General features: G+C 59.8%; 8 protein-coding genes across 9 annotated transcripts; 4 read left to right on the top strand and 4 right to left on the bottom strand.

The window, feature by feature from the left end:
• The first annotated feature begins 29753 nt into the window (after window positions 1–29753).
• On the top strand, window positions 29754–56426 carry LOC117640128 (serine/threonine-protein phosphatase rdgC). The gene is made up of 16 exons (XM_034376430.1): window positions 29754–29865; window positions 33574–33679; window positions 34178–34369; window positions 35403–35530; window positions 35611–35695; window positions 38140–38288; window positions 38705–38872; window positions 39133–39299; window positions 41294–41330; window positions 41460–41609; window positions 42773–42853; window positions 43672–43857; window positions 47003–47258; window positions 51178–51338; window positions 52764–52848; window positions 53742–56426. Exons 2-16 carry the CDS (start codon window positions 33574–33576, stop codon window positions 53966–53968), a joined length of 2178 nt encoding a protein of 725 aa, XP_034232321.1. The 5' UTR covers window positions 29754–29865; the 3' UTR covers window positions 53969–56426.
• LOC117640051 (DEAD-box ATP-dependent RNA helicase CshA-like) lies at window positions 56397–59974 on the bottom strand. The gene is made up of 9 exons (XM_034376308.1): window positions 59786–59974; window positions 59400–59710; window positions 59144–59317; window positions 58876–59074; window positions 58609–58783; window positions 58384–58532; window positions 58194–58299; window positions 57957–58107; window positions 56397–57867 (listed from the first exon to the last, which is right to left on the bottom strand). The coding sequence occupies exons 2-9, from the start codon at window positions 59665–59667 to the stop codon at window positions 56507–56509; spliced, it is 2583 nt and encodes an 860-aa protein (XP_034232199.1). The 5' UTR covers window positions 59668–59710; window positions 59786–59974; the 3' UTR covers window positions 56397–56506.
• A 9-nt stretch (window positions 59975–59983) lies between these two features.
• LOC117639947 (TELO2-interacting protein 1 homolog) lies at window positions 59984–64784 on the top strand. 2 transcript variants are annotated; one of them, XM_034376176.1, is made up of 14 exons: window positions 59984–60075; window positions 60519–60603; window positions 60686–60822; window positions 60903–61080; window positions 61168–61348; window positions 61449–61598; window positions 61691–62096; window positions 62186–62730; window positions 62817–63164; window positions 63251–63626; window positions 63711–64035; window positions 64110–64338; window positions 64411–64518; window positions 64598–64784. In XM_034376176.1, exons 3-14 carry the CDS (start codon window positions 60780–60782, stop codon window positions 64700–64702), a joined length of 2994 nt encoding a protein of 997 aa, XP_034232067.1. In that variant the 5' UTR covers window positions 59984–60075; window positions 60519–60603; window positions 60686–60779; the 3' UTR covers window positions 64703–64784. The 2 variants fall into 2 exon arrangements, with proteins under 2 accessions (XP_034232067.1, XP_034231978.1); XM_034376087.1 differs by having other exon boundaries at window positions 59984–60603.
• Window positions 64743–66919, bottom strand: LOC117640198 (tRNA (uracil(54)-C(5))-methyltransferase homolog). The gene is made up of 8 exons (XM_034376551.1): window positions 66713–66919; window positions 66387–66629; window positions 66137–66304; window positions 65813–66054; window positions 65529–65743; window positions 65294–65436; window positions 65123–65201; window positions 64743–65036 (listed from the first exon to the last, which is right to left on the bottom strand). Exons 1-8 carry the CDS (start codon window positions 66791–66793, stop codon window positions 64813–64815), a joined length of 1395 nt encoding a protein of 464 aa, XP_034232442.1. The 5' UTR covers window positions 66794–66919; the 3' UTR covers window positions 64743–64812.
• A 2141-nt stretch (window positions 66920–69060) lies between these two features.
• Window positions 69061–69766, top strand: LOC117640186. The gene is made up of 3 exons (XM_034376495.1): window positions 69061–69268; window positions 69340–69420; window positions 69537–69766. The coding sequence occupies exons 1-3, from the start codon at window positions 69170–69172 to the stop codon at window positions 69681–69683; spliced, it is 327 nt and encodes a 108-aa protein (XP_034232386.1). The 5' UTR covers window positions 69061–69169; the 3' UTR covers window positions 69684–69766.
• A 355-nt stretch (window positions 69767–70121) lies between these two features.
• Window positions 70122–71352, top strand: LOC117640182 (general odorant-binding protein 56h-like). The gene is made up of 7 exons (XM_034376482.1): window positions 70122–70277; window positions 70392–70488; window positions 70575–70624; window positions 70705–70740; window positions 70879–70969; window positions 71037–71104; window positions 71181–71352. Exons 1-7 carry the CDS (start codon window positions 70236–70238, stop codon window positions 71235–71237), a joined length of 441 nt encoding a protein of 146 aa, XP_034232373.1. The 5' UTR covers window positions 70122–70235; the 3' UTR covers window positions 71238–71352.
• A 794-nt stretch (window positions 71353–72146) lies between these two features.
• On the bottom strand, window positions 72147–92293 carry LOC117643561 (protein vein). Its single transcript, XM_034382513.1, has 5 exons — window positions 91219–92293; window positions 75770–75932; window positions 73947–74086; window positions 73398–73503; window positions 72147–73164 (listed from the first exon to the last, which is right to left on the bottom strand). Exons 1-5 carry the CDS (start codon window positions 92291–92293, stop codon window positions 73044–73046), a joined length of 1605 nt encoding a protein of 534 aa, XP_034238404.1. The 3' UTR covers window positions 72147–73043.
• A 13529-nt stretch (window positions 92294–105822) lies between these two features.
• Window positions 105823–108595, bottom strand: LOC117642261. The gene has a single exon (XM_034380258.1). It carries the CDS (start codon window positions 108559–108561, stop codon window positions 108013–108015), a length of 549 nt encoding a protein of 182 aa, XP_034236149.1. The 5' UTR covers window positions 108562–108595; the 3' UTR covers window positions 105823–108012.
• Window positions 108596–128969: the final 20374 nt, after the last annotated feature.

Raw genomic sequence — 128969 nt, 5'->3', positions numbered from 1 at the left:
AAGGCTACGCCATGGGCTACGCAGTAGTGCCTCCGTGCTCCACGACACGGGACCCCGACAACGGAAGCGGAACAGGCAATCAACAGCATAGCCCTGCTGCGTCAGCCTCCCGTCCGCCGCAGTCCCCTCCACTACACTGCAAAGAAAAAGTCTCTGCGAGGCCAGAGCGTGTGAAAGCACTCGCCAGCCTGGATCGCTTTGACGCGCTTTCTCGTGTGTCCTTTGGCAGGGAAGGCCGCATGGAAAGGCGCTGTCGCGCGTCGTGGCGTTGCGTTTCAAACACGTCGTGCGCGCCGCCCCGCCCCGCCACCCTCTCCGCCGAGCACGCAGAGCACAGCACGCGGCTAGAGCAGCGCCCGCCGCCTCCCCGCGAAGCTACGCGAAGCGCGAGGCCGGGTTACACTCTCCTCATTCCGAGGCGGGGTTACACGCTCCGTTTTCCCCGGCAGTGTACTCGCGCGGCGCTGGCGGCGCTGGCCGCCACGATTTCTCTTTGCCGTGCTGCGCTCGTGCTTCGCGGCGCGGGCCAGCCAGCCTCGGGCCGCCTCGGCCTCGGGCAGGCCGCTGGCACGGCGGGCGGCACCTAGCGGCCGCGCCCCGCACTACGCCGCCGGCGCGCGGCGTGGTTGGTCGCTGGTTCGGCGGCTCGCCGGCAGGCGGCGCCACCGCCACGTCCAGGCACTGCGAGGCGCGCAGAGCGAGGCGGGCGGCCTCGCTGGCCGCGCTAGTCGCTACCCCTTGCCGACGGCGTGCCGACGGCAGCGCGGGGCCTCGACAGCACTACGCTGTAACCACGCTGGAGTGCGCTGCCCGGTACACTGTCCGGCTTGCGAAATTCGCTTGCGTCACGGGACGGTCTGTCTAGATGTGGTCCGCGCGGCCGCGCGGTGCGTCAAAGACGTCCAAGCAGAGCGAGACGGCGACAGTCCAGGCGGCGTGCGGCGGGGCTCGCCGTCGTCCCTTCCGGCGGATTGAACCCAGTCGATAACGCCGGATGACGATGATGCCTCCGACGGGGGGGGGGGGGGGGGGGGAGCCGACCGCGTGCGTGTCCACTGGGCACCGGAGTGAAAGAGCAAGGCCGCCCCGCCCCGCCGTCCCCTGGGAGGGGGTGACCCAAAGCAAACGCGAAAAAAAAGCGAGGGAAAGAAAGGGCCGGCACCTGGACAATGGCAGTGCCATTACGGCGCCATTATACTGGGTGACTATCGGGCCGCCGCCGCGCCACTGCCATGCCGACGCCGTGTCACGTGTTACGTGCTTGTTGCACGCCGCGCGGACCGCGCCGCGTTGAGCCTGTTAGCCAAATCCTGACTCGGTTAGCAAAAGCCTGACGGACCGACCCGCACCCGCGGGCCGCCGCACCGCGAGGCAGCCGATTTCGGCGAGATATTTTCTGTGGCCGTGGTCGCCGCAGAGAGAGAGAGAGAGAGAGAGAGAGAGAGAGAGAGAGAGAGAGAGAGAGAGAGAGAGAGAGAGAGAGAGGGAGAGAGACCGCGAAGGGTTCGGACCACTCCAGAGGCGCATCCGCAGGCAAAAAGGGACGCCGAAGAAATATGAATAAAAAATGCAGCCTATACGTCCCGGTTCGTCCCTCCCCGTCGCACGCCCACGCCCACACTGTGAGTGGACACGGCCCAGGCAGACCGAGGGCTTTTCAAAGCGCCGCGCTCCCGGAGGGAATTCCCGGAGACAATGATAATTCGCGGGGCGACACAAAGAAGGCGACTCGAAAAGCCGCGCCAAAGGCAGCCAAAGGCAGCCGCCGCGCGATTCCGAGGGATCGTCTGTCCCTCTCGCACTCGAGGGGCGTCCCGCAGAGGAGCGAGAGAGACAGCGCGACGGCAGACCGCGCCCGCCCAAACGCTAATGGACGAAGCAAGTCCGGCACCGCGCATTTTAATCAGCGGCATTCAAAGCGCCCGGCTTTTTCATCAGTTTATGATTCAACTTTTCAACACGTCTCGTCGCACCTGGCGAGAGCGCAAAGCATGGAGTGGCTTTGGAAGAGGGTGCGCGATGACGCCAACGAGACCAAGGGGGAAGTCCCTGGAGGCGGGGTTGCCTGCCGTGGCTCGACACCACACTGGAACTAAACAGTGGACACCACAGGCCACCATAGGCCGGCAGAGGGTGCGGGTGGCGCGGCGTGGTGGGTCCACAGAGAGACAGAGAGGGGAAGGGTCGAGTGGTCCCCATTAACGTCCGAACCAGCTTGCGCTATAGAGGCACTTGGCGCGTCAAATCAACGGGCCGCGCCTGCCTGGCCGTGCCGTGACGTCACGCGTCCGCGCGCCACGACAGTGGGTCAGAAGACCGGTGGAGGCGGACAAAATCCCGGACGCGTTTTGAGCTCCAGAGTCGCTAAATGGGAATCGAACTGAACGTGTGGCAACACCAATGGATTGCTCTCCGAACGAGGAATCCATTGGTGGGGTCGCACGTTCGGTTCGAGTCGCATTCAGCGACTCTGGAGCTCAAAACGCGTCGGGATTTTGACCGCCTCCGGTCTTCTGGCCCACTGTGTTCAGCGGGGCACCAGGGCGATGCCGTCCGTCTTCGTCGCGTAAATACAAATACCGGCGCGGCGCCGCGGAGGGGATGAGGGTCGCGCAAAGACAGCGCCGTGAAAAGGGTCTGACTGATGCGATCTGCTTTCTGGATGGGCCTCCCCCGCCTCCACCGCGCGGCGCGGCGGCGTGGCGGCGCGTGGCGGCAGCGCGACCTCCCACGATACAAGTCGGAGTCCCTTTCGCGTCCCTCTGCACCCTTTCCTGCCGCTGCGTCTTCCGGAAGAGGGGAGGGAGGAGGACACACATCGGCCCACTCGGCTTGCAGGGCTCCTCCGCTCGTATATCTTCTCCGAACCCCCCCGCACTACTATGGACCCCCATAGGATTGGCTCGTCGTTTTGTTGTGAGTGAGTGTGTGTGTGTGTGCATGACGTCGGACGTTTAAAGGGGTGGGAGCGGCAGGCAGGGAGACAAGGAGGGTAGAAGAAAGGACAGGTCAAGAGAATGGGCTGGTGGGCTGCCCCTGTCAGCTGGTGGGCTGGTGGCCGGGGCCGGGGCCGGGGCAGTCCCATTGTGGAGCGCACGGGACGTCGCGACGCTACGGGACGCTACGCGTCGCCAGGCTCCCCGTCTCTCCGCGGCGCTCTGCGCTCTCCGCTGCTCCGCGCTCCGCTCCGCCAGTCAGTCGCAGGCACAGCGCCGAGCCGGCCACACCGCGCAGCACGCCACCCACCCACCCACGGCGCCGCCCGCCCGGCGTAGCCCGGCGCCAGCAGCGCGAGCACCAGCACGTCAACAAGCCCACGCCGCAGGCCCGCAGGCCACAGACAGCCAAGGCGCGCGCACCGCGCACCGCCCCGCCGGGCATGCCCGCCCACTGCACTCGCGGCGGCACCCACAGCCCGTCGCCGTCGTCCCAGTGAAGGCAGACACAGCCCTCAGCAAGGTGAGCAGGGGGCTTGACCGACAGTGTAGCGCGGCCCGTCGGTCCGATTTAGAAGACCGCCCGTCCGGACGGCCGTCGGGGAGAAGAAGCTCCACGCGATGGATAGCGTCGATGTAGCGCCCCGACTGGCACGGGTTCAAATCCCCGGCCGGCTGGTTTATGCGCTGCGGCAGCGGGTGGCAGCGGGAGGCGGTCGCTCCGTCTCTCTCGCGCTCATGGGGTGTGCCTAGGCAGGCCGCGGGGGTGCGAGGGAGACAGAGCGACGAGAACGACTCCCAGCCTGCCGGGCAAAGCCGCTGATGGACGCCATCCGCAGACCGCGGCAAAGCGGCAAGGCTCGGACTCGAGTAGTGCGGTAGGCCAGGGACGGCCGGGGACGGCCGCGGACTGGGGCAGCAGCAGCGTCACCCGCTTCTCGCCATTCAATTGTCATCAAGTCGCGAATACGGGCTCTCCACCCCACCCCTTCCCCCCCCCCCCACACACACCTACACACATATACACACACACACACATACACACACACACACACACATACACACACATACACACACACACAAAATGGCGACTCAGCGCTCTCTCACTTGCAGGCACGCGCTTAGACACACCCCAGCTAGCTGCCTTGTCTCCGAGTCGCTTCAAATTGTCAAAGTCACCCCATTTTCGCAGAACTTTTGCTCCATATCTACTCCACCTCCGCCACACTGGCAGCCCAATCTCACTTTCGTGATGCGAGCGCGTGCGTGTTCGTAACCGCAAACCCGCCACTCCCCCCCCCCCCTTCCCTCCCCCCGTGCGCACCAAATGAAAAATAATTGGCCATGTCAATCGGACAAGACAGAATATCATCTATCCAGATTAAGAGTCGCGGGGCGATGAGCGCCGCGGTATGGATGCACCGCCACAGGGCTAATATTCCGTTTCATGGCGGCTCGGCTCAGCACACCATTTCCGCGATTTGCGGTCATGCTCCGGTTTTAATGAGAACGGACACACACACACAAACACACATACACTGGCCTTCCGCACGTAAACCGCGAAGTGCGGGATGTTGCGCATGAATGCCCTTATTCATTCATTAAGCCATCGCCTTTGCGGAGGCATGCCAGGGGCCCGGCCGGCCGGGCAGGCCCAGCAGCGCAGGGGGGACGGACGCCCAACGGACACTAAAAAAATAAAAAATGAAACAAATGAAAGATTTAGAGCGTCGGTGGGCCGGCAGCGCGTCTGTCACTTTGCGCGACTTTACTGCTGTGTCCCGGCAGCGCAGCTGTCATAATGAGGGCCAGCGCTGCAGCAATTATTTAGGGGCCGCAGCGAGGTGGACACTTTATTAATCCGATCGGGCTGAAGTACGGCAACAAAAACACAATTTCGTGCCCACTTAGGGCAGAGGGGGGATTGGAACAGCAAACCGATGGGACGCGAAATGGCGATGCAAATACTAACGCGCGACAGACAGGTGTAGGGTAACAAGTCGCGGCGTTGCCGTGGAAACGGAGCGGACGGGGATGACGCAGAGAAGGGGAGGTTGAAGGAGCGCAGTGTGTCACACTAGTGTGAGCGAGTGGGCCGGAGATGCTCTGTCTCCGTCATAGGCTCCTGCTCGATTCGAGGGCCCGCCGTTCAAAAGGCACACGCGCGTGCCCTCACACGCTCCTCTCTCTCTCTCTCTCTCTCTCTCTCTCTCTCTCTCTCTCTCTCTCTCTCTCTCTCACACACACACACACACAGCAGCGGGATCGGTTTTTCCCGACGGAGCCCCGTCGTCGCGACGCTGAAAAAGTTGTGCAGCCAAAGGCAGCAGGCAGGCGCACTGTACTGTCCTGGCAACCCTGACAGCCCCTCGGGCCTGGTCGGGCCTGGTTCTGCCTGGCTGTGCCTGGTTCCCGGTTCGTGGTTCCCGCGCAATCAGGCTGCTTGTTTTTCCGGCCACCCTCGCCTCTTGCCTTGCCTCTGGCTGCGCCGGGCTGCTCCCGTCCTCCGATCAACTCCTTTGACACCGCCACGCGCCGCCGCCGCGCGCTAGCTCAAACCCGCGCATGTTCTTAGGTAATCCAGATTCAAAATTACAATCCGAAAGGTTTTGAAAGTAATATCTCGGGAAACATTTCTCAAAGAATAAAATGAGTTGAATTTGTTTTGGTTTTTGGTCGGACTTGCGACGCTGTGTTGGCGGCCCGTGCTCCGTGCTTGGACTGGTACACTACGCGGCGAAGGTTTGCCCAGCCGTTTATTAAGCCCTGTGGCCGAGGCCGGGGAGTGGCCGCGGTGACGCGGCGTCCGCCCGCGAGGCCGGTGAGGGGCCCCACGAGAGAGAGAGAGAGAGAGAGAGAGAGAGAGAGAGAGAGAGAGAGAGAGAGAGAGAGAGAGAGAGAGAGAGAGAGAGAGAGAGAGAGAGAGAGAGAGAGATGGCTTTGACCGTGCGTCGGGGGGACGAGCCCCCTGTTTTGCTTGAAATGGCAAAGGCCGGCGTCGAGTGAGTGAGTCGAGTCACACAGGGACGCAGGGGCCGGGGCCGATCGTGGAGGAGGAGGCCGTGGGAAAAGGCAGCCGGCGGGATTCGAACCCGGGCCCGGGGCAAGCATGCTGCGCGCGCCGTGCGCTTCGCGTTTGCGAGTTTGCGGGTCAACTGAATAAGTGATCCCCAGGGAAGATGGCGGAAGGTGGTGCGTCGGAAAAGAGGGGGGGAGGGGGCAGATAAGGGCAGGGGCTCGGCAACTTTTACTCGAGTTGGGGCAACACTGAGGCCCCACGGCGCCGAGGCTCGCGGCGGCTCGCGGCTGGCGTCCGGGCGACTGTCCGGAGGATGGGGGCCCCCGAGGCCCCCGGGGCGGGGATAGGCCAGTGGATAGGCCGGCCAAACAAGCCGAGGGAGGCGGCTGAAGCGGGTCAAGTCGACGCACTGGAGTGGAGTCGGTCACCAGTGCCCTGCGTCCAGCAGACTCATCCCGAGAGTCGTTTCGTCGCTCTGTCCCGCCTCACACGCATGCGAGATGGTCCACGACTAACCTACCCTACTCTTGAATCCGCGTGCGAGGCAAGGTTACGCCCCCCCCCCCCCTGCCTGCCCACGGGGGCGCCATTGACCTCAGACGACACGACCACAATAAGAAAGTCCGGCGACAGGGCCTGTGGACAGGACACGGCGCGGCACACTGAATCCGGGGAGTCCGGTGGGACGCTGCCGACGCTGCACAGCCATGCGAACCATGCGAACGGGGAGGACGAGGACGGCGTGTCATGCCGCGCCGTGCCGTGCCGCGCCGCGCCCTCCCAGGCCACCCCGCCGAGTTGGCAACTTTAATAGGCAGGGGCGACGCGTCGCCGCGTTGGCGCGTTGGGTGTCATGGCCCGCGAGCCGCGAACATCCAAACAGCATGCGCGCAAGGCATCCGCAGCCACGGACTTCAAAAAAACAAAAAACCACGCCACGGCTCCAGTTACAGCAGTTCCGGCAGTGCACTGCGTGTTTTATTTTTCCTTATTTTCACGCGAGAAAAAAGGCAACCCCGGCTGGCGGTACACGCTGGACCGCGGGAATCGACATCGCGGGGTGTTGATGATGGAGAGAGAGAGAGAGAGAGAGAGAGAGAGAGAGAGAGAGAGAGAGAGAGAGAGAGATAGAGAGAGAGAGAGAGAGAGAGAGAGAGAGAGAGAGAGAGAGAGAGAGAGAGAGAGAGAGAGAGAGAGAGAGAGAGAGAACGCGGCCGGAGCTTTGTCAGCACCGATGACAGATGGGCTGGGATGGTTGGGCTGCTGTGTGGCCCAAATATAATACAGTCCAATTGTCCAGGCGGTCTCGCGCCGTGGTGAGGCGTGGCGTGGCGTGGCAGTGAATAGGCTCACGCAGGCAGCGTTAGGAGGTAACGAATGGAAAGAGTGCTTCCTGCTGTGTGTTATGAAAATAAACTGCGGGGTGGAAAGGAACTGATATACTTTTTTTGTTGATGGGGAGGGGGCTTATTGAATCCACCATATCTGGCTGGGAGTCCGACCTTTGCGTTGGGGTCGAGATGTTATTTTGGAAGAACCAAAGCACTTTTCGCGAGATATGGTAATTCTCGTAGGGGAAAATTGAGAGTCCGCAGCTCGGCGGTCGGCACGGCGGTTCGGCCTTCCAAACCAGTCGAATCCCACCGGAGATAAATGAAATAGGCGTCGGGGCTGGGCCGGCATGGACGCAAAGCCCCCCGCGGGAAGGGCCTAGGCTCAGGGCAGTGACGGCCATGCGACGGCCAGGGTGGTGGCGGTGTGCGGAGCAAGACTGACTCCGAGAGTCTGTCTCTGTCTCTCTCGCACTTACGGAGCTGCGCCGCGTAGGTGCGAGAGAGACGGATCGTAAAAAACGACTCTCAGCCTACAGCGGCCGGCATGGCGCAGGTGCGCGAAAAACGAGCAATAAATCGCGAGGCTGCGCTGTGCGGCCGGGCCGCCGGGGGCCGCCTCGTCAGCGTATCGTATCCACAGTATCCACCCACATCCCACGCGCAACGCGGCGAACGCGGCGCAACGCACGCGCGCTTGACGCTGAGCTGTCAGGCGCGGAACACCGCTGGGGGTCGCAAGCGCCAGCAGCCCTCTCACCCACTGCGAGGGTGCGCCCCGAGAGTGCGAGAGAGACAGGGCGACATAGTGTTCGTGAGGACTGCGGGGAGGAAACCGAAGCCGAAGCCGGAGTTTCTCGCGGCGCGGCGTCCCCACGGCGTCGTCGTCGACGGCCTCGACGGCCGCCTCGAGGCGCTTGGATGCAACTGGCCAGCAGGGCGGGGCGGGGCGGCCCGTTCCGAGGCCCGTTCCGAGGCCCGTTCCGTGTTCCGCGTTGGAGTGCTACCGATCGAAGGGGCGCAGCTGGCGGCCGGCCGGGCCGAGGCCGGGCCGAGGCCGGGCGGCAACTAGAGCGCAGCCTTGGCGGTCACCAGCCAGACGACAACTTGAGCACCGGACTGATTCCGAGGGCCGTTTGTCTCTCTTGCGCCTTTGCGGCACGCCCCGCGAGTGCGAGAGAGGCAGAGCGACGAGAACGACTCTCGGAATCAGCGTGCAGGCGGTCGCTATGCCTCTCTCGCAGCGGGGGCGCCACCGCAGCGGGGACCAGCCCCATCACTTACCGAGTGGGCCACCCAGCGGAACGAACAGCCAGTGGAACGCCCCGTGGAACGCCCCGTGGAACGCCCCGTGGAACGCCCCGTGGAACGCCCCGTGGAACGCCCCGTGGAACGCCCCGTGGAACGCCCCGTGGAACGCCCCGTGGAACGCCCCGTGGAACGCCCCGTGGAACGCCCCGTGGAACGCCCAGCGGGGCGCCCTATGGAAGGCCGGCTGACCACGCCGCCGCCTCCATCATCAGAAACCCCCACCCCACATTCTCACAGCGCGCCCTCCACCCCACGCACAATCTGGCCTGATCTGATCATGGCCAGACCCGAACTGGAGGAAAAGGGAGGGAGGAGGGGGAAGGGGGCGCCCACTATGTTCAATAGAGTGTTGGGCAGCCGCAACTTGGCGCGCACTTCGAGCTTCGAGCTTCGTGCTTCGAGCTTTCGTGCTTTTTCGAGCTTCGTGTTGCGGCCGAAAGAAATGAGAAGGGAGGCCGGAAGCACGGAGCGGAAAGGAACCGCGCGGACCGGACCTATTTCGGAAAAATAATATTTGACCAGTTGCGGAGGGGCGCGTGCGCCTCTGGCAGAGAGAGGAGTCTGCGGCTCGGCGCGGGGAGAGGTGCGCAGAGACTGACCTTCTTCCAGCAACACTGTTCCAAAAAAACGATCCCCTCTCGTCCGCCCGAACTTTCAACGAATTGACCACGCGTTTCATGCATGACTGAAGAGCTCACCACCGCGCCGCCCACACTGGAAGTGGGGGGAGCAGCGCGCGGCTTTGCGGCGTGCTTCCACAGCGACATTTTGTTTCGCCCTTCCGTCGGTGCAGTTTGCTCGTCGAGGGCGCGTGCACCCACCCCGCCCCGCCCCGCCCCGCCGCGTCACGCGCTCGCGAGCTCTTTATTACCGAGGCGCCAACCTGAATAAAAGTGGGTTGCGCGAGGGGAGGAAAAATAGGGCGTCGAAATGCAGTGGCGCCGCTTGGCCGCTTTTGCGGTGCAAGCGCCCAAATTGGATCAGCATTGATCCCGTAATCTAAGCCGGGCGGGGCGGGGCGACGAAGCATGCACCGTGCACGATGGCACTGTGGCGGCACTGCACGGTGGCAGCGAGGCCCTGCCATGCCAGGCCCCGCCACGCCCCGCCGGGCCGCGCATAGCTGCTGTTTCGGGACCACCGGCTGGTGGGTTGGCGAGGCGATAACCATCGCAGCGCCGTGTGACATTTGGAGTGAGCTAGTGGCTCTGGTATCGCACTGCTCTCCAGCGGGCCGGCAGGCGGGGCGGGGCGGGGCGGGGCGGGGCGGGGCGGGGCGGGCGGTCTGCCCGCCCGGGCGTTTTCCACTTCAGCCAACGGGCGCCGATGATGGTGATGATTAACCTTGGAAAATTCGATACCACCTGACCGCGGCCCAACAACCGCAAAAAAAAAGAAAGTCAAACAAAGCACAAAAACGCGACCAAAACGTGGTCGGGCCAAGCCCCGGGTAGTGCAAGGTAGCGGCTAATCGGAAAACTCCCTCCCCCCCTCTCTCTCTCTCTCCATCCAGCGGTGCATAAATACCTGAGCCAGACCTTCGGGCCGGCAGCGAGGGAGCAGAGGGTGCAATTAATTCTTTGCCTGTTTGGCATGCCACGGCCGGAATCAGCATTCTATAACGTTCGCTTAATTAACTCTGGATCTGTGGGGCAGCGCCGGGCAGCGCCGGGCAGCGCCGGGCAGCGCGGCTAGAGGTGGCAGGGGGCAGCGAGTCGGGGGCAGAAAGTAGTGGCGCGAAAAGCACTGGGGAGGCGAGGGGAGGGGGAGGCGCCACCTCGTCGACTAATCGCTAACCTTTCACGCACGCGATGCCGCGATGCCCCCTGCCCGTGTTCCAGTGTTTTTACACCCCCGCTTCCTGCGCACATCCTCCACGCCTTCGCGGCCTTCTGGAAGGCTTCCCTCGTTCCCCCCCTCAAAAGTCGGAGGCCATCAAATTGGGTGGAACGGGCTGGTTCACTGCGAAATCAATGTGCTGTACTAATGGATGCTCGCTCCTGGACCTGAAGGCCCGAAGGTCTGAAGGGCTGAGGGGCCGAGAATGAGGGTGCTGGTGGCGCAGCCTTGGAAGTTAGGGCCGCCAGGGCCGCCAGGGCACTAGGGCCGCTCCTCCTGGGGCCGAAGAAGACCCTACGCGTTTTGATTACGCCTGTACAGGCGGGCTTCCCGGGGTGGACTGTACCGGCCGCTCCCTCCCCCTATCTCCCTCTCCCTCCCTTCCTCCCTCCCGCCTATCTCTCTCCCTCCGTCCTATCTCTCTCTCTCCCTCCCTCCCTCAGGGCAGGCCACGCCGCCCGATCCGATCAGGGGCCAAGAAATTGGCCGAACAACCCTGCGCATGAATAGTTTATTTCCCAAAGCCCTTTCATTTTTTTTTCTGCACGCGCTAAACGTTTTCCTTTCAAAGCGTATCGCCGTCGCTGCCGTGGTTAACAGCGCTAAATTTCCAATCTAATGGTCGAAAACAACAACAACAACAACTTGGACGTCGACGCGAACGACTTGTTGCTAACCACACGCCGTCACGAGGGTGGTCGCGGGGCGGACGAGGCGCGCTAAACGGCCGGCAAACGCTGTTTTACGAGGAGAGAGGGAGGAAGGGGGGAGGGGCGAGGCCCCGCTCGCTAGAGCAGCACAGAGGGTTGTGTTGACAGCGCCGAGCGAGCGAGAGAGAGAGAGAGAGAGAGAGAGAGAGAGAGAGAGAGAGAGAGAGAGAGAGAGAGAGAGAGAGAGAGAGAGAGAGAGAGAGAGGGCGAGCGAGAGCGCCACGATTAGTGGACATTCTTGCGGCTCAGTTCACCAGGGTAGGCACAGGCAGGAGAAGGGAGAGCGGTGAGGGCCAGCAGCCTGCCCGCCTCAGTGTGTGTGTGCGTGTGTGTGCGTGTGTGTGTGTGTGTGTGTGTGTGTGTGTGTGTGTGTGTGTGTGTGTGTGTGTCCGTCGTCCTTTCAGTGGCGCGCGCAGTCAATACTCCTTCCCCGCGGGGGCTGGCAGTGTGCTGGCTGTGCTGGAAGCGCGCGGCCCGGCAAAAGAGCGAGCCGCCACCGCCACACTGGCGCACCAGCGGAAGTACGTGCGCCGCCTACCACACTGCCGCCACCGCGACGCACTTGCAGAGCGCGCCGGGGGTGGCCGGGGGTGGCCGGGGGTGGCCGGGGGTGGCCGGGCCGGGGGTGCGGGTGCGCGCCTGCAGGGTGGGCCTTTCGCCGCCCCGCCGGCCGGTTGCCTACCCTGGACTCCGCGGGGGCCGGGGCGGTCGGTCGGGCACGCCCGGAACACGCCCGGAACACGCGGCAACGCACGGCCGCAACTTCGGACTTGAAATAGCTCGGACGCCGCCGATGATCCTCTGTTTTCTTTGGTGTAGTCTGCTCTCATCCCACGCTCCGACGGGAGGACCCCGCCGTCACGTGTTCGCCTCAACTGTCCCTCTCGCACTCACGGTGGACTGTCTGGAAAGAGTGACAAGGATAGTGAATTAGCGGTCACTGACTTTGCCCCCACTTCATTTTCATAATTTTTGATATTATTTTTAGATTTGTTTGTGGCGGAGTTGCGGCTGCGGGATGAGACATTGTTCCCGCATGCCTTTCGCAGCGTGCCGGCCTGCATGCCGTGCCTTGAGTGCCGCGGGCGAGGCGACCCGCGCTACCCGCGCTGCATAAACATGTCTGGAGCGTTCGCTCGCTTCGCCGCTGGCCGACGGGGCGGGGGCGGGGCGGGCGGGGCGGGGCGGGGCGGGGCGGGGCGGGGCGGGCGGGGCGGGGCGGGGCGGGGCGGGGCGGGGCGGGGCGGGGCGGGGCCGGGGCTGTGGCGCTCGGTGCGACAAACGGCGGCAGTACTTCCGATATCCGGCCCCGTTTTTTGTGAGTAGTGTACTCCCAGACAGAGAAGCGTGCGTGTAGGCTGGCGGTGTGGCCGCACGCTCGCGCACGCCGCGGCCGGCCGATTCGCTTTCACTCGGACAACACGGCCGCGTGCGTGCGTGCGTGCCGCCGTGTTCCATCGGCCCGTCCAGTGGTCACCACGCGAACCGGACCGGGGTCGGGGTCCTGGCGGCGCGGCCGAGTGTCGACCGGCACACTGTTATCGACCACGACCTCGGCCAGGCCAACCAGCCCGCCGTGGTGCACAGTGCACACACATCGGCACCCGCTTCGGTATTGGCGCCGCGACTCGTTCATCGATCTAGTTCATGCCCCTCGCCGTGCCGTGCGACACGGCGTGACAACGGCGTGACAACAGCGTGACACGGCGTGACGCGGCGTGACGCGGCGTGACGCGGCGTGACGAGGTGACTGGCTCGCGCAGTCGCGGGCTCTGTTTGCTTGTCCCGCAATTTTCCAATTCAGCGACACACAGTGTGGGCCAAAGACCGGCGGCCATAATTTTCGACGCGTTTTGAGCACCAGAGACGCTATACAGGACTCGAACCGAGCGTGTGACCCCACCGATAGATTCCTCGTTCGGAGAGCAATCCATTGGTGGGGTCACAGGTTCAGTTGAGTTCCATTTAGCTAATCTGGAGCTGAAAACGCGTCTGGAATTTAGGCCGCCTGCCCCGGTCTTCTGGCCCACTGTGCGCGACACACTCTAAGTAAGTCCCCGAAGGCCGCCACGACACAAACTAAACCGAATCTCAAAGGGTGAGACAACAAGCGCGGTGTACAGTTTCAAACAACCCCTTGCCGATACGGTATTGTTGTTGTTGTTTGTTGTTGGTAATTCGCGGCCCGAAGCCTGTAAGTGCTCGACGACTGATTGGCCATTAGCAAGCCGCTTTTTTTGTTGTTGTTGTTTCTTTCACGCTCATCGAGTTAATTGCGGACCGATAAATGGAAGCGTGTGCCGACGAAGCGGAATTGGAGGAAACGGCGAACAAAACAAAAAAAAAAACAAAAAAAAACGCGCGTTTCTCTTTTTGTCTTGCCGCGGCGCGCGAAAACGTAATTTGGGGAAATCCGGTTGCAGGACGTTCCAGTCGACAGATCAGGGCGAGTCCCACGCAGGGCCGGAGTTTTCCATCGGCTATCGGCCGCCCCAAACAGAACAATAAAAACAAAAATACGGCCTCGCGCGAGGCTTGCTGGTGGTCGACGCACAGTGGGCCAGAAGACCGGCGGATGCGGCCAAAACTCGAGACGCGTTTCGAGCTCCAGAGTCCGCTAAGCAGGGCTGGGGCCGAGCGTGTGACCCCACCAATGGGTTCCTCGTTCGGAGAGCAATCCATTGGTGGGGTCACACGCTCGGTTCGAGTCCCATTAAGCGACTCTGGAGCTCGAGACGCGTGCGGGATTTCGACTTCGACCGCCTCCGCCGGCGTCCCAGCGACCCAGTGACCGATAACCGAGCGGCAACTTCGGCTGTAAGCTGGCAAAGCAGCTGTAAGCACTGACGGTGGAGTCAGCCAGACTCAGTGCGCCTCAGTGATGCGGCGACCTCTTCTCTGATCCATCCGATCCCCCGCAGAGCTGTCTGCCTGCTTGGCTGGCTGCCTGGCCCGACCGGATCTAATACCGCGCTGCAACACGGCAAGAGCCTCCTGTCGATCCACCGGGACAGCCTGCCAGCCCCGCCAGCCCCGCCAGCCCCGCCAGCCCACCTGCCGAAGCACGCCCAAGCCTGGCAATCCGCCACGGGCACAGAGTGAATCCCCTTCCCCCTCCCCTCCCCCTTTCTCTGCCGCCAATGAACCCCCTTCCTTTGGAGGCGGTGGGGCGAGGCCGGCGAGGCGCGCGGGGTTTGCAGTGGAGGTGTCTGAACAGGGGCTTGTTTACCGTGTCGGCCCAGTCGGCCCCAATGGAGGCTCCAGGCTCCGGGCTCCGGCGGCGAAAAGCAATAAGATAGGCCGGCCTGGACCGGGAAATGGCCGCGCGGCGACACGGCGGAGGACCAACATCGCCAGAAAAGTGCCAAACAACAACAACAACACATGGAACAAAATGAACGCATCCGCACCCTCTGTTTCTGTGGTGTAGTGGAAGGGCCGAGGAAAGGGCTGGACAAAAGGGCGGACGACTGGACTCCAAGAGTTCTACTCCACGGAAGGGAAAGGGGGGGGGGGGGGCACGCGGGGGAAGAGTGTCAGACGAGCAGCGATGCGTGCTTGTGCGCGCGCGCGCGTGTGTGTGTGTGTGTGTGTGTGTGTGCGAGTGTCTGCGTGCGAAGGGCAAGAGAAAGGGAGTCTGTCCAGCCGCCGTGCAGCCCTGCAGAGCGATCCCGGTCACGTCCACCATGCATGCCGACTCTCGACTCGCCCTTCTTGTCCGCACCCTATTTCCGCGCTCCTTCTCACCCATCCAGCCCTTTTGCCAGCCCTACCCCGGTGGGCCAGAAGACCGGAAGAGGCGGCTGAAACTCTAAACGCGTTTTGAGCTCCAGAGCCGCCAAACAGGACTCGAAACGAGCGTGTGACGCCACCAATGGATTCCTCGTTCGGAGAGCAGTCCATTGGTGGGGTCACACGTTCGGTTCGAGTCCCATTTAGCGACTCCAGAGCTCAAAACTCGTCCGGGATTTTGGCCGCTTCCACCGGTCTGCTGGCCCACTGTGCGGTCCTTCTGACTTGCACCGGGCGGCCGGTTGGAGGCAGCCGCCCTCCGCCCCACGCCGCGCCCCCACCGTGCGGCCGGCCGGCAGGGCGTCGCTTCGCGTGGCGTCGCGTGGCGTCGCGGCACCGCGGACCGCTAAAAATACTCTTCGGACAGTTGTGTAATTATAGTCCCGGCGTGACCGAGTCGGCCGAGTCGCCGCACGGCTTGCCGCACGGCGCTGCAGTCGCGGACAGTGTGCCGCCCACCCGCGCGGCGCGTTTGCACAAATTCCGCTTCGAGTAGTACGAGTAGTACACTGTTAGGCCGGCGCAGCCAAACAAAACATGCGCCCGAAAAACATGACGAACAAGAAGCAGTAAAGCCGAGGCAAGCCAGGCAAGCCAGGCCGGCGGGCTGCATGTGGAATGAGCGCGGCGTGCCATTTGCATCGCTCGGGGACACACGCACCACGCCGCGCGGTCAGTGGTTCAAATCCCCGCTGTTTTTCCTGCTCCTATTTTTCTTTTCCCGAGTGCCTTTCTAATCCGAATTATATCACGCTCTGGAGCCTGCCGGGGCCGACCGGGCCCGCCCAGCCCCGCGGCGGCCCTGACAAGGATGAGGGATGGTCGCGTGTGCGTGTGCGTGCGTCGTCACCTGTCTCCCTCGCACCCGGGGGCCGTACCGTAGGAGAGAGAGAGGGAGAGAGAGACCGCAGGCACGGCGGCCGCGAAATAATTATTCGAAGCACGCGAGGATTACAAAAGGGACCACGACGACGACGGGATGCGCACCGCGTCGCCTCGCACTCGCCCGACAGCCTCTCGTCGCTGTCTCTCTCGCACTCGTGGGGCGTGCCGCGTGGGTGCGAGAGAGACGGAGCGACGAAAGCACTGAAAGCCTGCAGCGGCCTGGCAAACGGCGGCGGAACGCCGTAGAGGCAACGGCCCTGGAGTCCCTGGAAGTCTTTCCCTGGAAGTCTTTCCCTGGAGGAAGCTGGAGCCGGAATGGAACGACACAGCGACTCAATGCCGTGTAATCTGCAGGCCGTGCCGCCACCGGATTGGCCGCGCCGTCCCACACCACACAGCATCGCCGTCGCGCCTCCTTTCTTCTCTCTCTCTCTCTCTCTCTCTCTCTCTCTCTCTCTCTCTCTCTCTCTCTCTCTCTCTCTCTGATCCCTCTTGGAAATGAATCGATGCGAATGGAGGGCCGCGTCGTCGTGAAGAACGCGTCACCGAGTTGGGCCCGTTCCCACTTCCTGTGCATCCCTCTCCCTCCCTCCCTCGCTGGCTCCTTGTGTCCTAGGCGTATCTTATTTGCCCCATTCCCATCGACTCGGTCTGCCGTGCGCGTGAGAGAGAGAGAGAGAGAGAGAGAGAGAGAGGAGAGAGAGAGAGAGCGCTTGTGGTTCCGCTGCTGATGCCGTGTTAGACGTTAAGGCGCGCGCTAGTTCGAAAAAGAACTGGCACACACACACACACACACACACACACACACACACACGTACGTTCGCCACGCTATTCGCTACGCCACTCCGCCGGGACGGTTTAGCCCTCGCCGCCACGCAGCTACTCGTCGGCCCTCATTTCTGTTTGGCACCGAAAGCGGTCTTTGACGCTCCTCGAGTACACACACACACACACACACACACACACACACACACACACGCACACACACACACAGACGCCTCCCGGTTTTAGTGTCTACTGTACGCTAGTCGCGCCGCTTAGAGACGCCACGCTGTAAAGGGGCGCGGCTTTCGTCGTAAACACGCCGCGCCAAAGCGCGCCGAGAATCCAATATCGCTCGCGAAAAAACATCAACAACAAAAAAGCAGCGAGAGAAAAAAACAACAACAAGGAAAAGAAAAAGCGGTTTTCCGCGGCCGGCAGCGCTCCGCCATGGCGCCGCATGGCCGCGCCCGCGGGTATTTGAACGCTCGCCGTCTCGGCTTGTTGACATGAAAGCGCTTTCACACACAATGTGCCTGCCTGCCGCCGCGCTGCTTCGTTTGCCCCGGCCGAAGAACGTGGACAAATATTGGGTCGAAACAGCCTCGTTCGTTCCTCATCGGCGAGTAAATAAACAACAACAGGAACGAAACGGCGGCGAAATAGCGGCGCGGCCGCCCTGTCCCTGTCGGCCCGTGTCGGCCGGGTCGCCAATGACTCGCACCGCAGCGACCCTCTCAGGAGCGACCCTCTCTCTGTCTCTCTCTGTTCCATTCAATTATGCAGCCGAGTGCTGTCGGGGCCAGTCGGCCAGTCGGAGCACCGGCAGGGCCCGGCAGAACCCGCCGCGGGCTCCATTTGAATACCCGGCGCGGCGCTGCCCCAGTGCATTCCCACTTCCCGCACCGACGGGGCGGGGCGGGGCGGGGCGGAGGCACCCCTGTGTTTAAATAAGCCACCCAGCCCCGCCATGACGCCGTGGCGGTGGGCAAGCCCGGATGCAGTGGTGCCGGCGGGACTGCCTACCGCGCACGGCGCTCGCCGCGGCTCGCCGAAGAGGCGGCGCTGACTCTCTGTGCGAGTTACTGCAAGTGAGGGCACGGAATGACTCGGTCGGTGAGTTGGACTTCCTCACTTTGTTCGGCACGGGTGCGAGAGAGACAGCGACGCCGCCGCTGCGAAGCTCGGAAGCAAGCTTGCACCTCGCGGTGCATCGGGGTGCATCGGGGTGCGGATGCCGTCCGCGGCTCCACTCCGTTCGTCACAGCGGTCACAGGTGGCGCGGTCGATGCCACCGCGCTGGCCCGAGGGTCGCGGGTTCAAACACCGCGGCGTTCTCACTTTTACTGCCCCTGCGTCCGAGGAGGCGGTCCGAAGGGATTGGAGAGGGGGGGGGATTCGTGTAAGTGGCACGGTGATGTCATGCTGGTGGCCGTAAACCTTCCAGTGCCCAGCGCCGTGCCAGCAAAAAGGAGGGGGGGGGGGGCTGGAGCCTCAATCTGTTTTCCGTGACAGGAAGCCGGGGAAGATGGAAAGAAAATGGCTTCAAGGAGAGCAGGACGGGGCAGCATCGTGTAGCGAGCCACCCTCCGGACCGCCAGCCGTGTCCCCGAAGCCCGAAGCCCGATACCGGCAGACAGACATCCCGCCATTACTGGATCGTTATTCGCAGGAAAGGTATTTCGCAGAGCGAGATTTGGCGAGGCGGGGCGTAGGGAGCGCGGCAGCCCCGCTCGGTGCTGACAGCAGTGACAGCACGCCGAGTGAAAACAGCGAAGCCAGACGGCGGCGAGGATTCCGACTGGATACATAAAACATTTCTTATTTCGCATGGCTACCCCAGCGGCCACCGCGCCGTACTGCGCCGTACTGCGCCGTCCTGGGATGGCATGGGAAATATTGAATCGCCGGAAGGAATACGTTCGTTGACTGCCCCGCGGTCAGTCGCCCCGCCCCGCCCCGCCCCGCCCCGCCCCGCCCCGCCCCGCCCCGCCCCGCCCCGCCCCGCCAGACGCGCTGCAATTATAAACCGCTGCCTTCGCTACTCGCCCTGGGTTAGTTGGCTTTCGGGCCGAGCCGAGCCGAGCCGAACAAACGTTGGATTGCGGGTTATCGCCCCCACCCCCTCCTGGCCGCAAAGCAGGGGTCTAATCAAACAGGCTGGGCTGGTTGCCTGAGGCGCCTGAGGCCGAGGAGCGGCCAGAGCGACGCGAGCCCGCCACCCTTAAAAAAGCCAACTTAAGAAGGAAGTGACTTCACACTCTCAAGAAGATCCTACTAAGCTTTCTATTCGTAACACGAACAAAACGACTGTCTGCAGGGTGCTTTCTCAGTCGGTGTAACACTGCCAGCAAAAACCGACCAAGTTTCCGGATTTTGGCGGTGCACTGCGGGGCACGAATAAAGGCGCCTTTACAGCCGTCGCTACACTGGGCTACACGGCCGTTAACGCGGGAAACACGAGTAGAAACGACTCAGAGCGGCCTCGCCCCGCCGGGCCTGCCTGGGCCGGCCTGGAGGCTTTACATACCAAACTGCTGCGTGGCAAGAAAATTATTTGGAGGTCAAGCAACGCAGGCAGGGCCGGGGCCTGCCGCGCCACCGCCGCGTGGCCCGGCGTGGGCTGGTTTCTCTCCAAGGCTTCCACTGCCCGGTGGGCCAAGACCGGCGCAGGCGGCCAAAACTCTAGACGCGTTTTGGGCTCCAGTCACTAATCAGGACTCGAACCGAACGTGTGACCCCACCAATGGATTGCTCTCCGAACGAGGAATCTATTGGGGTAGGGTTACACGCTCGCTTCGAGTCCTGGTTGGCGACTGTGGAGCTCAAAACGCGTCTAGAGTTTTGGCCGCCTCCACCGGTCTTCTGGCCCACTACACTGCCGGCGTGGGCGTCTTCATGAGCCCCTTGACCTGCCCGGCTTGCCGGCCGGATAGGCCTAACGCGCGTAATTCATCAGCCGGAAAAAAATGCGGCAGGATTTTCTTCCTCTCCTCGCCGCCTTTAAAAAGCTTTCCGGGCTTTCCCACCGCAGCGGAAAAACGACGCTCCCTCGCGGCTTCCGGGTGGATGGCGAACCACAAGCGTCGGGGCGGGGCGGGGCGGGGTGGGGCGCGGCGGGGGGCGGGGCGGGGCGGGGCGGGGCGGGGCGGGGCGGGTGTCCTCTGCGGCTCGCGCTGCCTTTGACTTTGTAATTCCCGGAGAAACACTGTGCGAATCCGGGCGACTCCCAAGAGGGACTGCAGTGGCAGCGTTCCTGGCATTCTTTAATTCCCACCGTGGCCACGCCACCGTAAGGCCTTCCATCCCCGGCCGCCCGGGCCGTGGCGAGCCGCGAGCCGCAAGGGGTGAGTCGAGGGTGGGCGGCCTCGACGTGCGGCATGTCCGCGTAGGAAGCAGAGTCTATCGTCAGCAGACGCCGGCCAGCCAGGAAGTCAGTCAGGCAGCCAGCCGGAGAGCCTGTCACGTCACCACGTCACCTCGTCTCCAACTGCCTGACGGTTGGCCTACATTATGCTTTTGAGTGATTTAGTACTTGGTACACTGGCACACTGTCGCGCAGAGCGTTCCCGTCGGAATCCCGAAGGGAAAGTCATCTTAGTGCCGCCGAGTCGTTTTGCGTAAACCTGATTCCTCCGCCCTCTTATCCACTGAGCGAAGCGCTCCGTTCCTTGGGGGCGCGGGACGGCGAGAGAACAAGGACAGAGAGAGAGACAGAGAGACGACGCACAGTTCGGAATCAGCCCCAGTTCCATTAGCCTCATTAGTGGCCTGCCGTCAGTCGAAGCCCCGCATCTCAGCCTGTCCGGGAAAGAGAGTGCACCTGTGGCGGCCACTGGAGGCCACTGGCGGCGGCGGCCCCGCCGGCCTCGCCCACCGCGTCTCTCGGTCTCGGCCTCCCTCGGGCAGGGCAGGGCAGAGCTAGGGCCTCCGCCTGGCCTCGGACTCCGGATGGCCGCAGGGCTGGCCCGGCCCGGCCCGGCCCGTGCCGTGGGTGGCACTTGCCTTTATCCAATTATATCGTTGGGGGCTTAACTGGACCAAGTCCTGGCGTGGCGTGGCGCGGCGTGGCGTGGCGTGTCGGTGGCGCCGCTCCACCTAGCCTCTGTGATGAGCCTGCACGGCCCAGGGCGAGGCCCAGGGCGGCGGCCACGTCGAGGTGCAAGACGAATTGCCAAGTTTGTTTGCTGTTTCGCGAGGCCGCGTCTTCCAATTGAATTATTGCAAATCGTCGCTTTGGATTACTTTTGGCCAATCAAAGTTGTGCCGGCCGAACGGCGGGGCGGGGCGGGGCGGGGCAGGCTTCGGGGCTCCCCGCCGTGCCGCCGACTGGCGTGCTCACTTTCGGCTCACGTAAGCCTTCATCACGGTCGACATCATGGAGACATCCGTGGAGACACGCCAATGCGTCGACCGGCCTGACGGGCCGGGGGAGCGGGGGGCTGAGGGGCGCGGCGGGGCGCGGAGGGGCGGCAGCAACAGACTAATGAAAACTCAAGCCCGAAAGGCCCGCAGGCTTTCCCTCCGCTTCCCTTACGTGACGCTTCGTGTCAGCGCGTCCACTTTAAAAATGCACGGAGACGGGGGGCTCTTCGGTCCAGATCCCCTCGTTGCTTGAATCCGCCGCCTCATCCTCGCGGCCCCTTCTTCGACAACTCCCACCCCCCTCCTCCCAACACAAACAAAAAAAAAACTTCACTCTTGTCGACGTTTGGAACCATCTTTTCACGAGGCCCGCCGCGCGCTCAGCCACAAGCGAGAAAAAGGAAGCGGGGAAAAATCCGCGCCGATTTTACTTTCAAACTTTGCCGTCTCGGTCGGACCGGAGCGGGTAACGAAAGGGGTAAGCGGGGAGGGGAAGGGGGGGGGGGTAATCAGCAAAGTATAAGCGAGGTAAGCGGGGAGGGGATGGGGGGTCAAGTGGCGTGCGCGGCGTGCGGCATCACGTAGTACTGCCTCGTTACCCAGCGCGCCACTTCGACGCTTCGCCGCTTCGCCACTTCAGCACGCCCGTGCGAAAACGGCGTGGCGAAGGTGGCCGGGGCCGCCGGACCAAAATCGAGCTGATCATTCACTTCCTGGCCTCGGCAAGGCCGGGGCGCTGCGCTGCTGGTGGCATGTGGCTCAGGTGCGCCCCGCCCCACCCCGCCCCACCCCGCCCCACCCCGCCCCACCCCACCCCGCCTGTACCTGAACCCACTTGCTGCCGGCCGAGCGCACTGCCCAGGTCTCAGGTATTCGGGGCGAGGCGGGGCGGGGCGGGGCGCGCTTCACAGGTAGGTGCGTCTGCAAACTTACAGCATCCATCTTCCTGTCGCGGCACTGCTTGTGAAGGCGCGAGGGGTGGGGGAGGGGGGGGGTGAGGGTCGGGAGGTTCCCGTCGGGGCTTCCCGGGGGATGCGACAAAGGGGAGCGGCGCGTCGGGACGTCGGGACTGCAGGGGATCACACCAGCGAGGTTGCAGGGGCGGGGAGGCGGAGGGGGAGACGAATAGCTAGCACAGATCATCTCGGCATGCGGCAGGCCCGGCAGGCCCGGCAGGTCGCGACCTCACGCTTTGACGGGGAGGTGTCCACCCCGCCCTGCCCCGCCCTGCCCCGCCCTGCCCCGCCACGCTGCGGATAAATGATATTAGAGGGCGCCGGGATTTACTAGTTGAGGGCAAATATTATCATTCCGCCCCCAGGGCAAACAGGGCTTATGAAGCCATCGATAAAACCCGCGCCGCGCCACGCCTCGACGTACACGCGCCACTTTTGTTTTGGTTTCCTTTTAGGGCGGGCGCGCGTGTTGAATGCCACCGTCGGACGTGGTGACATCCGCAGAGGACACGGACGAGCACGGTGCGGAACGAAGGGAACTCATCGTGGGCTGGCGGCGACACCCGGGGCGGCACACTGTCGTCGTGTCGCCGTCAACAACAGCGAACGCGCCGTCCGCAACAACAAGTACCCGCGCGCCAACTCCCCCTCGGGTCGGGGTGCATCCGGCGGCAGGCGGGGCGGGCAACTCGTTAACAAGCCGCCGCCGACCGCCTCGCCGAACTGCACCTGTTATCGCACAAAGCGCGCGCAAGGCGAGCGGCACCGGGATGGGGGTCTTGGTGGCGCCGGGGAGCTTGATGAAGTCATCGGACGCCGCGCTGCTGGCAGAGGCACCGCCCGGCCCCAGGCCAGGCTCGGACTGGCCAGGGCAGACAGGCAGACAAATCTGCCGGGGCCTTCGGGTTTGGGACTGGTCAGTAACGTCACAAAGTTGGTCAAAAAGTGATTGAATCTCCGAAAGTAGCCGTTTTCGCTGAATTTGGGCGGCCACTGTGTCCAATCTAGCTGCCGTAAAAGGCCTCCCTCGACGTCCTAGTATTCTTAAGACCCTACTCTTTCATGCCCTGTATCGGGAAGACGTTGACCACAACGATTTTGCCTTTGACCGCAACGATTTTGGGACCAAAGTTCGTCAAAATGTGGTCGAATCTCGGAAATTTGCTGATTTTGCTGACTTTGGGCGGCCACTGTGTCCAATCTAGTTGCCGTAAAAGGCCTCCCTCGACGTCCTAGTAATCTTAAGACTCTACTCTTTCATGCCCTGTATCGGGAAGACGTTGACCACAACGATTTTGCCTTTGACCGCAATGATTTTCCGACCATGTTGGTCAAAAAGTAGTCGAATATCGGAAATTTGCTGATTTTGCTGACTTTGGGTGGCCACTGTGTCCAATACAGTTGCCGTGAAAGGCCTCCCTCGACGCCCTAGAATTCTTAAGACCTTACTCTTTCATGTCCTGTACGGGAAGGCTGTTGACCGCAACTAGTTTGGTAGCGGTAGCCTCACGAAGTTGGTCATGGAGGGTAAAAACAATGATGATCGGGGGCCTTTTGCGGCTTATCCGCCGGGGCCTTTTGGGGGCCAGTCCGAGCCTGCCCCAGGCCAGGGCCTTGGGGGAGCGATCCCGCGGCCGATTAGGAAATCGTGAGAACAGTGTGGATCAGAGGCCCGCCGGCCCGCGGGCCGCGCTCCCACACTCATCAAAGCTGCAGGCGGCGGCGTCCGGCCGACAGACTCTGCGCGACAGGCGGACAGACAGACAGACGGGCAGGCGGACAGGCAGCCCTCACTATTTCATCGTTTCATCGACTTGGCGCGTCGCTCTGCGGAAGTCGCGAGGCTGTCCGAGGACACGGCGACACCGCGAACGGGGAAAAGGGCGCGGCTCGAACCACTACCAGCGCACGACCAATCTCTCCTCGCTGAACGGACGCAGGGAGAGGGGAGGGTCCCGAGGGAGCGTCACTGCGGCACTCTTGTTCCTGCCCGGTGCTACCTGCACAGAAAAAGAAAACAGAACAGGACTTTAGTACAGAAAATGTACAGGAGGCGGCGGAGTAATGGAAAAAAGTGCCTTTTTCTCCCCATTTGGATCCGAGGGGGCAAAAACTCGGGATTTGCGTGTACACATGATTCGGAAAACGCAATGATTTCATGGCTGATTCGCCTTATTTCGCGACGCACCAGGGTGATGTTGAGCTGGATTGTGTGTGATTGTGTTCGGAAAGAAATGATTTCGGACTGACTTTGCCTGGTTTCGTGTGATTCTGCCTGATTTCGGTCGAATTTAGTGATTTTGGTTGATTTCGGGCAAGGGGAAACTACTTTGAATTTTGGTGTACATGGCCGTGAATTTCATGAATTTTTTGAAATTTTTGCATTTTTGTTGAATTTTTATGAATTTTGACAAATTTTAATGAATTTTTGTGAATTTTCAAGATTTCTTTTTGAATTTTGATGAAATTTTTGAACTTGGCTGCAGTTTTTGAATTTCATGAATTTAGATGAATTTTTATGAATTTCTCTGTTTTCTAATGGAATTTTGATGAATTTCAATGAATTTTTGGGCCTTTGATCGCCCAGGCCATCTAGGACAGTGGTTCTCAACCTTAGGGTCGCGACACCAAGCGGGGTCGCGAAATTTTTTTAAGGGGTCGCGGCGATGCTGGGGTCGTGTTTTAGGCCGATTTTAAGCAGCCACTGCGTCTGATCCGAGGCGGGCATTTTGCTCCCTCGACGGGCAATTGGTCTTTGGACCTTCCTTTAGCATGCCTTTGTTACGGAGTGCAATTATCAGTCTTAGTTTGGAAGCAGTATTGTCTCAAAGTTGGCCAAAACGCTCAGAAATGTCTATGAAAAATCGTGTTTTGGGCCGATTTTAAGCAGCCACTGCGTCTGATCCGAGGCGGGCATTTTGTTCCCTCGACGGGCAATTGGTCTTTGGACCTTCCTTTAGCATGCCTTTGTTACGGAGTGCAATTATCAGTCTTAGTTTGGGAGCAGTATTGTCTCAAAGTTGGCCAAAACGCTCAGAAATGTCTATGAAAAATCGTGTTTTGGGCCGATTTTAAGCAGCCACTGCGTCTGATCCGAGGCGGGCATTTTGCTCCCTCGACGGGCAATTGGTCTTTGGACCTTCCTTTAGCATGCCTTTGTTACGGAGTGCGATTGTCAGTCTTGGTTTGGGAGCAGTATTGTCTCAAAGTCGATCAAAACGGTCGCAAGTGTCTTTGAAAAATCGTTGTGACTATTTTGGTCAACTTTGAGACAATACTGCTCCCAAACTAAGACTGATAATCGCACTCCGTAACAAAGGCATGCTAAAGGAAGGTCCAAAGACCAACTGCCCGTTGAGGGAGCAAAATGCCCGCCTCGGATCAAACGCAGTGGCTGCTTAAAATCGGCCCAAAACACGATTTTTCATAGACATTTCTGAGCGTTTCGGCCAACTTTGAGACAATACTGCTTCCAAACTAAGACTGATAATTGCACTCCGTAACAAAGGCATGCTAAAGGAAGGTCCAAAGACCAACTGCCCGTTGAGGGAGCAAAATGCCCGCCTCGGATCAGACGCAGTGGCTGCTTAAAATCGGCCCAAAACACGATTTTTCAAAGACACTGTTGACCGTTTCGGCCAACTTTGAGACAATACTGCTCCCAAACTAAGACTGATAATCGCACTCCGTAACAGAGGCATGCTAAAGGAAGGTCTAAAGACCAACTGCCCGTTGAGGGAGCAAAATGCCCGCCTTGGATCAGACGCAGTGGCTGCTTAAAATCGGCCCAAAACACGATTTTTCATAGACATTTCTGATCGTTTCGGCCAACTTTGAGACAATACTGCTCCCAAACTAAGACTGATAATTGCACTCCGTAACAAAGGCATGCTAAAGGAAGGTCCAAAGACCAATTGCCCGTCGAGGGAGCAAATGCAATGAATTTTATGAATTTCAGTGAATTTTTAAAAATTTTGATGAATTTCAAAGAATTTTGGTGAATTTTTTAATTTTATGAATTTCACTGAATTTTTTGAATTTTGTTGAATATTTTTTGAATTTGCATTAGGTGTACACATTTTTTCGAAGTAGTTTCCCCTTGATTTCGGGTTGCTTGATTTCGCGTGATTCTCAATGATTCGCATGTGATTTCGGGGGCCGTGTACACATGATTGCGCGAGTTTTTGCCCCCTCGTTTGGATCAACAACCGCGTCCTGGCTGCCCAGAATCAGATGTCTCCCACATTGCGCGCCGTTCACGCGCAGCACTCTTACGCACACACACACACACACACACACACACACACACACACACACACACACACACACAGAGGAAGGACAGTGGCAGTGCTTGTGATTGCAGTGCGGGTTCCTTTTGTTTGCCTTTTTTTGGCCAAGTTATCACCCGTTATCACCCCCCTTCTTCCACCCTCTCTCTCTCCTCTTTCTCTCGGTCTCTTTCTTTCCACTTTCTTCGCTACAAAGAGCTATGTGCCGCAAGGTATAGTTGCGTTTGTGCACACACACCCCCTTCCCCTTTTCACGGAGCTCAGCACACACACACACATTGGCGCCGCAAGCGACGCGCCCGCGCACGTCCTGACACTACATGCAGCTAGTTATGGGCCTTGTCGATCTATCATGCTCAGTGAGGGGAGAGAGAGAGAGAGAGAGAGAGAGAGAGAGAGAGAGAGAGAGAGAGAGAGAGAGAGAGATGGATGGCATCCATGCGTAGGCCTGTGCGATTAATCGAATAATCGAAATCGATTTCCGATTATTTTAGTAATCGACGATTATTTTTGTGGACCGATTCGATGCTCGGTAATCGAACTTTTGACGATTAAAAATCGGTGGCCGATTTTCAACCGATTAATAATTTTGAAACGGTTATTGATTACATTCATTGTTGTTTACAAAACAGAAGACCTGACAATCTTGCACTGTACTTGAAAAACGTTAACTGTGGACCATGTTTACGCTCTACGAATACTATTTCTTTTCAGTTTTATTCAATTTATTGGGCAAGAAACAATTGATTGAGGGCGATTAATCGCTAATGTTCGATTATTGATAATTCGATTAATCGGTTTTCGTCGATTAATCGGCCTTGTTTCGATTGCCGATTACCAAGCATCGTATCGGTCGGCTTTTCGATTATTTCAATAATCGGTCGATTTCGATTTTGGACAATAATCGCACAGGCCTATCCACGCGTGATGCGCGTTGCGGCGCGGTGACGAGTGCACGCAGGCAGTCACAAATCAGACGAAGTTGTAGTCATCCGTAGTTTGCGCCGCGAACACAGTTCAGGCGTCGTCGGAGTTGGTCGTCAATTTCCATCTTGCGATCCTCCTTCTCCTTCTCCTGCTTCGTGCTTTCCCCTACAACGTCATCGGGAGGCGTGGCTTGCGAAAGTGCGCCGGCTCATTACTCATTGGGCAGGCAGGGCGAGAGAGAATAAAAATTAGCAGAAGGAGGGAATTCTGCTTTTAACTTTTTTTTTCTTGCATGAAAAAGCTGTGGCTGTGCCCCGTCACTGGAGCCGATGGCTCATCGCGAGAGGGGGGGGGGGGGCACGGCGATAGCCCTCGGGGGTGCACTCGTTAGGGCGGTTAGGGAGGGGGTAAGGGAGCGGCGGTCGAAGGCTCCCAAGTACGGGGTGCGCGACCACGTTTGGCATTAATTCACTCGGGGCCGTGGTGGGTTACAAATTGAAACTGGGGGCGGGCCAGGAGAGGGGCGGGGGGGTTAAGAGGTGCGGTGTCAGTATCGCAGCGACCAGGGGGGCGGAGGAGAGAGAGAGTAGTGGGGCCACGGAATGGACGCGAAGGGGAAAAGTGAAACGAGAGAGAAAGAAAGAGAAAGAGAGAGAGAGAGAGGGCTGGGGCCGTGATAAGATAGGCACTGATAAACTGCTCCCCCGCGCGGCGCACCACGCTGCAGCAGCCAAGGCGAGCCAAGGTGTTCCAAAGGTGTGCCGGGACGCTCGGGGCGGGGCGGGGGGGGGGGGGGGGGCGTGTACAACGAGGCTCTCGACGCGCTGCAGGCTGGAGCGCCACTTCCTCCCCATAATGAGCCAGGCTGGTCCGCGACCATCTCCGTCTGTCCTTCTGCCGCTCTCTCTCGTACTCGCTATGCTATTCTATTTAGCGGCGTCGCAGTCCGTCACACTGTATTGCGCAACATTTCGCGAGACTGGCTCGCCGACCTTCACCTGGCGTGTTTACGTGTTCTGAGGAGGCTGTATTACACCACACCGTCCAGACCGCGGCACCGCGGCCCGCCCCGCAAGGCATCGCGTCGAACGCGGTGGAACCCTCGTCGCGATGACGAAGTATTTCGACTCCAACATTTTCGGATCGATATACGGAAATCGTTGGCTCAAGGACGTTTATGGAGGAAACGGTCGAGATTCCAGGGTCCCAGCTTGCCCGGCCAAATGCCTCGCCAAATACGACTGCCGACGCGGGATGAACGAGGCGAGTGGGCAGGGCGGCCTAGGGCGGTCTAGGGCGCCCCGGCCTCGGCCCAGCCCGCGGGCATGCCCGCTATGCTAGGCCGCCAGGCCGCCAGGCCAGCCCCTTAGCTACGCCTGAATACACACCGGGGTATGTTTGGACGCCCACCCTGCAGGCCTGCAGGGGCAAACCGGGGAACGACCTGGCACGCGCGGAAGGAGCTAGCCGTGTAGGTGTATTTGAATATATGTGTGTGTGTGTGTTCACCCGTGCGCCTGTGTGCGTCAGTAAGCAACTGAGCGCAGTTTGAGTGGCGGGCGTGTGGGTGCTTTGCATCGGTCTGGAGAGACAGAGAGAGGGAGGAGGGGGAAGAGAGATTTGCGTAATTTTGGCCCATGCTAATGCAGAGGATCTTAAGCGCCGGGGCCAAGAGCCGCCGCCCTGGTCCGCCCTGGCCCGCCCCCTTGGGGACCAAGAGGGCCCCCTTGTCCCTTTGAGCCCCCCGGGTCCCTGCGAGGTCGCTAGCGCGACGGCTTACCGCGCGCGTGTGCGTGCGTGTGGGGGCGTGCCAATTTCAACCCTGTCCACCAGCAGGCTGTCTCTCTCGCACCCAGGGCGTCCCGGAAGGGTGCGAGAGGGACCGGTCTGGCTGAGGCTTGGCGGCGGGCTGTCTGTCTGAAGGCGTGACGCCCGTTCAGAGGCCGGGCCGCCGGGACGTCCTGCAGGACCCCGTCGGCACCCGCACCCAAAAAGGTCCGTTTCCTTGAACCACAACACTTTTAAACTTCATAAAGCGAACGGTTAAACTCAACTCACCTGAATAAATTTTCTTAATTAGTTCAAGAGAAGGCTTTTACGCCTGGGAGTCGGTCTGGGCGGTCTCCCCGAGCACGCGGCGCCCCGCTGCGCACCGCAACAAACTTCGACACCCCTGTCACTGGTATCGCCCCACGACCATGACCCCCACGACCATGACCCTATGACCGCGTGTTCGGCCAGGCTTCGCCGCCCTGTCCACACACACACACACACACACACACACACACACACACACACACGCACAACGCGACCGCGGCGACAACGACGCGGGGGCCTTATCGCCGCCGTGCGCCAATCACGCACGTGTCACGCTGCGCCGCGGGGGAGTGGCCGCACGCACACACACACGCACGCACACACACACACACGCCGCCATGTTTCGTGTCAAGCGTCGCACGCCGTGTGTTATACGCGTTATACGTGACGGAAGTTGCCACCTACCGCCCAGTGAGCCTGTCCCCGTCGTGATGGCCCCGTTGTTGCTGCGAATGTTGTTGTTGTTGTTGTTGTGCCGGTATGCTCGCGGCTGGTGCTCACGCCCCGCTTGTCATGTCCTTGTTGCAGGTACTCGGCCCGGGACTGCACCGCACACCACGTGTCCGACTTAGTTTCGAGTTACTACTAGTTGCACCTCCGCGACGTCCGTCCGTGACGTCTGAGGCGTCTGTCACACTGACACACGGTGAGCGGTCGCACATCCGTCTTCCCGCACCGCCATAGAGAGAAAGGAAAACAACGTAGAGTTGACAGCAAAAACAAAACAGCGGCGGGTCCAGGTGAGGTGCGTGGTGCGAGTTGCGAGCGGTGGCGGGGCTCTCAGCCCGTCTCAGCCTCAACGCGCCGCGCCCGCCGCGCGTGAGGGTCGGCCGGGTTGCCTACCCAGTCGTTCGCGGGCGCTCCACGCGGCCCATCTGCGCGTCGGTCACGGCGGCGTCCGGCGTCGACCGGCGCGGCCACTCCGCGTTTCGCGGATCGCCATCCAGTGGGTCGTCCGCGGGGCGTCCGTGGTTTGCGGCAACGGCGCAGCCACTCAGAGGATTTCCCACCCTTCTCTCCACCAAAGAACGCAAATGTTTGGCGAGCTTGACGGGCTGCTGTCCGCGTCCCCGGCGATGCTTCCATCCGCCGGGCTGCTCTGCTGCTGCCATCGCCGCGCCCCGGCACGGCCCCGGTCCCCGAACCGATCAATTAATTAAAAACGAAAGTCGAGCCTGCTGATCACGTTGCTCGTCCTAATCCCGCCGGCAGCCCGCGGGGCCCGGGCCAGGCAGGCGGGGCGCGCAGTGCCGAACGTAAATAAATGAGCGCCGCTTGGCGGTGGCGGCAGCAGCGGCGGCGGCGGCGGTGGAGGCGGGGAGCGCCAGCGGATTGTCTGGGTGGCCCTCGAGTGCCGCGGCACGCCGAGCGGCACGCCGCCCACAGCGCCGCCCGCGCAACACAGAGGCAGCGCGGACGACAAGACGACAGGACGCCGTCGCGCGCACGAAGATAAACGCGGACAAAAAATAAAACAAGTGGCAAGAAGCCGTTTTCCGCGTTCCGCGCGGTGCTCGGGGCTGCGCCGTGGCTGCTCCTTTGAAGACTACAGTGTGCTCGGCACGCTCGGCGAGGCCTTCGGCCTGCCGGGGACCGACAGGGTGGCCGACACCTGGGGCCTCCGGGAGCAAGGGCGCTGTGCGACGGGGACGACGGGGACCCCACGGCCGGCAAGTTGGAGCTCAGCCAGCCGATATTAATCACGGCGTACCGGCAAATGAATAAACGAATGGGACTTGGCACGCAAGGCGCGGTGTGGCGGTTGCCTGGAGGTTGCGGTTCGAACGGCAACCGCGTGGCGCGGCGGCGCGGCAGTGTGGGAGAAGGGCTGGAAGGCGCCGCGCGCTGCGCCCCGAGGCTCGCGGCTTTGACGCGAGGCGTGAGTCGGGCGAGGCGAGCGAACTGAGCGCGGAGCGCGGAGCGTCTCCCCGACAGCGAAATAATACTGGGCGAGTTTGTCTGTCTTGTGCCGCCAAAAGTTTGAGGCGGGGCGGGGGCGGCCCGGCCGGTGCCCAGGGCGGCAGTGCCGCGGCGGGGAGAGGGCTGGATGGCGCCTCCGCTCACGCCTCGCGCACGCACCTGGCGGCCGGGGAGTGGGGGAGGGGGGAGGCCAGGGCAGACGTGGCGGTGAAATATTAGAAAAAGACTGAAGGCGGGCGGAGCGGGCCGGGCCTGCAGGGTCGCGGCGGCCGGGGCATTATCTAGGCTTTCTCGGGCTTCGCGGAGAGCGGCGCGCCGGCGGCGGACTTTGCGGAGCCCCTGCCCGGCGGAGCGGTGGAGCCTCTGCTTTCATTTGGCTGGTCCGCGGCACGCCGTGTCGCCCGGCCGCCAAGGCCCCGCCGCGCCCTGCAGACCGAGGCCCCCGTCGGCCCGTGACGCGGCGTGGCGCGGCGTGGCTGGCGCTACCCTTGGCCTTCTCCTCGGTGGGGCTTCGTCTCAGGACCCCTCCGCCCCGCCAGCCACCGCCCTCGCCGTGGTGACACCGTCTACTACTAAATCCAATTACAACCCCCACTCTGTGGGAACAGTGTCAGTCCGCCGCGCCCACCGCGCCTCTCCTGCACACCTGCTACGCGAAAAGTCGCGCGGCGGACGCACTGTAAAAAATCAGTGGTAAATATGTCTTCCCATTCCGGAGTAAATTTCTCCTCGTGGTCAGGGTATACGCTTCCGCCGATACATGTATGGAGACAAAGTGTTTACGTGTCCATCCGGGAAATTTGCATTGCCATTGAATAAGTAAATTTACTCTGTGGATAGGTAAGTTCTTATTCACGTTCATGATAGTAAAATCACTCATTCCATTACGCTGTGAATATCTGCGTTTGGATGTGCGAAACATCTTCCTCGATCCAAGGGGGTAAATTTACGCACGCGTGGACGCGGTGAATATCTGCGTTTGGATGTGTGAAATATCTTTCTCGATCCAGGGGGGTAAATTTACGCTCGTGTGGACGCGGTGAATTTCTGCGTTTGGATGAGTGAAACATCTTCCTCGATCCAAGGGGGCACGCGCGGACCAGGTTGGATAGGCTGACGGCGGGCCGGTCTAGTACCGCGCCTCTCCCGACCTTCGCAGGCAAGCGTCGCGGCGCAATGAGATGCGGTGCGGAGTCCGGAGCGAGAGGATCATGGTTCGAGACGCGGGCCCATCACTTCAGACTAAATGGATTTCATCACGTGGGATGTACTCTGAGGTACAGTTGTTCTCTCCCATCACTCTCATGCATACCCTTGGCCTCGTGATCGTGTAAAATTTCAATTTTGCCCCCCGCGAACCCACCTAACATAGTTTTCACACCAAAAGGACAAATTTACCCCCGTGGATCGAGAAAACATAATTTACACATCAAAAGGACAAATTAACCCCCGTGGATCGGCAAAGTCACATTTTCAAGTCATGTATGCGCGAATTTGCTCTTACACAGTTTAGCATTTTTTCCCCAGTCATGTAGGGTTACTTTTACCCTCTAATGAGATGCGTGAATTCGCCAAGCCATGGACCGTTGACAAGCGTTGCGCGGTCCAGATTTGTAAATTTACCCTCGAAATTTTTTACAGTGCGGGCCTGCGCGGCCTGCGCGGCCTGCGCGGCCTGGGGTGTGAAGTGGGGGCGTGGGGCGGCGCCGCGTTGGCGGTGTCCACCCCAAAGGTGTGACCCTGCCCGCGCCAGCGCGCCAGGCCGGATCATCTCTAAAGCTAACCGGGCATTAATGTGGAAAGAAATCCATTAGCAATTTAAATGTGGTCCGCGCCGCCGTGGCCGCGAGTCATTCCATTTAGTCTCCTGCAGCGGCAGCGCGAAGTGAGAACGCCAGCGGACAGCTGCGTGCGATGCCAACACCCCGACGTGGAGGACGCCGGCGTGGAGGACGCCGGCGTGGAGGGCGTGCAGGGATGACTGCGCCTACACCCGCTCGCTTTCCTTGTCCAGGTGGCGGCGATGCCGCGGCGTGCCCCCACCCCCGCTCCGCGCGCACCGTCGGCCCCACGACGACGCGTGCACCAGAGGGCGCGCAGCAAGAGCAGAGGTCCAATCGTGTTTGTGTGTGCGCGCGTGTGTGTGTGTCTTTACAAACAACGTGGACTAACAAATTTTGCAAGTTTATCTCTGTAACACTCGCAACTGACACAGTAATGAAATGTAGCGAACAAGCTTTGTTGTGGTGTTTTGTGTTTGTTTGTTTGATCCGCCTGGTTGCGCAAGAGACGCGCATGCCACTGCCCTAAGCAAACCGATCGCGAAAGTCACATGGCGGTAAAACTTGCGAGGTAGCTCATCGCGGCTCATTGCGACGAACGGGAAGGGGAAGTCCTCGCCCGCCTTGTCTCACTGGTTGCTGGTGGTCTGCAGATGCCGTCTGGCTGCGCGCGCGTGTGCTCCTGCGTACGCGGCAACAAGACGGGACTCAGTTGGACGGAGGATGACGCGTCCAGCAATTCAGACAGTTCGGTGCCAGGTACACTCTTTCTGGACAACCTTTATCCGTTCTCTATTTCTATTATTCGCCGGGGCGTATCTCTGTCGTTGTTACTACTGTAGGCGCAGTAATTGTTTACTTTTCGATGTGCGCTACGCCGTCTCGGTGTTTTCGTATTTTGGACGCGTCTGTTGTTTGCGTTCTCTGTCGCCACTTGTTGTTTGTCAGCTTGTGCATGTGTGCCTGTTCATGATATGTTAATTTTTGTGATTGTTGTCGTTTGTTAGTTTGTTTGTTGTTCGTTTTTGTGTTGAATTGTTGTGCATGTATTATTGTGTGCATTCTTTCCTTCAGTGTTTCATACATAAGTAGATTCAAACCTGCATGAAACTGACCGAGACCAGCATTTCGGCCCGTCAGTTAGTTCTATGTCTCTCTCTTTCGCACGTTTTTTTTCCTCACTGTGCAGCGTCATTTCTCTCTCTCTCTCTCGCTAGGGAACGAACGAAGGTGGTGACCAGTGCCCGGTTGTTGCAGGGCCGGCGGAGAGCGCGCCTCGGGGCGGCCGCGGGGGGGAGGGCCGGGAGAGCGGCAGCATGGAGGTGGTGGAGCACAAGCACGGCGTCCTGGCCGCCTTCCTCAACTCCCTGTCGCCGGCCAACCTGCTGCGGGGATGGAAGGCGCGCTCCAAGAGCCACCAGGACTGCTCCATGCCCAAGGTGGAGCGAAGTAAGTGCAGCTAAAGTCGCAATACTTCCTACCCCCACCCCACCCCGCATCAAGACTGGTTACGCAATTATGAAAGGGGACGGGACGGGCAGCCTCCGGGTGATTAAAACTCAGAAACAAGGGGCAGGAACGGGAAACCAAGTCAAAGTGACAACAAAAAACCAATTTCGCAGCAATCAGGCGCTCCGGCCAGGAGGAAGGGAGCAAGTTGAGGAAGTTGATGGCCGGCGGGTGATGGCGGCGGCCGGCAGGCGGACAACAGAATCAGAGAGTCTCCTCCACTGTCTGGGCCGCTGGGCCGCTGGGCCGCTGGGCCCTGGGCCCTTGGCTGGGCCACTGTGTGGACTCGGTGACACTGTGTGATCAGGGCGGAAGGGTTGACCAGTGGACGTGGCCGGCCCTTTGGCCCTGCCGCCCTTTCCTGCGTCGTTAGGGCTGCCCTTTCGAACCTCATCACGCCGAAGGGCCGCGCCGCTCCACGCCAGGCAGGGCAGGGCCCTGCGAGGAATAATAAATAATTCCTTTTTGGAAAGGATCCGAAGGAAAGGTTGTCCCCGGACGACGACGACGATGCCGGCCTTTGCACTGCGAGACGGCGAGGCCCGCGCCGGACCGCGCCGGACCGGGCCGAACCGGGCAACCGGGCCGGACGGACGGACGAAATGGGATAACGCGATGCCGCCTCATTTCGAAGGGATCCTTCCGTCGCGCCGTCTCTCTCGCACTCACGGGGCGTCCCGCAGGGGTGCGAGAGAGACGGCGTCCTTCCGCGCGGCTTTGTCCCCCTCGTCGCGGACATCCGCTTGCCCCCGGCTTGCCCCCCGCTTGTCGCCTCGTTTGGCTCGCGGTTCGAACACACGCGTCCGGGTGGGGCCGCATGGCCGCGCCGCGTGGCCGCGCCGTGCAGCCAACCAAGCTCTTTCATCCTCGCGCGCCTTTCAATCTCGCTGTCCTTTTCCCTTCCGTTTTCCGCGCCCCTGCTTTGCATTAAGGGACTCGACTTTGCCTCTCATTCGGCCTCTCCTCGCCGCAGCCATGAAGGCCGCCATCCTCATCCAGCAGTGGTACCGGCGCTACCTCGCGCGCATGGAGGTGCGGCGGCGATACACCTGGACCATCTTCCAGAGCATCGAGTACCAGGGCGAGCAGGACCAAGTCAAGGTGCGACCACTTCCCTGTCATTTCCATTCATTTTCTTTGGAGTTTGCGTTAGTCTGACGGCGTGTGTTTGTGTGCTGCAGCTGTACAAGTTCTTCAACGCCCTGCTCACCCACATCCCCGACCCCACGCGGCAGCCCGTGCCCGCCGAGAGGATCAAAACGGCAGGTAAGTCGATTTCCCTCTCTCTCACTCTCTCACTCACTCACTCTCACTCACTCACTCACTCACTCACTCACTCACTCACTCACTCACTCACTCACTCACTCACTCACTCACTCACTCACTCACTCACTCACTCACTCACTCACTCACTCACTCACTCACTCACTCACTCACTCACTCACTCACTCACTCACTCACTCTCACTCACTCACTCACTCACTCCTCACTCATCACTCACCCCTCTCACTCTCACTCTACTCATCTCACTCCTCCTCACTCTCCTCCTCTCACTCACTCCCCCTCCTCTCACTCTCTCTCTCTCTCTCTCGTCTCAAGAAAACCCGACTGATTCGTATGCCGAATTCACCCCACAATGGCTCGAGTGCACAGTCGGATCCGGGTGCAGGCTGATTCGGGACAGTGCTGTCGTCGCGCTCTGTCTCTCTCGCACCCGTGGGTCGCCCCGCAGGGGTGCGAGAGAGACAGAGCGAGCACTCGGTGCGCGGTGCCGCGCGGTGCCGCCTGCACGGAGGCTAACCTCGTCACGGCGCGGCGCGGCGCGGACGTCCCCAGAAAGCAACCCGACTCGAGCCGGAGAGCTCATTCCGAACTGTGATGCCTTTGTCGCGCCGTCTCTCTCGCACCCTTCCCGGACGCGCCGCGAGTGCGAGAGAGACGGCGGGGGCCTCCAGGAGCAGGCGAGGCCGGGCGAGGCCAGGACATCGACGTTCCGAAACTAAGTTAGGCGGACGGGACGCCGAAAGGGCCCCGCAGTCCCGCATCTCGCGAAGCAAAAGCAAGTCGCGAAGCACGGCAGCCCTTTCGATATCATTACAGTGAGACGCGACTTTAAACTTGGCGCGCGTCACGTCTCTGTCATTCTATCTCTCTCGCACTCGCGGGGCGTTCCGTCGGTGTGCGAGAGAGAGAGACAGCAGTCGTCCCCTTTGCCCGCAAGCCATTCGGTAGAATTCCCGATTCCTGCGCCGCGCGGCTGTTCCCACCAGTGTGTTCCTGTCTCTCTCGCTCCCTGACGAGAGCCCCACGAGTGCGAGCGAGACGGAGCTGTCTGACCCGTTTGCCCAATTAGGTCGGGCGCCAAAGGCAGCCAGCCGGAGGCAGCGCGACGTCCTAAGTCAACCGACGTGGCCGCGGGGGGCCGCGGGGGCCCTGGCGAGGCCCTGACGCCGTGGCCATGCATGCATTACGACGTTGGCGCGCGCAATCCGAGGCCCGGCCTTCCCCGAGCGTTAGCCGAGCGTTAGCCGAGCGTGAGCCGAGCGCTTGATTTGGCCCGAGGCCGGGCTGGGGCCGGGCAAATGCCGTGCCAACGGGGCGTCAAAGCGCCAACGCAACTATTGACGGCCCCCGCTAATTGCTCAATCCCAGCACCTCCATTTAGCATGACAATGGAGGCCGGGCACGTGACGCCGCGAAGCCGTCCCACAGTGGATTTGCCAGAAGACCGGTGGAGGCGGCCAAAACTCCTGACGCGTTTTGAGCTCCACAGTCGCTAAATGGGGCTCGAACCGAGCGTGTGACCCCACCAATGGATTGCTCTCCGAACGAGGAATCCATTGATGGGGTCACACGTTCGGTTCGAGTCCTGTTCAGCGGCTCTGGAGCTCAAAACGCGTCTAGAGTTTTGGCCGCCTCCAGCGTCCGGTCCAAGAAGCACGTAACGCGAGGGGCGTCCTCTGAGGCGTGCCAGCCACGCCCACGCCCCTGCCATACGAACCTGCCGAGTTTTCATGAAAGCTTTTTCACATCGATATTAAATCAGGCGACCAAGGCAAACCAATTATCAATGTGCAAAACTTATTCGTGTTGTGGGTGCACGACAAAAAAAAGTGAGTGGGCCCTCGGCCGCAGCCACGAGCCGCAGCACTGCAGCTGGAGGGAGGAGGGTGCGGGGCACCGCGAGGCACCGTCGCGCTCCGAAATAACGCCTCTATATTCAGCGACTTGCATCCTCTCTCTCGCTCCCTCTCGCCACGCTGGGAGGCTGGCCCACAAAGGACGCCTCGCGCACCGCTGCCCGCCGTATCGGCCGACTCGTTTTATTATTTTTCATTCCTTTATTTTCCGCGTCTGGCGAGGCGACGAGACCTCGCTCTCGCTGCTTGCCTTTGCCACCCGGAGTGGAATTACAAAGCCCGCCAGCACGACACGGCGGCGGTGGGGGCGGTCAAAATCCCGCTCGCGCTTTGAGCTCCAGAGTCGCTAAATGGGACTCGAACCGAACGTGTGACGTGTGACCCCACCAATGGATTGCTCTCCGAACGAGGTATCCACGTTCGGTTTGAGTCCCATTTACCGACTCCGAAAGCTCAAAACGCGTCTTGAGTTTTGGCCGCCTGCGCCGGCCTCCTGGCCCACAGTGCAGCCACGGCCACTGGGACTCCCTTTCTCGTCGAATTCGTTTCATTTTTGTGAATGCCCTGCAGCGGCGGCCGCGGCGCAGCAGGCCACCAACCCGCTGGAGCACGACCTGCTGACCCAGCCCGTGGACCCGGCCTACAAAGGCGTGCACCTCAAGTTCCCGCTGCGCCGGAAGGACCTGGAGGCCCTCATCGACTCCTTCCGCCGGAAGAAGGTGAGACGCGGTGGCTGGCTGGCTGGCTGGCTGCCTGACCGGCCGGCTCGTGCGGGGCTCGGCTCGATGAGCCCCCTCGGGGGCCTGGGGGTCGTTAGGTCGGCTGACAATGTGTCCGTCACGGCGGGACCTGGAGGGGGGGGGAGGCGCGACCGCGTCCTGGACACCTCTGCCCCATTTGCACCAAAACATTTGTCACGGGCGGTGCGGGGCGGCGCGTGTCCATTTTGACAAATGGTGTGTGCGGATACGACCCACGCCCCGCGCGCCCCGTGTAGTCGAATGGACCCTCGACGGAGGGAAAGGGGAGAGAGGGGAAAAAACCGCGCGGATCGAGAGGGCGACAAAAAATAGACCTGGAAGTCATTGTGTGGCTGTGGACAAGTGGATCGGAGTGATTTCTTGCCTCTCCGCAGCCGCACCGCCTGCACGCCAAGTACGTGGCCGGCGTGCTCATCGAGGCCGTGGAGCACCTCAAGAGGCTGCCCAACCTCAACCAGTGCAGCACGGCCGTCAGCAAGCAGGTCACCATCTGCGGCGACCTGCACGGCAAGCTGGACGACCTCCTCGTCGTCTTCCACAAGGTAAAAAAAAAAACAGGTTCCAGGTTTTGAAACCAGGTTCCAGGTCTTAAAACCAGGCTCCAGGTGTTGAAAAAAATCAGGTTCAAGGTGGCAGATTTTTTTTTTTTTTTAAAAAAGGCGGCCTGCAAGTTTGACAGACCGGGGACTGGGGGGGTTGAGTGAGGGCGATTGACGCGCGCGTCACAACTTTTTCCTGCCTCTCTCTTTTTTCGTCGCCGTCGGGGCGCTGGCCCATTGACCCCACGACTTCCTCTTTCCAGAACGGCCTGCCGTCCCCCGACAGCCCCTACATCTTCAACGGCGACTTCGTGGACCGGGGCAAGAAGGGCCTGGAGGTGCTGCTGCTGCTGCTCGGCGTGCTGCTCGTCTTCCCCGGCGACGTGTCCCTGAACCGCGGCAACCACGAGGACCACGTCATGAACACCAGGTTCGTGTTGTCCGCCGCGCCGTCGCGACAGCAGCTTGCCTGGGGAGGGAGGCATGGGGGAAGAGCGCCGAGGTGTGCGTGGGACTCAACCTTCGGGGGTCGTCCCAAAGGGTACCTGTTGACCACCACACCGTCAGCCGCCACACCGCCGTGCCGCCCGGAATCCAAACACGGACAAGGGCAGGCCGCGCTCCTCGCCGTGGGGAACACGATGTGCCCAGCACAATGGCCACTTTCAATTCCGGCATTTCGGGCTGCCCGGCCAGCCCGCCCGGACAGACACCAGAGCTGGCAGGGCTGCCAGGGCAGCGCATTGTCCGTTTTTCATTTACATCCGGCCTTCGCATCCGGGCTGGGCGGGCGGCGGTGGCGGCGTGGTGTGGTCGGTGGACGGCGGAATCGGCCGACCGGGCCTCGGGGACGGCGGGGACCTACTTTACTAATCCGAGCACCGCTTTGGCGCGGGCTTCATCATCATTCCCTCCAAAGCAGAAGCGGCGCGGCGGTGCCGGGAGTTGAGCGCGAGTAGTAAACCGGGGCGGGGCGGGCTGTGCGGTGGTTAGATTCGACGGCTGCGGGCCGAAATAAGGCTAAGGGAGGCCCGGGGTAGCGTCACTGCCCCGCGCCGCCCCGCGCGGACTCACGGCGCGCTTAATAGTTGCGCCATGATGCCAAGTTGGTGTTTGCTGCCTCATTATCGCAGAGGATGCCTCGGGAGCCTTCGGGAAGCCGGGGGAGGAGCGCTACCCCGTGGTACGTAACTACGTAACGCAGTGCGGGAGAGCACTTTGGGCCTTCCCCCTCCGAACCACCGCCAACACCCGCCGGCGCCACTCCACTCTGCCTTTGTAACGACGTTTCTAACGCAATCTCCCCTACATGCGCGCAGCGTGGGATGGGCCTTACCGCGCGGCCCCAACCTTGACGGGCGTTACGTAACAATGTGCACACGAACGCCCACTGGAAGATCGCTGTACAGCGTTTATTCGCACGCAAAAATAAAATCAAACCGAACGATATATTTTTTTGCACTGGAGCTAACAGTGTAGCACAGCAGAGACAAAGAATAGTTTTTTTTGTTTTTAAAGAATATTTGTAGCGCCCATTTCTGCCGACGCAACAAAATAATGCCGTGCGATTTCCGAAACGAATGTGTTGAGGAAAAAGCACCGACAATTTCGGTTACTGCTGCGCCCCTTTTCCGTGTACGCCTGTCGTCATGACTCGCAGTACCCTCGTCGTGGTGCGGACGGCTGATGGCTGCTGCGGGGGCTCTTGAAGGCGCGGGGCTCGCGTGGCACGGCGGCCCTCAGCGACGATGGCACTGGCGTGGCGGGGCGGGGCGGGGCGGGGCCGCCACGGAGGCGGCATGGAGCCTGTCATGTTTGGAAATGTCGAAGAAGATTGAATACTCTACTTGCGCGCCGCAGACGAAAAGTATTCACCATGCATCAGCGGCGCGCCCCGCCCCGCCCCGCCACGCGGCGTCTTTCTGGAGTGGAGGCGCAGGATCGATACCGGGCGGGAGTGTCCTAAACGATTTAATGGGCGGCGCTGTGATGTCGTCGTCGGCCACGTCTGTCTCTCCGGGGACGCGGACGCGCGCACGCCGCCGCCATGTGTGGTCTAGCCCGTAATGGTAATGGTAACGGCGGGTAGGCAGCCCCTGTCTCGGTGGGCACGGCTGCGCGGCGGATTGCCTATCTGCCGCTTTGCGGGCGCTCTTCCAACCGCGCGAGGGTGAGCGAAGCCGGGCCGGGCGGGGCGGCGATACACTAACACTGACACGGTTTTTTCGGGGGGCGGGGCGGCACGTTTAAAAGCGGCCCGGCTTTGTGGACCAGATCAACAAACGGCCACTCTGGGGGAGCCGGAGCAACAGAGACGGCGGGGAGGTGGAAGGAGCAACAGAGACAGAGATAGGTCGTGTTTGCTTTCATTGATTGTACCTATCGGAGTGCGGTGTTTGTAAAAAAAAAATCTTGTTTGTGCAGATACGGTTTCGTGAGGGAAGTGAAGCTCAAGTATAAGGTAAGCAAGGATGATTTGTAATTTCCCTAAGAGTATCGGGCAAGCCGCGAGATGAAATGATCTCGGCGGTTACTCTTTTTAGGACGGTTTTTTTTTTAAAATGCGCCGCGTTTTTCTTTTTGCCCGCAGCACTGCTCCGACTTCCTGCTGAAGCTGATAGAGGACGTGTACCGGTGGCTGCCGCTAGGCACGCTCGTCAACAACAAGGTGCTCGTGGTGCACGGCGGCATCTCGGACAACACGGACCTGGACTGGGTCAAGAACCTCTCCAGATCCAAGGCAAGTCCCTCCTCCCCATTTATTCGTTTACTGTCGGCTCTTTTTTTTTCCCTCGGAGATGGAGAGCCCCATTAAGTGGCTTCGGCTCGCGCGGCTCGGCTCACGCCGTCGGCGAGAGGGGACGAAACGCGCAGCTACGCGCAGCCAATCAGAGCGCGCCTACAAATTCCATTTCCTGTTGTGTATTCGACAAGGACTCCTGCGCCAGCGCCAGCCAGGCTGTCGATTGCCAGAGTTGCTCCCCACGCATTTTCCCCCTCCCCCTCTCTTCCCGCGACCCGCGTGACATTTCGTTTCCCCGCGGGCCCCAGCGAGGGGTGCGGCTTGGGGTTCAAGAGTCTGGCGGTTAAGGCGCGCGCACAGCGCCGCACAGCCGAGCCTCGCGGCGCCTCGCGGCGGCCAGGCGGGGTGGCGGCGCTCTCGTAGTTGTCTCACGCACGGCGCTGGTGTCCTGGTGTCGGCCGGGGTCGTGTTGGGTTGGGTTGGGGTTGGGGGCAGCGGGGCGGGGCGATTCTCATACCACGGGCCAGGGGGCCGGGGCCGGGACTCCCAAACAGGTCCGCCCGCGGCCGGCCTGGAATAGAGCCATGCCCGGGGCGAGGGCGAGGCTTACCTCCGCCGTGCCTTGGCCTTGCCGCCTTGCCTCCGCCCACGGTGCTGCAGCCGTCGGTAGTCGGATTCGCAACAGTGCCCCCGCCTCACCCCTCCGCCGCCCCCGGGCACGCCCCCGAGTGCGATAAAGACAGAGCGACGAACGCTCTGTTCGGCACTTCTCTGAGAGATTCCCGTCACGAGAGCGCGGCGGCGCGGCCTGGATGTCTCGGCGACACGGCGAGGACGGTCGAGGAGGTCGAGGAGGTCGCCGCGCGCCCATCGAGCTGTTTAAGTCGGCGCCGCGTCGTGCATGCGACAAGGGCGGGGCGGGGCGGGGCGGGGCGGGGCGGGGCGGGCCCAAGGCTAGTGGGCCTCCTGCACGCGCGTGTTGATAGAAAGCGCGCAAACATTCCGCGCGCTCATCCCCGGCACGCACGCCGCCATCGCTTTCGTCTGTCTCTCTCGCACTCATCGCGAGGCTCTGCACACGTGCGAGAGAGTCGGCGATCAAAGCACGCCCCGCGGCCCTGTTCGTTCATGACTTTGTGTTTCTCTCTCTGTCTGCGCAGTACGTGTCGCTGCTGCGGCCGCCGGTAACCGAGAGCTCGGCACCCGGGGCGGAGCTCATCGACAAGATGGAGTGGAAGCAGGTGAGTAGGCCTTCCGCTTCATCAGGTGGAGAGAGAGAGAGAGAGAGAGAGAGAGAGAGAGAGAGAGAGAGAGAGAGAGAGAGAGAGAGAGAAGAGAAAGGAAGAGGGAGAGAGACAGAGAGAGCCGCTGCAGCGCAGCATGACGCACCAGTGTCATAACTCAGCACATTGGAGGATTCCAGGGCGCGGCGCGGGGTTCGACTCCCGCCAAAGGCCTCATTTTTTCCACCCTAGAATCCTCTGACATTCAGGCGGGCCAGGCGGCAGGGGGCAGGCTCCCACGCCGACGCGGCGACGCGGCGTGTGTACGGGCCACCGCCTATGCGGAATCCTCCACCCCCAGCCCAACCCCGCGGGCGGCTGGTTCAAATACCACCGCCGCGATCATAATACTTTTTTTTCTGCTTTCTCCTCTTATTTTTTCATAACCTCGGCGCTTTCTCTATCACACTGGCGGCCTTTATTGGTGAGATTATCGATCGGCGTGTCCTGAGGGGGGCAATGAATCTAGCGGGGCTAGAGCAAGGTGGCGCCTCGCCGCGCCTCGCCCTCCAAACTGGCCGAAGGAACCGAAGGAAGGCCCGGCCAGGCGCCGCGCCGCGCGCTCGGGCGTAAAATCAGTTTATGATTACTTTGCAAGGCGATGATGGAGGGGGAGGGGGGGCGGAAAAAGGACAGGCGTGATGCCCCGTGAAGGTGAAAGGACGACGCTGTCGGCGCCTCGTCGCTCTGTCTCTCTCGCTCGCGTAGGCGAGGCGGGCGAGGCCCAGTGGGTGCGAGAGAGACGGTTCGTTATCGCCGTGTTCCCCGTGTTGCAGGTGTTCGACTTGCTGTGGAGCGACCCGCAGCCCGCGGACGGCTGCATCCCCAACAGCCTGCGCGGCGCCGGCACCTACTTCGGCCCCGACGTCACGGACAAGTTCCTCGCCAAGCACCACCTGTCCTACATCGTGCGCTCGCACGAGTGCAAGCTCGGCGGCTACGAGCTGACGCACGGCGGCAAGGTGAGAGCGACGGCCTCGGAGGCCCCAGCCGCGGCCACACCGAACTTCCGACCGCGGCCCTTAGCGGCGGCAGCGCGCCCCGTCGGTCTAAGCGGTGCGGTTCCCCGAAGCAGAACCCTCCAAAGTCTCGGGGCCGCGCCGCCACGCCGCCACGCCGTCGTCGGCCGAGTGTCGCCTCGAGCCGGGCCACCCTTACCTCCCTTCCGTGGGCACAACGGAACCGCCAGCGCCGCCAGCACGCCGCCGTAAACTCGATTAACTCAAGAAAGACCGGCCAAATTGCCATAGCGCGGTAGTTGCTGTTTTTGTCTTTGTTGGGCGGTGGCCGCGGTGGCGGTCGAGGGAGGGGCCTGCCGGCGATGGGTTGGTGTCTGCGAGCGAGGGGGTAGTCTTTCACCGCCTTCAACTTCTCCTGGTAATTACTTTGACCGCTCGGGGTGGTCTTGGCCGGTCTTGGCCGGTCTTGGCGATGGCGGTCTGGCAACTCGTCTCGCCCCGCTCCAGGCCGCTCCAGGCCGGCCCCAGCTCGTCGCAGCCCCGGCGCTCGCTCTAACGACTTCCGGGCGGCGAGACAGCGAGTCCGGGACTCCGCCTCGGCGGCACGGCGCCCGGCCTCGCCCGGCCTCGGACTCGGCGACGCGGTGCTCAACTTGGCCAGATAAAGAGGCCGCCGGTCGTCAGAGCGTCGTCTTTCAATCGCGGTCTCAATGCCAAAGCAGCGGTTCGGAAGGCCGATGACGACTGCGCCGCGAACCCTTTGCCAAATCCTGTGTTTTTTGTGACCGGTCCTTACTGCCATTCCGAATCATTCCGCGAAGCGCCAAGCAGCGGGGCCACGTAATAAATGCACGTGCAACAAGTGGCGGGGCTGGCGGGGGGGGGGGGGGACGTGTCATGTCGCTCGGCCCGCGAGGCTTCGCCCCGGCAGCGCAGTCGGCCTGCTGCAGGGCAGGTAGGCGAACGGAGCCAGAACTGACGCTGGAACACTTCCTGCGAGTAAGCTGGGACGGAGTCCCGCCCGCGCTGCGAATAACAATGAATGAATGAGTAATCCGCTCTTCCCATTTTCCGCGCCAATGCAAAAATGCAAAAATGAGCGCGAGTTTGATCGAGGCGGGCGCGATGCATATTCAGCCCTTCCAGTGCCCCGCCGGCCCCGCGGCCAGGATAAACAGCGCGTCAAAACTTGTCCTTCGCGTCTCGGGCGAGCCGCCGCCTACGGCCTGCAGGCAAAATGGGCGGGGAAAACCTCCTCCGTAGCAGGCCGCGTTTTCTCCAGCCCTTCACCAAGCACATGAGGATGTCGATGGACGAGTAACCTGCCGTCCTTGATGCGAGTCCCTTTTAAGGACATTAGACCGCCCACCGGCCGGCCCCTTGCAGTGGCTCAACTCGCCGTCGTCGACTGCCTCCATTTCTCACGGCCGTTACCGCGGGCCGCGGGGGCGTGGCTGTCGTGGCCGGCCGCGGTTTCCGTCCGGCAAGCCGCTCAGCAAGCCGCTTACCGCCAGCCCTCGGAATAAAGCGCGCCTTTCCGCCGGAAAGCGGGCAACTCGTCGCGCGGGCTGAGAAATCCCGGACGCGTTTCGAGCTCCAGCGCCGCTGAACGGGACTCGAGCCGCGCGTGTGACCCCACCGATGGATTGCTCTCCGAACGAGGAACCCATTGGTGGGGTCACACGCGCGGTTCGAGTCCCGTTTAGCGACTCTGGAGCTCAAAACGCGTCTCGAGTTTCGGCGAGCACTGAGCAGGCCAAGCAGGCCGCGGTCATTAGGGGAGCACGCCGCTAGTTCCGAGAAAGCGCCGCGCCTGCGACAGAGGGCGCTGCTATCGCCACTATCGCCCAGTCCGTTTGCGTCACCGCCATGTATGTGGCCACGTTTACAACGCGGTGACGGCCCCACGGCCAGAGGGGGGAGGGGGGGAGGGGATTAGGCAAAGGGAGTGCCGGGCCATGGAGCAAGAGTGATGAGGGAAGAGGGGGAGGGGGCCAGAGGGTGACGAAATGTGTCGCGTCATCCCAGCCAATATATGCAGCGCGGTCGCAGAGGGATTGCCAAACAGCTGTCGCCGTCCTTTATAAGGAATTTGCCGCGCGCCCCGCCGCGCCCCGCCGAGCCGGTGCCCATTTATTTGGCTGATGGCGTGGCGGGGCGTGGCGGGGCGTGGCGGGGCGGGGCGTGGCGGGGCGTGCCGTAATAACGAAAATAAAACGGCGCCCGAACAGGATTGCACCGCTCCTCGCCCCGCCGCCCCGCGCCTCGCCGCTTGTGCACACCAAGTGCGCCGCGCAGCCCCGCCCAAATTGGACCGCTCGTCGGCGCGAGGCGTGAGGCCGGCGGGGCGGCAGGCGCACGCGACGGGATGACTGTCGCGGAAAGGGCAAGCCGGGCAAGGCAGCCAGACAGCCAGCCTGTCGCGAGGGCCTCTTGAGATTTGAATCTCTCGCACGTAACGCATAGACTTACGTCGCGCTGATGCGGTCGGCCTTCACAGCCGGAGGAGGAAATCACAAAAATTCAAACGCGATCTTGCAGACTTTCTAAGAGACGAGTCAGCGAAAAAGAAATGGCATTATGCAGTCGCTGTCCCACAGACTATTTTCGATGTCTCACAGAGTATTTTCCGGATCCTGTTTTTAAAGATTCTCTTAGGTTAGTCCAAAATTACCGAAAATTCACTGTATGAAGTGAAACGTGTCATCTGCTTTGATGTTTATGAACTTTTTCTTCGGCGGCGAGGAACCATTCTCACCCAGTTTGGCCGTTCGTTCGACTTTTGGGGGACTCGCGGGGGAGGGCAGCACAGTACATTAAGTCGAGACGAGTTATTCGGGCGCGTTCGGCGCGTTCCGACTATGGCACGTCCCACGCCCCCGAGGTCCCCGAGGCCGAGCGGCCGAGCGCGGGATTTGCTGCTTTCATATTCAAATCGGGATAGTTGAACGAAGTCGGCAGTCGCGCCAAGTGAAGGCAGAGAGAGACGGAGAGAAAGTCGTCCCGGCTTCGCGCGCTCCGCGCTCGGCTTGGCTGCGACGCGTGCCGGCCCGGGTTATTGCATTCCTTGCCCGATAGCAATATCTTATCAGCGGCCGGAATAGATTCCAATTTGCGCTGCCCTGGCGGCTGCCCTCTCTCCCTCCAGGTGGTGACCATCTTCTCGGCGTCCAACTACTACGAGCTGGGCTCCAACACGGGCGCCTACGTGACGCTGTCCGGGCCGCAGCTGTCGGCGCGCTTCGTGCAGTTCTCCACGGCCACGCCCAACACCAAGCGGCTCACGTTCCGGCAGCGCGTCGGCCTGGTGGAGAGCTCGGCGCTGCGGGAGCTCCGCGCGCAGCTGCTGCAGCACAAGGAGGCCCTCACCGAGGACCTCAAGCGCCTGGACGCCGACAACACGGGTGAGTCTAGCCTTCGGCCTAGCCTAGCGCCCGCGGACGCCGAGGTAGGCTCGCCCGCGGCGCCGCCGGGCGTGGCGGGCCTGCCTACCCGCCGCCACGCAGGCGCTCCGAAGCCACCGCGTCGCTGTCTCTCTCGCACTCGAGGGGCGTCTTGGCTGCGTGCGAGAGAGGCAGTGCGTCGTCGAATCAGCGGTAGTTCGGGGGCGTGAGGGCGCGAGGGCCGTGCGGCGCTGAAGGGGCGAGAATCCCCGGCAGTCCGGGACTCGATTGGCCCCCCGGCACTGTAAGTGCTTTGAGGCGGCGCGGCGCGTGCGGCGGCACAAAGGCAGGGCGGCCCTACAGGACGAGGCCCTGCCGGACGAGGTCTGCAGCACGCGGCCCGAGGCCCATTGACGGCCAGGGCGGCTAAAGGGCCGCAGGGCCAAAGGGCCAGGGGGCCACAGGGCCAAGGCGGCGAGGCGAGCTACCTCCGAAGGTGAACGTGATTTCCTTGGGCGCGCATTCCCAGCCTGAAGGACGAAGGACTAAGGGCTGGGCGGGGCGGGGCGCCGCAGGACCAGGGCGCTCCAAAGGGCCGCCCGACGAGATCCCGATCAAAACTACTCAGCGCGACAACGGCGAGCCGAGACCTCGCTCCCTTTGTCGGCCCTTTCACGTTAGGCCCCCAAGCCCTTCAGCCCCCCCCCCCTTCCCGCTCCACCTTGACGCACCGCGCCGCGCCGCTATCGCAGGCCGCGGCCGGGCCGGGGCCGATCCCGTGGGGTGGATGGGATGACCGGAGACAGTCAAGTTTGCGACGTCGTATCAGGCCCGGGCCGCCCCCCCCCCCCCCCCTCTCGGCCCACCACGCGCGCGTCCTTCACGTCAATGCCAAAAAGCTTTCCCGCGCGGCCTTTCCCGCCTTAATGTAAGTCTGGCCGACAGTGGAGCTCCTTAGTCCTCGTCTTCTCCGTTCGGCGGCCCGGCTAGGCGGCCCGGACGCCGGCCTGGATGACGGCCTGGGCGATGACGGCGCCGCGGAGTGGAGTCTCGTGGAGTGCAGGAGCGGCGTGTCTTTATTGTTTTACACTTATTGCGTTTTGGCGTCGCGGCGGGAGCGGCCGCATACTGCGAACCAAGACCGGCAGAGGCCAAGCAGAGGCGGCCAAAATTGTAAACGCGTTTTGAGCTTCAGAGTCGCTCAACAGGACTCGAACCGAACGTGTGACCCCACCAGTGGATTCCTCGTTCGGAGAGCGATCCATTGGTGGGGTCACACGTTCGGTTCGATTCACATGTAGCTCTGGAGCACAAAACGCGTCCGAGATTTTGACGCATCCGCCGGTTTTCTGGCCCACTGTGCGGCGTGCTTGCAAACAAAGGAGCCACCGCCAGCAGCAGCGCGCGACGCGCGGCAGCGCCACCACGGGGGAAAGGTCAGATTCATTCCGCGCGCAATTGTGCGGCCGAAAATAAACAACTTGAGCGCAGCGCAGACTTTGTTGCCTCCTCTTCCAGGCCCTCTTGAAGCCGAGCGCCGCCGAGGCTGCGGGCCCCCTCCCCCCCCCTCTCCCTCTGGGGGTAGTACGGGGAGCACGCCGTCGTCGTCGGCCCACTTCTGTCTGTTCTTCAAGCCGAGCCCAGGCGGGGCGGGGCGGGTCTGCATAACCCCATCGGCATTCGACTCCATTTGAATACGTCTATCGCGCACCCCGTGGCCGCCTTGCCCGCCGTGCTGCAGCCCTGCAGTCCTGCAGCCCTCCACCCGCCTCCACCAGTCCAATCCCGGCCGGCCGTACCTCTCCCACGTTTATTAGGAGAGCGACCCCGGCGGCAAACAGCACTGGGAGGCTGAGGCAGGAAGGTTGGAAGGCGCACTTGAGTTACAGCGTCACTTTGTCGTCGGCGGGGGCGGCCGTGCCACGCCGACGTGGGCGGAGGTCAAAGGTCGGCCGTGCCACTGGTGGCCGCATCGGCCCGCACCGCCCGGCATCGCCGCATCCGGGCGGGGCGCGGGGCGCGGGCTCGGGCTTTGCGCGGACAGGAAGACGAGGTCCCCCGGCGCCCCACACCACACCTGCACGCCGCCGTTAATGGAGACAAGTTGCTTGTTTTTGTTCGGGCGAGCGGGCCGGGCTGGCTGGGCCGTTCTGGGCCGGGCCCTCCGGGGCCCCCGGCCGGCCGTGCATGGAGCAGCATGCAGCCTCGAAATGAAATGCGGCGCGGTCCGGTTCGGCCGATATATATATAAACACGGTGGGCGGCAAGGCTGGCCTAACTGCCGCCGGGCACGAGACGGGGACCAAACGGCCAAGGGCCAAGGGCTGGCCTAGGGCTGGCCTAGGGCCGGGCTAGGGCCAGCTAGGACCGAGCAGCAACCCAACGGGAAGCGGACCCAAAGGGCTAGGGCCAGCCAGCACACTGATTCCAGCAGGTCTCTCTCTCTTTCTCTCTCGCACTCATAGTGCGCCCCCTATGGGTGAGAGAGGGAGAGGGAGGGAGAGACCGCGGTGCAGGGCAAAGGCAGCATTAGCACGGCGCCTCGTTAAACAGAGGGCCAGGCGGCGAAAGCGGATCCCACCAGTCCGGGCTTGAGTCCGGGGCCGAGCTGGAGAGAGAGACCGGGACCGCGGTAGAGGCGATAGTGTTGGGCTGAGCCGCGGCTGGGACGGGCCGGGCCGGGCCGGGCCAGGGGATCAGGATCAGCATCGCAGTCCTCATCCGGGTGCGTCTCGGCAGCCTCGCCAGTCTCGGGGGACTGAAAGCAGATTGGTGTCCCGCCGTTTGCAGAGCCCAGCCTAGCCGCCTGGCGATGGCACCTTGCAGCCGAGCGGGCACGCACACACACATTCACGCCGAGCAAACAGAGACACTCACAGACAGGGACACTCAGACGGACGCACTCACACTCACACACACTCACAACTTTGACGCAGCGCGAAAAGCCATAGAGACGGCGAATAAAAGAGGCAAACAAACTTGGGCAATGATTACGAGTCGCCCCGTCCTTGCAGCTGCCGCCCCGTCCCGGCCCCCCTCATGGAGCCTGGCCAAGACCACCAAGAGCGGGCCCCGCCAGCCAGCCAGGCGATAGACGGCACAGGCCACCCCTCCCTCCCCTTTGCAAACTCTCATCACACTGTGTTTCTAGCCAAACCGCATTGCGCCCGATCCCCGCCACTCTGGATACCCCCTTCGCCAAGCCGCTAACGGCCCCGTTAACGCCGAGCCCGAGCCCGGCTCTGTCTCCGTCGCACTCGCGGGGCTCTACGCAAGGGTGCGAGAGAGACGGGGAGACACACCGCTCGGCAGCCCAGCCTGGCCGAGGGAGGCCGTGCTGAACGGCGCGACCGCGACGCACTCTTCCTTCGTCACTGGATTTAAAATGCACGCCGCCCCGTCCCGGCCGCCCCGTCCGTCCGTCCAGGCGCGTCAAAGATAAGCCTCACTACAACGCACCGCCCCACTGACGGACGACGATGAGCGGGGCGGGGCGGGGCGGGGCGGGGCGGGGCGGGGCGCGACCAAGAAAGTTTCCTCGAGATGTTGCGTGCAGATACTCCGGGGCACACAGCCCCCTCCCCTCCCCCCCTCTTTCTCCGGCCGGACGCGGCGGGGTGGCGGCGGGGTATATAGTTTAAGCCCCCCACTTGCCGGGCCCGACGCGAGGCTAGGCCAGGCTAGGCCAGGCGAGGCCCGACGTGGCCGAGCAGTAGACCCCTTAAGACACCTTAGACACGAACGAAGCACCCCGCCTCATCACATCTGCTCACGCACCCCACCCCCCACCCCCACCCCCACCCCGGCCTTCCGGCGGTCGCCCAGTTAGTTAGCATCTATTTCCCGCGCGGCGAAAGGGGGTCGTTCGTTTTCGGTGCGGCTTTGGTTTGCAGTGTACGGGACGGTGGTTTTTGTAAAAGCCCAAACGGTTTGCCTGCAGGTTACGTGACCGTGTCGCAGTGGAGCCAGGCGCTGGAGGCCCGCACCAGCCTCAACCTGCCGTGGCGCATGCTCTCCCACAAGCTGGTGACCGTGCACCCCAGCACCGGCAAGGTGCAGTGGCAGACCACCTTCCAGGACCAGCTGCCCGCCAAGCGATCGGTGAGTCCGCCGGTCTGTCTGTCCGCTTGTCTGTCTGCCTGTCTGTCTGCTTGCCTCTCTCTAACACGCCTGGTGGTTTAGGGGTCAAGATCGTCCCTGGCAAGCACATCGTCAGACGTCCACACCCACAAGGTAGGCAGGGTCCGCACGCAGGGCCCCCGTAGTCTGCCGTAGATAGCCCCGGATAGCCCCCCCCCCCTCTTCCGCCTCACCACGGCCCCGCCGCGCATCAAACTCGCTTAATACCGGTGCGCGACGGTCCGCGGCGGTCCATCCACCCCGAGAAGGCTGCTCAAAGAGAAAAGAGGAGAGAAGAAAAACCTCCCGAACCCAGTACTTGAACCCTTGATCACCGGCGCCGCTGCCAAACTGCTGCGGCCGTAATGGTGGTCTTCCCCGCCCGCCCCGCCATCGGTGTGTGCAGCTGAGCCCTTCGCTGACGTGCGCATCGCCGCACCCCGCCGCGCCCCGCCGCGCCCCGCGTCTGGCGGCGGGCATTTTTCTTTACAGCTCGGCCGTAAACGGGTCCATAAAGCGCTAGAGCAGCTAAAGCAGCTAAAGCCGAGTCTGAGGCAGCCAGAGCTGGCCAGAGCCCACAGTCCCTCTGACTCCCCCAAGGCACACGGCGCGTAGGGTTGAGGGCTGCTGCAGCCTCTTCGCGCCCCTCACAGTGCGTTTGCCTGTCCACGCTTGGCCTGATGAGCAGACACACACGGCCGCCACCACACTGCCGTCGTCTCTCTCGCTCCGCCGGCTGCTGTAGGCCCGCCGGCAGTCTTCCCTTCGCCGGAGAAAGGTGTACGGTGGCGGCAGGTCCAAAGAAAGCAACGCGACATTTCCTCACGGACTGCAGGGCGTGCGGGAGGGGGCGCGGGGGGCGGGCTGCGGCTTCCCCGCCGTTCTTGTGTCGGACTCCCACCGGGCCTGCCTGGCCTGCCCTTGCCCTTGGCGCCCTTGGCCCTCGTAACGCAGCAAGGCGGCAACGCGGCGGCGGCAGGGCAGAGCCAGGCAGAGCGGCATGCTGGGTTATTCATCCCTTGCATCTCGCTGCCGCCGGGGCGGCCAGGGCGGAGCAAGGGGAAGAGATATGAGGGGGCAGCCTTGAACCAACATGGGGCATTAATTATTCCAACGGCCTGCGGGGCCGGCGGCGCGCCCGTTTGGCGGAGTGTGGTTCTTCCCCAGATGCACTCCAAACTGCATGTGAGGGGGTAGCATGTGTGTGTGGGTTGGTGTGCGCGGCAGCGGCGAGTACCTACACCGCGGAACGACCCGCCCCAAGTCCCAGGGAAACGTGCCGGGGCGCTTCCCGCGGGAAGCCGGCCAAACGACCCCAGACAAAGTAGAATTGAAAGCACCCTTTAATCCTGTAGTCAGTAAGGAGTGAACGCACCCAGTGTAAAAGTGTGATCTTCCTCCGTGCAGGACTCCGGGACGGTGGCGGAGACCCTGTATCGCAACAAGTCCAGCCTGGAGGCCATCTTCCGCATCATCGACAAGGACAACTCGGGTGAGTAGCGCCTCCTCCGCCCTCCCCGACGAAACCACCTCACTCCGAGGAGTCTCTCGTCGCTCTGTCTCTCTCACTCCCCAGCGGGCCAACGGGCCGCCCCATGAGTGCGAGAGAGACAGAGCGACGGAACGTTCCTTCGGGCCTTCGGGGGCGGCAGGGTGCACCTTCGTGCCGCGCTACTCCGCCTCCACGGCCTGGCCGCCGACCGTGGGCTTATTGGAGTGTTGGTGGAGTGAGTGAGTGAGTGAGAGAGAGCACCGCCGAGTCGCACAGGGATACAGGGGTATCGGCTCACGAACGCGGCATCGCGGCGGAGGGAGCGAGAGGGGAGAGGGTGCAGGCATGGTGCAGGAAGGGAAGGCCCTCTGGCCTTTCACGCCACGGGCGCGCGGTGCCGTTCCCTGCAGCCCCGGGGCACGCCTCGCCTCGCCTCGCCTCGCGCTCTTCGCACAGATAGTAATAAATTAGCGCGCATGCAAACTACCGGCCCACGTCGCCCCGCCTCGCCCTGCCGCGCCAGCCGCGCCCCGCGGCCTCTTTTCCCGCGCCCTTCCAGGGAAATGGAGATGGCATTCAACCATTCAACTCGACGAAGTATGACTCCCTCCGCCGCCCCCGCCGCGGCCAATGCTGCGGCCCTGCGGCTGCATGGCGCTCGGGCTTTATGAGACGGGGGCGACGGTCTCTGGAGAGTTAGTGTGGCCGACGAACCGTGCCCAGTTCCCAGCAGACTGAGTCCGAGCACTGCTCTCGCCGCACTGACTCTCTCGCACTCATGGAGCGTTTCAGCGACGAAAGCAGTGCTCGGAATACGAGATTTCGGCGCCGACACGTTTCAATCTAAATGCGGCTCAACTTTGCGCTCACCTCGCGTGCCTCGCGTGCTCCAGGCTACATCTCGCTGGACGAGTTCTCGGAGGCGTGCGCGCTGCTGGGCGAGCACCTGGAGGCGTCGCAGGACCAGGCGGTGGACATCTGCCGCTCCATGGACATGAACAAGGACGGCCAGGTGGACCTCAACGAGTTCCTGGAGGCCTTCCGCCTCGTGGACATGGAGAGGCACGGGCCGACCACTCCGGACGACGACCTGTCGCCCGACGAACCCAACAAAGAGTGAGGCGCTGGAGGGGAAGATGAAGAAAAAAAAGAAAAAAAGAAAAGTGGCACGTGAAGCTGGAACCCCTCACATCCTCTTGTTGAGAGTCAGATGGGAGTATATTTTGTCAGAATCTAAAAAGAAAAGAAATGGGAAGCGATTTTAGCATTTTGTTCGGTATGCTATGATAAGAACATTGATCAATATGTGCCAAGAGAGTAAACAGTGGGAGATACTTCTTCTTATATAAAATTGATGACTTTTAGCTGGCTTTCAAACAGACATTTTTTTCTAAGACACCGTGATTAATTTCATGCATCTTCCAAAGAAGCAAGACGATAGCTTCCTGAATGCCAAAGCCGCAATTATTGATAACTATTGTTCCTGATTTTTACTGTGGCTTCTAGAGCCCAGTCACTTTTTTTTACGTACGTGATCTCTACCCTCTATTGCACAAATTAGAAATGCATACACCAGTCCCTCCATTTACATTAAAATTAAAATGTACATATGAATAGAGATTCTTTTTAAACTTTCAATGTTGAAAAACATCTGTAGTTATCTTTTATGCAAAATCATGACCTACTTTCATTGTAATGCAAAATCTTACCTGTAAGCAATGGTGCTTAACTTTGCTGTTCAAAGTCTTGACTGTGATATTATTGAAGGCATGTATTCCTGTCCTTAAATGTTCAGAAGATGTGATGCTAGTCTTACAGAATAGTAGGGTAGCAGGTGTCATGAGCATTGCTTGAAACAATGTTCAGAACTGTGTCATAAGAAAGGGATGAGTGAAAACTAGCCCTCACTTTAGAAATGCATAAATAGGTTTTATTTTCAGATTGGCTGTGACTTTCTTTGCATAAGCTTATTTTTGAAACCTCCAAAAATAATTTGACCAAATCCGTGCAGAAAATAGTTTTCTAAGCTTCAATTTTTGGCATAATGGGTTTCTATTATGGCTGTGCTGAAGAGTTTCTTTAACATTGCTTACAAAGATTGGCTCTGTTGGTTGGATTGTGTGGATCCTTCTTGAGCCTCGTTTACCACTCATACAAAATTAAGTAGATTTCTCCACTCCATGTTTCAAAGACATCCTCTAACAACACTGACTGGTAAATATGACATAAGAACAATATGACACTAATAAATACCAACATGCAACCGAGACCAAAGGTTATCCTTAATATTGGTAAGATTCATTATTCATTTAGTTCAAAGATATTTTTCTTAAACTCAAAGACAACAGACAACTGACCCTATCCCTCCAACGCTTCCATATTTTTTTTAAGACATAGGAGGCACTTGTTTCAGCAGTGATCTTGCGCATAACATGTTTGGTCCAACAGATTATTAAGAAACAAATAATTTAAAGATTTACCAAATTTAAATTATTCCAAATTTACGTATTTTTACTATTACATTGATTAGGACCCTTGCATTCATTCCATGAATATGTTGACCAAAGTCTAAGAGCTTGAATTGCAAGTGAGATGCAGTTGCCCTAAATTACTTCAATAGTGAAAAGGTCAGAAGACTAGAACTCAACAAGAAGCTTGATGTAGATTGGTAGAAAAAAATTCAAAAGTTAAAAAAGAAAAAGAAATCATTCCAGTAAAGTTTTTTATGTCTATGTGGCCCCCTTACAGAAATCACTAAAGACACATTCCAAACAATAACCATTGCACGTACTCTACCATCACATGGTAACTCATAAATATGTTTTCATCCAGTAAAAGACAAGAGCTGCAATGCCCCCCACCAATTGACACAAAGCACTTGTTAGGTGTTGATCGCTGTTCTTGATGCATGGGACATGGGAAAAAGATTTGGATATGGGCTGCTTTACCAAACATTAGCAATATCCCAAGACATACAACAACTCAATGGTGTAAACTACATATCCTTCTTTCTCTTTAGTAGAAATATAGATGTAAATTATGATCATAGAGTAGAAAATCATTTAAATCATGATTTTAAACATAATACTTTCAATTGAATGTTTATTATAATGTTTTCCTTCTCCTGTTCCAAATGTCAAAAATCCTCTTGTTTCCACATTGATGTAGAAAATTGCACACATCTAGGCAGGCATAGCTAACTGCATAGAATAAAAATGGCAGTAGATAAAAAGTTTCCTTCAAATTTGATGCTGAGAGGTGTAACTGCACAATCAACACTTCACCCAATATTTTTAATTCAAATTTAAAAGTTTTTGTAGCTGTTCTGAAGAAACTCTCAACTTTATCCAGATTATTTGGACAGATTCTTTGGATTTGATTGTTCTTCCCTAGATACCCTAATGCACGATATTTCTACTGAAATTGCACAGCTCTTGAAAAGCAGGGCATCTGTTATCTTCCTATTTTTCTCTTTAATCAAAAAATATTTCAACTTTGATGAATGTTAATGTAGAGGTATTCAGACAACTCTTGTATTATTCCAAATGTTACAAAATAAAGTATGTATTTTGTTTCCAGACGTGTCTTGAATTTATGGTCACACAAAGAGATGCAATCAGAGAAAAAAACAACATACCCGACATCATTCACATAGACATCACAGATTATGACCTTGACCCATCAAATTTTTAAGAAACTCTGCTTGGTACACTTGTAAACTCATCTGTCTGATTTGTTTGCTCCACATTGAAAACCAACTAATGTAGTTTTGGTCCAGTTGATTTCTTGGAAATGACATGTCTGAATGATATCCAAAACTATTTGCATCATTCAAATTAAGATTTCTTGTATCACAGTAACAACTTGTTTCACAGTCCCACAACCTGTATTTTTGTGACACTGTGTCCCATTTGTAATACCTATTCAATCCAGACTCCCATTTGAAATGACATTTTAAATCGGGATTATATAAATAGTAGCATGATTCCAACTCATCCCATATATAGTATAACTTAGAGCTCTCATCCCATAGCCAGGGTGTGTCTTGTGGCGATGTGGACAATGTTTGGTACTTTGAAGCCATATTGGTTTGAGAACTTCCACCAGTTTTCCCTTTAGATTTTTTCTTTTGGGTTTTCGGGATGTTTTTCTTGGGCTGATAAACGGATTCATCTGATGATGTATATTCTGGATCGTGTTGAACAGCCTCAAATTCACTGGGCTTTTTGAGTCCATTTTCCCTCAGTTCTTGCAACTGTAAATTGGCTGCTGTCAACACTAAATTGGCAGATGACCACCAATCCTTGAAATCATTATTATTCCCTGAGGAAGAGGATTCAATCTTACTGCCTTTGGTAGAGAGAGACCATTCATTGAACGATTTTTCCATATCTTCATAAGTGCATAAGGTCAACGACTTCTGTTTCGGAGCACACAGCGCTTTAGACAACTGATCAGTTGCACGTTGCAGAGCTGTTTCACTAACTGTCTTACCCAGGTTGGGTGCACTGTTTGCTAGAGCACAAGAGGCCTCAGTGGCATGTGATGAAGACAGCAGTGAACATGTGGAAACTTTGCTGCATTCTTTTGAGAGTGTGTTTCCGCCGGGAACTTTAAGGTTTGATTTGCATTCCTCTTCTCTCTTTGTCCCTTTTGGATTTTTACTAATTCCCATCGACATCTTTTCCCCCTCACATTTAACTGGAATATTCACATCTTCATGAGCAGCTTTTTCATCTTCGCTCTGTCTCTTGTTTAAGCACACCTCCCCAATTTTTGGCCCAAGGTTCTCACTGACGCCTTCATCTTCAACAGTCAAATCCAAGTTCTCCAATTTGCTAACTAGGTCCCCTTCACACTTTTTGTGGGACCCAAAAAAGACATCCTCAAGTTTACTCACATGTTTGATAAGGCTCAAATCTGCAGGTAAAACATAGACTATAGACTCATTTATCTCGGACAACATTTTTTTGAAATTGTCTACTTCTTCACCAGCAGATGCTAGAGTGATGACACAGCCTAGAAAAAACAAATCAGAGAATGTTTCAATTTACAAATTTCACCAAACAGTACATGGCATACAAAATTGAATTGAACATAAACATTACCATAAGAGCCGAACCGGCCTGCTCGGCCCATTCTGTGCAGGTAAGTGGCTGGATCATAAGGAATATCCAGATTAATAACTAGATCCACACCTCTAAAATCAACCCCTCTTGACATAACATCAGTTGTTAAAAGAACACGGCTCTGAAGTTCCTGTAAATAAATATTTTAAAACAACTTATTGTTGGAATAAATATAAGAAGAACAGTTTTGTCTTTTTTTGAAAAGATGTTACAAACCTTGAAAGAGTTTAGGGTAGCTGTTCGATGTGTCTGCTCATCCTGACCACGAATACTCATAGCTTTCCAACCATTCGCAACTAATTGGTGACAAATAGTCTCAGCTCTGCGACACACACAAGTGCATGAGAAAACAGTATGCTATTGACAACAGGAGAAGAAATGCCATATCTAATAATTTTAGATTTACCTTGTTTGGTAGTTTGAAAAAATCATACATTGAGTGAAGGAATGACCAGAGAGAATATCAAGAATTTCTTCTAGCTTGTATTTTAATTTCCTAACAATTTGAGGATGGTTTGGAACCTCTTTAAAAAATTGTGTGACTCCCAAAAGAGCCTAAAAAGAAAACATAGTTAATTTATAAACATTTCTTCAAAAAGGGACTCAAATGAAAAGGGATTAAAATACATACAGTTGAAGCAAATTTTTGTTGTTCAATGTTACCCGGCTGTAGACGAGTTGCTTTTTCAGGAGTAACCCAAAAGGGTTCCTTCATGTGCTTAACAACATAATCCCTGACAGGATTAAGAAATGTAGCACTGCAGAGGATTGTTTGTTTGTTGGCAGGCAATAATTTAGAAATAGATCTGAAAAGGTAATCAGTTGATACCATCATTGTACTTAATGGAAACATAAATTGATTACTAAAAGGCACGCTACCAAGGCATTACAGACTTACTTTATTTGAGAAAAGATGGACTTTTCCATTAGTTTGTCAGCTTCATCTAAAACAAATAGTCGAACATGGTTCAAAGAAATGTCACCACTTTCAATCAGACTATTCAAACGTCCGGGTGTGCCTATGGCAATTTGACAGCCTAGAGTATTCTTCTTGTCTGCTTTCACTGCAGTTCCACCGATGAATACTTCTGTTCGGACTGATAGGGAGAGACAGAATAAGAAAGATGGGTGTCTACATATATTAAAATAGTGGAAGAAATAAGTACCTTTAATATCAGAGCTAACAATGGATATGAAGTGCTTTGTTTGAAGAGCTATCTCACGGGTTGGTGCAATCACAATCACTTGCATCCTCTTGCTATCCACTTTTACAGTTTCCAAGGCCGCCAAGGCAATTACTAAGGTTTTTCCTGTACCAGCTTTCGACTGAACAATCAGATCTACAAACACAAAGTTAAATAATAAGATACACTAAGAATCATGATGAATGGAAAAAAGAAGTATCTGACGGCAATTACACACCAAACCCAAGGCGGAGTAAAGGTATTGAACGCAACTGAATCGGAGAAGGCTTTTGGAAGTTTGCAGCTTCTAATCCATTTAAAATGAATGCCGGAAGTAGCAGACTTTTAAAATCAACATTTTCTTCTGTCAATATATCATCTGTGCGGAGTATGTTCACATCGTTCACATCGTGAGCCAGTTGAGATTGGGGGCTCTCCTCTTCAATGACTGATGCTTCAGCCTGTGAGTTGTCCAAGCCATTAGGAGACGCTTTACCCTTGACCATTTTGATGACGAATAAGAAACTAGGGGAACAGACAACCTATAATCTGCAAAGGATCATGCAAAATTAAAACAACGCCGTAGAATTAAAAATTTGTCACAGCATAACGCGCAAACCTAACCTTTGACTCATATGGTGTCTACGGAGAGGCTGGAGAGGGTTGAGATATCACCTCACACAAAATCATCACAATGACAACTCCTATATTCCTGTATTTGCAAGCTCTTCCATCCGTGTGACAGTAAAAGTTGACGTAAGGTAGTACCGCTAGTAACGAACACAATTCGGAGATTCAAAGTGCAGACGACAAACAAAAACAAAGAAAGCCCGCGCTTCAATGTCGATACCAATGTGAATGGAATGAATCAGAACCACAACAAGAAAGAAACAGCAAGACAAGAGCAAGAAGCGGTAATTCGTTTAAAAGGAGAAAGGAGACTTCCAACTGTTGTTATCGTTGACTCAGAAATCACGTCATCCATTTTTTTTAAAGTTTTGTATTATATGCGGGCTACGACAGTTGCCAATAAGTACAGCTCTCAATATTTGTTTCTGTATCATGGGCATCATAACCTTACACTTTTAATGTTTTCGGCTAAGTAATTGTAATTTTTGAGCACATGCATGTCTGGAAATCGCTTATAAACTCTTTGAAAGTTTTCTATGAATTGGCTTCACAGTTTGACCAAAATCATAAATTATTGAATGTTAGCGTAACATACGGTACAATCTTCACACTATGGATCAAATCTCACATCGTATGGCTGCGACTGTGCAGCATTTAGACCCCCTATTAAATAAAATGAAAGATGGATGTACTAAAGAAACAGCGGCTAAGATTAAAGATGTCATAGTTTCAGTCGACACATTCTCCTTACAAAAACTTCATCCATATATTTTGGCTTCTATCCTGGGAGAGATTGTAGATCCGAATCTAAGGTGAGATAATATTGTTTCTGTTCGTTAATTGACTTGAAAACAGATAATGACTTTCAAAGGTTTTCCATTATTATTTTCACAGCAAAGAGACAAAAACAATTCTATTAGATTCTGTTCATGATGTGTTGAACCGCACCTCACTACAGACAGTAACTATTGTAAAAAATATACTGAAGATGTTAATGATGGAAATATTTGACAAGAACTCACCCAATATGAGTAAATACAATTTGGTAACTGTCAATTGAGATTCACAGCCAATGTTTTCTCTCTAACTAAAATGAATCAATTCCTTATAGTTAAAAATGTTCCGGAAGAGATGAAGCTCAGTGTGATGAACTGTGCATTTGGAGCTATTAAAAATATGTCAAATGATCTTCAAGAAGCATTCTATGTGAAGGATAATGTTCCTGACATTTGTCAGATAGCATACACTTGCCTTGAACTGGCTGCATCGGAGAGATTACGAGTCTTGAGGTAATTTCAATTTGTATTATCATTACCTCCGCAAACCTAAAAGACAGACAAAAATATGTAACTGAGCTCTATGTTCCTAATTTTTAGGGTTCGAGCAATGGAGGTTGTTTTGGTGCTGCAGCAAGTGCCTCTTGATGGTCCTGACAAGAGATCACCATGGGAACGTCAAGAAGTCGCTGACATTTTTCAGTTTATTCTACCTGGAGCTTGTACTAAGCTAATGTCTATTGTGTGTGGGGACATCACTCAAGGAAGTAAAGTGCTATCTGTCAGTATTCATCAACACATTTCAAACATATAATTTCACCTTTTCTGATGTTTGGTTGGGTGAATTGTCTGACAAAACTGTGTCGTGATTTTGATTTCAGACTGCCATATTTACTGTTAGTACTATGATTGCTCTTGTAATGGAAGATTATGCAACTTCCGATGAAAACGATACATCTAAAATGATGGAATCACTTCTTCAATTATCTGAAGAGTCTGGTTCTCCTGATCATACCCCAGACATCTCTCAGGTAACAACTGTTTTTTGTACAGTTATCACAATTTGAGTGAAAAGAATGTTAATAGGAATTTGCCTTATCTTTCCAACTTGTCTCTGTTTCAGGCACAACCAACACAAAAAAAAGATTTTAAAAAAGAAATTGAGTCTTCCAAAGGCCGCACCCTTGAAGTCAGGAAGAAAATGGCACTCAACTTAATGCCTCATCTGACAAAAATTGCAGAGCACTGTGAGCACTCAGATGCAAAAGTATGCAGAGAAGTTGTGCGTGCTTGTACTTTAATCCTTATAAGGAGTCCTAGATCACTGAAAGAAGGTCTTGGGCCTCTTTTAGATGCAGTTGTAACCCTATCCGTTCATGAGGATGACAAAGTGAGGAATGAAAGTCTCTCTTCAATTGAGCAACTTAATAAATTCTTCTCCCATCAGAACGGCTATGATTTTCTTCAGCTTGCAGAGGAAAACTTTTACATGTTACTCACAAGACTTCCTCGTCTTGTTCAAAAAGATGGTATGATCTATTAAGGTTGTTTAAAGTTTATTTTAGTAACATCTTGCTTACTAACTGTTAATTAATTTTATTTTTATAAAATGTTGTAGGTGGGGCATATGGAGCTTCTTCAGTAGCTCTGCTTTCAGGCTATGTTCAGCTTTTGCGTCCCTCTATGAGGAATGTCTTAAGCAGCTCAGCTCATCTTCAAAGATTGACTCTCTCTTTGCTTCATGTTCTTACACTAGAATGTTCTAACATTAGTGTAGGCAATGAATATTCTATGAGGCAACTGACAGCTGAACGGTGTAATAATTTAAATGTACCTTGGATGAGACTCCGATTCAGTTCTGATTTTGCCGTTCTGTCTAATGTTCTACAACTTTGTGATATTGTTGCTGAAAATTCAATTAGAGTTTTTGAACTGCTGAGCTCACAGCTTTTGGATACTCTGCATTCTGTAACACATTTTCGGAAAGAGTGTATTCTTTTATTGAATATTCTTTTGCTGTCAGCCTGCAAAGTGAAAAATGACAATGTTTATGAGTTTGGTACTTCTTTGCTGGAATCATACTTGGCTCCTGAATTGTGGCCAGCCAAAGAAAATTCAAAATCTGTCACAACTGTCAGCAGGATTCAAGAAGACATTGCCATGGTAAATGTTGTCAAATTTTATTTTTCTTACAGGATTTTTTGTGCAAATAGCTGACGTTTTTAACATCCTTTTTATCTAAATTTCAGACATGCTTATTGACAGAGGGCATTGGGGCTTGTATTTTGGCCGTGGGCAGAGATAAAGCTCAGACCCACCTCTTGCGAGTGCTCTACCCGCTTCTTGAGCAAGCCGGATCTGCAAACAGCTGTACGTCGCTTGCGGGTCGTCGAGCTCTCACTCGAGTCGCCGAGGCGTGTGGTTTTGACTCGGATTTGGTGGCACTTATTTCCAACAACATGGATTACTTGTCGCACTGTATGAGCATACGACTTCGCCACTTAGACAAACATATGGGTGTTTTTGATGCCTTAAGCTTAGTACTTCAACACTCGTCACCTGAAATTGCTCTGGGGTTGTATAATATAGTCCTAAATGTAAGTAAAGCTGGTGCATTTATTTTTCTACAGTTTTCAGTTAAATTGCATTAAAACCAATAATTTTATGAATGCATTGTGCTTAGGTGCTTCAGCAAAGTAGTGATACTTCACAAAGCAAAAATAATGAGGCTCATCTTCGCGTTTTCCTTACATTTGCTATTGGAGTTAATCAATGGCTGAAACCCAGTGGAAATAGCTCAGCCTCTCCTTATTTAGGGTATCAAAATATAAAAGCCGAAATGTCTGATGGAAATGCTAATGAAGACTGTAATTTTCCTGCCATTACCATCTGTGAAACAGATAGAAAGTGGACAGCTGTTGAGAGATTAAAAGTATACCAACAAAATTTAAGGACTGGTGTAGAAGATAGTGAAAATCTAGATGAGGTAAAGAGAGACGCTACTGAAGAATTGCCTGAGGAGCTGCAGCCCCATAATTTGGTGGAAGAAATGGAAGATGGTAGGTTGCAACAACACTGTAAATTAAAACTTATGTCATCGTGAAACAAAGGTGTTAAATGCTCTGTTTTTTGTTTTCCTACAGATATTGCAATGGATGTGGACTCTGATAAGAAGGAGGAGATTCCAGAATTAGCAAAGCTTCTTGTCTTAGTCCTGAAAAGGTGTCTCCATTTCCTACCCAGTCAAATAGTCGACCATCAATTCCTGTCAATAAAGACTTTAGATGTTGGTCTACAAGCTCTGGAGCCGTTCACTGACACACTTCTTCCACTAATCCATCAAACGTGGGCTCCCCTGGTCGGTAGATTTGAGGCAAATCAGTCACCTCTAATTATTCGCACTGCTTTCCAATTGTTGCAAACGATGGCCAGAACTGCAAAGGACTTCCTTCTGACTCGTACTATCAAGTTAGTAGTGTCTATTTTATCTGCAGTCTGACAAAACGGTGAACCAGATTCCGTAACATCTTTCTTCCTTTCAGAGAGGTTTTCCCTCAATTCTGTAAATTCCTAAGAAGCTCAGTGTCTGATAGTAATTTGAAAGATCGTGCATCGGTTTACCGCTTCTCTCAAAAGTATAAGACACAACTGGCATTGTTATCTGGACTTGGTCCACTAGCTTGTCATCTGACCATTAGAGGAAAGGATTTCCACGGCCTTCTCAGTGTTTCCCTACTTTATTTGAGCTGCTGCCAACCTCACCCTTTACAAGTAAACATTCCATTTTCACTTAACTCTATTTGGAGGTTTTATTCAAATTTATAAAAACTCTATGCTTTACAGGCAGCTGCTGTTACTTTGATCCAGTGTCTATACAGTTTAGATGCTGATGCAGTTTGGTGGTCTCTAGTCTCCTGGTGGACACCACCTCATCTTGTGCCAATCCTTAAGGTAAGTTCTTAGTAAAACAATCAATTAAATTATTAAATTTTATTATTTTTGATACAAAGGATTTTCTTGCCTCTGGCAGTTGCACCACTCATCACAACGCCATGACTGTGAAGAAAACATCAGGCGCTTGTTGGGCCTCCCAGGGACTCAAACTGAAGACGGCAGAGAGGAAGATGAGAGATGATAATAGTATTTATCTTACTTAATTATTAAATAACCATGGCTGTGTTTCAACAATTTATAAAAATAAAACCAAATCCTCTACAAATTACGTACATAAATTTTTTCTAACTATCATCTTTGAAATTTCATAATCAATTCACTATGTGCTGTTTGAGGAAACATATCAACAGGAACAACAGATCTAAATTTAAAAGGAGTCCCCTTCAATTTCTTGTTCACTGGCTTAATCAGTGCTAGCACATTACGAATGACCCATTCGTGATCAGGTTGGCAAGCCACATATATTACTTTTGAAATCTGGGGTGTCTCTCTTAGTACTTTCATCACAGACACTTCTAAACATGGAAAAGAGGAAAAAAGTCATCAAATATAGTAATTTATTATATGTACCATCAAAAGAAACACAAAAGGTTAAACTTACCAACACCACATCTACCAGGATTCAACACTGCCACAATTTCTGTAGATGGTTCCAACCACTTCAGAGCAAGCCTTATTTTCTGTTGAAAAATATCATTGATAAAATATTAAGAAACTAAATAGGGCACAACAACCAAAAAAAAGGAAGAGGAAATAAATTTTCCAAGCAAACCTTTTCTATAGATCCTGCCACAAAGTTTGCAGAATAAATACTGTTAGAAGCTGCATTATACTTAGCATCTTCTATAGCCTCCTCACTCATGTCAATCCCAACTGTCCCTCTTACAAACGGGGTTGCAAGAATTGAAATAGTACCTTTCAGTAAAAGAAAAAAAAAAAACAATGTGAAGAAGCAAACATTTGATTATGCCTTATCATATGCTCATGCTAAAACTCTACATTCGTACCTATTCCACATCCTAGATCAAGAAGAGATGTTGCTTGAGACAAACCAGCAGTAGACATTATTTTGTCATACATTATTTCAGCCATTTTTATGTTGCATTGAAAAAATGAGCTTGGTGAAAGGGAGAACTCCCGTCCGCTTAATTTTTCTACTAGATGTTTGCTACCAGAAAGAAGCTGGTATGGTGCTAGTTTTCCAGAAGCATTAGAAAATGGGCTGGAATGTAAAACAGAAGATGAAGCATTGACTTCAATAAATTCTCAATACATTTAAGCACAAGTGTACCTTGACTGGAAATAAAGTGAAGAAAGTTGGCAAACTGAACCAGGACCATGAGTGAAAAACTCTCGGAGTTTATCACACTCATCAGAAATTTCCGCCTGGGTAAGTTGTTGTGGATGAATTTTGACCAATGCCATAACTTCTCCGGCTGCATTGCTACGGACCAGGAGTTGAGTCCAGTTCCCTCCCTCGTTAAAGTTATGACAAGCGGGAAGTGAGGAAGAGCGAATATAATCTTGAAAAGCCTGGAGAATAAACAGAGAATGCTTGAGTAATTATTTATGTATAATATGGACCAGATCATGAGATACATTTACTGTTCCGCACCTTTGCTACTTCAATGTGACGTGGATTACTTATAATATCTACAGGAGGCACACAAACATATTTTCCCTGTGAGGGCCGGCCAATAATATGGCCAACTGTTTTGGGATTTCCATCAACACCAGACCGCACCATATATACATCCTTATTTCTATAATGATGAATAACGGGCTACAAAGGAAAAATAATGTCAGTGAGAAGCCTTGTGAGTATGGAATTGACATTTATATTGATTACAGTTCAAACGACTAACAGAGGGAACAATTTTGGCGATAGTGGGCGTAGGGACCTTCAATTTAGGGTTTTTATTCAGGTGTTCATTCATAACTGAGAAGTACTGTGAAACTGCGTAGGAAATCCACTGATCCTTCATTGCCAATTGTTCGCTGTATGGGACTCTCCACAAAGGAGCAACGGCATCCTTGAGGGCCTCTTCTTGCGTCTCGAAATTGATTTCCTCAATTTCCGAGTTAGGAGCTAAAAAAGGCTCGATTCTCTGAAAATAAAAATTATGTTACAACCGGCGCACACACGTTAAGACAGAGGTTACGATGCACTTCCCTCGACTTCGACGTTTACCTTTATTTTATAGTCCGCGTATTTCCGCCTTGTATTCTTAAAACCTACATGGCGTAAATTATTGCAAACACACTTCAACATGGTGAACTGGTTAATTCACTTCTTTTATTAAGACATAAACAATATTTAAATCATCACACACGAACGAACACACATTGTTTTGATTTGTGTAGCGTCTGCTAGCAGGTCTACCACGCCACCGACCTGCAACGCTATCGATACCAACACAACGGTCGATTGAGCGCGAATTTTCAACTGGACTAACGCCTCGACTTCAATGGAGAGCCTAGGCCCTAGGCCCTGGGTTGCTTCTGTAGGGCGAGCCTGTTGCGACGGCGTCTGGAGCACGCAATCGTGCCTAACTGGTAAATCGAGATCATAAAGGGGATTTGGAGAGGGGGAAGCGGTAGCGGGGGCCATCCACCCCACTGCATTCATTCGATCACGCACAGTCTTTCCTGTCAGAAGCAATGACGTCGGAAATCCAAGAACTGCCCGGAAGGCAAGGCGGTCCTTTCTGGTTGTTTCTGGGTGCTTTGGCGAGGAAACGACCGGGGCTTTCCGCGAACATGACGCGGCGGGACGTGGTGGTGGTGGCCGTGCTGGCGGTGGCGGAGGGCATGACGGAGAGGGGCCTCCTCGAAGTAGGCCGAGGCGCATAGGCCCGCTGAGCGCCACCATCACCCCCGGGTCCTACACTGTGGGACTGCAGATCGCTCAGACATGGTCGGCGCCACGAAGCGTCGCCTCGGCCCGGGCAGGCGAGTGCGTCCCTTGCCGTCGCCTTGGGCCTCCTTCGCCCTGCGAGAGGAAGGCCGCCAAACAGTGGGTGTTCAGAGCAGGAAAGGCCTGCTGCAGCTTACTGTCACACTGTAGGCACTGCCTGCTCTTTGCAGCACCGGCCGACGTGGAGCCTCCCGGGCGCGCGGGGGCTGCTGGAGGGCCTGCAGCCCATCGCCGCGGTGGCCGTCTTCTTCGGCTTCTACCCCGTCAGTCTGAAGCAGAGTGAGCGCGGTTCGAATCTCCGTCGCGGCGCCGCCGGGCCGATCTCAATCTAACCATTTTGTCCAGTCGAAGACGCGCCGCAGGTGCCGAGGGTGGACCTGCGCAGGGTCTTCATGGTGTCGGAGTCGCTGAAGACCAAGGCCCCGGCCAAGGCCGCCCCGAGGCCCGCGTGGACGCTGCCCGCTCGCAGCAGGTAGGTTGGTGGCCGCGGCGGCGCCATCCCGGCCTGCTCCACGTCTGTCTTGTCCATGGTCTTGTCGTTGCAGCGCGCGCGGCGAGTTCCTGGCCAGGCTGCTGCTGGCGCGGCCGGCCGTGGCGGTGCACTCCACGCTGTGGTGGGTGCTGCCGACGACGGCCGCGGTGCTGTGGTCGTGCTGGCTCACGGTGCGCGACCGCCTGCTGCAGCTGGCCGACATCAGGCTGACCTCCGAGGCGGCCTCGGAGGCCGACAAGTACCTCAAGGAGCACGACCGGTACGTGGCCATCGACTCCATCATCGTCACCGCCACGTACCTGCTGCAGCCCTTGCTGTGGCTGGAGGTGGCCAGCGGTCGGCGCCGCCTGGAGCAGCTCTTCGCGCCGCTCATGGTGGGCGGAATCCTGCTCTCAATCTCGCTAACTTCAAAAACTGACAAACTGCCTCCGCTCCGCAGAGAGACTTCGGTTTCCTGGTGCCGCGGTGCGGGCCGTGGCCGGGGCGCATCGCGTGGCTCGTGCTGGCGACGGCCTTCGTCCTCACCCCCCTGCTCGTGTACGGCTGGCTCTTCGTGGTGGCCGGGGGCCGCGGCTCCGACCTGTGGCACCTCCTGGCGGGCACCTACAACATCACGCGCTGCTTCTACCTCACGCTGTCGTTCACCGCGCTCTTCCTCCGCCTGGCCGACTTCGCCGAGGCCATGGTCCAGGAGCTGAGCGCCGTAGGTCTGGGTCCAGTTGGAGTTAAAGTGTTTAATGTCCGAGGCGAGACGTCTCCAACCACCCCACCAGGAAATCTCGAGCGGCGAGCTGGACGCGCACCGCCTGAGGCAGTACCGCGAGTCCTGGCTCGACCTGTGCGCCGCCGTGGAGGGCGCCGTCACCATGCCGGCCACCCTGCTGCTCCACGTGGTCCTCCTCATCACCACCAGCGTCTTCTTCGGCTTCCAAGTAATCGACGCGGCCGAAGCGGCCTTTTTCGACACTTGCAGTGACGCAACAACGGGACTTCGCTGCGAGCGTTGGCCGCAGTGACGCACTTCACTGTGGCGAGTTTGTTCCGGACGCCTGCGAACGACAAGCCAGGCCGTCCCGCACAACACTGGAGCCCTGCGGCACTGCCTATCCGACAGGCGCCTCACTACCATTACCACTAAGGGCTAGACCACTCATGATCATGATCGTATGCCGCCTCGAGCACAATGACAAGGAAGGCCCTCGCTCGGCCCGCAGACCCTGTACGCCATCCTGGTCGGCATGGAGGCCCAGCTGGTCTTCACCACGGGGCTCATGGCCTCCATGTGGAACGTGAGCGGGCTGGTCATCTGCGAGGCGGCGCACCGCGCGGCCGACAAGGTAGACACCACCGCCACCAACCAAGGCTTCACGCTCGCCCACGCACTGTAACACCGGCACGTTGTCGGCAGGTCAACTTCCGCTTCCAGGAGGTGCTCCGCAACAAGCTGCAGCTCAACTACCCGCTGATGGACGACCAGACGGAGCGCGAGGTGCGTGCCGTGCTCCTGCATGCGCCCAGCCCAAGTTCATACTGTTCATTGTTGCCCACACTGTTAATTGTTGCCCGAGTTTCCCTGTCATTTCCGGTCCGTCTTCTCGCCGGCAGCTCAAGTTCTTCGCGCACGCCGCGGCCAGGGCCGACGTGCAGATGTCGGTGGGCGGATTCTTCACGCTGCGGAGGGCCACCTTCACCTCGGTGCGGCCGAAAAACACTTTCGCGGTTATGTCAAACTTCATTTTTTTTAAATGTTAATATTTCAGATGGCATCCTCCGTCATTTCATATCTAATCGTGCTGCTGCAGTTCCAACAGCCGAGAAACACATGAAGCAAAATGGCAAAGAAAAAACTCCAAGAAAAATGGCTGCAAATATTTGCCCATCGTTATTTTCACAATGTATTAAAAATTAACATAATTCAAATTCACGTTTTTGTATGTGTCCTATGAGTAAATTAAAATCTATCTTTGCGTTTCTTCCTTTGGGCATACATTGGTTTCGAGATGACTTTCGTTCTTTTTAAGTGGAGATTTCCCGATTTTTATCGCGGAGGTAGAAAACTCGAACGAAGCCGCGCAATTGCATTTCCATAGCCGTCCGCCTCACTTCCTGGTCCCCTCTGCATATTCCCGCCAATTGCCCGAATTGCGCCGTTTCGGCCGTTTCGGCATTTGGCCCTATTAGGGAACACTTACAGTGACGTTGGGCCGCCGTGACCCGCACGCCAGCCGCCGGTATAAAGGCGACGTTCGGCGGCGCGGTGCATTGCAGTCCTTCGCTACCGTCGCAACCGAAACAAACAGCGCCATGCTCGCCGTCGTCCTCCTCGCCGTGCTCTGCGGCCAGCAGGTGGGTCCTGGTGCACCGCAAGCGCCGTCTCTCGTCGCTCCTGGCGCCCGAGTGCCATAAGGTTGCCGACTGAAACTTGAAAACCCCGAGAAAACAATGCTGGCTGTGTTGCAGGTGTTTGGGGCGGCCACCGCGTCCACCGCGGCCACGCAGATGCCCGACATGCACGAGATCATGGAGATGTGCATGACGGAGACCGGGACCTCCATGGGTGCGTATACAGTGTGGGAAGTTGCTGCCCTCTCCACCGCGCCTCGTTTTTCCTTTTTCCGTGCTGATCTTTTCCATCGATTTCAGACGACGTCTTATCGTGGGCTGACGGCGGGGACGCCAGCGAAAACACGAAGGTAACGATTTTTGCAGCCCCTCTCCCTACTTCTGGTGTACTCGAACATTTTTATTGTCACGACGTCTCTATTCTTTCCAGTGTCAAATGAAGTGCGTCCTGATGAAGGCCAACATGGTGAGTGACCATCGACCTAGAGTGTCGCGCCGGTTAGGTTAGGTTAGGTTAGGTTACCACAAGAGGGAGGCCCACTGAAGTAACCCTCCTGGGTGTTGGTTGGTTGACTGAATCAAACTAACCGCTCCGCCCTTCCAGATGACCAACTCGGGCCACTTCAACGTGGAGAACATGATCGCCTCCCTGCCGGCCGAGCAGCACGCCATCGCCAGGGAGTGCGCGATGATCGGTAATTGCTTTGACTAAAAGGGCGCACGACGAAAGTCAGCAGCTTTATTTTTCTTTTTTGCCCGCAGAGCAAGGCGGCGATCTGTGCGACCTGGCGTACCGCAACCAGATGTGCATGCGCGACAAGAGCCCCGATGTGAGTGCCGCCCCGGCTAGCGACGCGTGGCTCTTGGAGACTTCAAACTACATCGGATTTTTTTTTCTCGTTTCAGTTCTACGCCGACCACATCAAGATGATGGCCACCGCCGCCCCCGCCCCCAGCAAGTGAATCCAGCACAGCGACAATCCCCCACACAGATAAAAACACAGTTGGATCAAACAAAACCCACGCCATTTATGTTGTTACCGCTAATTTCATGAATAAAGAGAAATGTTGCATTGAGTTTATCGGTCGTTTTTCACCGTGTTCCCCGCCGTTGCCGCCACGCCGCTGGCCCAGCCATCGTTGGCGCCGAACAGCCCTTGCGTGGGTGGCGCCTGCCGAGCAGTGCTTCGATGCTCTGTCTCTCTCGCAGCCCTGCGGCTCCGCACGAGTGCGAGAGAGACAGCGACAGCATGAGGTCAGTCCTTGCGTGGGTGGCGCCTGGTCCTGACTACCGCCATCCCCTGTTGCTGGTGTAGGTGCGCCCGATCCGCCTCGTCAGCGCGTCAGCCTGCGTCAGCGCGTCAGCCTCAGGAAGTGCCCTTTCCTTGATTGATAGCGCGCCCCTGGCCCGGGCCTCTGCGGAGCCACGGCACTGGCAGCCCTCCACTGCAAGTCTGCAGACCCGTGAGTTGCACGAAAACGCCGCCGCAGCGTCGCGCAGCGGCCCGTGACATTTTAAGGGCTCCAAAAACAGTCGAGCGTTACTCGAGCCGACGATTAGAAATTTGTCTTGGGGCTGCGGGGCTGCAGGAAGCGAGTGCCCGTCGAGGGGGTTAGATATGGCGGGGCAGGTGGTCAGCAAAAATAGACGTATCGTTTGCAGGATAGTTTGTACCTGATTTATTTTGGTAAATGCACATTCTTCTCACTCACATCTTTCTATTTACAAACATCACATTCGACAACTTTAACATTGCTTTCTCATTCATTTTTCATTCGAGGTTAGCGTTTTATTTTTTTATTTTCAAAGACCCAGCCCCCCGCCCCTCCCCTCCCCTCCCACCCGACAGTCATCAAGAACAAGTCTCGCACCATACCGACATGCCACCGTGCCGCCGCCGCCCGGGCGCCGTCGCACCGAGGCACCGAGGCGGCGCACGTGGCGCTCACAGTCACCACAAGTTTCCGTTCCACATAGTAAGTCTTATTTTCTCTCAGTGTAACAATAATAACCATGCTGTTTGGCGCTCTTAGTGCTGTCTGTTTTCTTTCATCGTGAGTTCCATGGCGTTTCGTTTGGCAAAGAAAACCCACCTCAGTCAGAGTACGAAATTTCGACGATTTTGCTTAGAATCAAATGGCGCCTGATTCCGCTACGGAAAGTAATACACAGTGCATTGAACCAACTCTGGGAAATGAACCCACTTACTACAGAAGCAGAAAATACTGGATTGAAATTTGAAGTTTCAACGGCCACGTCGACCTTTTAACAAGGGATTTACATAAACATGGAATCATTCTAAACTTTGACTACTTATGTCTAAACATTTTAACAAAATATATTCAGTGTTTCATTAAGATTACACACTTGTACATAGGAACGCTGACTGGGCTGGGGCATTATTATCACATTAAATTTACTGAAGGTTGAAACAGTTGAAAACTCTATAGATGACTGAGCGATGAACATAGAACCCACAACGAACTAGGCGTCGTTCAAGAAATCATCACTATCCGAAAGAGATCACAAATAAAAATAATAATTATCATTAATATTATAATACAAATGATAATAACAATATTTATAAAAGTTGGAAAGGCCTAATTTTGTACAACATATAAAACAAAATGGAACATATTACGAATTAAATAAATAAGTATTTAAGCAGGGTAGCCAGCAGTGTTGCGGCAAAGCGGGCCTGGCCAGCATAAACCTAATCTTTGGTGTGGGGCCCACACTGTGGGCGAGGCGCAGACAGCAACATGGCTCTAACAGTAGTAGGAATTCGAAATGCCTAGTTTACAGAAGTATGACTGGTGCCGGTACAGGCTGCCGCGGTTTATCACGTCCTTGTTCTCACAGCGCAGCCCTTTGTAGCCCTCCGCGCACCTGCAACAATCAGAGCACCGTCTCAAACCACCGCCAAAAAGGGACACTTGTTGAACGACCAGTCATGATTGGTCGTCTTTCTGCATGCATAGAGGACCACCACCGCGACCCTGCTCCATTTTCTAGACCGCCTACCAGTCTAAATCAAACAGGGGTCCGTGGAGCCGCCTTGTTTATGATCAAAACAAACAATCCGCGCCATCGACGCAGTTTTTAAAAGAAATGTTACGTACTGGCAGACTAGTTCTGCGACCGTGTCATAGTAGGTGCAGGTGCCTCCGTTGAGACAGTAGGCGTCGAAGGGGCAGCGTCCACCGACCAGCGGCCACAGTGTGGTGGCTGCAACAGCAAAACGGGTTTGGTTGTCGTTACCAATGTTTGTTGCTTCTTTTTTCTTCTTTCTTTGTGGCGGCGCCGGGGGCAGCGCATCCAAAGCAGCAGCAGCTACCCGGCCCAGCCAGAGGCCCAGCCAGAGGCCCAGCCACCCCCAGGGGAAGGGAAACCTTGGCAGCACACTTTGTTTGTCTTTCCGCGCCTTCCGCGCAACAATGTAACAGATTGAATGGAGAAGCGAGAGCGAAAGTTAAGAATAAAAGTAAAAGGGCCAAAGCCGCCGCGTAAACAGAATGCAACGGCTTGCAAAACGCCGGCTCTTTTGCGAAATTTTTCGTACAAATTTTGCACCTAGAATCGCACAAAATGGCGCGAAATTTCGGACAAAAGAACACAAATTTATATGTGAGACCACGTGGGAGGAATAAATTGTAGAAAGATGGACTCACCGTTGTCTTGCCGCGTGTCGGCCTGCACGGTGACGGCCGCGGACGCGCTGTCGGAGCGTCCCATCACGGACGTCGCCTTGCACTCGTAGCGGCCGCCGTCCGAGGGACGCACCTTCGCGATCACCAGCGCGGACTTCTTCCTGGACAAGCAAACAGAGTGCGTTAGGGCGAATTGCTCCCGCAGAAGGGACCCGAGGAAGTGCGTCAGGGCGCGTCGGGCTCAACGCGTGGGTGGGTGGGTGACTCAGAGAGACTCGGCGGAGATCGTCGGACGTCAGAGATACGGGAAGCAGTTATCACTTGGACTGCGGCAGCACGGCCAGTGCCGCCTGCTCTGGGCCTACACTACACGCACGCGACGGCCTTGCAGCAGGCTGCCAGCAGCGCGAGACGCGGCGAGTGTCCACAGCTGGGAACATGGGAAAAACACGCACGCTGGAAGCGGCGACTGTCCGACGGCTGGCGCCTGCCGCTTCCAGCATAGGCAGTCCCGCCCAGCTGGCCTGCGCCGGGACGGCCGACGGGGGCCCGCCCCGGTGCACAGTGGGCCAGAAGACCGGTGCAGGCGGACAAAACTCTAGACGCGCTTTGAGCTTTAAAGTCGCTAAGTGGGACACGGACCGGCCGCGAGACCCCATCAATGGATTGCTCTCCGAACGAGAAATCCATTGGTGGGGTCACACGCTCGGTTCGAGTCCCATTCAGCGACTCTGGGGCGCAAAACACGTCGAGAGTATTGGGCGCCTCCACCGGCCCTCTGGCCCACTGTGCGGCGGCACGGCGGCGATGTTGCACGGGTTAGTGCCGCGGGTCAGGGCGGGCGCGGCGCGGCCTGGGGCAGCCCCTTCATTTGCGGACGCTCAAGTTTATTTGGCCAAGGCGTATAAATTGAGGGGGAGGGGGGAGATGCGGAGGCTAGGGGGAGGGGAGGGTGTGATGTGCGAAACGCAGACCAGTTGACCGCCGTGTACATCGTAGTGCCCCTGCGCGGCGCCTAGGAACCAGCAGCACACCCGTCCCACACCCACACACACACAAACACACACGCGCGCACGCACAAACACACACGCAGGCTGCACGAGGAAGCGGCGCGAGCGTTGTTACCACCCAGGTCAAAGGAGGACTTGGCCGAAAATGGAATGGAAAGAGCAGTATTTGGAATTCACGCAGACAAATAAATCGATGGTGCAAGTTCGCGTTCTTCTTCACCATGGAGGTTAACAACCTCCAAAAAATGGATTTACCAAAAATTTCAATTTTATACGTTTTTTTTGGGGAAAAGCAGAAGAAAGTTGAAACGGGCGCCGGTTGGTCCTCGCGCAGCACCACCGCGCCCCACCGCGCCCGCCCCGCCGCACCCCGCCCCGCCCCGCCCCGCCGCACCCAACCGGCCGGCCAAGGCTGGCCCAGGGAATATTTCGGGCCGAACCCGCCGACCGGGGCAGCCGGGGCACCGAGGGAGAGGGAGAGGGGGGAGGGGAGGGGGCAGCCCGGTGCGGGGGTGGTCGCGCACCTGTGCGTGAGTCGGTATGTAGGTAAGCGGAGGGAGAGAGAGGAGAGAGGCGCGGGGCAGCACTGCTTACACATGGAAGCTAACTGTGGCTCGCGAAAGGGTAGACTCGTACGCTACGACTGGCGGCTCAAAGTCAATCAGAAATACTAAGTCCAGCGTGCGCTGTGGCTGTTGCAATGCATCGTTCTCAGTGGCGCAGTCGGTTAGAGCTCGGCGTCCTCAGCAAGGACGCCACCTGGCGCGGCTTCGATTCCCGTCCGCCGCCTTCCTTTTGCTTGGCGCACTCCCCGTGACAGGGGACAGTACTCACTTGCTGTGCAGCAGGCGCACGCGGCCCGACGCCGCCACCCTGACGCCGTCCTTGAACCACTGCACGGCGGGCGGCGGGGTGCCCGTCGTCCGGCAGACGAGTCGCAGCCTCCGCCGCGTCCGCGCCGTCACGTCGCGCAGCCCCCACACCTCGGGCGGCTTCACTGCAACAGGGAGAACAAACGCCAGGTTAGGTTAGGTTAGGTTGGGTTAGGTTAGGATAGGATAGGTTATGTTTGGTCAACTAGAGGTTAGGTAAGATGAGGTTAGGTCTGGTTAGGTTAGGTTAGATCAGGTCAGGCCACAAAATAGTCAGATAATGACAGTCGTTAAGTGTGAAAATGACTCGGTCTTTGCCGTAATCTTCACCCATAGGAAGTAGCAGTGACCTCAAAACGAGCACTCTTTCGTGTTTGTTGGGCACGGGGCACGGCCAGCCGGGCAGCGCACCGAAAACTCCTCGCTCTCGTGCGGCGTCGGTGGCGTTTCGCGGCGTTTTGCCGATCCGCCGCCCGTCCGGCGCGCGGTGCGACGCAGTGCCGCGCAGTGCGGCGCGTTTACGGCAGGCGGTCTTTGATGCGGTAAGAGTTATTGATTGTGTTTATTGCCCTTGTTTACGGAGGCGGCGGCCGGGGCGATGGTGGCGCCGCGCCGCGCCGCGCGGCAGTTCGCGGTGCCGTGATCACCCCGCTCGCTTTTCAGTTTGCTTCGGCCGAATGGACGAATAGACGCGGCTCTCTGCCGCTCCCTCTGCAGAGAGAGACAGCGCGGGGGGAAACTCCGCGGCAGAAGCAGCCAAGCGGGCAGGATCAAATCGCTCGTCGATTTCGAGGAAGTTCTATTTTCTTTCCTTTTGGGTGGGTCAGTCTGGCACTCTGAAGGGGACCGGGGACCAACCAGCGGAGAGGACTCGGCCAGCTCCCAGGCCTCTGTCCAGGCCTCCGGCCAGGCCTCTGTCCAGGCCTCGCTCCAGTCAAGTCCAGGCAGGCCGCCCGGCAGGTAGGCAGCCCATCCGGCAGGGGCGCGCTGCTTGCGGTGGGCCGCCGCTTGGCAGGCTCTCGTCAGAAGGCTTGACTTGCCGGCCAGGCCAGGCCAGGCTCGTGCCGACGGGCCGTGGACGACGACTGGAGGGACGGGACGGGACGCAAGCCGACGGCGCAGCGAGCAGACCGCGCGCCTCGCCGCCTCGCCGGCTGGGGCCAAAGTGACCCGAAGCAAGCGAGCAAGCACTGACCGGGCCGCCGCGGGGCGCTGAGGGGCCCCACCGGAGCGGCGGGGCGGGGCGTGGGGCCCCCGGTGGGGTAAGGGTCGTGGGCCCCCCACGCGTACCGGGCCGCTGCCTCGCTGCTGCAGGGAGGTGCTCTTCCTTTTTCGTGCTGCTTGGACCTGATTTTGGGCGATTTTCCGTTGCGGCGTCGTGTTGTGGTTCTTGCCCGGCCGCCGCGCGCCCCGCCCCGCCCCCCCGCCCCGCCCCGCCCCGCCGCTTGTTACCGGCGTCCCCGTGAGTCACCCACCGCCAGTCCCTGCGGGTCCTTCGGATTGCAGGTGGACCGAAGAGCGTAGAGGAAGCGGTTCGAGAAAAGGCCTTTTCGACACTCCGCGATGAACAGCAATTATTGGCCTCGTGGGAATCAATGTATCAAATTGGTTAAGCCTTTATCGCTCCCAAGCAATGCGTAACTACGTAACGCGGGAAAACGAAAGCCTGTAAACGGTGCCCGTCCTTCCGTCTGTCCGATGCAAAGGCCAAAAGGCCCAAAGGCCCAAAGGCCCAAAGGCCCAAAGGCCCAAAGGCCCAAAGGCCCAAAGGCCCAAAGGCCCAAAGGCCCAAAGGCCCAAAGGCCCAAAGGCCCAAAGGCCCAAAGGCCCAATGGTCCGATGCCGGCCTCGGCCGGACCATTAGACGGTAATAGAGACATGCACAATAAAGGCGGCCGAGAAAACAAAGAAGAGTGGCCAGCGGGAAGGGAGGGGGGGGAGGGGAGGGGGAGGGGAGGGGCAGGAGCAGGCGGACCTGGGCGGACCACCCGTGCAGGGCAGGGCCAGGCAGGGCACGGCGGGCGGGGCAGAGCAAACCGCAGTTAGGAATACTTAAACGGCTCGTCCTAATAATGTTGCCATCGTCAAAACGGCCCAACTTCAATCACCCAACAATTTCTTCCGACCCCCTCGCCCCTCTCTGCCTCTGCCCGCGCGGCCCAATAAACAAACAGACTGGACTGGAGCGCATTTTCGCGCTGTCGCCCGGAACTAAGAAGGAAGGCGGTGCCATGGCGGTGGTGCCCGGTTTGGTATTCCAATCGGATCCCAATACACGGCGGTCGAAAAAAAGGGCGGGGGGGGGGGGCATAATGAGGGAGCAAAGGAAAGCCGAAACGTCGTCCTGACCCGCACGGCACGGCGCGGCACGGCGCGGCACGGCGCACGCAGCAGCCGGTGACTCATTCGGCCTCCTCGTTGTTTCGCTTCCAGACGCCGTGCGCACGCGGCACTCACACGTAGTCCGATCTTGTTGCCGCGAATTCCGGGGCGAAAGGAGTTCCCCGTGAAGGCGAGAAGGGGGCGTGGCTAGGCACAGTGGGCCAGAAGGCCATGGAGGCGGCCAAAACGCTAGACGCATTTTGAGCTCCAGAGTCGCTAAACAGGAATCGAACCGAGCGTGTGACCCCACCAATGGATTGCTCGTCCGGAGAGCAATCCATTGGTGGGTCACACGTTCGATTCGAGTCCCATTTAGCGACTCTGGAGCTCAAAACGCGTCTGGGATTTTGACCGCCTCACCGGTCTGCTGGCCCACTGCGCTAGGATGCACTCCGCGAACGCCCCGCGAGAGTTCGCCGTGGAATGCGCCGACCGCGTGAGTGCACCGTGAGAAGAATGCATCCGTGTGAGTGCGCCGTGTAAATGCACGCCACTGGCTGGAAGCTGCCGTAAGAAAATGGCATAAGTGATTCCGCTCCGTTTGGTTCGGCTCGCTATATATGGTGCGGAAGACAGGACCTGTCCGAAGCCACCTGCCATGGACCGGCCGTGTCCGCGACGACCACTGTCCGCTGCCGGCCGCCCCGCCCCGCCCCGCCCCGCCCCGCCCCGCCCCGCCCCGCCCCCCGCCCCGCCCGCCCCGCCCGCATCTAGGCGTTACGGTGCCGGACTAGCAGGCCTCATTTCCCGAAATCGAGAAACCTGCGACCGGCAACGCAGCAGCGGTACTAAATTGCAAAAAAAAAAAAAAAGTTTTGTTGTTATTTTGTTGTTGCTGCCTCGGAATGATGTATTGCTGTTCTTGGAGCGAGACAGATCGGCGCCGCGTGTTGATAGGAGCGCTTCCCGTGGCGAGAGGCCAGAGCCAATAATACTCCGGGCGAATTAGTCGGGGGTGGGGCCGGGGCGGCCGGGGCCCATTGGCCAGCCCCTGTCGGGGCCCATCGGTGGGGCCGCTCGGCCACCGCGCTTTAATCTGCATAATAGAGGCGCACGCACTCTTTACTTAACGGGACACTTGATTGCATCAACCCGCACTGGGCGGTGGCGGCCGGGGGCATGGGGGCCACAGGGGGCACCGCGAGAGTGAGACTGATGCAACGCGGAAAGAGAAAGGAGATGAGACTGGGAACAACGGGAGTACGGCCCACTGTGATAACCCGGACCCGGAGATCTTGGTGAAGGCCCACGTCCGTAGGCTGCGCGATTAAGCTATCCGCAAATTCTTTCTGACAGTTTTAGTGCCCGCCCGCCCGAAGGCCTATCCAGGGAGACTGTCCAGACGATGCGCTCGGACTGTCAAAACGTCCTGCCCTCTGGGCTAGCAGAGCAGTCCCCCCGAGGGCTCAGGGCCACCCTGGGCATGCCCCTGCAGGGGGCAAGGACCCTCTCCCTCCACATGGCCCCGGCTACCCTCCGAGAGTCGCTCTCGTCGCTCTGTCTCTCTCGCACTCATCGCGTATCGCTGCGAGAGAGACAGAGCGACGAAAACGGCTCTCGGCATCAGTCTGCCGGCTGGGGTCTGGTGTCGCCAGTGTCGCCGGCCAGTCCATTCAGTGCTGCAAGTCGAGGGGTGGCTCGGCTCCGCCTGGCTCCGCTCCGCTCGCCAACAAATTGCCCTCGCTGAGCCCTGCCTGCCCGGCCTGCCCTGCCGGTCGCCAGACAGCCCCGCCAGCGCGCCAGCCGCCCTGAGTCCCCGCACAGCTGCCGCGCACTCACTTTGCCCCGGCAGGACCAGCAGGGCCCGCAGGACCCGCAGGATGTCCTGCAAGGAGTGGGCCGCCACACAGCCACACAGCCCCACAGTCACACGGCTACAGAGCGTGACACTCACTTGAAACAATACCGTACCGCCGGCAGCCACTTATTGCTTCCATAACTGCCCCGCCCCGCCCGCCCCGCCCCGCCCCGCCCCGCCCCGCCCCGCCCCGCCCCGCCGAGGGCTCGAGGCGAAAGGCGCGGTACGGCACGGCACGCCGCGGCAGCCCGCCACACGTTCCCAGGGGCCCCGCCGGGCCCCGCCGGGCCCTGCACTGCCCCTCCTTTTTGAATGGCATCGGTGTGAGCGCGCGGCTCCCTCAAGTAGTAAAAAAAGAAAGAGGGGGAAAAAATGGCACCGGCAGATATTTTTTAATTAACCGGGCGGACGTACACGTTGTTACGGGAAAGGGCCGAGAGGAGAGAAGGGACTCAAAATAGGCCGTTTCGTTTCATTCTTTTATCTCGACGCCGTGGCTGCGAGGCACTGCGAGGCACTGCGAGGCACACTGCAAGGCGGTGCGCCGCGGTGGTGGCAAAGGAGGCCCGGGACTGCGCGGCACCGCGCGGGACGACACAAAAAGCACTGGGCAGCGTGGCCAGTAATGACTGCGGCGCGGTACCGCACGCGGAGATGCCATCGGGGTACACTGTGAGCAGCCACCGGCGGCGTCCAATCGCAGGGACATTGAAGCAGATGGCGGGGCCAGGGCCGTCGGGGAGGCTAGGCAGGCTAGGCAGTGCAGGCGACACGCGCCGCCACATCTGCCATATCGATGCGCCCCGAGCTGCGCCCTGCAGTCCGCCGCGATGCCCGCAGCATATGCATGGAGCAAGGCCAGCGGGCCAGGGCCACCGCAGACTCATTCCGAGAGTCGCTCTGTCCCTCTCGCACTCATGGCGCGGCCGGTGTAGGTGCGAGAGAGACAGAGCGACTATCTGCATCAGTATACATAGCTATCATGCACAATGAGGGCGACCGGGACGACGGAATGGCAACAAGAACAAGCAGAGCACAGGCAAAGACGCGCGTCATATACATCACCTTTTAAATGGTTTAATAAAAATCAGTTTCCGGTTTTTGTGACTCCGGCACATTGCCCACTCCACTCTCAGCGTTTACGTGAGAATCTGGGGCCCCGTCACGTCACGGCAGTCACGGCCCCGAGGCGTTTTTCGGCAGGACTACTTAAGCCCCTCTAGTACGTCAAGGTGGTGTAATGCACCGGCCTGGAGCCCGCCTGGAGCCCGCCTGGAGCCCGCCTGGAGTCTGCCTGGAGCTGCAGGCTGGGGTCACCATGTGTGGTCGGCCAGGCCGGGGCCCGGGCCCTGGACTGGCTGGTCCAGGGAGTCCAGGCCGTCCAGGCTGGACGGGGCACTCGAGCCGATCGGCCGACGGGCAGCCCGCCGTGCCACGCCGTGCCGTGCCGTGCCGCGGCCGGGCAGTACGCGCCGAGGGCGGGCCCTGTGATCCCGTCTCTTCCTCCGTTTCGCCGACACGAGGTCAAGCCTCTCCGCTCAATACTGCTTTCACAAACTAGCGGCGCGAGCAGCGCGACCGCCCGCGGTGGAAAACAAATCACCCGAACAGCGTCACCGCCAATTCAGTGACGCTCGCATCATTTGGGAATCGGAAATCGAGCACTGCCCAAAACGATGGTACTTTTGTCTTGCTCAGACAAGATCATTGACCCCCAACACTGTTAGGGGAAATGGTATCAGGACTCTTGGCGAGGTAAAGCGCAGCCAGCCCGCCAGCCGCCGCCTCAGCGGACTTCCCTGACAAGCCTCCCGGTGGCAACGGCCTCCTAAACACCGGTGGCCTGGCCCGAGAGAACCTAGAGGCCCTAGAGACCCTAGAGGCTCTGCAGCTCGAAAACAACAGTGCCACTCTTCCGCGCACACTTTCGCAGCCGCTCCATCAAAACAAGTGACTGCTTGCGCAAAGTGCCCTGCCCGCGCCGCCGCGGCCGCCCCGAGAGACGGACGTTGGTTTACACGCAAAGTCCTCTCGCCGCGCCCCCGCGCGCCGCGCCGCCGTCGGGCTCTTGTTTGGCAGCGCGAGGATCGCGGAAGCCGCGCCCGCGGTCTGCGCCTCGATGCGGTACTTGGGCGGAACGAGGAGGAGGGCGAGGAGGACGACGAGGGCGACGCCGGCAAGAAGAAGGGTCCCTTTCCGGTGGAGTGCCGATCGCAGCTAATTCGGAGAGCAGCCGCACGCGCAGCGAGAGCGAGGGAGAGAGAGAAAGAGAGGCTGGCGCTCCCCGCGTGCCCTGCAGTCGCAGCAGTCCCAGCAGTCCCTGCAGTGGGCGGAGCTGATCACAACAAATTACAGAGCGATGCGCAGCGGGGAAATTAGGAAACGGAGGGGCGGTGGAAGGAGGGCGGAGGGGGGGGGGGGAGTGACCGGAGGCGGCCGCGCAACAAGGAACACCCAGTTGTTGTTGTCCGGAATGCATCCCGAGGGATCCCGACGATCCCGAGCAGCGCGGCGTGGGAGTGAGTGGAGTGAGTGGCGGAGGCAAGCGCCGGGCCGCCGGGCCGCAGTGCAGCGCCGAAGCGAAGCAGCCGACGCGGCCGACGCAGCCCGAGCCACCGCCAGGCAATTAAATGACGCGACGAATTAAGACGATTAGCGTGGACCGCGTCCGGAAGCGCGCCGCCACGGCCGCCACGGCCGCCGCCTTGCCGTTTCGGAGTTTGGGAGTTTCGGACGCCGCGCTGGCTGGAGGCTCCTCCAATCCAACGACCACCAATAGAGGGCGTCGCCGCTCTCTTCTTGTTTGTCTGGCAGTGTGTGCGTGTGCGTGTCTGTGAGGCGGGAGCTTTGAACTCGAAGCGCCGGGCCGGCAGTACCATCATTCTGGAGCCCCCGGCGGCGGTGTCGGCACTGTCGGGGCGTCCCCGGGCGAGGGGAGGAGGAGGGGGAGGGGAGGGGGATAGCGAAGTGTGGTGACACTGTCGCCAACTCCGGCCACCCCCGGCCGGCCGCACAATAACTCCAAGCGCACCAGAAGAGGGTGCAGGAGGAGAAGAAGAAGAAGAAGAAGAAGAGGAGGAAGAAAAAGAAGGAGAGGAAGAAATTTATTTTGGGTTGTTGAAGTCCCTGGCATCCTCCTTGCTTCATCCTTCGTGTGCGGCGTGGCCGAGGTGGCCGGCGGCCTTCGCAAGAATAATAGGACCGCGAAGAGATCACCGCACCCCCGCCGCGCCGCGCGCCGCCACGCCGAGACGCTCCCAGAGACACTCGCACCGAGACACGCCGGGCCGCACCCCGTCGCCAAGCAAATAGGGTGGAAGGGTTTAAATTTACAGAGGACATAATAATAACACGTTATTACGGCGCAGGCGATGAGCGAGCGGCGGCGGTCCGCGGCGGACAGCGCGACGACCACGGCGGCACGGACGGCGGCACGACGGCACCCCCGCCGCCGCGGCGGGGCGGAGAACCCTGTCGCACTTTGTGGCCATTCTCGAAAAAGGCGTTCCTGAAGCTACTGCCGTTGGACAAGTTGCTGTGTGATGCGAAAGGTACTCGAAGACCATGGGGGCTTTGACCTCCGCTGAACTCCGAAGTGAGGCTGGCTCAAGCCTCCACGTCGTGCATGCAAAATTTCATATTAACTCGCTGCGATTTCCCAAACGCCCTCATTCGTGTTACAAAGAAGCGGCCGCCCGGTTGTTTGTTTGTTTTCAGGTTTTGTTGTCCATGGTTCGCGACGTCTAATTTTGAACCAGAGCAGCGCGTCCCTTGCTGCAACCGCACCAGGTTGTCAACGTGCGAAAAGAGGCCGCCAGAAACGAATCTAGATGGAATCATTTGGCTGCGGCCGCCCCCACCCCCTCCCCCCTCCCCTCCCCCCTTCCCCGCGACCGGCGCCGCGACGTGGTCTTGGCACGGCTGCTGCCCCTGTTCGTCACGACCGACGCCTCGCAGTCACTCGGCGTCGCGTAGCGCCGCGTAGCGCCGCGCGGCAGACGGGGCTGAATCACACCGAGGGGGCGGGGGGCGGCGGCCTCAGCAAGCCCGCTCCGTCCCTCTCGCACTCCCACAGCACGCCCCGGGAGTAAGAGAGAGACAGGGCGTTTGAAACCGACCTGTAGGAACCAACTGTGGGGCCTCATGGGGCCTGAACGGCCCCGCCGATCCGCGCCCACCGCCCTCCAGAGGACAGTGTGGGTGGAGCGACCCAGCTCGCCGCGTCCTAACAGTGCTTCGTCACTGTCTTTCGTGCACCTCTACGAAACGTCCCCACTGACCGGGAGCAGCTGCAAGGTGCAAGGGCGGGCGATGTGGCCAGGGCAGTCAGGGTATAGTCGCCTTGTGGGTCCTCTAGGTCCGCACCACCGCGACACCGCCGCCGTACAGCCTGGCCATCGTGCCTGTTCTGGAAGCACAACGCCTCTCTTGGAACTGGAGCTCGGCCTGGTCGGCCTGGTCCAGAGCCCTGGCCGCGGCGCCAAGGCCCTTTTGGGCCGGAAGAGCGTCCCCGTGACCACATCTCATTATCCGCGAGCGGCGCGACGCGAAGCACCTCGCCGGGCCGCAGTGCAACGTCCCCTCCCTGCTCGGCGTCGCCTTCTCCCCGAGACACTTGCCGCGCCCGCCGCGCCCGCCGCGCCCCGCGCCTCCGTGTATTTCTGGTGGCGGCGACGTCTGGCAACGGCGCCTGGGTCTGCCCTGCCGTGCCGCCCCGCCGCCGTCACCGCCACCGGCAACGCCACCGCCGGGGCAACCACCACGGTGGCAATCACCAAATCGCCATGACCACCACACCAGCATGCCCGTCACGCCGGCGGCGCGGCGCGGCGGCGCTTTCTGGTGTGCCGAGCGCCGACGGGGGCGCCGGCACTCCCTGCTCAAGCGCCGCCCCGCGGGATGGGCGAACTGTTGCCGGGGCCCGGGGCGTCGCACCCACCCCGCCGCCCCGCCCAGCACTCCAAGGGCAGAACTCGATCCGCCTGGACGCCGTGCCTGGCCCTGCCTGCCTGGCCCTGCCTGGGGGATCGGCCGTGCCGCCGTGCCCTGCAGGGCGCCGGCCGGGGCGGCAGGGTTGCCGAACGGCGGCCACGGCGGCTCAGACGCCGCCGCAACAGGGACCGCGACTCGCGAGGTGACGGGGAGGGGGAGGGGAGGGGGAGGGGGCGTCCAGACGCTTAAATGTGGTGCGGTGGGCGCCCCGCCAGGCCCCGCCAGGCCCCGCCAGGCCCCGCCAAGGGGCGTCTCGTCTCGTCCGACGCCGCACCGCGACACCGCGACGCACCGCGACGCCTCCAGCCAGCTGTCAGGGCGGGGCCTGGCGGGGCCAGGATGGAGGAACAATCCGCGACGCCGCGGCGTCCGCACCACCCTCAGCGTCCACCCACACGCACACACACACACACGTCGCAAGCCACACCGCCTACTCACGCACACGCGCGGCATTGAAGGACAAAGCTCATCAGACGGCGTTACCTGGTGGGGGCGGCCAGGGCGGCCACGGCGGCGGGGAAATGCGCCCCTCCTGGCGCCCCTACCCCCTCCCCTCTGCCGGCGCCCCTCCCGGCGTTACGTCACGCGCGTCGTCTAGACAGGGCGGGACCGCACGCCTCGCGCCGCGCCGGGGGACGGGACGGGACGGGGCCGACGGGGCGGCACCGACGGGACGCGTTGGCAAGGGCCTGCTGGCTAACAAGGGTGCACTGCCACTACGCGAATTACGCGACCCGACGCCAAAAAAATAAGTCGAATGCGGGAAGGGAGGGGGCAGGTGTGCACGGGTGGTGCTGATTAGCAAGTAGCCGGTGGCATGCGCTTGGGGCAGCTGGGCCCGCCAGCTGGGCTCGCGCAGGCTGTGCAGGGCAAGGCGCGCAGGGGCCGAAAGGGCTTTGCAGGGCTTTGCGGGGCTTTGCCGACTGACCCTGATTCTGATTGCGGTACTGAACGTGCCGCGACCTGACTGCCCCGCTCTGCGCCCTGCGCGCCCTGCGCCCTGCGGTCCTTAAAGGCAGGGCGTAGCGTATGGCGTAGCGGACAACCAACCACTCCCTTTGGTGGCGGCCGCTGCAGGCCAATCTTGTCGCAGGCGGCGGGGCGTGGCGGGGTGGGGCGGGGCGGGGCGGGGCGGGGCGGGGCGGGGCGGGGCGGGGCGGGGCGGGGCGAGTCGGGCAGCCACCCCGGCACCAGGGGCCCGGCCCGGCACGCACACCACGCGCATTGTCTTTCCCTCTCTCTCGCTCCCGTGCGTTACGACAGGCACCACTCCGCTGGAGCGGCGAAAAAAATTGTCGACTCGGATGATATTTGTATCCCCTCCACTCCGCGAGCGTCGCGTCCGCGAGTCGAGCCAGTGCACCGCGATCCCGGCGTGCCGCGGCGTGCCGCCTTGCCGCACTCCGCGGCCACGCGCCGAAACTATTTTTACATTTCCCCGAAAGAAAGGGGAGATTATGTTGCATGCCTTTCGAGGCCGTAAAGTGGAGACAGAAGGGTGACAGTGTAGCTGCGGGCTGATTCCGAGCGGTGTCGCTGTCTCTCTCGCACGCACTGCGCCTTGCGCGTGAGAGTGACGGAGAAGGAGCACTGCTCGGTGGCAGTCTGCCGGTCAGCGTCTCGGCGGGCCTTGGAGGGCCTTGGAGGGCTGGGGCTCGAGGGGGCGGCGGGGACGGCAAGAGGATGAGGCACTCGGGGCCGTCGACGGGGAGCCTCTCGACGCGCTGCAGTGCTGCAGCCTTCAGCAGACTGATTCGGAGAGTCGTTTTCGCCGCTCCGTCTCTCTCGCACTTATACGGAACGCCCCCTGAGTGCAAGAGAGAGACAGAGCGACGAAGATGACTCACGGAATCAGGCTGCAGCTTCAGGGGGCGCCCTCGGTGCCTGTCTGCGCCGGCCGGCAGGACGAGAACACCGCCAAGTCTTTCCCAAGCTTCCGCCGCCACGCTGATGGTGGACTCGACCACCAAGATGTCTTAAACCACCTTCTGCTCTGCTGCTGGCACGCGTGATAGCCTCTCGTGGTTGATCCAAGCCGGAAAATCGTACTTCCTCGACTGGGCAGTATTCTGAGAGGCCTTTTCCCGCCTTGGTTTAGGAGCAGTGTTACCGCAAAGTTGGTGGAAACACCGATAAATGCGTCGGCGGCCGCAAGACGCGTTGCGTCGCGGTGCGTCGCGGTGCCGGGCCGCGGCGACGCTTTTAGCCCCCTTCTCTCTCCTGGTGACCTACACTTTGGTCATAACAACAAAAATCCCCGCTGCCGTGCCGCCGCGCCGCCGCCGTGCCGGGGGGAGCGTGGCACGGCACGGCGCGGCACGGCGCGGTGTAATCTTACAGTGGAAAAGCACAAGGGCCGAGGGCGGAGGGGTTCAGCGGCCGCGCGGCGCAGGGCAGCGAAGGGCCCGACGGGACCCGCGGGTGTCGGATTCAACACATCATTTGCAGCCCTTTACTCAAGCGCTGTTGTTGGCCGGTCCGCCAAAGGGTGGCATGGCGTCCTCCCAAAAACCGCGGGGTGCTCCAACTGACTGCATTGAAAGCCGGTTCCACAACAGTGTGCCAGCAGTCTCGGCCGATTGTTGGGGGTTGTTGGGGGTTCGCAGTTCGCATGCGGCTTAGAGTGCTTCAAAGCGACGGGGCGACGGGCTGGAGGAAGCTCTTTTCAACCGCGCCTCGCCGTGCCGTGCCGTGCCGTGCCGTGCCGTTGCCGCCCCAAGGCAGCTGGTGGTGTTAGCGTTGAGAGGTGTCGAAGGACGGCGGGGGCGTTTGGCGGGAAGGCGGCGTGGCAGCGCGGCGGCGTGGCGGCCAGACGGGTGGCGCTTGTCTGGGGCTCGCGCGCCCGCGCCGGGCCCTGGGGCGCTGGGGCGTCGGGGCGCTGGGGCGTCGGGGGCCGCGAGAAGATGGCCGAGTCCAGAAAAAGAGCAACACGCCATGCCGCGGGCGGTTGGTCGTTGCCGCTTCGCTTGCCGCCCAGGTGTCGCGTCCTTCCGCCATTCGGGGAGCGGAGCGGCGGGGGCGGCCCCGGGGGGTGGCGGCCTGGGGGTGGCGGGGGCGGCGGGGGTGGCCGCGGCGCAGTGAACAGACTCAACATTGCCGGCTATTCTCAGACATGATAAACAAGGGGAAAGGCGTGGAGGTGGGGCGCGAGGGGCGCGCCAGGTTGGCTTTTGGCTTTCTGGAGGAGGAAGCACCGCCACGCCGCCGCGCCGCCACGCCGCCAAGCGGGCATAAGTCATCGCATGTATACTCCGAGCATGACGTTTCCAGGCAGGAACACATACACACACACACGCACACATGCACACACACACACACACACACATACACATACACTCTCTCTCTCTCTCTCACACACACACACACACACACACCTACACACACACACACGCCAGCCCCGTGGCGTCCGTCGCGGTGGACTGCACGCAAGAGCGGGACTCATTATTTGCAGACGGCAAGGCCGACACGCCGGCACCACCGGGGCGGGCACCACCACGGCGGGCACCACGACGGCGGGCAACACCTGGCCGCACGCCGTCACGACGCCTCGTGCCAATACGCTCATCGAATTGAGGCGCTATGTCGGCCGCGCCGCAGGTGTGTGGTGCGAGTGGTGCGCACGCGGCACGCCGACGGCACGCCGACGGCACGCGTACGTGGGCCTGTGTGAGTGAGGGCGCGGTGACAGTAATTAACAGATTGCCGGGGGCTGTAGAGGCACCCCACCGCCTACCGCGCCCACGCACTGCAAGGACTGCGAGCGGTTCCGCGCATCGCTGTCGCCGTTCTGTCTCTCTTTCTCGCTCTCACTAGCGTCGTGGCCAGAGCGACCTGACGCCGTGCGGAGGGCCTCCTTGAAGGGCCGGATGGATTCGCAAAAGCGACGGGGCAACGCGGGCAGCGTGTCCCTTTTCCACTAAAGGGGCTTCGCGTGCAGGCGCGAGGGAGACAGGGCGAAATGAGTGTGCGGCCGGTGCGCGCGGCGCAGTCCGCAGCCGCAGCTCGGCGGTGCGGTCCGCACGCACTGTGCGTTGCGTTCGCCGTGCGTCCGCCGCGCCGCCTCTCATCTATGGGGTGCTTAGGTTTAAAATTAGAAGGCGCTGAGAGCGGCGAAGCGGCGAAGCCATGGCGAAGCGGCGCGCACCGCCACCGCGGCCGCCAGCCCGGTGCAGCAGCACGGCAGCACGGCGGCGCACTCCTAGCGACTGCAGCGCGGTTTGCACGCCCAAGGAGATGGGGCGACGACGGGGAAGGCAACAAGGAGGGGAAGGACGGAGAAGGCAATAACGGGAGGGCGGTGACGGGGGCGGCGATGGGGGCAGTGATGGGGGCGGCGACCGGGAAGGCGACGGGGAAGGCGACGGCGCCGATGCGGTGTCGGTGTCCGAAGCAACATCTCGACGACTCCCCCCGACCGGCCGACCGAGTAAACAGCGGCTCGAGCCTCTGAGAGCGGCGGCCGCGCCGAAGAGCATTCTCCAATCATTTTCTACGCCGAGGATGAAATATCCGTCCAGTTTCGAAAATGGCCGCCGCCCGCGCCACGTGTGTGAGTGTGTGCACTTGCAGGTCGCTGATCCGCGCGCCATTGCCGAGCGAGCAGAATCAGGCGGTACAGTCACGCAAAGCGCGCAAAGCACCGCGCCGCGCGGCGCCGCGTCCACGCGTGCCTGCCGCCCCCAACAAAGGCTTACAGTGCAGCGGCTAGGATTCGCAGCTCGGCGCGCAAACTAAACTGGACCGGTGAATCAGCCAATCGCCGGGGTGGATACTACGTGGATACTATGTACTCCTCCCTGGGTCTTTTTTCGTACAACCCATCGCCAGGGGATTACGTTAAACGTTATTTTCGGACACCTAGTTTACAAAGGAGATGATGCTCACCGGGCTAAAGATAGGACGCCCGGTGCTTTTAAAACTGTTTGCATTTCGGTCGATCGCTAAATTTGGCGGCTTTTATTGTGTGCTCCTGACGGCCCGCCGGTGTTCCTGTACGCTTACATCATTGTTGCCTCGGTCTTGCTCTCTTAGTCACAGGGGAAAAAATGAGCTGAGAGCAAACGATCTACATAAAAAAGAAAACTTTCAAAATTCTAAAAACAGCAACGATTTTTTGCATAAATTGTTTGAAAATGATCGCGGCTTTGCTTGATAAGTTTGGGCGGACAGTGGGGACTTGTTGCTGTGTAGATGAACACCGCTCGCTCGCTCGCCGCTCCCCGCATTAATTAATATTGATCAGGGGCTGCGTGCGAGTGGCGGGCGGTCCACACGCACACTCGCGCACACACTCTCTCTCTCTCTCTCTCTCTCTCTCTCTCTCTCTCTCTCTCTCTCTCTCTCTCTCTCTCTCTCTCTCACACACACACACACACACACACACACACACGAGCGGTCGTGCCTCGCACGCAACCCTGCTGGGTGTCCGATGACCGTTGCAACTCAATGAAGGTCCTTTCGTCATTGCGACTAAAGGGATCGATTCAGGTGCGAGATATCGAAAGACATCGACGGCGTCGTTCGGTCGACCAAGGCGCCGCGGGAGCTCTCGAAACGGGGCAGTGCCAGCGGGACAGATCGTTCAGGCTTATACACCATCGAAGCATTCTGAGAACGTTGTTCCCTTTTTTTGCGAGTGTGGGCTGCTGAATTGGAGCGCTACTTCTGATGCAGAGAATCGCACAGGGACCACTCGTGACGTAACGCAGAAGGGGTGGCGCGGGGTGGGGGGTGGGCGGGGCGGGGCGGGCAGACTTTTTATTGGCCGTTAAGAAGGGGGATGTGACAGGGGTGAACGGCCCGCTAAGGCCCAAGCAACGCCAAGCGCACACACAGACACACCCGCACAGCCGCACACACACACACACAGCCCGACGCCAAACTAAGGAGACACTGGGTGGGGACGAGGGGGGGGGGCGAATGTCGGAGAGGAGGAGCTGGTCTGGTGGAGCCCAGCCAAAACTCGGAGCTTTTGCCTTTCCTCGAGATGAACGCGATGAGACACAGCGGGATCATAACACAATGTAGCAAGTAGTGGCGCTGGCAGAGCGGAGTCGGAGCGACGACACGGCACCGCTCCCAGCCGATGAGTGACACGTTGTCAGTTCGATTATGGACTGCTCTACATTTTTGGGTTTGATTACGATTGTGGATTTCGACCTCTGGAACGATCTACTCCACATGTTACTTAGGTTGTGCCATCGATCCCAAGCACCTTGGCTGCCTCGGCCTGTACTCACCACAGTTCTTGCAGAGCACCGTGCGGATGGCGTGCACCGTGGCCCTGCTGCGCGGCAGCGGCGTGCCCCGCACTGTAAAGTTGTGCGGGCCGACGCGGTCCACGAACACGACGAACTTGCCGCCAGGCTTGATGCTGGCGCGGACGGGGGCGGGGGCCGCGGGGGCGGCGGGGGCCGCCAGGCGCGTCAAGTCCTCGCACTGCGCCACATGCCTCGCCGCGGCGCGGGGCCTCTCCGGGCGCGCGGGGGCCGCGGGGGCGGGGGGCGGCTCCACGAACTGCAGCCGCACTTGGGACCGCATTCGAAGGGGCGGCGCGGCCACCGCCCCCACCGCCCCCCGCGGGGCGTCCTTGTAGACGTGCTGCACCACGAACGTGACGAAGTACGCGCCCCCGGGGCCGGGCGGCGACCGCGACCGCGCCTTGCCCTCGAACACCGTGGTGGCGGCGTACGTCCGCAGGCCCGCGTCTTCACTCGCACACCACGCGCCGCCCCGCCACCGCCACCGCCCCCGCCCCGCCGCCCCGCGGGCACGCGGCCTGCCGCCAGTGCCGCCGCCCCCGGTCAGTGAGCCCTGCGAAAAGCCCTTCGGGGGGACCGCGGCGGACGCGGCGGCGGCGGGGGCGGGTGGCGGTGGCCGGGGCCTTGCTCTGTCCACTGGGGGCCCGGGCCTCTTCTGCTGGCCGCGGGAGACCGGGGGTGCCACGACGGCGGTCTGCGCCGGGCTGTCGTAAGTCCAAGGGAACCGCCGTGGGGAGGTGGTGTCGGCCGGCGAGGACGGCGACGGTGGCCGCGGAGGCAGCGCGGCGGCCAGGACGAGCTGCGTCCACCAGCCGCCCAGCAGGGCAACGTACAGCAGCGCCAGCAACCCGGTTCGCAGCCTGGCCGCGCCGCGCCACGCCCTCCGGGGCCTTCTCTGGGTGTCGCGCAGGACGTCCTGCAGGGTGTCCTCGGCGTCGGGCGCAGGGCGGGCGCAGCTGCAGGCGCAAAGGGCGTGCGGAGCGGGCACTCGGCACTCGTCCACGAGGTCCGCGTTCGGTCCATGAGGGTGCTCGCGGCTGCCTCTTTGCTTCATATCCTTCGCGGCCTCGACGGCGGCCTCGGCGGCGGCGCTGGCGTCCCCTGGCCAGACGGTGAGGGTGCCCTTGGTGTCCTCCAGGGCGTTGTGGCCGCTACTCCGCGACTCTCACCCCTGGGGCACGGCTTACACCGGCACGGGCCGAGGGTCCAGCCCGGACGCTACACTCTGGCAGGAACAGGTGGCGGTGCCGGAGGTTCCAGTCCAGGGTCGTGGTCGAGGCCGTCGGGGCGGGGGAGGCGGGGACGGGGGCCTTCGACTCGCTGCTGCTCGCACTGCTGCTGGACGGCGAGGGAGGGGAAGACATGGCCGCGGCCAGCACGGGGACCACCACGGCGACGACGGCGTTGCAGGGCTGGGGGCCGTGCGGGCTAGGCGCGCGCCATGTCAACAAGCACTCGATGACCCGGCACAGCGCACAGCGCGCAGCACGCGTGGACCGGCGTGCGCTCCGGTGGCTCGCGGGGCGCGCTCGGCGGCGCTTCGGTGGCGCTTCGCTTCGGCGGCGCTTCGCTTCGGCGGCGCGGCACTGCTCGGGGCTCGCGCGGCGCTTGGCGTGGCGCTCGGCGTCGCGTGGCTCGGGTCGGCGTGGCGGTCTGGCGCGTCTGGCGTGCGTCTCAGGACTGCTGGGCCGGGTTGGGCTGGGGCCGCGCCGGCGTGCGCGCCGAGGCGGGGCCTGGCGGGGCGGGGCTGGCTGGGGCGGCCGGCGGCCGGGGCTGGGAGGGGCGGGGTGGGGTGGGGCGCGGGGGCACACTCACGGACGAGCTCTGTTCGCAGACTAACAGGGCAGGCATAGCGTAGCGAGCGTAGCGCGTCTGGCTGGCCAGGGCCCCCGCGGCCCCCGCGGCCCCCGCCGGCTACTCCCTCCTCCACACCGGTCCCTCTCGCTCGCTCTCGTACTCGCCGGGCCACTGCATGTACTGCATGGAGCAGGGCGCTGCTTGTTTCAGCGCTCCGAGGACTGCCGCAGTGGGGGTGGCATCAAAGTCGAACACCCCGCGCCCCGCGCCGAGAACCTTCTCACAGTGAAGGGGAGAGGGACCGCACCCCGCCGTCGGCGCCGTCCAATCGGCAGAGGATCATTCCATGTCCATGTTACCGTTCCCCGCACTTGGCTAGGCCCACTAGGCCATGCAGGTTGGACAAGCTAGACCGGCCTCGGCAATCGTGCTGCCGAGTGGCGGCGTCGTCCTCCCTTCTGGCGACGGCCGCGTCTGCGAACTCTCTTTTTGCGCTGCCGGCCTCCTGCGTGCCCCTCGGCCAGCACGGCCAGCACGGCCAGCACGGCCAGCACGGGGCTCGGGCCGCTGTTTGTTTACCGAAGTGCTTCTAGGGGGCGTTAGTGCCCCGGGCGATCGCCTTCTCTCGCCGCTCCAGCCCCGCGGCGAGCCCCGCGGCCGCCCCGCCGAGTGGCGGCAGTGTGATGCAGATAAATCCGTCCCCAAAGGTGTCCGACCGCGCAGCGCCGCGCCACGCCGAGCACCGCGACGAACGGCGAGACTTGATAAGGCGTCAGGTGCGGGCGGGGCCGGGCCGGGCCGGGCTAGGCCGGGACGACCTTGGCCTTAAAGGCGAAGCTCATCTGTTGATGCGCGACGAGGCGCCAGGCGTTGCTGCGCGTTGCTGCCCGCCTGTGATGTTTCGAGGTTTCCCTTCGGCGAAATTCACCTGTTCGGCGGAGCAGTGCGGGGCTGCTGCCACGGCGCCGATCCCGGGAAATCCCCGCGGCGCGCGCTGCTTGTCGAGGCGATGAAGCGCAGAGCCGAGGCCGCGTTTGCTCGTTCAAAACGTGGAACCGGCTGTCCAGGCCAAGCAAGTCCAGTCCACGAGGTGGCGGCGTTTGGCGGGGTTCGTGCCACGCCGGCGCTGAGGTCGCTGAGCTGTAGGGGGTGATCCCCGGCGTCGGCTCGGGCCGCGACATATATTACAATGCTTTATAAACGTCTCACTTTTGAATCACGTCCAAAGCGCTCCAAGTCAAACTTTGGCCCCGGCCCAAAGCACACCGAGTCAGTCACGTGACCCGCGCGGCTGATGAGAAAGCGATACAGCCTCGGATACGGCGGCTTCGACGACCACGAGCTGCTTGTTGCTGGTGCGTAAAATTTGACGCAAATTGTTTGGGATCTGGTCGAGCAGGTGACCATCAGCTTGCGGTTCTCAGTCTGCCTCGGAATCGCTCTGAGTTTTCGTTTCGTGCGGGAAAAAGTGTAACGCGTCCGCGCGGAAGGTTCGTCGCTCCTGTCTGAGACACTTTCTCACACACTCGCGCGGCCTGGCGGGGCGGGGCGGGGCGGGGCGGCCCCGCGTGGGAGGACGGCGGGACGGAGTCGACGAGGCAACTGCACGGCCGCCTGATGATCAAAAAACCAGCTGATCCAAAATAAATGACCCCCTTCCCCCTCCCTTGCGTGATGCCGCGTTGACTGATGTCCACCCCCACCCGGCCCCCACCCCCACCCCGTGCCGCCGCCGCGCCGCGCGCCCCACTGCTGCCAACACAACATGCAGGCGTCGAACAGTCATGCTCCCCAAACAGCGGCGTGTAGCGCCCGGCCAATCACAGACACGCGTTGTTGAGTCATTCGACTTTGAGCGGGTAAGTAAGCGCAGGCTGCACCGCGGCAGGTACGCCCACGACCGGCTCCACGCCACCACACCGCAAGACCGCGAGAATGCAAATATTTTGGACCAGCATACCGAGGCGGTTGCTCTCCTGCTTTCGGACGGGCCAATTTTTTCCTCGAAGGAAAGTCACGGGTCGAGTTTGCGGCATGACGGGGCGAACGGCGCGCGGCTCGCCGATCGGGCCGCCGAGTCCGTGAACGGGCCGAAACGGGCCGGTGGGATGCCGGGCAGCGGTTCAAAATCTCCAAAACGCACCCCACTAGGCGGCGGACTATCCGTTCCAACACGATCGAACGCGTTCGTTCGAAATAAGCAATCCCATGAGAGCAAAGTAGCCATAATCAAGTCGTAATGACGTCAACCGAAGTCAGTTTTAACGTCGCACTGAATGAAAGTTCGACTCAAATCGTTCATTTTGAGGTCGTTTTGACGTCAGCTTGACGGCGCGATCGGCGAGAGTCGTTCGTCTCCGCGCGGTCCCGAGTGCGTCAGACTCGGGGGCGCCTGAGTCGAAGTCCGCCATGTGACCATAGCAGACGGAGTTCGACCTGCCAATTCCCGCCTGGCGTCGCGCCTCGCGTCTGTTCCGCCCCAGTTCCCATCCCCCTCCCCCTCCCCTCCCCTCCCCCCTCCCCCTGCCCCTCCGGCCCCGCCCTTCCGCAGCGAGGCTCGCGAGGGCAGTGACTGCTCCGTTCGCCTCATTCAGACCGAACGGCCGAACGGCCAAACGCACCCACCTACCTCACAACCTCACATTCAGGGACCTACACCGAAAGTAAGGGAAAACAACAAGCAAACATGAATATATTCTTGTTGTTTTTCTATAATGAACCAAGACCTGTAAATTTACGAGATGTAGGAAAGTATGTGACGAACGCTTCACACCAGTCGCAGTCACATTGGATGTTTTTCAGGTTGCGGGGACCCTGCTCGCCTGCCCACTCGGCGCCACGGCCGCCACGGAGACGGTGGTCTTCTGCTTGTGCAGGAGCGCGCGGAGGGCCGGGCCGCGGCGCCCTGCGCAACCCGCGTGCAGATTCATCTTCCTTCAATTATTTACTTTGCCCCCATTTGTCTGTTGGCGTGGCGGGCGATAGTTTGGCAGTGCAGGGCGTGGCGGGGCGCCAAGGGGCGGCGGGGGCGGGGCGGCCGGGGGCGCTGGGGGCCGAGGGCCGCTAAGGACGCGGCCGGACACGCTTTCGCAAAATCAGTGTCGCGACGGACGGGATGGGGCGGAGCTGGGCGGGGTCGGCACGCCTCGGGAACACACCGTATCGCTTTTATTGACACGGTTTACAAGCCTCGCCATCCAGAATCGGAAACAAAAGACGGACGAAAATAGGTTGTTGCGCCTGACGGCCTGGCCGTTTCGGCGGGTCGTTTCCGCGCGACTGTCGACGCGGTGTGCCGATGACGTCCTCGCCTTGGGATTGACAGGACTTGCCTCGCGGATGCGGTAATGCTGTAATACGTCCCATCGTCCGAGATTGACGAAAGCGCGACAAAGAATAATCGTCTCCCTCTCTGTCCCGCTCTTCCTTCGTAAACCCTTCAGGGCAGCACGCTGTAAGCCCCGCTGTAAGCCCCGCGCGTAAAAAAAAGGGTGGCGCGGGGACTTTTTCATCAAAACGCGCCAAATCTCTCGGAACGAATGGCCGCCGACACCAGCGCGGCTCCACAAAGGGGGAGGGGGAGGGGGAGGGGGAGTGAGGGCAGTGAGGGCGTCGCGGCGGTCCTCTCCGCAACACGATCTCTGACAGGCTCTTTTATTTTTTCCACGAAAAAAAATCCCCCTGTCTGTGTCCCAACGGCCCAGCGGCCCACCGCCTCACAGTAACTGGCTCAAAGCTTTCACCGGCCGTCATCGCGGCATCGCGGCGGCGCTAAGCAGCTCATCCAGTCACGTCCATTCCGCGCCGCGACGCGCCGCGACGCCGCGGAGAAGAGCAAGAAGGAGTACGACGTGTGTGAGTTCGAGCGCGTGCGTGTGCGAGTGTGACGGAAAAAACAACAATCTTGTTTATGCGTGTTGAGGGGCATATAATACGTGCGGATGGAGGGGGCGTAGCGCCACGGTGGACGCCGTGCCACGGCCGTGGAGGGGGTGGGGGCAAGGTGGGGGTGAGGGGCTCGAAGGGTCGCGTCGCAACGTGTCCCGCGTCTCCGTCGGCCCTTCATCTATTTTTACCGCCATTTCAATCGCAGAGCGCGAAGAGAGGCGGATCGACCGCGCCGCGGCGGCGCGGTGCTGCGCCTCTCGGATCATAGCCCGCCACCTGGACCCCGCGCCGCCCCCGCGCCGCCCCCCGCCGACTTGTTGTCGTCGGCCCCCCGCCCCCGCCCCCGCCGCGGCGCCGGGTGCACGGCGTGCATCCCCCGGCGATACCCCGCGCGCCAAGGGCGCTGCCGTCGGGGGGTAGCAGCAGCAGTCCGACGCCGATCTGCTCCATCTCCCTCACACGCCCACGCGGGACGCCCCGCGATGCGAGCGAGACAGCGACGAAAGCGCTCCCTCGGAATGAGCCTGCAGTGCGACATCCCATCCATCCGGTGGTGCTTTTCCGTGAGTCAGGCGGCCGCTCGGCCGCTCGGCCGGGCGCCACCGCCACGCTTCCGCCGGGCCCCTGACTCAGCGACACTACCTGCACACTTGCAGCGACTTGGGCCGCCCGGGATTTGGAACAGGAAGTAGTGACGCCGGCGTCGCTTTGCTTCGAAGGGCAGACGACGGCGCGTCGCGACGCCGTGGCGACGCCTTGCCAATAACCCGTCGCGTCGACGCGTCGTCTCGGCTCGGCGTGACACTGCGGCGTTTCCGCGTCGAACAGGAAGGCGGTGCGTCACTGCCGGCGATCGGCTCGCCTGCCCTCACGGCCCTCACGGCAGGCCGGCCAGGTCGCCGTCAACGAGACGCGCAACCAGCGAAACCACGTCGAAACTCGAACGGTGGCGAAGGACGTCGGGTTATTTCGTTCGAGGAAAGATTGAGGCGGCCGAGCGCCCGGTAGGTAGGCTTGCCCGTCGAGCGGGGGTGTGGTGCGGCGCTGCCTACCCTCACCTCGTTAGGCGTTCCGGCGCGCCCCGCAACAAGCAGTGCATTGTCTTGCCGGCGTGGGCGCGCCTTGCGTCCGCCACCAGGTGGTCCGCGGCCACGGGCCGGCAGAGCGAGGCAGAGCGGGGCAGAGCGGCAGACAGCTAACGTGCGAATAATGTTATCTTGCCGTATTCGCAGAAGCAGCGGCTCCGCCCGGCTCCGCCTCGCGGTAACGCGCGCGGCGGACGCGCGTCAAAGCGCACCGCCACGCCGCCACGTCAGTGTAGGCACGCGCGGCCACGCCGTCAGCGCGTCAGCCCCGTAAGCGTCCGCAGCGCAGACGACACCGCGTCCTGTAACCCCACTCCGCCCGCTGCTTCCCGCTCTAGACTGAGCAGCGCGTCGGCGCTCCGTCTCTCTCGCGGCGCACCGGCACGCCCCACGAGTGCGAGAGAGACAGACGTCGCTCTGCGGAATCCCTCGGCTGTTCCGTCCAGCGCCGCACCCCCTGTGCCCTGTGCTCGTAGGCGCCGAGAGGGTGGGGGGCGCCGCCTTGCCGCCTTGCCGCCTTGCGTTGCTATTTCTCGAGGCGCGGCGGACGGCCCGGCGGCCCGCTGACGATCTCCGCCGGGTGACACACGGCCGCGCCGTCTGGGCCCCGGTCTCCCCCAAGCACCTCGTCACCGTCGTCTCCGCCCTGACTGGCCCTGCCTCCGCCACCGGGCCAGCCTGGCCGCCACGCAAGGGGCAAGCCCAGGGCCGCGGCCGCGGCGCCGCCCTGATGTAACCCGGCCGAACCCGGCCACCCCACGCTCTGTCTCTCTCGCACGCATTCATAGAGCATGCCGGATGGGGGCGAGGACAGAGCGACGAAATAAGTTGTGTTCGGAATATAACAGCAAAGGGACCAGAGGACCAAGGAATACCGCCCGCCGCATCAGCCCGTTCAACAACTATGACACGGACTGAGAACAACAACAACAACAACAACAACAACAACAACAACAACAACAACAACAACAACAACCACATGAACCCGGGCGTGCGCTGAAGCCACCGTTAAAAGCGGCCCCCTCCCCCGGCGAGGGAACGTCGATGTTTCCTGAGGCTCGACGGTCTTGTTGTTGTCCGCGACGCCGCGGTGCCTGCGGTGCTCCGCGCGCTCCGCGCCTACAAGACCGTGCAGTTTACGAGCGACCTCGTCGACCCGGGCGAGTCGCCTTCTTTGATCGACGCGGACGCGGCGCGGCGCGGCCGACGGCGGCTTTTTGAAACTGTTTTTGCTGTCGGTACCTCGTCGCCGTCCCACCGCCGTCCCGCCGTCGCCGGGGTCAAGTGTCGCAGCTCCAGCCGGATTACCCTTAGGCGCCAGCGGCTGCGGAGACGAGTGCCTTCGAAAGCTCAGTTCCGAAACCCGTCCGTATGAGAAATTCGTCCGCGAAGCTGAAACCACGGTGCATACCGCCCGCCAGCATGGCACGATTTCTTTTTTCACTCGTCAAATGGGTTTCGTTTGGCAGTGCACTCCGCCAGTACTCGGAGGCGTGATGTGCATTGCCCATTGTTGGCGTGCATATTTGTCGCGGTGACAGGAGCCGCTGCCGGCTGGCTAGGGCTTGTCGCTGCCTGCGCGTGTGTGGCCCAGCCCGGCCCGCCACGCCACGCCACGCCACGCCACGGCCGCGATGCGTGTGTTCTTTTGTTGCATGCAGGCTCCGCAGCACTGCGGCACTGCTCGGCCATAAGGCCGTTCATTATTTCTGCAACTGTGAGTGGCGTGTACTCATCCCGGTCCGCGGCGGTCCGCGGCGGCGCGGCTGCCAAGCGCTGAGGTCCGTGGGCGGGGCGGCGGCGCGGCGGCAGGCCCAGTGACCCAGTCAGTTTAGTTAGTCAGCGTAGCCTGGCGTAGCCGCGCGTTACAGCGGCCTAGCGCACTGCTGCGCCCTGCCCGCCCAGACTGCCGCCCTCCTGCACTTCCATCGGCCGCCTTTGGCACGCTCGCCGCCGGTTTCCCACCGAGCCAAAATCCCGCTGAGTGTGCCTTCGACGTCCTCCACCGCGCGAAAAATGACCAACATCAAACCAAAACACTGTCCCCTCCCGTTAGGACACGCCAATTCATCCTTTTGCTTTCTCCAGAGGCACAAAATGGGATCGACTTGCAACGAGCAATAAACCTCTGAACCTTTTGCTCCTGACGGGTGTTCGGCGCGTTCAGTGGCCGACCGAAATAAAAGGGTTTTTCGCGGCGGAGGGAAAGCGAAGGTGCTGCCGGTCGGGGCTGTCGGGACGACGCCGGGAGTAGTGGGACTTCCCCGCGGTCTTCGCCGCTCGTCATTTCACACGCTGCGAGGCTGGCGCCGAGCACCGCCGAGCCGCCACGGTCCGGCGCGCACACACACACACGCACACACACACGAGCGCACCGCGAGGCTTCTCTCCGCCTAGCAGTGCCACTTTGAAACTGTTTTTTATGAGCGATGCCCAAGTAGGGAGTGGCGCACTGTCACCAGTACAGCCCCGGCCCGTCTGGACGTGAACGGTCAGGCCAGGCAGACGCTCTCTCTCTCTCTCTCTCTCTCTCTCTCTCTCTCTCTCTCTCTCTCTCTCTCTCTCTCTCTCTCTCTCTCTCTCTCTCCCCTTGTGGGAATCGGAGGTGAGGGGAAAGGTCTCCGCGCGTGGAATTCCCTCGCAGGAGGGAGGCAATGCCCCTGATCGATGAATCGATGTATCGCTGTATCGACCCAGCGCGGTGTGTTTGTCAACATTTGACGCGGGCTTTCGCTCCAGTGGCACTGCTTGGCCGCGACGGTGGTGTGCGTGCGTGCGACGGGAGTATCGCCGCTCTCGGGGAATACCCCCCGCCACGGGCAGGCTACTGCAAAGGCGCCGAAGCTCGCCGAAGTGGCTGTGGGTTGCGCGTCGCGCCGCCGGGGTTGGATGGGCAGCCCAACGTACTCCGGGGCGGCCAGCGCGCGCATTGCCCCGCCCGGCGGAGCGGCAGCCCATCGAGCAGACCGGTCCGCCACGCCGGGCCGGTGCAGGAAGGGTGGCCCAAGCTGCCCGGCGCCATTGGGTGTGCACGGTGAACAAAAAACCAGGACCGAAAGGCTCCAACGTTTGACGGAAGGACCGTTTCCAGGACGGTTCCACGCGAGATTTTAGCCTGGCCACTACCGGGGTGCCCAAAAAGCAATCCGCTTCGGCGGGTTGGCCTCGGCACTGGAGCGATGGAGTATTACACGGTTAAAACGAAACCTGGGATTCCCAGGAGCCCTATGTTATAAGGTATAGGAGTTTCCAGGAGATTCCTGGGATTCCCAGGAAGCGTTTTTACCGTGTAGATCCATCAATCCAGCCACCCGTAATTGGTCGCGGGTGGGTCCTCCTTGATTCGTCGGGGAGGAGTCCCGTCTTACTATCTTTGGAATGAGCCCGCATACTACCCCGTATAAGGAAACCGAACGAGTATTGACTGAGAAATTTGAAAGGGAAAAGAAAAAAATTTGAACTCTACACCCCCCCCCCAGTCTTAATGGGGAGGCCTCCTGCTTTACTTCGGTGTTCGGGATGGGAACCGGTGCTATCAGGTACTGGGGTTAATCCCGTCAGCGACCCAAGCGTTCGCCGGGGGACCCAGTAGGCCCCCAAAGCTCAGACAGCGGGGTCGGAGCACCCAGTGTAAACTCTTAGAGGGGGGGGACTAGAGGAGACGACAGAGAGACAGAGAGAGACTCAGACAGAGAAGAGGTTTTGGGGGGAGCTTCTTGTTTTCGTAGGGTGGTTGTGTCCCCCTGGTACCCCCACTGTCCGGCGCTCCCGTACCGAACAACAGCGTTTTAGGGCCCGCTTCAAAGGACTTATCATCGCCTCCCCCCGAAACGAGGAGGCCCACCCCCAACCAACACCGGGTGGCCGGATTGATGGATCAAATACGCCCCTCGCTCCAGTGCCGAGGCCAACCCGCCGAAGCGGGTTGCTTTTTTGACACCCAAGCGGAGTGGCCAGGTGAATGTGACTTGCCCTACGCTATCCGCTTTTAGTTTGGAGCGTGTTGGACGACGGTTTGAGTTCAGGGGAGGGAAGGGAGTCGAAAATGTAACGAAATGATAAGATTCGATCCCGGGCCCCGCCATCGGATCACAGACTTTTCGCTCTTTTTTTTTTAAAGGGCCCTTAAAAAAAGGAAAAACCGCGGAGGGTTTCTTTAGGAACAGGGAAAAAGGTAAATTTTTTTGGGAAAAAAATTTTTTGGAGTGACCGCACTTGGATTTTTGGGAAAACGCCTTATTGGACCAAGCCAAAAACACGGTTTGGTGGGCTTTCCAATTTTCACTTTAGACGGGTGAAAGAAATAAAAATTAAATTTTTTTAAATATTTTTTTTTAGGAGCGAAGATTTTTGGGTTTGTTTTCAAAAACGGTCGTGGTTTTGGTGCCCAACAAAGGGGGTTTTTAAGCCCAAATTTTTGTACCGTTAACGGGCGTATTCATTAGTCTTATTGCTAAAGTGTAAACCGGACCTTCCCCTAACGTCTTGAATTTTTTTCTTGATTTTTAAAGGGACCTGAAAAACCCCAAAAAAATTGGCGGGGGGCCCCCCTTGCCCGGGCCTCCTCCCAAAACTTTTTAGTTGTCTTGGTTTCCCCGGGGGGTTTTTTAACCCGTTTCCCCCCCGTGGAGGAACCCTTTCGTACCCCTCCGGGCGATTGGCGGCCCGGGGGGCCCCCGCCACCCGCCTGATGCGGCTCCCGGGCCCCCCGGGGGGAGGTGTCCGCGCCCCCCGGGGGTGGCCCCCTGGCGACCCTGCCGGGCCAGTTTCGCCCTGGGTTGGGGTTTGCCCCAGATGACCACCCCCTGGGGCGGGCCCCCCAGGCCGGGAAAGGGCCCCCGGCCGCGGGCCCCCTGGCCCGGCCAACGGCCCCTTAGGGGCCGGGGTGGGTGGGTTCGACCAAAAGGACCCCCGCCGCGTACGTCGCCGTGCGCGACTTTGAGTTGCAGTGGAAGGAAGGCATGATGTACGAAATGATAGTTCGATCCCCGGACCCCGCCATCGGCATCACACGACTTTGCGCTCTCGGCCACCACGGCCCATGATGAGGGGACCGGCGTGAGGTGGGTTCTTGACGCAACAGGACCCGACCGACCCGGTCAAAATTTCGCAAGAAGTTAGGGGAGTCGAACCGCCGACCCTAGCATTGGGAACCAACGCCTCTACTCCCTGGACCACCACGTCCCATGCACGGGGTGGGCTCACGTTCACGGGTTTCAACCGCACTGGGTGAGGCAGTAAAATTAAATGGAAATATTTGTTAGGAGTCGAACCTCCGGCATGTGGGTCTGTTGCACACGGCTCCGCTCGGATGGCCTCGAACCACCACCCTTAGGATAGTAAGTCGAAAAAACGTATGTGACGCTGGTATTCGAACGCCCGCCTGCGGTAACTCGATCCCACGTCTCTATCCTCTCGGCTATCACAGCAGATGTGAAACGCGACGGATCATCTGCTTTCATTAACGTTCGTTGAATGAGATTTTTTCTTCGATTTGTCTCTGATAATGCGACGCTGAATCCCCTGGAACTTTGCGTGGAACCGTCCTGGAAACGGGACCTCCGTACAACCTTGGAGCCTTTCGGTCCTGGTTTTTCCTGGACGTGTTTTTAACCTGTGCCCCTTCGTGTAGGCCACCCATCGTACCTCGACGATTGGCGCGCGAGAAGTTGCCTACCCGCGGGGCAACGGGCGCTGCTTGACTTGACGGACTCGGCTCCGTGAAGTGTCGCTGCCCGCGTGTGTGTCTCTATGCCGCAGCCAACTGCCGTCAAGTTTCGACCAACACTGGTAAAAGTCGCTGAGTTCTGCTGCTCGCGATGCATTGGACAACTTCCTTCCTGGGCGTTTCCCTCCTCAGGGGCCGGCAGCACGGCGGCGCGTCGGGCGCGTGGCGCCGGCGAGGACAAGCAGTAGTGCGGCAGTGCGGTCGCGTGTCCGACCGACCGGTACACGCGTTTCCTCCGACAGCCACAAGGGCCCGACACCTGCACTGCACCCCACTGGAATCACGCTGGAATGTGGCCGAGCACGCGCGTGAACTCCGTCACCTTCGCTTGGGGTATGTTAGGATTGCATGCGCGGCCACTATCAGGGACTAACTGGCCGCCCCGCCCCGCCCCGCCCCGCCTGGCCCCGCCTCCGCGCATTTCCTCGCCAGCCCTGCTGCAACTCACACCGACACGACCGCCTTCAACTAGCTAACCGTCAGTGCGTGTGTGTGTGCGTGTGTACGTACGGGCGCGCATGTGTGTGAGAGAGAGTGTTTGAGGTCCGGTCGGGTCTCCGGCCCATATTTCTCTGTTCACAAACACGTCCTGCTCCTGGAGGCTGGGCTGCCGGGCTGCCAGTGCCGTGGCTGGCCGGGCTGAGCCAGGCCAAGACAGGCAGCTACCTGGGTGGCGGGCTCAATTACGATTCACGGCCAGGCTCGCAATTAGGACCTGTAAGGGACCTGCAGGGGACCTGCCGGGGACTGCAGGGGACCTGCTGGACACGGACACCCCCGGCCCGGCCCGGCCCTGGCATCACTGGGCACCACCCCCTGGCCGGCCGGCCTGCTTGTCCTGCTTGTCCACCGCGAAATGGCTTCGGCGGGGATAGCCGGGCTCGGCCGGCCCCCGCTCAGGTGGCACATTTCGGACCACTTCGTGACCACCCGTTCGGCCAGCGCGCGCATCCAGCCGCCCGCGGGACACGCCGGGACTCCTCTCTTCCCAGTGTCCACGCGCGGCGGCCGCCCGAAGTCCACCCGAAATAAACGCGTGCCGTGAGGGGGCAAAAGGGCGATCGCTCCTCCGAGGCAGCCCCCTGAAGGCAGTCAAAAAGTTGCATTTCCCCGTCACTGAGGACGACGCCGGCGCCTCCGCGTCGGTTCGTTTGAGCGTCCCGACGGCGGCCTGGGACGGCCCAGGCCCGGCCAGGCCCCCCGAATCGCGGCTCGTTAAACGATTTCTCAGGAAAACCAAACTGTCAGCGACCATTTTTATCCCCGTCAGTCACGAAGGGACGCGAGGGGGCGCGCGGGGTTCACGTGCAGGAATGTGCAGCGCGGACAACGCGACGCTCTGTGCATCGGGGCACGGCGCGGCGCGGCACGGCACGGCACGGAGCTAATCGAGTGCATCGGAGCGCCTGAGTGCGTCGCGTCGCGTCGCACGGTGTCCCACCGCCACCCGGTCATGCGGGGAAAGAGCAAGGACGAGGGTTTTGTTGGAAACGGCGCCCAAAGCGACCAATCGCAGAGCTAGCTCTGGACGCGCGCGGCTTCTTTGCGCAAGCTGCAGTGTCGTGGAGGCCGGGGCGTTCAGCGAGCGTGATTTCTCATCACAGAATCCGAGGATTGGTCCAGTGGCGTGCACCGCAGCCGCGTTGGGGGTCTGGTCGGCCGGGCCGTCGCGGCGTGGACGCGGCGTCGACGCGGCGTGGACGCCGCGTCGACGCGCACGTCGGCAGTGTGGCGCGGCACTCCGCGGACGCGGCGGCGACGCGGCGGCGGGACGCGGTGGCGAAATAACAAGGACAACGAGGTGAGGTTAGGTAAGGACAAGCTTCCAAATTGGGCGAATGATTCGACTGGACGGGGAGGTGCGCGGATTTCGAGCCAAAACGGAGTGGCAAAGGAAAGCGTTTCTAGAAAGCAACGCGCGGCAGGTCCCGGTTGCATTGTCACACGAAAGTCAGTTGTCTCTTTTCTTTCTTTTTTTTATCACGTCGCTTTTCACTTTTGTTTTCGCGGACGGGGCCTCCTGGCTGGACTTCGATATTGACTTGGTGTGGGGCAAGGGGACAGAAGCCAAATAAAAACAACAACAACAATTTGTAAATTTCTTTTTGTTTTTTTATAATTCACGCCTTTTAAAAATAAAAACGGTAACACGACGACAGCAGTTCTCTGGCAAGATACAGATATAAACACTAAGTAAAGAATACACTGGGCGCTCCGCGCGATCTATAAAATCAGTACTTACAATAATCAAATATACTCTGAAAAATATTTAACAAAGCACAACAATAAGGAAGGCACTTACTAGTTTATTCAAAGGAATAATTTAATGATATGTTGATCTCAAAAAATTAATGAACTTAAACAGTACCCGAATATACATATGTAAAAACACATTGACAGTAGAGTTACATAACATTTAAAAGAGATTTCACAAGTGTCTATATTTACAAAAGAAAAGAGAATTGCACATTCCGCCTGACACTCACTAACCAAAGGACTTCAGAAGGAATATCAGGACACAGAGCACGCTGTGCAGCTTATGACGTAATATTCAACTACTCTTTATATGGCATTATGGCATTTTCACGGGCTGGTTTGGCATGGCAAAACGAGAGTACTTACAAAATTAATTTCCCCCACATTTATGGCACTCAGAAAAATTCCTCGGGTTGCGTTATGCGATGTTTGAGGGTGTGGGCGTCGGGCAGCGGTGCGCGTGTGGGAGAGAGAGGGCTCGAGTGTTGTGAGTGTGTGGGTGCGGCCAAGGCGCATCTCCACGCGGCGCGGACGGAAGCCGAAATCCGTCTCCGGAACGCCCCTTCGGAACGCCCCTCCGGAACGCCCCTCCGGAACGCCCGTCCGGAACGCCCCTTCGGAACGCCCCTTCGGAACGCCCCTCCGGAACGCCCCTCCGGAACGCCCCTTCGGAACGCCCGTCCGGAACGCCCCTTCGGAACGCCCCTCCGGAACGCCCCTCCGGAACGCCCGTCCGGGACGCCCCTTCGGAACGCCCCTTCGGAACGCCCCTCCGGAACGCCCCTCCGGAACACGCCGCTCGCCAGACCGCGCTAGATGGAGGCGTTCCGCCACATAAAGTAGTGGCACGCTAGCGGCGCCCTGCGGGCCTGCAGGGCGTGACGACACATTCGGATCCACGGTGACAACGCCGGTACACTGCGACCCTTTTTCCGACGTCCATCCAACTCTTTTATTTCCATGCTCTATTGATTCGCCACTGAGTACGTTTGCTATGCGATATTGTACAACAGGGTCCGAGAGGCACTACTACACGCTAATTATAGCTAAACACTGTTTTATACACCCTAACTAACCGACAGCGGCGTCTACGCCAGAATATACATTTCTTTTCAACGGATCACAATTAAGAAAGATTACAGGTACATATTTTAACTTACAACGAAATAAAAATCATCCTGGTCCACAAGATTACACAATACTGCAATTTCATCATATTTTGTTTTTGCGATACCTCCGCGAGGGGCTTTTTTAAGAAGGGGAGGGAAGAGGCAGATCAGAGGTTTGTACGGCTTTAAGACACTCCTTTTCCAAAAAATTTAAAAATGAACAAAAAGTTGCAAAATTTGCTGACGTTTTATGTGCTTTGGCAGTTTTTTTTTGCGGTGCAGATTGGGACTTTGAGAACGTTTTCACGCCACGCGCTCACTTAAAAGGCCGCTCCGCGCGCTCCGCTCGCTGGGGCCACACCCGTTAGTGTTGCAGCCGCACAGCGCGCAGAGCGCTGCAGCGCCGGGCGCGGGGCTTAGACGTGCCCACGCAAACCTTTCCTAGTCTTTCCTGTACAGTGAGGCCGCCAGGCCCCGCGCTCCGGCCTCTTCGCCCACTGGGATCCTTCACCTCGGAGCGGCGCGGAGCGCGGAGCACGGCGCCGAGCGGAGCGCGCGGCCCTGCCCACCTGCCAAGCGCGCCGATAATATCACGTCCCGAAAGAGCATCATTGGAGGAGGCTTTCCGAAACCACGGCGCTCGCGGAGGGTTGACGGGAGAGGGTGCTGGTCTCCGGCCCGCCGCGCCGCTCCCCAGGGACTGTTCGTTCTCAGTCGGGATTGGTCCTCTACAAACAGCGCCCTGGGGAGCGGCGCGCGGGCCGCCGAAAGGGAAAGCGCGAGTGATACTCATCTGGCTATTTTAGAGGTTGTTTTTCGACAGGTGTAGGATGCGTTTTAAGACGAAATGAAGACCACTCGGCTGGGGAACAGGGGAGCTACATACGGCCGCGGCATCGCGCTAGCTTCGCTAGCTGAAGTCCGTCATGAAGGCCGTGTCGTAGAAGTCGTCCGAGGTGAGGGCCACGGCGGTGAGGCAGGGGTCCACGAGGTCCGCGATGCCGCCCATGCCGAGCGACGGCTCCGGGAAGTCGGCGAAGTCGGCGGACAGCAGCGAGTTGTGGTCCGCGAAGTCGGCGTCGATGCCCTGGCCGGCGTCGATGCTGAGGCTGGACGAGCTGGACGCGCTGCCGCAGCCGCGGAACTGGTCGAACGTGGGCAGCCCGGGCAGCCCCATGCCGAACGGCGAGTCCGGGGCGCCGAACAGCGGCGGCGCGTAGGCGGACGTGTCGTCGGCCAGGGCCAGCGGGGAGCACGAAGCGCCGTCCGCCGCGTCCACGCCGTCGTCGTCCTGCGGCGACATCTGGCTCTCGCGCACGGCCTGCGACAGCGCCGCGATGTACTTCATGGCGAGCCGCAGCGTGGTTATTTTGGTGAGCTTCTCGCTGGCGCAGGCCGGCGCCGCGGTGTGGGGGACGGCGCGACGCAGCGTCTCGAACGCCACGTTAATCTCACGCATGCGCGATCGCTCGCGGGCGTTGGCCGTCTTCCGCCGGTACTTGCTGAGCGGGGCGGGCTTCTGTTTCGGTCGGCTGGGTCGCTGCGGCGCCGACGCCGGGGCGTGGGTCTGCGGCACGTAGGCGACGTGCGCGACGCGCCCCGGCGCGGCCACCGCGGCGGGCATGGCGGGCACGGCCTGCAGCGCGGCGGCGAGGTGCTGCTGCTGCGTGGCCTGCTGGGCCGCCGCCTGCGCCGCCGCCTGGGCGGCTTGCTGCCGACGCAGCTCCGTCTCGGCGCGCTTCTTGAGGGAGCGCGGCCGCAGCGAGTACTTGTCCAGGGTGCCGACCGCCCCCGGCGCCCCGGCGACCATCCCGGCGGGGATGGGGCCGGGGCCGAGGCTGGGCTGGTTGTTGTTGGAGTCGGACGCCGCGCACTCCATCCTCATGGCATGGCCGGTGCCTTGGCCGGTGCCTTGGGCGGGGCCACCGACGGGGGCCGCGGAGGCACTGTCACTCACTCACGGACCGACGGACCGGCACTCGGCGAGGCACTCGGCGAGGCGCTGGGCGGCATGGGGCGACGCGCAGCGCAAAGCGAGGCGCAGAGCGGCACGCGGAGGACATGCACGGGGAGGACTGGGCGGTGCGGGTCGTGCGGCGGCCGGAACAGCACTGGCACCGCACGCCACTCGGACAGCATCCCGGCGCGGCACCGTGGCGCGGCGGCACGGCGGCGGGGCACACCGTCCGGATCACACACTACCTCACCCCCCCCGGCCCCGCGCCGCCCGCCCCCCCACCCCGCCCCCACCCCGCCCCGCCCACGCCCCGCCGCTCCCCACCGCGGCTCCGCCAGGCTCCGCGCGTCCCGTCCCGATGAGTTTGAGTCGCAGCGCGTGGCGCCCCGCGCGGCCGTCGAAGGAGTTAGTGGCTCCCGCACCACGCCCCGCCCCGCCCACTGCGGCCGCCCTCGCCTCGCTCCAGCGGCTCCAGCGCGGTCCGCGGCGGGGTCCTGGTGGCCTACACACCCTCGCGGACTGTCCTTGGGTGTCCTTTCGTGTCCACCTCATGCACGCGGTTGGCACAGCGGCTGCCATTCAACCACACCTCCGTCTCTTTTTCTCTTCTTCTCCTTTTTTCCGTTTCCCATTCATCGCCTGCAAATGCCACCGCGTCCCCCGCAAAACGCAAAACGGCGCGAAACGAAACTGGCCGACTGACTGGCTCGTGTCGCTGTCCCGCTAGGGCGCGCTGGAGTCAACCACCTCGATGTCGGGGGCGGCCCGGCCTGGCCGCAGCAATTAATGGGCCGAGCCTAGCACAGCCTGGCACTGCCTGGCACTGCCTAGCGCAAGCAGCCCAAGCATGATTAAATTGTACTTGCTGCGAGGCCGGTAATTGCCTTTACTTATCGGATCATTTGTCAATGGGGCTGGGGACCGCCCCGCCCCGCCACCGCGCGCACCGCGGCCTCGGCCATGCTCGCCATGACGATGGCCGTTCGCGAAGATCCCGATCCTCGATGGCTGTCCGGCCGGCCAGCGACCGGCACGGCAGCCCGGCAAAAATGACTAAAAGGACATCGGCCGAGCGGCGGAGGAGCAGTTGATCTGAGCAGTGTGGTGGCTTGGACGGGCACGGACAACGCCGCGGGAGTTGAACCCAGCAGAACTGGGAGCCCAGCTTCGATTTCCGTAGACGTGGGTCTACATGACGATGGTGTCTCAGGGAGGGAAAAGTGGTGGCCGGCTAGTTACCGAACCGAGCCACTGCCACGGCGAGGGACGGAGGGGTTCGTCAACGCGAGGCTGCTCGAGGCTGCGCGACGCACAAGCAGGGACACTGCGAGACCGCGAGACGGAGGACGGAGGCTGCCGGCCGCGTGCTGCCGCGCCGTGCCGCGCCGTGCCGCGCCGTGCCGCGGCGTGCCGACGGCCGGACGTTCCCACACTGAACGTGTCCCGGCCGGCGCGGCCAGCCCGGCCTGGAGTCCAGGCCCTGGACATGCACTGCATTCCAGTCGATCACACGGCGGTGTAACTAGTGAAGGAGGTCGCGGTGAAAATACAATAATGGTGGCCGCCAAGAATTTTAGCTATGCAGGTGTGTATGTATGTGTGTGTGTATGCCTACGCCGTTGAAAACGCAAACGACAGAAAGTGGAGCAAAAAAGTGGAAGAAAAAGGTTTGAGTCTGATGATGCAAGGACTGGTGGTGTGATCGTTCTCCATGGCAGTTCGCAGTGTCCCCGCCCGCCCCGCCCCGCCCTGCGCAGGGATGTGTGTCATGCGTACTGTGCTGCAGCAGAGGATGCATATCACGGGGACTCAATATGCCTCGTTACCCCGTGAGGTTCCTGCCCCCGCCCCCTCCAGCCCCGCTAAGCTCCTTGAACCCCGTCGCCCCCCCCCTCCGCATTTCGACCAGCGCCTTGTGGATGACGTCCTGTGATCAATCAGCAGACAATGCTGCTGTGAAAGTACGCGGCGGTGCGGCGGTGCGCGCGCCGAAGCCGTGAGGACTGGCACCACCTCGACGTCCACCGCCAGCAACAACATCAACAACACATCCACCATTAAGACCGTCAGCGCCGTCAGCGCCGGCGGTGACACGCGGCAGTTATCGCAACTAGCTGCAGGTAGTCCACGTAGTCCGCGTAGTCCGCGTAGTCCATACCGGCGTGCAGGCCAAGCAGGCCATGCGGGGCGTTGCGACTCGGCGGCAGGACCGGCGGCTTATCTCCTGCCGACACTTTGTCCTGTCACTCGCGGGGCTGGCCGAGCAGGCCGGGCTGGCGGTCGGTGCGCCTGCCGCCGCGCTCGCACCCGGCCGCCGCGTCGCCAAGCCGCGCCACCGGGACCACGGCGGCGGTCTCGGCACGCGCGCGGCCGCCGCGATAGCAGCTCATCCTTGTTAGGCCGCTCATATTATTGGCGCAATCGGCAGCCAATCGGAAGCCATTATCGCGACATCGGAATGCACCGCGACGACGACGCGTTGCCGCGTTTCTGTGTGACGGCCAGTGTACCGGCGGCATCGTACTCCCCGCCTCCCGGACGCGCCGTCTGCCTGCCAAGTGCGACAGACTGCGAGTGTGTGTTTGTGGCTGTGCAGATCACCGCGCACTGCCAGGCCGAGATCCGATCGCGCCGCGCGCAACAACGAAGGCGGTGATAAAAATCGCGAAATCCCAATGCCGATCCGATCCGGCTTTCTGTTATTTTCCGCCGCGGTGTCGTCCTAATCCTCCGGCCGTGCGTGATGGCAGGCGTCACGTCAAACGGCGAGCCATACCGGGACGGAGACAAAGTAGTGTGCTACTCCCGCAGGAGAGCGACGCGCTGGCTGGCACGGGCCGCCGCAGCGCCCAGAGGACGTCGCCGCCCCGCCAAGCGCGGAGAATGTCAACCCGAACAGTCTCTGCTCCCCGACGTCCGCGACGGCGAGACGGGCCTCCGCCAGGACTGCAGCGGTGCACCGAGCGGCGGAATGGGCAGAGGCGGTCCGCAGACCGACTCCGAGAGTCGCTCTGTCTCTCTCGCACCCACACGGCCCGCCCTGCGAGAGCGAGAGAGACAGCGCGACGAAAACGACTCTCGGAATGGGCCTGCCGGCCGGCCTCGTCCGGGCGGAGCGCGTTTTTTGTGGCGCCGTGCGGGTAGTGGAGCCGCGCCGCGCCCCGCATCACAAGTGGGCGGAGCGGAGCAAGCCGTCGAGCCGAGGGGTCACCAAACCGCAGTGGCGGCAGCGTGCCGCAGCGCCCGGCCCGGCACGGCCAGCGCGCCGATGTAGACCAATAAGAAGCAGCCGTAATTAACAAGGCCGCATCACACTAGCAGCAGGCTGTGTCTGAACGGCAGCGCGAGGGAGGAAGAGTGACGGGGTTAGGTTGGGTTATGTTAGGTTAGGTGACCTGGGGGCGAGGTGACCTGGGGTTTCAAGATGGCAGTGGGTGACCTGGGGTATTTCTTACTACTGGCGGCGGGTGTCCAGGGGTATTTCTTACTACTGGCGGCGGGTGACCTGGGGTATTTCTTACTACTGGCGGCGGGTGACCTGGGGTATTTCTTACAACTGGCGGCGGGTGACCTGGGATATTTCTTACTACTGGGGACAATCCTACAAACACGTTCCGGAATGTCCCGCGCCTGAGTGCGCCCTCTGGCCGCCACCATCCTAGACCGCCCTGCCTACCAGCACTGCCAGCGCCACCCAGGAGAGCTTTCAATCACGCCGCAGCCCTCCGCGACGCCCTCTGCGCCGCACCGCAGCCGCCCGGGCCAGACAGCCAGCCAGGCAGACCGGACAGCGAAAACGGTTCTAGATTTATGGCATCGGCCGGTAAATCATGCCCGCCTGCGTGTCACCGCGACGCGGCAACGCAGCGACGCTCCGCCGACCTCTATAAATATTGTGATTGGCTCGTCTCTATCAGTGCAGCAGCGCGTGCGCGCGGGCCTGGCGTGCAAGCGTGCGCGCGCGATGCACGGACCCGATAGCACGCGCGCGTCGGCAGGTTGCCGCGCCCCGTCCGAGGCGGCCGCAGAGCCCCAAGTTGAGACTGCAGCCCCCCCTCCCCCTGCTGGAGACACCTTCGCGCCCTCCGAGCCCTCTCAGCCTCTCGGCGCGGCCGGGCAGCCGGGCACCGCGATGGAGATGTTCCCGTGATACGGACAAAATGCGGTATTCATATGCCAGACGCCAGCCGCGGACGCGCAGTGCATCATGGCCTGCTGCACGGCCTGGGCCGTTGCTTCGCAGATGCAACTTCTTCTTGGAGGCGCCTGCGAGCCGCGGGGTAGGCAGTGCCGCGAGACTCCGGTGTAGCGCGGCACGGCCTACCCTGCAGGCGGTGGAGGGCGCCTGCGAGGCAGGCAGCGCCGCAACGCCTCGGTGTAGTGCGGCACGGCCTACCTCGCCGTTCGCAGGCGCTCCAGGTCGAGCCGTGCAGTGCTGCCTACCTGGCAGGCCCGCTTTCCCTCGGTTCGTCTCCCGGCCCCGCCCCCTTTTTTAAATCCCTGCAGTGCATTATGCAAAGCAGGCGGCCCCGGGGGCGTCACGGCCGCACAGTGGCTGGGCTCGGAGTGGCCCTTTTGAACCTCGCCCCGTGCTTACCGTACTTCACGCGGCCATTCCGGCCGCTTCGGCGCCCTGCCCGCGATTCGCGTACCTGACAGGCCGTCGTGCGCCGATCGTTATAGTTTGTCGCCGTCGTCGTTTTCTTGTTGTTGTTTTTTGCACCGGCGCGCGGGGATTTTGGCGTCCGCCTGCCCACACCGTCGCTGCGTCGTCTCCCGTTGCCGTCGACAGACGCGGGGCGTGGCGGTCGCCCCTGACAAACTGAGGGCCAGGTCAACTCGGGGGTAACTCGGGGGTAACTCGGGGGTAACTCGGGGGTAACTCAAGGGGAAGTCGGGGGAAGTCGGGGAAGTCGGGGGGAATCGGGGGGAACTCGGGGGAAGTCGGGGGGAACTCGGGGGAAGTCGGGGGAACTCAGGGGCAAGTCGGGGGGAACTCGGGGGGAACTCGGGGGCAAGTCGGGGGAACTCAGGGGTAACTCGGGGGCAAGTCGGGGGAACTTGATCGACTCGCCCAAACACTAGAAATACGCTCCAAACTAGCACCGTTGCCTTTGTCTCGTTGCCCCGATTCTAAAAGTGCCCCTACTTGCCCCTCTAGCTCAGCGGTTCCCTACCTTGGGGTCGCGACCCCAAATGGGGTCGCGAAAAAATTTTGAGGGCTCGCGGCGAGGTGGCTGGGGTCGCCTGGGGTCGCGGTGGTTTCCCGGCTGGCCCACACGCCGAGCACTGGCTGCTTAAATGCTGCAAAGTTGATCAAAACGGTCACAATGTGTGTAAAAGATCGTGTTTTGGGTCGACTTTAAGCATCCACTGCTTCTGATCTGAGGCGGTAAATCGCCCTCCCTCAACGGGCAATTGGTCTTTAGACCTTCCTTTTGCATGCCTTTGTTACGGAGTGCAATTATCTGCCTCAGTTTGGAAGCAGTACTGCCGCAAAGTTGGTCTAAACAGTCACAAATGTCTGTGAAAAATCGTGTTTTGAGCCGACTTTAAGCATCCACTGCGTCTGATCCGAGGCGGTAAATCGTCCTCCGTCAACGGTCAATTGGTCTTTAGACCTTCCTTTAGCATGCCTTTGTTACGGAGTGCGATTATTTGCCTTAGTTTGGGAGCAGTTTTGCCACAAAGTTGATCAAAACACGATTTTTCAGACATTTGTGACCTTTTGATCAACTTTGCGGCAAAACTGCTCCCAAACTAAGGCAAATAATCGCACTCCGTAACAAAGGCATGCTAAAGGAAGGTCTAAAGACCAATTGACCGTTGACGGAGGACGATTTACCGCCTCGGATCAGACGCAGTGGATGCTTAAAGTCGGCTCAAAACACGATTTTTCACAGACATTTGTGACTGTTTAGACCAACTTTGCGGCAGTACTGCTTCCAAACTGAGGCAGATAATTGCACTCCGTAACAAAGGCATGCAAAAGGAAGGTCCAAAGACCAATTGCCCGTTGAGGGAGGGCGATTTACCGCCTCAGATCAGAAGCAGTGGATGCTTAAAGTCGACCCAAAACACGATCTTTTACACACATTTGTGACCGTTTTGATCAACTTTGCGGCACCCCCGAGTTACCCCCGAGTTGACCTGGCCCTCAGTCTGTCAGGGGCGACGGCCACCTCACCGCAGTAGCGAATCCCGCCGTTCGTTCGTCGAGACGACAGTCTGGGTCAGGCCGGTCAGGGCGGTCAGGGCTGCCTGCCCGGCTTGCCCTCTGCGGCTCGGGCTTTTATTATTTGCACCTCGGTGCACCACCGCAAGCACACTCACACAAATGTCCAACAAAATTTTAATCGCTTTCCGCCGCGCCGTGGCAGTATTTCACGGTGTGCAGCAGCACCGCACCCCTTTCAAAAAAAAGATAGAAATTAAGGTAAGAATTGTCTTGAAGGTGTGTGATTCACCGCGGCAAGTCAAACACGCGCACTCGCGTACAGACACACACACACACACTCACACACACGCGCACCGGTCCTTGTACTTTGGTGCCGCCCGGGCCGCCATATAGTGGGGCATAACTCACGCGCGGCTCGCCGACAACAATGCTCGCCTGATGCATTTTATTCCAGTCTGCTCTTTCCCGCACGGGGCACCCTCACGTGTGTGTGTGCGTATGTGTGTTCTTTGAATTCCTGTCATTTTCGCGTTATACTGCACCGCAACCTGTACCTTCCCGCTCCTGCCGGCCGGGCGCGCACCCCGTGCGTGCATCCTTCCTGTGCCCCCCCCCCTCTTTCCGCCTCGTCCCTCTCCAGGAGCGGCCCGTTTCCAGGTAAGGCTGTCATCAATGTTTTCGGCGACGCTTTTAGCTGGAAGAGGGCGCACCCGGGTTCGAATCCCGACGGTAGCAGCGATCACCCCGTCATCATTTCTTCTTTCATGATGTGGGTCTTCTTTTCGTTTGTGCGACACACCGCACTGTGATCTTCTCTGAAAGGAAAACATTTCTTGCCGTTGGTTATTTGACTAACGGGCTAGTAACGTGTAAAAAATAAAAGTTTTACTTTATTTTTTAAAAAGTGGACGCGTGATTGTTTGCATGCCCAGAAGGCCGCTGGACATTAATGTCCCCGGGCGAGGCGGTCGGACGACATTCGGACGACATTCGCGATGTCAAACAACGACAAATAACGAAGTCGGAAATAAAACGAGTCAAAAGACGCGGCGGGCAGGACAAGAAAAAATACACGGTCGAAACTCGTACCTTCGATAACGAGATATATCGGCCCAGATTCCGCCGCGCGCCCAGCGGTGCTGCTGCTGCTGCTGCTGTTCTGCTGCTGCTTGCTGCTGTTGCTGCTGTTGCTGCTGCTGCTGTTGCTGCTGTTGCTGCTGTGGTGCTGCTGCTGCAGCGCGGCGACACAACACCACTCCAGCATGCGGGGAGCACCCTGCGACAGGGCCCCTGTCAGCCGGACAGTAATTATTGATCCGAAAGTGAAACAATCTGACTTACTGACTGTCGGGGAAAAGATGCAGTCATAGTCTGCCCACCGGACTCCGCGGCGGCCGCGGCCTTCCCTGCATGTCGTCGTCCCCGAGACCACGGACTGCCCAGGACGCGCCCGCACAGCCCGCACGCGGACGGCAAATTGAGAAAGGTTAGTCCGGCTTTGGCGTGCTCTGTGCTGCGCCTCGCTTCCGAATGGGACCGCGTCGTCGCTCTGTCTCTCTCGCACCGCAGCGGGGCGCCGCGCGAGTGCGACAGAGACAGGGCGACGAGGCGATCCCGGCGCTAGCTCGCTAGAGCGGCTATTGTCGTGCCGTCCCCGCCGTCCCGTACGCCGTACGCCGCTACGCCGGCCGGACCGCCCCATTGCCGAGTCGTCGGTTCGGTTCGGTTCGGGCCGAGTCGTAGGAATTGTCTGAGTTGCATCCGTAACCACCGCCGCTCCTCTTGCACTCAATGCACGTCCTGCACTGGGCCGACAGGGGGAGGGGAGGGGGCGTCCGCGGAGGGCCGCGCTGCCGGACGCGGCGCTGTCTGCAGTCCAGCGGCCTGGAGGCCTGGACCAGCCGCGGACGGGTCGCTGGCCACACTGTCACCCTCGACGATTCCCACCGAGCCACCGCCACACAGTGGACCAGAAGACCGGTGCAGGCGGTCATAACTCTAGACGCGTTTTGAGCTCCAGAGTCGCTAAATAGGACTCGAACCGAACGTGTGACCCCATCAATGGATTCCTCGTTCAGAGAGCAATCCATTGGTGGGGTCACACGTTCGGTTCGGTTCGCCTCTGGAGCTCAAAACGCGTCTATAGTTATGTCCACCTCCACCGGTCTTCTCGCCCACTGTTCTCCAGGTCCGCCAGGCCACCGCGCTCTCCGGGCTGCCTGCCTGCCTGCCTGCCTGCTCGTTGCCTGCAGCAGGCCGGACCAGTTCGCCGATGAAAATGCGCATAAGGGCCGAATAAAGGCGTAATTGCGCTGCAATTGAAGCGCGCTTTTTTGCCCCCTCCCCTTTTTTCCCCTTTTTAACTCCTCGTTTTCACTGGTCTAATAGCGGAGAAGAAGGGACGCAGAAAAAAACGTGAGATGGACGAAGGGAACCGAGTGGGCGGATGGATAGGGTCCATCAGGGAGAAACGAAGAAACACGCGAAGGAGAAGAAGAAGAAGAAGAAGAGAGAGAAGAAGATGAGGGGGGACAAGAAGAAGACAAAGAAGAAGATGAAGGAGAAGAAGATGTCCGGAGCGTCCTCGCGGCCAGCGGGGCGGTCGGCTTGTGGCCGCGGGGGTCGCAGCCTCAGGCGGTGACCCGAGACGACCTGGCCGACGACCTGGCCGACGACCTGGCCAGGCCACCCTCCACCGCGCCCGCCCACATGGCGCCACCGCACGCCCTGCCCGCCCTGCCCGCCGTGCAGATGCACTAAACAAAAGGCCGCACTAAAACCCGCCCAAAATCAATACCGACCGTCCGGAGCAGCCAACACACTTCGCCTTTACTGTCCCTTTTCCCCGGGCCGTAAATCAGTCACGGATAAATACGTCCCCGGTTCGAAGAAAGTGCGCCTCTTCATGAGTTTGCAAATCACTCGGCACGGCCACTGCCGGCCGCACGACGCAGCCCGCGCAGCCGTGACATCGTAACGTTATTTCGTGGCACGGCACGGCACGGCACGCCGTCGTTTGTTCAATTATATGAGGGAGGGCACACGCGGCCTCTATGAGGACATAAAAGTTTTTGTTGGCGTGGCTCGGCGCGGCTCGGCCGTGTTAACGACAGCCATTAATTTGTCGGCCGGCCGTCGTCCCGCACCTCAACGAGGACCTCAACGAGGACCTCGGCGACAAAGTGTGCGCGTCGTCCGGGAGGCTGGCGATGCGAACCGCCGCCAATTCTCGCAGTTTTCGGCGCCGGCCGCTGGATGCGCAACGGCCGCGATGCGCACGGCCATGCAGTGCCCCAGCCTTGCGCGCCTTGCGCCATCGCGCGGCGGGAAGTATGGACGCCGCCGTCGCAGGCCTGCGGCAGCCTCCAGGAATGTTTCGTCACCGATTTCCCTCCCTGCTTATCTCGATCCTATCGCGCGGCGCTATCGATCCTATCGATCCCGGCGAGGATGGATACGGCCATTGAAAGTTGAGGCTGGCTTTCGGATTTAGGGCCCGGCGTGCGCGCGGCCGTCGCGGCCGTCGCGGCCCTAATGACGAAGCCCAGTTCGAAATTGCCGCCGTTCCCAGTGGACTGCCGGTCGGTTTGCCGGTCGGTTTGCCGGTCGGCCCGGTAGAGCGCGCTCGCGTCGCATAAAGCGTCCGAAGCGTGCCGACTCGGACACATTTATTTGTCGCTGACAGTTTACTCCGCCGATCGGTTTGAGAAGGCGAGGCATGGCGCATGCGCACGCCAGCGGGGGCTTTTCGAAAAGCGGAGACAACTTGTCCGGCTTATTGGCGTGAGCTTATTTACGGCGTAGACTCGGCCACAGCGAGCAGAGCGAGCGCGGCGAGGGCGAGGCGCGCCGAAAGTCCAGCAAAGCTCGACGGACCGAGAGGAGGAAAAGCGCCGGGAGAAATGCTTTCTCACGACCTCTAGATGGACACTAAGGATCACGGTTAAAAATTAAACCAAAAAGACTTTAATGAAGGCAATATGCTGGGTGAAGGTGTACCAAGGCATTGCGCTGAAAAGCACGGCCAAACTTCAGTAACGCGCGGTCAAAGCTCACAAAAGCGCATCAAAGCGCGGCAATAATAGAAGCAGCAGCGCAGCAAAGAGCGCAGCAAATCGTGGCGATAAATCGAATCGGCAGCGGATTGGTCATTCATTTCGATAAGTCGAATCGGAGCGGACCGGCCTCAGTATGGCAGCACGTCTCTAAGTGGACACGGAGGAGGAGGACGACGGGGGCGGGGGAGGGGAGGAAGGAAGGGGAGGGGAGGTGTGTCCAGGACGACAGGCTCCGTACGTTATTTATTTTTGCCGCACTATCTGTGCGCGCGGTGGCGTGGCGGTGGCGTGGCGGTGGCGTGGCGGTGCCGTCCAGGCAAAAGGGCAAAGAGCTGGGCCAAGAGGCCGGCGGGCCGCCAGGGCTGAGGCCTGGCCGTGGCCTGGCAGAGGCCGTGCGGGCACTGTCGGGACGGCCTCGACAAGGCCCCGCCAAGGCCTCGCCTTGGCCGCCGTGCTTGCCGCCTCCGGTCGGTGGCTGCGACGCTGCAAGCACACTGCAAGTCGCACCGGGAGAATGACACGCCGATCGTTCCGCACCCCTCAATCAAGGCACCGGCACGCCACGGCCTCGGCCTGCAGGCAGTCGACTCGGTCACTCTGTCTCTCTCGCACCCATGCGGGACGCCCCACGTGTGCGAGAGAGACAGAAACGCCGCTCTCGGAATCAGTCCGCTGCTGCCGGTCCCGGGGCCAGGCCGGGGCCACGCGACCCCCATCCGTCTGCGACGGTCTGCGAGAGTTATCGCGGCCACACGCACACGCCGGGCACTCGTCTCGTTTTGTAACCGTTCGTCATGAATAAGAGAATCAATGTGTGGCTTATGGCTGCCGGGCCGCCGGGCCTCGGTGCAGCGCGCCTCCTCCCCGACAACAAGCCCGCCATCAATCTCGAGGGCCTCCTTCATTAGCCTGCAGTTCGTTACCCGCCACGCCGCCACGCCGCCTCGAATCGCGGACCGACTTTTTGATATCAATTAGGCGAGGCCGGTCGGTGGGGCGGGGCGGGGCGGGGCGGGGCGTGGAGCCCCCCGGGGCCTGCCATCCGCTTTTGGAACGCCCCTGGGCCGCAAGACGCGAGGCCCGAACGAGGCCCTGGGCGGGGCTAGGCCGCCTGGCGGCGACGTCCTGACAAGCCGGCGGCGGCCTCGGCGGCCTCAAGGAGGCTCTCTCGAAGGCTGCTGGTCCTGTCGACGTGCAGTGCTGAGGCAGTACCGCTGCCGAACGCGCGCGGCGGCATGGAAACCAGTGGAAACACTGTCGAGTTCTGTGAGGACGGCATCGCACTCCTCTGCCTCAAGTCTTGACCTCTCCGCGTGTTTGCCAGGGGAGGGGGGAGGGACACCGCTAAGACACACGGCGCTCTATGGCGCCTCGCTGGCGGCGTTATTTGAGTGCGCCGTCCCTACAAGGAGGAGCGAGAGAGAGAAGACGAATGCAGTGGCTCCAAGGCCGATCCAATGTATGTGATGCACTGGGTCACACGCATACAGCCGCACAGCGCCGCGTGCGTCGGTGTGTGTGTGCGGCCATGTGTGGACGCGGTTGTTGGTTGCAGGCCTCGTGAAATGTCGGCGTGCTTTCAGCAGCACACGCTTTGCGCCGTGCCGGCGAGCCGCCCCCCGGCCGAGCCTCGCCGCCCGTTTGACGCCGAGCGAAGTAGCCTCGCTCCGAGCCCCGCTCTGCCCCGCTCCGCCCGGGCCCCCTGGAGTCCGAGAGAGGAAGAAGCCACCCCGCAGCTTGTCGAGGGAACCGAGGGGCACTATTGGTGGGACATGTCCCTGCCTTCCTGCACGCCGCGCCGTGACGGATTAATTGCGGCAACAGTTGGCGCGTGCCCCCCCCCCTTCCCTCCGAATGGACCGCCGCTTATTCTCCAAACTTGCTAAACATGTTCCCCGCAGTCCACTTACGCGCGGCGACGGCGGCGACGGCGGCGACGCGGCCCAGCGGCCACAGAGGGGCGTGCTCACTGCCTTGCTGCTCGCGCCTTGAGGCGCCTTGGGGGGAAATGGCCAATTTGTTGACGGCCAAAGTGTTTACAAACGACAGGCGATTGCGGCGCCGCGCAGGGCAGCGCAGCGCATCAATATGGACGCTGCTTGACAGCGATTTTTAATAAGGCGTTTAGCGCGGCCCGCGCGCGGCAGACCAGGTGCGGCGTGCACACCGTCTTTTTCGGCAGTCGATTAGGCTTTGATGTCGTTTATAATAAAATTATAAATTTTCGCCTGATTTCCTCTCTTGCTTCTTTTTTGCAGCCGTTATTTCTGCCCCTTTGCCGGGCGGTAGCGCCGTGCCGCCGCAGCGGAAGGCTTAATTTTATTTGCCGCCTCCTGATGAGCGCGCCGCGCCTCGCTCGCCTCGTATCGAGGTATCGACGGAAGGTATCGAAGACGCTCGCAGCGCTATCTGGCGACAACACAGGCGCAATCAGGAGGGCGGTGCTTTGGCCCCGCCGCCGCCACCCACCGCCTTCCTTGCTTGTTCACCAATTACGTGTCGTGCCGTTGTCACCGCCCTGTCGTCCTTTGCGTATCACCGCCGCCTCCCGTGTGCGTGCGGCTCGGCGTGCCTTTCCCCGGCCCCGGTTTAAGTACAGGACACCTCACAGTTTTAAAAAAATCACATTCAACGAACGTTAATGAAAGGAGATGATCCATCGCGTTTCACAACTGCTGTGATAGCCGAGAGGCTAGAGACGTGGGATCGAGTTACCGCAGGCCGGCGTTCGAATACCAGCGTCACAAAAGTTTTTTTCGACTTGCTATCCTACGGGTGGTGGTTCGAGGCCATGAGAGCGGAGCCGGTGCAACAGGCCCACATGCCGGAGGTTCGACTCCTAACAAATATTTCCATTTAATTTTACTGCCTCACCCAGTGCGGTTCAAACCCGTAAACGTTAGCCCACTCCGAGCATGGGACGTGGTGGTCCAGGGAGTAGAGGCGTCGATTCTCAGTGATAGGGTCGGCGGTTCGACTCCCCCAACTTCTTGCGAAATTTTGACCGGGTCGGTCGAGTCCTGTTGCGTCAAGAACCCACCTCACGCCGATCCCCTCATCATGGGCCGTGGTGGCCGAGAGCGTAAAGTCGTGTGATCCCGGTGGCGGGGTCCGGGGATCAAATCCCATCATTTCATTACATTTTTCGACCGCCTTCCTCCCAGTGCAACTCAAACCCGTCGTCCAACACGCTGCCAGACGTACAAGCGTGATAGCGTAGTGGTCAGAGTCACATTCACCTGGCCACTCCGCTGTGGGTGTCTAAAAAGCAATCCGCTTCGGCGGGTTGGCCTCGGCACTGGAGCGATGGCGTATTTGATCCATCAATCCAGACCATCCGGTGTGTGGTTGCGGGTGGTGCCTCCTCGATTCGTCGGGGAGGCGATGATAAGTCCTTTGAAGCTGGCCTAAAACGCTGTATGTTCGGTACGGGAGCGCCGGACAGTGGGGGTACCATGGGGTACACAACCAACCCTACGAAAACAAGAAGCTCCCACCAAACCTCTTCTCTGTCTGAGTCTCTCTCTGTCTCTCTGTCGTCTCACTCTACGTCCCGCCCCTCAAAGAGCTTCGTACTGGGTGCTCTCACCCAGCTGCCTGAGCTTTGGGGTCCTACTGGGTCCCCCGGCGAACGCTTGGGTCGCTGACGGGATTAACCCCAGGTACCTGATAGCACCGGTTCCCATCCCGAACACCGAAGTAAAGCAGGAGGCCTCCCCATTAAGACTGGGGAGGGGGTGTAGAGTTCAAATTTTTTACATACTTGCTTACTGTAAAATTTTGTATTGCAAACTTGAGAGCGGTGAGGTGCCCTCGTGGGACTCTTTAGTCCTTTGGCGCTACACCTAAAATAAAAATTTCAATTTCAATTTCTCTCTCTCTCTCTCTCTCTCTCTCTCTCTCTCTCTCTCTCTCTCTCTCTCTCTCTCTCTCTCTCTCTCTCTCTCTCTCCCTCTCCCTCACTCTCTCTCTCTCTCTCACGCACACACACACGCGACTTTCTACGGACGCGAATCAAATCCCCGCCCCCCGCCCCGCGGCCGCCCAATGTTGCAACAATAAAACCCTTCGTCTGCTCCGGCTGCCTCGTGCCTCCGGGCACCTCCCCAGCCCCGGCCCGTCAGGCACCTCTTTGGCCGGCGCACGGGCCAGAAGACCGGGTGGAGGCGGCCAAAACTCAAGACGCGTTTTGAGCTCCAGAGTCGCTAAACAGGCCTCGAACCATACGTGTGACCCTACCAACGAATTCCTGGTTCGGAAGGCAATCCATTGGTGGGGTCACACGTTCGGTTCGAGTCCCATTTAGCGACTCTGGAGCTCAAAACGCGTCCGGTGTTTTGACCGCCTGCACCGGTCGTCTGGCCCGGCGTGCACCTCCCCGGCCCGGCTCGTCAGCCACCTCGTTGGCCGGGCCTGGCCGGGCTGACGCGTGCCGCCAGAGGCTTTGACGCTGCCTGGCGGGCCGTGCCTTGGCTTTGCATGTGTTTACGACGCGGCTTGGACGCGCCGCGGCCTAAAGCGGTGCTAAGTTGTCCTGCAGGTGCGGAGCACGACGCCAATGAGCGATGGCGGCCTGCTCGTCCTCCTCCTCGTCGTCTGTCCCCGCCAATTCATCTTGCCCTGTTTGACCGCGCCGCCGTGTGTCGCCGTGTTGCGCGGTAGCGGCGCTGGTCGCCGCTAGAAATTGCAGGAAATTGATTACGTGGTGACGCTGCTGCCGCCGCCACTGCTTTTTTCCCCCGCAGGCGCCGTCGTGGTCATCGCGCGAGATTTGTGGGGCCGTCGGTGCCTGCACTGCAAAAGGGCGGACGGTGCGACAAGGCCGGGCCGGGCCCAGCACAGGCGAAGCCAGCGACACGGGGACGAGAAATTATCGTGTTTTGCTAGCTAGCTCCAGAAGAGCTTGCTGCGCTTGCTGCCCGGTTTTGAGGAATGTTGTAGCTCAATCCCGGCGGCGGACCGCGCGCCACGCCGCTCGCGAAGAAGGCCTCGGTGCTCTGCTGCTGCACACACTAACTGGCCGCTATGACGGTTTGACGGGGCGTTAGTGTCTCCGCGGGGAGTTTATAAGGAGGAGGCGGCGGAGCCGACAATCCACGACGTTTTTTCCTCTCGCTTTGTCAAGGGAAAAACACACTCCGCGAGTTCGATGATTTTCAGACGGTCTGGTTTTTCGTCACAGTAAGGACAATCGAAAAATGGGAAAGCAGAGGAAGCTAGTATAGAATGATAAGGGAATGCTCTTTTTTTTCTCCACCGTCTCTCCTCTTTTTGATTTTTTCTAATTTTTGTAACCTTTTTACCTTTTACTTTCCTTCCGACTCTGTTTTCTTCACCTTAAATTTTCTTGCCGTAAGTTTGCGTCCGGTCTGTGGGAGTGAGGTCGCGGTGTCGCCAGTGGCTGCTGCGTGGCGCGGGGTGCAGGGCGACGTTCGATAAATCATCCCGGCGTCGTGTGTGCCGGCCGCGCAGGCGGTGCAGGCGGTGCAGGCGGTGCAGCCCCGGGTGGGTTCTGGTTCTCCTGAATTGAGGAATTATGTACCGCGCTGCTCATTCATTAGCGACCGCTTCATGCCTCGCCGCCTCGCCGGCCGCCTGGGGCACTGCAGGGCGCCAACATTAATACGTCAATACCGCCGGCGAATTGGGCGGCCTGTCTCTCTCGCTCCGCCGCGGCGCGCCCCGGCAGTGCGAGGGGGACAGGGCATCGGCCGGGGGAGAGATAGGCAGCCGGTAATAAGCAGTGCGTGTTAATGATTCCGGAGACCTCGACGCGCGAGCGGGCCGGACCGCTGCCGATTGCTTCAAATCTGCGCGCGGGTCACCCCGCCCCACCGCGCCCCGCCCCGCCCCGCCCCGCCCCGTCCGCGGCGCTTTGCACCACTTTATGCCCCCGACAGCCGTAAAGTCGTCGGCGCTTTAATGCGCGTTTTACAGCGTCTTTAAATGTTGGCGCGGTGCGGGGCGGGGTGGCTGAGGCGGGGCGGGGCGGGGCGAGGTGCGGAAACAATGCTCGTCCGCACAATAGACTGATAGCGCGTAATGAGTGATGAGGTGGGATTCAATTTGGGTGAGCAAAAAACGGACGCTGAGTTTTTGCTCTCGAGTAGTGTGCGTGCCGTGTGTGTTGCTTTTGGTGGAAATCGTGGAAGCTTAGCGCGCACTTCCGAACACAGACACGTCCCGAGTGGCTAAAGTTTCGACGGAGAAACCCCTCCTAAGAAAAGGACCTCTCCTCGAGAAGAGGACTCCGCTTCGCAGCCCGCCGGGAAGGCGTGTCTATTCGCGCGCAGAGTCGGGTCCTCATCTCATCGGTGGAGCTTTGAGCGATTCGGCGGTCTGCTTCTGGGCCTTCTGGGCCTTCTCGGCGTGCGCGGGCATTTCCGGCCGGCCTAGCTGCCCCGCAGTCCCGGCCGCAGGAGGGTAATGGCCCAGCGGGCCTCCGTCTCTCTCGCACTCCCGCGGCGCCCCGCAGCGGCGCGAGAGAGACGGCGCGCTATGAGAAACTCGGCCAATTACCCGTCCGTTTTCCATTACAGCCCCGGCCAGATAAATACCCTCGGCCAGTGACGCGGGCCTCGCCAATGGACTGCCGCGCTGTCTCTGTCGCACTCACGGCGCCTCCCGCTGCGGTGCGAGAGAGACAGGCAAACTGCACCGCGATGCGCCGCCTCATTCAAATCCAATCGGACGTGCGCGCCATACCGACGGGCCGGACGTACCGCGCCGACGCCGAGACAAAAGACGAGCGCGCTTGGACGGCCGGCAGAGACAAAACACACTACGCATCGCCGTGGCAGTGCCGTGGCAGTGCCGTGGCATCGCCCGACCCATTACCCACCATTCATATTCCATCAGCCGCGGCGTCTCACGGCGGAAGGCGGAATCGTCCTCGCTCCTCGTATGTCATTTTGTGTCTCATCACACACACTCACACACAGAGCGGTACGTGAGCAGAGCCGAGCGGTGCGTTGCGGTGTGTGAGCGGCCTGCCCGCCAGCCGCGGAGTGTAACATTATCGATCAATGATGATTACTCGCGGGGCGCGGCACGGCGCGGCACGGCGCGGCACGGCGCGGCACGGCGGCCGGGTGGCGGTGGTAGTCAATCGAGCAGAACAACGCCAGCAAGAGCAACAACAACAACATGGCGTCCCATTCATAATTCCGCCAAGGCACTGGCTGCCTGGCGGCCTGCATGGCGGCGTGCACGGCGCGGTGCGGAGGGAGGGAACGGCACGTCCGCGGCCGGAATGACCCGGGACGGGGCGGCCCGGGCCGCGGCCTCCGAAATCTCAATGGGATGCCTCTCTGCCACTTGGTGGAGCGCGTGCCTGTGATGCGGCGCCGCCGCACCGCCCACCGCCACGCCGAGGTTGCCTGCTTACGCGGAGCGCGGGGCGCGGGGCGCCTGGCACGCAGGCCGTGCCGCGCCGCACCGCGCCGCCACGGGACTGCCTACCTCGCAGGCGCTCTCCGCCACTGTGGCGGAGGTGTCTGCAAGGAGGACGGAATTCTCGGCCGGTGAGGATGCCGTACGGACTCCCCCTGGTACGCCAGAAAGCCAGAAAGCGCGCTGGCTCGGTGGAGCGGCGCGGCGGCGGCAGCGGACTGGCAGTTCGGCGGCCTTGCGAATCGCGCCGACGGCGAGCCGACGGGCACCCCGCCGTCGCCGTCGCCGTCCGTCGCCGCGCGGCAGCCCTTTCCATTTAGCGGGCCGCGCGCACGCGCGAGCACTAATCAATGGAACGCTTGCCTCCGTTTACCTTTTTTCCCCTCTCTCTCCCCCTCTCTCTCTCTCACTCCGTCTCGTCGGGATAAAATGTTGCGGGGCAGTGAGGCTCCCGCCAAAGAAACGGCAGCGCGGTGCAGAGCGCGGCGCGCGGCGGGGGGCTCCACTATTATTGCCGGTACTTTTGAGGTGTAGTAGTACGGAGTGGGGCGGAGTGCTTGTGTGTTTTTTCTCGCCCGAGCACGTACGGTGCCAATTAGGGGCGCAACGCATGCCGATGCAGTGTACCAGTCTGTGTGTGTGTGTGTGTGTGTGTGTGTGAACAGGGGCACGCGAACCGCTCCAAGGGAAGAACCTCACAGGGACGACGGACAGAGAAGAAGAAAAAGGAGAAGAAGAGTGCGACGGAGGTGCGCGGTGGTGATAAAAGCGACGAAAAGGAGAAAAAGAAAAGATGCAAACAGGAGGGGTGGTCCAGGAGGAGGAGTAGCGTTAGTGGGAGGGGAGGGGGAGGGGAGGAAGGGCGAAACAGGGGGAGCTCATTATGTGTGCGCTCTGCACAAAGTGACTTAATTATCCCGCCGAGGATGCAGGCACGTAGTGCCGCGCGCGCGCGTACACACACTCACACACACACAGTGTGCACGCGGGGGGCTGCCACCGCCGCAGTGCATTCATCGCCGCAAATCACGAGTTTAACTACGAAACAACGAGTAGGAACGCGGCGCGCCCGTCGGCGGGTCGGCTCGGCGTTGGCGGCTTGTGAGTCCGCGGGGTGGGAACCGCCAGGGGGGTTCTGTTGGCCCCGGAGACGACCGCTTCGCGTCATCCTCGTGATTCCGCGCCGGCCGGGCCCCTGGCCTACTGCCCCGTAGGCCCCAAAGGCTGCCCCAAGGCCCTTGCCTCGGCGACGGTCGGTATGACAAATTAACGTGCCGTACCGCATACCTCGCAACACCGCAACACCGCGCGGCGTGCGAGCGCGCTCCGTTCCTCGCCTGAAACTCTCCGCCGAATGGACTCCCAGAGGCAGTGTGCCGGGACTCGTCCCCTCGACGGCGGCCCGGATTTCGGTGACGGCCGCATCGCTCATCGGCCGGGCCATGCAGGCCGTGTGCAGGCCGGTAGGCCCATTCGGCGCAGCCTAGGCCACTTGGCCACTTTCGCTACGTATAAGGCGCTGGTGCCGCCCGACGCGCCGCCGACGCCGCCAGGCCAGGCCGCCAGTCGGCCGGAGTGCCGGAGTGCCGGAGCGACGCCGACAGCCCGGAGCCGCCCCCCGGCCGGCAGGCCCGGTCGTCGTCCAGCCCCTGACGGCCGCGGCGCCGCCCCCCACTTCTCATCCGCCAAAACGGCGGCGCGTTGCGTCATGCAGCGACGGCCCGGCTCTGGAGGGCGGCGCGTTTCGGAGGGTGGCCGTCGAGGCCGGCGTGGCGGCCGCGGACAAGTACAGCGGGTGCAGGTGGCGCCGGGCGCGGCTGGCGCGGCTGTCGTGGTGGGGTGGCCGTCGGGTGGCCGTCCCTGGCCCCGATGCCGAGTCGCCGCGCCGCCTGTGCCGCATGGTGGCGGCGCCGCGGCTTTGCAGTGCAGTGCATACAATGCCTTTTTCGTCCGGACACCACTCACTCAGTCACCGGGGCCGGCCCGCCCCGGCGAGGCCCGAGGGCACGGAGGGCGAGGGCCAGGCTGGCCGCAGCCTCCACAATTTCAGTACTGAACGCGTCGACCGCCAAATATTTGACCGTCGCGTTAGTTCGCGGTCCTGAGTAAGTAGTCTTGAGCCTGGGAGCACTCGTTACGTGGTCGGCTGGATTTCGGCGGCGCCGCACCCCACCCCACCCCACCCCACCCCGCCCGCCCCGCCCCGGTGCCTCGCGTCGTGCCGCGGGGGGAGGCCGCGCCGGCCGCGCATGTGGCCGACGTGGCAGATGGCCGAGGGTGGC

Source organism: Thrips palmi, unplaced genomic scaffold (assembly GCF_012932325.1).
Source record: "Thrips palmi isolate BJ-2018 unplaced genomic scaffold, TpBJ-2018v1 HiC_scaffold_1, whole genome shotgun sequence".
Classification (NCBI taxonomy): domain Eukaryota; kingdom Metazoa; phylum Arthropoda; class Insecta; order Thysanoptera; family Thripidae; genus Thrips; species Thrips palmi.
This window is presented reverse-complemented; position numbering and strand designations above follow the sequence as displayed.

What these genes read in the sequence shown, in the direction of transcription:
- LOC117640128 (XM_034376430.1), top strand. Translation starts at nt 33,574, where the DNA reads ATGCCGTCTGGCTGCGCGCGCGTGTGCTCCTGCGTACGCGGCAACAAG. An exon ending in TTCAGACAGTTCGGTGCCAG is followed by an intron (nt 33,680 to 34,177) that starts GTACACTCTTTC and finishes CGGTTGTTGCAG; the next exon opens with GGCCGGCGGAGAGCGCGCCT. An exon ending in ACAAGATGGAGTGGAAGCAG is followed by an intron (nt 42,854 to 43,671) that starts GTGAGTAGGCCT and finishes CCCGTGTTGCAG; the next exon opens with GTGTTCGACTTGCTGTGGAG.
- LOC117640051 (XM_034376308.1), bottom strand. Translation starts at nt 59,667, where the DNA reads ATGGTCAAGGGTAAAGCGTCTCCTAATGGCTTGGACAACTCACAGGCT. An exon ending in TCCATCTTTTCTCAAATAAA is followed by an intron (nt 58,784 to 58,875) that starts GTAAGTCTGTAA and finishes TTACCTTTTCAG; the next exon opens with ATCTATTTCTAAATTATTGC. An exon ending in AACAAAAATTTGCTTCAACT is followed by an intron (nt 58,533 to 58,608) that starts GTATGTATTTTA and finishes TTTTCTTTTTAG; the next exon opens with GCTCTTTTGGGAGTCACACA.
- LOC117639947 (XM_034376087.1), top strand. Translation starts at nt 60,404, where the DNA reads ATGGATCAAATCTCACATCGTATGGCTGCGACTGTGCAGCATTTAGAC. An exon ending in GAGAGATTACGAGTCTTGAG is followed by an intron (nt 61,081 to 61,167) that starts GTAATTTCAATT and finishes CCTAATTTTTAG; the next exon opens with GGTTCGAGCAATGGAGGTTG. An exon ending in ATACCCCAGACATCTCTCAG is followed by an intron (nt 61,599 to 61,690) that starts GTAACAACTGTT and finishes TCTCTGTTTCAG; the next exon opens with GCACAACCAACACAAAAAAA.
- LOC117640198 (XM_034376551.1), bottom strand. Translation starts at nt 66,793, where the DNA reads ATGTTGAAGTGTGTTTGCAATAATTTACGCCATGTAGGTTTTAAGAAT. An exon ending in GTCACATTGAAGTAGCAAAG is followed by an intron (nt 66,055 to 66,136) that starts GTGCGGAACAGT and finishes TTTATTCTCCAG; the next exon opens with GCTTTTCAAGATTATATTCG. An exon ending in TGATCTAGGATGTGGAATAG is followed by an intron (nt 65,437 to 65,528) that starts GTACGAATGTAG and finishes TTTTACTGAAAG; the next exon opens with GTACTATTTCAATTCTTGCA.
- LOC117640186 (XM_034376495.1), top strand. Translation starts at nt 69,170, where the DNA reads ATGGAGGCCCAGCTGGTCTTCACCACGGGGCTCATGGCCTCCATGTGG. An exon ending in CGCACCGCGCGGCCGACAAG is followed by an intron (nt 69,269 to 69,339) that starts GTAGACACCACC and finishes CGTTGTCGGCAG; the next exon opens with GTCAACTTCCGCTTCCAGGA. An exon ending in ACGACCAGACGGAGCGCGAG is followed by an intron (nt 69,421 to 69,536) that starts GTGCGTGCCGTG and finishes TCTCGCCGGCAG; the next exon opens with CTCAAGTTCTTCGCGCACGC.
- LOC117640182 (XM_034376482.1), top strand. Translation starts at nt 70,236, where the DNA reads ATGCTCGCCGTCGTCCTCCTCGCCGTGCTCTGCGGCCAGCAG. An exon ending in GGAGACCGGGACCTCCATGG is followed by an intron (nt 70,489 to 70,574) that starts GTGCGTATACAG and finishes CATCGATTTCAG; the next exon opens with ACGACGTCTTATCGTGGGCT. An exon ending in ACGCCAGCGAAAACACGAAG is followed by an intron (nt 70,625 to 70,704) that starts GTAACGATTTTT and finishes TATTCTTTCCAG; the next exon opens with TGTCAAATGAAGTGCGTCCT.
- LOC117643561 (XM_034382513.1), bottom strand. Translation starts at nt 92,293, where the DNA reads ATGAAGCAAAGAGGCAGCCGCGAGCACCCTCATGGACCGAACGCGGAC. An exon ending in GGTGCTCTGCAAGAACTGTG is followed by an intron (nt 75,933 to 91,218) that starts GTGAGTACAGGC and finishes TCCCTGTTGCAG; the next exon opens with TGAAGCCGCCCGAGGTGTGG. An exon ending in CGACACGCGGCAAGACAACG is followed by an intron (nt 73,504 to 73,946) that starts GTGAGTCCATCT and finishes TTGCTGTTGCAG; the next exon opens with CCACCACACTGTGGCCGCTG.
- LOC117642261 (XM_034380258.1), bottom strand. Translation starts at nt 108,561, where the DNA reads ATGCGTGAGATTAACGTGGCGTTCGAGACGCTGCGTCGCGCCGTCCCC.